The sequence below is a fragment of the Symphalangus syndactylus genome, chromosome 2 (genome assembly GCF_028878055.3).
Source record: "Symphalangus syndactylus isolate Jambi chromosome 2, NHGRI_mSymSyn1-v2.1_pri, whole genome shotgun sequence".
In the NCBI taxonomy this organism is placed as follows: Eukaryota; Metazoa; Chordata; class Mammalia; order Primates; family Hylobatidae; genus Symphalangus; species Symphalangus syndactylus.
This window is the reverse complement of record NC_072424.2, coordinates 18,080,941-18,189,161: the sequence shown is the minus strand read 5'-3', so window position 1 is coordinate 18,189,161 and position 108,221 is coordinate 18,080,941. Positions and strand designations below refer to the sequence as shown.

General features: G+C 40.5%; 1 long non-coding RNA gene across 1 annotated transcript; it reads left to right on the top strand.

The window, feature by feature from the left end:
- Positions 1-23,679: 23,679 nt before the first annotated feature.
- On the top strand, positions 23,680-103,838 carry LOC129465280 (uncharacterized). Its single transcript, XR_008651924.2, has 3 exons — positions 23,680-23,812; positions 52,839-52,914; positions 102,735-103,838. It is a non-coding gene; the product is annotated as an uncharacterized lncRNA (long non-coding RNA).
- Positions 103,839-108,221: the final 4,383 nt, after the last annotated feature.

Here is a 108,221-nt window from a genome sequence, read left to right as displayed (position 1 = left end):
GAGCTTTCTGTTCCTTCTGTTAATAATTTCTGCGCCTTACTATGTGCCAGAGGCTTGACATGCCATTATCTTGTTCCTAGTCTTCACATAACTCTGTGTTCCCAGTCTTCACAATAACTTGTTCCCGGTCCTCACAATAATGCTATGACTTGAGTACTGTTTAAAATCTTCATTTTGCTGATGAGAAGCTGAGGTTGCTAAAGGTGGAGCTGCATTGAAACTTGGCTCTTAAGTCTTATGTATGCGGCATTGCCTCTCATTCCTTTTACATACTTAAAAAATCCCATGAGTCCAATTCCTCCAAAGAGTCCACGACATATGTGCCAGTAGGTTTCCCTTTTCATATTGCCATTCCAATGGTCTTATATGTGTCCATGTGGAGATTAAGTAAACCTACTCGGGGTAGGTTTATTTTAATTTAGTGATTTATTCAACATATACCAATGAATTAAAATAATTAAAACTGTGATGTGAGCCCATCTGGACTTTTCTTTCCAGCCATCAGCCTATTTTTATTTACAACCAGCATCCAGTTTTTTCCACATATACTTTAGAATACTGGGCATTTAATTATCATGCCAATTTCATTGCTTAGTAGCAGATGGATGACAGACCTTCACCTGGTCTCTGAACCTTTGGGAAATTTTGCAATAGGGTATTTTGAGCTGGGAAGTGAAAAGATAATTATCAATCTTATTGAGTTTATGAGAATAAGTGCAAATATTGCAATAGTGCCTGTTTCATAACCAGGCCATTGAGGAAGTTTCAGGAGTCATGCAAAAGTCATAGTTTTCTTGATGCAATTACAGTGGAATTATGCTTCTAAGCTTGTTTTCTATTAAAAGTTTACAAGATTTAACAGATTGCAGTATTCTGCAATACCTCATACTGCACAATCATGCCTAGATGTTACTTGCAAGTGAAGCATGTGATCAGTGTTTGAAAAGGTAGCTGATTCATAGGATAATCTTATGATAGTGTAGCCTGGTTCAGGGACTGTCTAGGTATATAGTACAGTTCACTATGGAAATGTCTCCTGGGGAATGCCTTGCTTGGCAGATTCAATCCAATTTCTCGGTCAACAAACAGTTGAGGGCCTGCTGTATGCAAGGCTCTGTCCTGGGAACCCTGTTTAGAAGATGAAGAAGAGACAACAATTTCCCTTCAGGAGCTTACATTCTATCTGGGGAGACAGGTGTGCAAACAACTAAAGGGAATGTGGGGTAAAAATAGAGTGCTGTCATAGTGGAGTCTTCAAGATGTCATTCTGCCCTGCAAGCACTCCAGCACTCCTTTCTTTTTTTCTTTTCTTTTCTTTTCATTTGCTCGCTCGTGCTCGCTCTCTCTTTTCTTTTCTTTTCTTTTCTTTTCTTTTCTTTTCTATTTTTTGAAATGGACTCTCGTTCTGTTGCCAAGGCTGGAGTGCAATGGTGTGATCTCGGCTCACTGCAACCTCTGCCTCCTGGGTTCAAGCAATTCTCCCACCTTAGCCTCCCGAGTAGGTGGGATTACAGGTGCATTCCAATAGACCCTGCTAATTTTTGTATTTTTAGTAGAGACAGGGTTTTGTCATGTTGGCCAGGTTTGTCTCAAACTCCTGGCCTCAAATGATTTGCCTGCCTTGGCATCCCAAATTTGCAAGCACTCCTTTCTGAGGGAATATGCCCTACTGCTTCGTTTAGGGTTTCCCCAGAAGCATATCTTGAGACAAGAATGGGAGTGCAGGTAGCGTATCTTGTAATGTGATCCTGGGAACCCTATAAGGAGAGAGAGAACAAAAAGCGGTCAATAGAGTGTGTGTTGTTGTTGCGGTTTGAATGTCCTCTCCAGAATTCAGGTGTTGCCAATGTGGAAGTATTAAGACATAGAACCTTTAGGAGGTGCCATGAGGGTTAGGTGCCCTTATAAAGAGGCTTGGCTGAGAGAGTTGGTTTTCTTTCTTGCCCTTCTGCCTTCTACTATGTGAGGATGCAGCTAGAAGGCCCTCACCAGATGCTGGTGCTTTGATCTTGGACTTTGGTGCTTTGATTTTGGACTTCCCAGCCTTTAGAACTGTGAAAAATAAATTTCTGGTCCTTATAAATTACCCAGCATCACATGTTTGGTTACAGCAGCACAAATGGACTAAGACAGGGATCAAACAGGTTAATGTTCTGGGCAGCTGAGACTTAATTCTGCTGGGCAATTCTGGGGCAGAGTGAAGAACACTACATTGCTATCTCAACAGAGATCTAGACAGCGTTATATATCAACTGCCGTCAGTCATTGGTCAAGGGCATTGATTGGGAAAATGTTTAATACCCTAGCACATCTGACATGCTCTGTGAACCAGCCAGAGACAGCCTCAGGAGAGAGTTTCAGCACTCCTGAGCTGTGCAGAAGGACACCATTGCATTTGTGCATACAGGTAGCATAATTGGGAGGGCATATAGACAGGGCACCCTCAGCCCCTATTGAAAGCTAGACATAGGCAGCCGGGCTTGTCTTAGGACCCTATGCAGTGACTGTTGACTGGACCAAGGGCGCACCTGACCAAGGAAGAAGCAATGTGCATGGCTTGAGAAAATGAGATTCTCTGGAAATGTGAATGAATAACTGGAGTCGTAGTGGGGGTGGTCCTGGACATTGGCCTGCTAAAGTGGGAGCTAGAATGGGTACTGCAGGAAAAGTAAAGCCTGTGGGTGGGTGGAATATGGCAGACAGGAAGAGCCTTGCTGGCAAGACAATCTGTGGGGAGAAGCAGATGAATGGAAGAGAGGGGGCAAAAGGGAGAGGGAGAGACAGAGAGGTGAGAATTCAGGCAACCGTGTGGGAGCCAGAAGCCTTGTATCTCTACTGCTGGTTTGAGTTCCTGTGTAAAGGCTCAGCTGTCCTTTACTTCCCATCCTTGGATGCTGATGAGTCTGCCTAATGTGCCCTCCATGCATATCCCCTTTATCTATGCTCCCATGAGATAGTTTCTGCTCCTTACAACCAGTCAGTCCCTAAATAGAACCAAAGTACCAAGGGTCGTGGCAGAAGAAGTAGACTCAAAGTTAAGTTTGACCTGGGTCTCAGTGCATCAAGGGGTGGGGAGGGTGAGGTCACAACCAACACATCTCTATTACAGGAATCAAAAGACATTTCTTAGGAAGCATCAGTGTGGCATGGGGACAGATTGGATGAGAGGGAGGTGAGGGAGAGGTGGAAGGCAAAATTGAAGTTTCAAGTATGGGCATCTGGTGGATGGATGTGCCATTGACAACAGAACTGAGGATAGGTTTTGCAAAGAGCAGGTAGAGAGGAAGCTACTCTGTTTAATTTTAAATGTATTGATTTATCATCATCAACTGATTACTTTTACTGGTTGCAGATAATATCAAAGAGGCTGATTTTAATCAAGGGAATAGGCAAAGGAACCAATGAAGAAGCATCTTATATCCGTCTTGAAGGAGAAATCATAAACACGTGAAGAAATCAGGTGTTCAAATCTTTCTATATTTACAATTTTAGAATAAGTGTTCATTGGCATGTGAGCACAATCTTCTGGTTTTGATCTCTCTTGGGGACTTTCTTGCTTGCTATCTTCAGGATTTCATACAAGATTTTTGAAAGATATCAGTAGCGGTAAGATAGAGCCTCTGGTTATGGTGGGGTGGGACTGGGTGAGGATGGGGAGGGTATGTCTATCTCCACAGTGAGGTGTTCCCTATGTGTAAATGGAACTTTGGGATAGGCTTTTGAAAACTGTGTTCTTAATGTAGTCTCATAAATAATTATCTGACACCTGAATAGTCTGGGAAAAAAAGAGTCTCTGCTCGAATCACTTGAACCCGGGAGGTGGAGGTTGCAGTGAGCCGAGATTGCACCATTGCACTCCAGCCTGGCGACACGGTGAGACTGTCTCACATAATAATAATAATAAAAAAAGTGTCTCTGCTCTCTGATTACCAGGGAATAATTTGTTTTCAATAGGTGGAAGTCCAAGGGCATCAGACTTGCATTGTTTGGGGCAAAGAGCCTTGAACTAGGAATCCTTGGGTTTGACATTTTTGCCCTGGTTTTACCACCGACCAGTTGTATTGATTTGGGCAAGGCACAGAAGCTCTCTGTGCCCCATTTTTTCACATGCAAACAGAAGTGGACTACATTTCTAGTGTGCCTTCTAGCTCTCAGCTATGATGATTTTGTAATTCTTATGCTTTACTTAGCCATGAACACCTCACCTAGAGGAAGCTGAGTGCTGAGTAAATGCAAAATATGGGCTGTTTTATACACATACCATAGAAAGAGAACAAAAAGTCAATATGGAAATACATAACCCTTATGCTCCTTGGTGAGTTAATGGTGCAGCAAAATTTCAATGTTTGTATCTATCTATCTGGAAATAAATATACTTACTGGCCAAGGAGATAATGGATCTAAAGCAATTTTTCACAATTGTGCACATGAGAAGCACATTATTTATTTCTGAAGACATGGAAAGGTGCTCGTTACTGAACAGTGATAGAGGAATTATTACTAGTATGAAATTCATCAGGAGACCACATTCTCAGACAATATGCTTACAAGGCTCTCACTACATTTCTCAGATGTCAGATGTTGCATAGAAAACAGTCTCTTGGGATGTTGTCTGGTTTTTTTTTTGTTTTTTTTTTTTTTGGTCATAATATGGTCCCTGAATGTTAACCTTCCTGAGGAAAGTCTAAGATATGGTCATCACATTTATTTGGATCTTATGAAGGTGGCAGGAAATAGTTAAGGGTAAAAGCATAGGTCATGGGTATGATTGATCAAATAACACTAAAGGCATTGTTAAGTCTATGAATTTTGTCTTGCTGGGAAATGTATAATTTGGAAGTTCACTTCTTGCCAAAGACCAAGGGTCTAGAAAGTAGAACTCTTCTCAGTTAGACAAAAGCCAATTATGATGAGAAGCATGCATTTTGCAAAGCTCCCATGATCAGTATCAGTAGTTGTAGAGATCCTTGTGGTTGCTAATTGAAATGAGGATGCAAAACTAGAGAAAATTCAGTTCATGATGACTTTATATAAAATCTAAACTATGAGCAACTGAAGTCAGGGAGTTAGAGTATTCCAAACAGCTGTCATGAAAAACCAGCTATGAAAAAGGGAACATTGGAGGATAGACTAGAATGATGAAGTGGATCACTTTCATTCACTCATTAATTCATTCAACCAACTTGATGGATTCAATTTCAGATATATTGGGTTTGAAGTTCCTTCTGCATTTCCAAAGAAAGATGACCAGTAGCTATAAAATAGCTACTACCCTTTGATAAGGGCATGACCAATGGAGCAGTGGAGGTCAGAGCTTCTTGAGAGTTTACTCTGGGCCAGACCATATAATCACTATTTCTCAGAAGAGGAGACTGAGCCTTATAGAGGTTAAATAGCTTACCCTAAATCATACAACTAGGGATATGGCAAACCCAGGAAAAAAGCTTTCTATAACACTTTTTATAGAAAAGTTCAAACATACACAAAAGTAGAGAAAATAATGTAATGAACCCAATATGTGGTTTCAATAATTATTAGGTTATCTTGTATTATCTATACCTGCCACTGGAATAGTTTGGAAGCAAATACCATTTTATCTGTATATCTGTAACTATTTCAGTGCCATCTCTGAAAGATAAGGGCTTTAAAGAGCAAAACTCAATGCCAATATCATATCTCCCCAAATTAACAGTAATTCCTTATCAGCGAATGTCCAGTGTGAGGATGCCCCATTATCTCATACTTCTTAAAAAACTTTGCTTAAATCAGGGTCTAATAAGGCCCACATGTTGCAGTAAGTTGATATTTTGCTTATCAATTTTGATCCCTAATTTCTCCCTTTTGCAAATTATTTGTTGAAGAAATACATTAAATTTCCTCTTCCACATCTCACTTCTCTTTCTCTCCCCATGGGGAACCATTTTCAAGTGTTTACTATTTAGGCTCTGAGACCTTCTCATATCTCAGAGACGTATGCACGCATATAAAATATATCTATTTATGTTGATATATATGATATATTTTACATGTGCATATGTATGCATGCCTTGGCTATTGCTATATGCTGGTTGATCCACCTAATCCTTCTAGTGGCTATACAGTAATTCCATGAGAGGTATTCCTGTACCCCAGTGTGTCACACTGACATAAATCTAGATTCTATTTTTTCTCCCAACTCTGACTATGAAACACAGTTTAGAAATCAAGGCTCAAATTCTTTCTGTTTTGTTGTCATGGACATAATAGAAATAGCCACTAGCACTTGTAGAGTGCTTTATTCTTTACAAAACATTTTCATGTCTCTTTTCGTACTTAATCATTGTGTAGAACGTTGTGGCTTAGGAGTTAAAAATATTTCTCTTGCTGGTTGACAAGGAGGCTTGGTATAGGGATAAAAATTCGATTTCAGAATTATTATTATTCCTATCTATTTTTAAACATTTAGCTACCCAACTTGTAGCGGCAATGTTACCAACATCGATGGGAACCTCCTGTGAGAAAGATGTACAGCCACCCAAGGGCTTGGGAGGCCATGGATCAGGCAGTGAGAGGTATGGGTCAACATCAAGGAGACAAATACTGGACCTGTTTGCCAAGAGCCAAGGAAAGAGGCATTTGCCCTTGGGAGTACAAAGACACATGAGATCTACTCAGCCCAGAGGCCAAAACTGGGTAACTGAGGCTGACCCTGCCTCTCTTATATTCTTACTCTAGAATGGCACTCCCGACCCCTGTGCTCAGGGTCTCAAATGCTGTTGCCAGGATCCAGCTAGTTCCACCTGGATCGCCGGAAGAGTGAAAGAGAAGTCAGTCTGGATTACTGAACATTCTGAATGGTGCCATACTAATATAATAATGTGTTAGATAAAATAATATGAAATTGCCAATATTTGTTATTTTTGACCTACAAAAATGCCACATTTAATATTTAGTACATTTCTAAGAACATTCATACCTAGAAATAATAGTATTTCTAAGTACAAGATGCCCTAGGATAGCCATTTTTCTTCCTAGGAATAGATTAGCATTTTACCTAGTGTAATGGAAAAAACCAAACTACTTTCTCCTCTGTATTTACACTCATCACTTAATACTCTGGCCACCAAAATGTGTGGGAGTGTCCTCACACTGACAATTTATTCAACACCAGCAAACTTTTCTATAATTTAATTGAATTCTACCACTATCTACCTACAGATAGCATCAGATAACCCCTTAAGGGCTCAATCCCAAAGGGCTGCCCTCCACTTCAGATGCCAGTTGCAAGTACCAGGTTCCAGGTTGTTACCCGTGCTTCTGACTGACAGAGGGAATCAGACCTGCCTTCTCATGATCTCCTCATTGGGTTTAATTATTTGTTAGAATGGAATTCAGGGAGACCCTTTATTTATATTTATTAATTGTTCACTTATTACAAAGTGATGTAATTCAGAACAGCCATATGGAAGAGATGCACAAGGCGAGGTATGGTGAGGCTGTAAAGCTTCCATGCCCTCTCTGGGGGTGCCAGCCTCTCAGCACCTCCATGTGTTCAGCTACCCAGAAACTCTCTGAACCTTTCAGTTCAGGGATTTTATGGAGGCTTTGTTGTGTAGGCATGATCGATTATTTTTTTTTTTTTTTTTTTTTTTTTTTTTTTTGAGACGGAGTCTCGCTCTGTCACCCAGGCTGGAGTGCAGTGGCGCAATCTCGGCTCACTGCAAGCTCCGCCTCCCGGGTTCACGCCATTCTCCTGCCTCAGCCTCTCCGAGTAGCTGGGACTACAGGCGCCCGCCACCACGCCCGGCTAATTTTTTGTATTTTTAGTAGAGACGGGGTTTCACCGTGGTCTCGATCTCCTGACCTCGTGATCCGCCCGCCTCGGCCTCCCAAAGTGCTGGGATTACAAGCGTGAGCCACCGCGCCTGGCCATGATCGATTATTAACTCAGTCTCCAGCCCCTATCCCCTTCCTGGAGATGGGCGATAGGGATGAAAGTTCTAAGTTTCTAATCACGGCCTGGTTTTTCTGGGGATCAGCTCCTATCTGGAGTCACCTCATTAAAACAAAAGATGTTCCTATTACTCAGGAAATTCCAAAGGATTTATGAGCTCTGTGTGAGGGAGAAGTATCAAAGATCAAATATTATTAGAACAAAAGATTCTCCTAGCACTCTGTTGCTCAGAAAATTACAAGAGTTTTAGGGATCTCTGTGCCAGGAACTGCAGATAAAGAAAAAAATATATTTCTTATTACAAATCACAATATTTCGTCTAGTACATAGGAGACTAAATTTAACAACTAGAAAGCACTAAGTTGCCACATTTATTTTCTGGAGTTAAATAATAATTTTGAAATACTAGCAATGCATACAAATAATTGGTATTTGAGTAGTTTATTCTTTCTGTAATGATAACCTCTCTAGAGGGGAACCAGCTCAGTCATCATATGTAAAATGGAAAAGATGGCACCTACTTTATAGTATAGAATATATATTTGGATTCTGACAACAGAGGGGAGTTGATACGGTTTGAATGTTTGTTCCCCGCAAATCTTATGTTGAAATGTAATTAATCCCTTATATTGAAGGTGGGGCCTCCTGCGAGGTGTTTGGGTCATAGGGGTGGATCCCTCATGAATTAGCTTGGTGCCCTCCTCATGGTAATGAGTGAGTTCTTACCTGAGTTCACATGAGATCTGGTTGTTTAAGAGACTGATACCTCCCTCCTCTCTCTTGCTTGTTCTTTCCATGTGACATGCTGGCTCCCCTTCATCTTCCACCATGATTGGAAGCTTCCTGAGTCCTCACCAGGAGCTGAGCAGATGCCTGTGCCACGTTTTTGGTATAGCCTGCAGAACCATGAGCCAATTAAACCTCTTTTCTTTACAAATTACCCAGCCTCTGATATTCTTTTATAGCAATGCAAAAAACAAACAAACAAAACAGAACAACACAGAAAATTGGTACCAAGGAGTGGGGCATTGCTACAAGGTACCTGAGGATGTGGAAATGGCTTTGGAACTGGGTAATGGGCAGAGGTTGGAAGAGTTTGGAGTGCTCAGAAGAAGACAGGAAGGGAAAGTTTGGAACTTCTTAGAGACTGGTTAAATGGTTGTAACCATTTAATGCTGATAGAAATATGGACAATGAAGGCCAGGCTGAGGAGTGTTCATATGGAAGTGAGGAATTTATTGGGAAGTAGAGTAAGCGTCACCCTTCTTATGCCCTAGCAAACAGCTTCGATGTGTCCATGTCCTAGGACTCTGTAGAATGTTGAACTTGGGAGTGATGACCTGGGGCATCTGGTGGAAGAAATTTCTAAGCAGCAAAGCAGTCAAGATGTGGCATGGCTGCTTCTAACAACCTATGATCAGATATGGGAGCAAAGGAATGACTTAAAGTTGGAACTTATATTTAAAAGGGAACCATAGAGTAAAAGTTTGGAAAATTTGAAGCCTGGCCATGTGGTAAAGGAAAGAGCATTTTCAGCTGAGGAGCACAAGTGGGCTGTGTTCTACTTGCTAGAGAGATTTGCATGACTAAAAGGGAGCTAAGTGCTAACATACATGACATGCAAAAAAGTCTTTGAAGGTGTTTCCGAAGTCTCTGAGGCAGCCCCTCCCACCACAGGCCAAGGTCTAGGCAGAAAGAATGGTTTTGGGGGGCCAGGCCCAGGGCTCCACTGACCTGTGCATCTTTGGGACCCTGCTTCCCACATTCCAGCAGCTCTGGCTCTAGCCTCAGGTCAAAGGGACCCAGATACAGCTTGGGCTGCTCTGGATGGTGCAAGCCATAAACCCTGGTGGCTTCCATGTGGTGTGAAGCCTGCAAGTGCACAGAGTGCAAAAGTGAAGGAGATTTGGCAGCATCTACCTAGATTTCAAAGGATAGAAGAAGTCTGGGAGCCTGGGTGCCCAGAAAAAAGCTTGCTGCAGGGGCAAAACTCCCACAGAGGAACTCTATGATGGCAATGTCAAGGGGAACCCCCTCACAGATTCCTCACCTCTTTTTTTGTTTAAAAGAAATTACCCAGCCTCAGGTATTCCTTTATAACTATGCAAAAACAGACTAACGCAGGAGTTAATGCCAAATAGTTATTCCTGTTTTAAGAAAATTTATACTAGTGATAAATACCCAGATAGAATACTTGAGGCCCCCAATAATACTAAAATATTTGATATGGGTTTTTGAAAAATAAACTTGACGAACTAAGCAAGCAACTTTGTGGAAAAGGCCTTGTGCCTCCAAAAGGTGTCATGGAACAGAATGGAGACACCATGAGATGGTGAAGAGTACAGTTTCTGGGTTACCATGGTTTTCCAGCTGGGTGCTCTTGGACAGAAAACAGACTTGTTCTTATCTCAGAGGGTCATTGTCAGCAGTAAAGTAAATGAAAGCAGCAGAAGCAAAGTGATTGAGACAGAGTAGCTTCTCAGCCTTTGCTAGCCTTGTTTTCCCACCTCCAAAAGCCAAGCAGAAGTTTAATCATTTTCCCCTGGCTCTGAGGCTTCACATATTCTCCATTCCAGCACATTATTAATATATTACTAATGGAAAAATACAGTTTAACTGTGAATTGCCAATTAATGAAACTCTGCTGTAGAGGAACTAATTTAAATCAAACCCCTCAACAGAAGATGGTAATACAAGAGCATTAAAAAAACCCTTTGAATAGAAGAGATTTTTGAAAGATGATGGAAGCATGCTGAGCATATTATTCATAGACTTTTCTTGAGACATGATTAAAAATGTTTCAAATGGTATTAATGTTGAGGCTTGAAGTTGCACAAGAAGAAATGGTTGGTGTAGAAACAGAACATGTTTGTATGTCAGAATACATTTGTGTGTTTATTAAGACTTTGGTAAGTCCTGCAGATAGGATGAGAAAATCTGTCAGCCTATTTTTCTTTTTTCTTTTCAGGCTCTGGATTTTCAAGATCTGATTTTCTTCTTCTGTAGACCAATTCAGTTTCTGGCTTATACCTGTGGAGTAGAATAATTTCTCTACCTCCATGTCTTCCCTGTCAAACTTATTGTCAATACTAAAGTTAAGATGACTTTATATAATACAATTCTGATCACATCACTCCCTGAAAACGTGAGTCACCAACTCCCACAAAGTAAGCCACATAACTTTAATATCTGAGTCAAGGACTGTCATCCTCTCATGGTATAGAGATGTGGCTAAAGAGCCTGGTCAATGGAGCCAGACTGCCTGAGTTCACACAAGCGAAGAGCTTAGAACAGTGCCTGGCATGCAGGAAAGGAACAAGAAAATTCAGCTGTGGTGGTGGGCTCTGGGCTATCTTTGTCTCATTTCCATCCTGATCCCTCCCGCAGAATCCATCATCATCTTTATTAATACTCCTTAGAAGCTCTGTATTTATTATTTCATGTAATCCTTATGACAACCCATGGAACTGGGTTCTTTAATTAACCCCCTTTACAATAATCCCTTGGGATTATGCCACATTGGAATCACTTGGGATGCTTTTAAAACACTGATGCCTGGAGCCAGACCTAGAGATTCTGAAATAATTGGAGTGGGACTCAAACATTGACTTTTATTTCTTAATTTCCTGCGCTGAGGCTAACACGCAGGTAGAATTGTGGACCACTGAGTCTGGTGATTTGCCCAATGTCCTCCCAGGTCATAAGCCAGAATTGGTGGTAGGATGGACTTCAGAGCCCGCATTCCTCTTCCTGCAGGGCTACTGGTCATCCCATCCAGGCACTACCTATTTCGGGCCCTGGTGTCCTTGTAGGCACTGCTCCTTTCACCCCATGGACACTCCATTCCTTTACTTCTTCACCTAATGAACTTTTTTCCTTTTCCAAATTCCAGTTCATAAACCACCTTCTTCTCAGGTGGCAATAGTCATTCCTAATTCTGAGCTGCTGCTGTCAGCTCTTGGGCACAGGTGACATTATATTGTAATCTGTTTACTAGTCTGGCTCCCTATCCCAGACTATGGTTCTTTGAAGGCAGGTCTGTCTCATGCCTTTGGGGCCCAGTATATTGACACCCCTAGTGTAGATGTCAAGAAGCATTTAGTGAATGAATGGATGAATGACTGCATGCATGGTTTTAAATCAGATTCTTCCCATGGGGGAAGAGTATACTTGTTTAGAGTCCCTAATTTTTTCCTCCAGTGATTAAATTTCTCCCCTACGTAAACCCTCCCTTTCCCTGTAAGTAACTGATCCGGTTTGCTCTTGCCTTCCTCACCCCCACCATTGGACTATTAGGAAGAGGTGTTCTAAATGCCTGATTTGGATAACATCAGTTGCATTCCCTTCCACTTGAGTGTTTCCAAGGTCAAATCCTTAAATGTGCTTTTAGGAAGTGAGTCTAAAGCTCCATTTTTTCCTTTGAGTCTTTGGAGAGAGGGTAGGCAATAGAAATGCAGCTTTTTATAATGCCATTTAAGAAAAAGTTTAAATGTCCTATTTTCCTGAGAATTCCAGAACCCAAGAGAGAAGGATAATTGAACCTACAGAGAAGAGCAGGGATTTGGAGGGGGGAAGACTGGATTTCTAAGCATGAGACTGAAGACGGTTGGCGCTGTAGCATGTGCTTTCTGGAGTTACTTAGGTTTCTGACATCTGTCTGTAGGGGAGCCAGCAGTGCCCTGTGGCGCTCCAGCTCTGAAGAGTTGTTGACCTCAGAGCCTTTGATTAGAGAGGTCCTTGCAAAGGGAAGATGCCCACTCTGCTTGGAGTACCTAGCTAAAATACTTCATATATCAAAAATCAAATCCCCCAAATCAGTGAAATATTTATTTATTGAGACAGGGTCTCGTTCTGTCATCTAGGCTGGAGTGACGGCTCACTGCAGCCTCGACCTGATGGACTTAAGCGAGCCTCCCACTTCAGCCTCCAGAGTTGCTGAGACTATAGGAGCGCACCACCATGTCTGGCTAATTACATTTTTTGTTGTTGTTGCTGTAGAGACAGGGTTTTGCTCTGTTGTTCAGGCTGGTCTTGAACTCCTGAGCACAAGCAATCCTCCCACTTCAGCTGCCCAAAGTGGTAGGATATTACAGGTGTGAGCCACCATGCCTAGCCAAAATTTTTTAACTGAAAGATGTATTATTATTATTTTGGTTTTCCTAAAGGGGGAGAAGTTAAACAGTGACATGGAATAATAACTGTTATTTACTGTATCTGAAAGAGAAACTATATTGTGTTTAAATTTTCATCAGGAGAAGTTGACTCTCTGTGACACCACTGGGGATTATAGTTTTGACATGGTAAGGAATATTTTCTTATTGTATTGAATATTTACTTTAAGAAATTACCATAAAATATGAATAAACATGAACAGGGACTTTAGAATGGTTATCCTCTCAAATCGTCAGGGTATGTTTGTGGAAAGCTGATTTTCCTGTCTTAATAAATTCTAACTCTTCTAATAAAATAAGAGTGTTGAGAAAGAGTGGCTTGAAACAAGTTTTACATGAGTGAATTCTTTTTTTGTGAAGGTTTCAAAGAATAATTTTGTGGCATTTAAATTTTAAAAATCTGTTATGGCTCTTCAGTTCTACTCTGGGCATTGATTTATTTTTCTGTAAAAAGACACTTTGGTGGTTTTCATAAGACATATTGGAGACATTTGTAAAGCAGGGAGACACACAACTTGTATCAATAGGTCTCTACAGGTAAAGTCATCAAAAATCTCTACTAGATGTAGAAAAGGCTGAATTTTGGGTGCCTGGCCATCCCCAAACTTTTCATGGACCCATTTCCAGTCATGTGATTTAGGCCTAGGTGGACACATTTGGTCTAAAAGATTCTCCATGGCTTATTTTGTATTGATTTTCCTTTTATCTCTTTTGGGAGAGTTGACAATCATCTCTAGGTGGGTAGCAATAGCTACCAAACATTATACCTCCTGAGCTCCAGTGAATTAGTGTCTTACCACCTGCAGCCTGAGGTAATTTGATTTCACTTATGGCTAAGCAGAATGGTTTCTTAAATTCCTGAAAGACGTAAGAAAGAGAAAAGGAAGAACAATTTCTGCTGGAAAATGTGCTCTCCACACACCATAAATAGTGACCCCAAAAGTATATTTCAACCCAGAACAACTTTTCCATTTATCCAGTGATAAATGTGCTTGCCAGGAAGATAGTCTCAGAATGAATATCTGAAATATGTATCAATCACACAGTTTATTTATAGTTCTCTTGGTAAGCTTTCTCACCCTAATCTTTTTTCTCCTCTTTTTTTCTTCTAGGCCGAACTCCTAGTCTAGGCCCTTATTTGCATGTAAGTTATCTTTTCTGTTTGTTTTTTTGAGACGGAGTCTTGCTCTGTAACCCAGGCTGGAGTGCAGTGACGTGATCTTGGCTCACTGCAGCCTCTGCCTCCCTGGTTCAAGCGATTTTCCTGCCTCAGCCTCCTGAGTAGCTGGGACTACAGGTGCACCCCACCATGCCTGGCTAATTTTTTTGTGTTTTTGGTAGAAATGGGGTTTCACCACGTTGGCCAGGCTGGTCTTGAACTCCTGACCTTAAGTGATTCGCCTGCCTTGGCCTCCCAAAGTGCTGGGATCACAGGCATAAGCCACTGCACCTGGCCAAGTTATCTTTAAGATGATAGTTGGAATAGCATCTAAAATTTCCTTCTAGAATTTTCGAATATGTAATCAATATTGTAATAATATTTAATGACTTTTTAATAGTAAAAATTCTGATTCCTGACTGTAGCTTTTTGAGAGCAGATATAATGCCCTCTTTTTCTTTGCACTTTCTGAAATGGTTCTGGCACACAACATGTATTTGTTGAATAAATAACAATAATTTTATTACAGCACATTGTTGATGTTACAGGAAAAGAGTAACTGTTTCTGAAAGATTACAGTAGAAATAGAGTGGAAATATTATGAATATAGGGATTTTATTTTATCTGCAGCACGATAGAATCCGTGGAAGAAAATGTGAGAGGCACATGATACGAGGCTCCTCGTCTCTTTTCTAACCGTTCTTCAAAGACACATCCCTTAAGTCTTTGGTAAAGAAGAGAGCCATAATAGGACATTAGTCAGAGGGTGACTGTTCATCCCCACACTTGGGTAGTAACATTCTGGAGTCATGCAAGTTTGTCCCGGAATTGGTGGGTTCTTGGTCTCACTGACTTCAAGAATGAAGCCGCAGACCCTCGCGGTGAGTGTTACTGTTCTTAAACATGGTGTGTCCGGAGTTTGTTCCTTCTGATGTTCAGATGTGTTCGGAGTTTCTTCCTTCTGGTAGGTTCGTGGTCTCACTGGCTTCAGGAGTGAAGCTGCAGACTTTCGCCGTGTTACAGCTCTTAAAGGCAGTGCGGACCCAAAGAGCAAGCAGAAGCAAGATTCATTGCAAAGAGTGAAAGAACAAAGCTTCCACAGCATGAAAGGGGACCCAAGCAAGTTGCTACTGCTAGCTCATGCAGCCTACTTTTACTGCCTTATCTGACCCCACACACATCCTGTTGATTGGTCCATTTTACAGAGAGCTGATTGGTCCGTTTTGACAGGGTGCTGATTGGTGCATTTACAATCCCTGAGCTAGACACAGAGCTGATTGGTGTATTTACAATCCTCTAGCTAGACGTAAAAGTTCTCCAAGTCCCCACTAGATTAACTAGACACAGAGTACAAGGTGCATTTACAAACCTTGAGCTAGACACAGGGTACTGGTTGGTGCGTTTACGAACCTTGAGCTAGACACAGAGTGCTGATTGGTGTGTTTACAAACCTTGAGCTAGACACAGAGTGCTGATTGGTGTATATACAATCCTCCAGCTAGACATAAAAGTTCTCCAAGTTCTCACCCAATTCAGGAGCCCAGCTGGCTTCGCCTAGTAAATCCTGCGCCGGGACTGCGGGCAGAGCTGCCCACCAGTCCCGGGGTGCACCCGCACTCCTCAGCCCTTGGGTGGTCAGTGGGACCGGGCACCGTGGAACAGGGGACGGCGCCCGTCAGGGAGGCTCGGGCTGTGCAGGAGTGGGGGGAGTGGGGGGGGTTGGCTGGGGCATGGCGGGCTGCACAAGGATATAACTAACTGTCACTGGTTCAGATTCTCTATGCAGAAAGAGCCTACGAATGTGGCAACTGCCACAAGGCTGTTGAGTCTGTGCCAGCTACTTGCCATGGTAATTGGGAATTGTGGGAACGACAGGGAGGAGGTAGGTTCAGCTTTCCAATAGCAGATTTTTAGATATCTCTCTCTCTCTTTTTTTAAGGAATGTGAAAAATTTCTTATCAAGACTATCTTAGCTGTGTTATCTAACTCTGGGACTTTGTCATTTAACCTGTCTGGACTGAAATTTCTTCTTCAATTTCTATGAGAGACATAAATTTAAAAATTTAATTTATCTTTTATACGTGATATTCACACATATTTATGGAGTACATGTGAAATTTTGTTATATGTATAGAAGGTGTAATGAACAAGTTAGTGTATTTAGGGTATCCATTACCTGAAGGTTTATCCTTTCTAAGTATTAGGTACATTTCAAGTCCTCTCTTCTAGCTGTTTTGAAATATATAATACATTGTTGTTAACTGTAGTCACCTACTTTGCTGTCAAACATTGGAATTTATTCCTTCTATCCAACTGTATGGTTGTACCCATTGGCCCACCTTTCTTCATTTCCTCCACACTCTTCCCTGGAGGGACATAAGTTTGTATGGCTACATTAGATATGATGAAATTGAATCCCTTTTACTTTAGTAGTTTAAACATTTTTGTTTTTGTAAAAATTATATGAACTCATTGTATTTTGAAAATCAGACAAAACAGAAAAACACAAAGATGAGCAGTAAGAAATAACTAAAAAATCTTACCACTCAAAATAAACAACTTTGATTAATATTTGATGAATGTTATTCAAGTTATTTTCTTATGTACAGAAAGAATAATAGACAAAAATAGTTTGGAAAAAATGGGATTACAGTATATTTTTATTAGCAAAACCATGAAGTTTCATTTTTCTTGAATTTAACTGAAAAAAAGTGAAATGAAATGAAAAGAATTGTTGGATTTCAGAAAATGTTTCTGTGCTGTTGACTGGTTTCTGAAAACTCTAATGCCCTGCAATACCTTGTTGAAAGCACAGAACTGACAAATATTTGTTGAATGAGTATATGAATATGTTTCAGTGTTTGTTTTTAAGAGCTGATTTTTCTTAAGATTATAATTCAGTCTTGTATGGCCTCAAACTCAAGGTTGATTTTGTGTTTGTTCATGGGTTATACATTCTTTTGCAAATATTTACTGAGACCTATTTCCCAGGCACCATGATAAGGGCTGGATACATGTCAACACACCACGGGGGGAGGGGTGTATTAAAACCTCCTCCTAGACCTACCTTTGCCTAAAATCTCCTGCTAGACCTACCTTTGCTGTTCTTTAGCCTTATCTGTGGTCACTCTACTCCTTGCCCTAGGACCCTAGCAACACTGACCCCTGTTCTTCCCCTTAAATGCTCCTTCCTATCTTGAGAACTTTGGGCTGGTTACTCCTTCCATTGAATGCTCTTGTTTATCCTTTTGCCTAAATTTCTCTTAACTCTTCCTTCAGCTCATATATTTCTTCCTGAGGGAAGCCCTCTAGAACCTTCCAGAATAAACCAGATCCCTTTGTTGTACATCCTGCTCTATTTGTTTGTAGGCTTTTCACAGTATGTATTTATATATTTACTTATTTGGTCATTCATTAGTCTTTTTCTGCCACTAGACTCTCAGTGCCATTGGGCAAGAGGCCTGGGTCCTCACCATCATACCCTCAGTGCCCAGCATGTCTTGGCCATGTTGTCTCAGACTACATTTAACTTTTCATATAACATATGGAAGTTAAATAAAACATGGTCCTTATCCTCAAGGAGTTTATGCTCTACTGTAAGTGAATCAATTATTGTAGTAGAGTATGAACATTGCTTTGAGAGATGTATATTTGTACATCTTTGTAGGGAGTTTTGAAGGATGGGTAGGGAGGTGCTGGTTTATGACGTGTCCGTGTGTATGTGGAGGTAGTCGTGGTGATAGGGATGGGATGCGACAGTGTGGGAAAGAAAGCACTCTAGCCAGAGTCACTGAGTAGAAAGGCTCAAAAGCCTTAAATAGACATGTTCAGGGAAATACAGGTTGTTTTGATACAGCTGAGGCCAAAGTCGGGTAGTGGAGAGGGAGAAAATTGAGAAAGATTATGTGCAGAATATGATTGGCTTTAAATGCTGCTCAAAACATTATGTTGCATAATATAATAACACTTTTCTTTCAAAATGAAATTGAACCATTAGGTTAGAAGTGCTCATAGCATGAGAAAATGTATTTACTAGTTAGAAAAGGTTGCTTGGTTTGTCTTACTACACATCAAATAAATCTATTTTTTTTAGTCTCAAGTTTTATTCTGATATTTACATGAAGCCACAGAGGTAAAACTTATTGTATAAAATAAAACGATAGTTAAAGCTGTGGATAAAGTCTGAATATCTAAATAAAAGTAGAGGTTAAAGCTATTTAATTTTGCCATGAAGGATTTTAAAAAAACCTCTTTTGTATGTCACATGGCCTTTTTTGGTGATAATTTTGAGGATTTTAGAATTATTCTGTGAAAAGTGGGCAAAATGGGTCAGTTAAATTACAGATTTGTAAGTTAAGTGGAAATGCCTTTGTATGAAAGAACATTATTTAGGAAAGGAGCAGCATGTAGTCTGTGCTTATTACTTCTGACGGGAGGACATTGAACCATATTTTGCTCTTCTTCTGTGGAGTGAGAGAATACGTTTCATGAACGTGCTAAGTTGCTCCCCAGTGTCTTCTACCACTAACATTCTTTCAGGAAATACAGATTCTCATCCTGGCTCTGCCAATACTAGGGTGGCTGGATCCGGAGAGCCTGATAAGTGTGCACTCCTGGACCCCATGCTCAGATTTCTGCTTCAGAAGGTCTAGAGTGGGGCCCAGGAACCAATTTTTAAAAAGTTCCTGACCAGATTCTAATGCATACTGAAGGACAGGAGGCAAAGTCTTCGGTCCATGAAAAATAGCAGTTTTTATAATGCAGGGAGCCATGAAAAGGATGTGAGAAATTCTATTCACCTGTCTAGGGAGCAGTAAGAAAGCTGAGCCTCTATTCAGGATGGTAGATGGGAAAAAAGAAGAGTCTGAGAAATTTGACACTTCCCAGACATTAATTAGTACTCCCATGAAAAATAGAATCACTAAACTACCCATTTAAAAAATAAAAAGCTCACATGAGAATAGAAAAACACCATGAGGAGGATTATCACACTGGTGGATTTACATCACAAGAATTAGAGATAATAGGCTAGGCATGGTGGCTCATGCCTGTAATCTTCGTACTTTGGGAGGTTGAGGTGGGCAGATAACCTGAGGTCAGGAGTTCGAGATCAGCCTGGCCAACATGGTGAAACCCTGTCTCTACTAAGAATACAAAAATTAGCTGAGCATGCTGGTGCATGCCTGTAGTCTCAGCTACTCAGGAGGCTGAGACAGGAGAATCCCTTGAACCTGGGAGGCAGAGGTTGCAGTGAGCCAAGATCGTGCCACTGCACTCCAGCCTGGGTGACTGAGCAAGATTCTGTCTCAAAAAATAAAAAAAGAATTAGAAATAATAGCAATAAAATTTCCTAAAAGAGAAAAGTTGGGCTAGAAACCACAAGACAAAAACAGGATAATATGATACATAAATAGGAAGATTCGAAAAGAAACTACATAGAAATCATAGAAAATAAAATATGGCCATTATGAGAGAATATCCCTCAAATAATGAGTCTAAATGTAAATTAGACACAGCTGAAAAGAGAATTATTTAAGTAGGGGAAAGATCTCAGGAAATTATTCAGGATGTAGCATAGAGAGATAAGGAGAAAGAAAATATGAAAAAAAGCCAAGAGACGTGAAGCAGAGATTGAAAGGCATACTGAGGCTCCAGTAGAAAAAATGAAAAATGTGTATACCCAGACAGCAACATAGTGAAATGGCAGCACATGAATGTCAAAGCAGAAATCAAAAAAGCTGCCAAGGATAAAATATTGATTATTTGTGGGGAATGACAATCAACTAATAAGGCTCTTATCAGAAATAATAGATGCCAGAAGATAATGGAATAATGAATGTATAATGCTGAGGGAAAATAAGAGTTCACCTAGAATTTTACACCCAAATTACCAACCAGGAGAGAGGATGATGAAATAAAGATATCTAACAATATATGAAGACTGGGAGGGTTTGCTACTCACAGACCCTGCTAAAAGGAATGTCTGAAAGATATTTACCTGATGGAGGCTGGGCGCAGTGGCTCACACCTGTAATCCCAGCACTTTGGGAGGCAGAGGCGGATAGATCACGAGGTCAAGAGTTCAAGACCAGCCTGGCCAAGATGGTGAAACCCCTTCTCTACTAAAAATACAAAAATTAGCTGGGCGTGGTGGTGGGTGCCTGTAAGCCCAGCTACTTGGGAGGCTGAGGCAGAGAATTGCTTGAACCCTGGAGGCAGAGGTTGCAGTGAGCTGAGATCATGCCACTGTATTCCAGCCTGGGCTACAGAACGACACTTGGTCTAAAAAAAAAAAAAAAAAAAAGATATTTACCTCATGGTAAAGCACAATACAGAAGGAAATAGTAGTATGCAAGAAGCATTTGGTGGGGAAAATTGATGTTTGTGTATTAGGTTTCTGTAGAGAAACCGATTGGCTCTGTATATGAGAGGAGATTTTAAAATTTTTTGAAATTTTACTGTAAGTTCTGGGATACACATGCTAAACGTGCAGGTTTGTCACATAGGTATACATGTGCCACGGTGGTTTGCTGCCCCTATGCACTCATCATCTAGGTTTTAAGCCCTGCATGCATTAGGTATTTGTCCTAATGCTCTCCCTCCCCTGTTCCCCTACCCCCAACAGGCCCTGGTGGGTGATGTTCCCTTCCCTGTGTCCACGTGTTCTCATTGTTCCATAAAAAAAGAACTCATTATTTTTTATGGCTGCATAGTATTCCATGGTGTATATGTGTCACATTTTCTTTATCCAGTCTATCATTTATGGGCATTTGGGTTGGTTCCAAGTCTTTGCTATTGTAAATAGTGCTGCAATAAACATACGTGTGCATGCGTCTTTATAGTAGAATGATTGTTAATCCTTTGGGTATATACCCAGTAATGGGATTGCTGGGTCAAATGCTATTTCTGGTTCTAGATCCTTGAGGAATTGCCACAGTCTTCCACAATGGTTGAACTAATTTATACTCCCATCAACAATGTAATTTACTTTCCTACCAACAGTCTGGAGCCTTGCCAGCATCTGTTTTTTTCTTTTTAATAAATAGCCATTCTGACTGGTGGGAGATGGTATCTCATTGTGGTTTTGATTTACATTTCTCTGATCATTAGAGATGCTGGCATTTATTTATATGTTTGTTGGCTGTTTGTATGTCTTCTTTTGAGAAGTGTCTGTTCATGTATTTTGCCAATTTTTAATGGGTTGTTTTTTGCTTGTTGAATTAAGTTCCTTATAGATTCTGGATATTAGGCCTTTGTTGGATATATAGTTTATAAATATTTTCTCCCAATCTGTAGGTTGCCTATTTATTCTGTTGATAGTTTATTTTGCTATGCAGAAGTTCCTTAGTTTAATTAGGTCTCACTTGTCACTTTTTTTTCAATTGCTTTTGAGGACTTATTCATAAATTCTTTTCCAAAGCCAGTGTCCAGAATGGTGTTTCCTAGGTTTTCTTCTAGGATTCTTATGGTTTGGGGTCTTACATTTAAATCTCTAACCCATCTTGAGTTGATTTTTATATATAGTGAAAGATAGGGTTCCAGTTTCAATCTTCTGTATATGGCTAGCCAGTTGTCACAGCAACATTTATTGAATAGGGAGTTCTTTCCCCATTGCTTATTTTTGTCAACTTTGTCAAAGATCACATGGCTGTAGATGTGCAGCTTTATTTCTGGGCTCTCCATTCTATTTCATTGGTTTGTGTTCTGTTTTTGTGCCAGTACCATGCTCTTTAGGTTACTGTTACCTTATAGTACAGTTTGAAGTCAGATAATGTGATGCCGCTGGCTTTGTTGTTTTTGCTTGGAATTGCCTAGGTTATTTGGGCTCTTTTGTGAGCCCATATGAATTTTAGAATAGTGTTTTCTAGTTCTGTGGAAAATGATATTCAGAGCTTGACAGGCATTGTGTCGAGTCTGCAGATAGCTTTAGGCAGTATGGCCATTTTAACAATATTGATACTTCTAACCCATGAGCTATTTTTACCACATTTGCAATTACTTCATTAAAGTCTTGAACTCCTCCAAATTATCCAGGAGGGTTGAAATCACCTTCTTCCAAATTCATGTTAATGTTGACATTTTGGCTTCCTCTCATCAATCATGAATGTTCTTAATGACATCTAGAATGGTGAATCATTTCCAGAAAGTTATGAATGTATTTTGCTCAGAACCATAAGAGGAATCATCATCTATGTCAGTTATAGCCTTATGAAATGTATTTTTTTAAATAATAAGACTTGAAAATTGAAATTTCTCCTTGATCCATGGGATGCAGGATAGATATTGTGTTAGCAGGCATCAAAACAACATTCATCTCCTTGTCCATGTCCATCAGAGTTCTTGGGTCTCCCGGTACATTGTCAATGAGCAGCAATATTTTGAAAGTAATCTTGTTTTCTGACCAGTAGGTCTCAAAGGTTGGTCTAACATCTTCAATTAACCTTGTTGTAACCAGATGTGCTATCACCCAGGCTTTACTATCCTATTTATAGAGCACAGGCAGAATAGATTTAGCATCGTTAGGAACCCTATGATTTTTGAAATGGCAAATGAACAGTGGCCTCAAATTAATGTCACTAGCTGCATTATCCCCTAACAGGAGAGTCAGCCTATTATTCAAAGCTTTGAATTCAGACACTAACATCTTCTCTGTACCTATGAAAGTCCTAGGTGGCAGCTTCTTCCAATAGAAGGCTATTACTCCGTTGAAAATCTGTTGTTTGGTATAGCCACTTTCATCAAGTTTGTTAGCTAGATCTTCTGGATAATTTTTGCTGCTTTGACATCAGCACTTGCTGGTTTACTTTACACTTTTATATTATGGGAGACAACTTCTTTCCTTAAACCTCTTAAATCAACCTCTGCTAGCATCCAACTTTTTTTCTGCAGATTTTTTTTTTTCACCTCTCTCAGGCTTCATAGAAGTTAACAAGAATTAGGGCCTCCCGCTGGGTTAGGCTTTGGCTTAAGAGAATGTTGTGGCTGGTTTGATTTTCTATCCAAACAAATCACTAAAACTTTCTTCACATAAGCAATAAGGTTGTTTTGCTTTCTTATCATTCATGTGTTTACTGGAGCAGCACTTTTAATTTCCTCAAGGACTTTTTCTTCACCTCTACAACTTGGCTGGTGCAAGAGGACTGGTTTTTGGCCTGTCTTAGCTTTCAGTATGTCTTCCTCACTAAACTTAATCATTTCTAGTCTTTGATTTAAAGTGAGAGAGTTGTGACTATTCTTTTCACTCGAACACTTAAAAGGCCATTGTAGGGTTATTAATTGGCCTCATTTCAATATTCTTGTGTCTCAGGGAACAGGGAGGCTCAAGGAGAGGCAGAGAGACAGGGGAAGGGCTGGTCAGTGGAACAGTAAGAACACAGACATTTGTTGATTATGTTTGTTATCCTTTATAGGTGTGGTTCGTGGGGCCCCAAAACCTTTACAATAGTAACATCAGAGGTCACTGATTACAGATCATCATCACAGATATAAAAGTAATGAAAAAGTTTGAGATAGTGCAAGAATGATCAAAATGTGACACAGAGACACACAGTGAGTAAATGCTGTTGGAAAAATGATGTAAATAGGTTTTCTTAATGAAGGATTGCCACAAGCCTTCAATTTATTAAAAATACAATACCTACAAAGCATAATAAAGTGAAGATCAATAAGATGAGGTATGTTTGTATTTTAAAGTAAACAAAACAATACACAATCTTGCATATATATACTAAAAAATATACAAATATAAAAATGGAATGTATCTTTAAGATAATAGTTGTCCTTGCAGAAAAATAAGGAATGAGACAGAAGAGAGATACCAAGCATACTTGAAATGTATCTGTAATTGGTTTTTATGTAGAAAAATCCAGAGAAAACAGAGAAAAATGACAAAATTCATAAATGATCTGTGCTGGGCACTTGGCTGTTTTAATGCATTACATTTCTGTGTGTTTGAAATATTTTATAGTGATATTTCAAAGCTCTAGAGTTATTCTTCTGTGCTATTAGGTTTGGGAATGGACAGAATAGATGACTCTCTGTCACCTTCCAGTTCGACTTTTGACCAAGTCGATACATTACTTGAAAAGCGCCTTGATGAAGCTTATGTAGACCCAAGCCTCTTTGTGTTTCTGGAGAAGTTAATAAGAATTGGGCCACAAAACTGCTGAAGACTTAAAGGGAGCAGTTTAATCTTGGGCTGTCACATTGAGTAAGTGGCTTCTGTTCCAGCCATCTGTTCTAGTCATAGTGCACCACATCCCATCCTGTATGCTTGGCAGGGTCTCATTCCCATCACTGTCCCTCAAAGAGCTCTAGACTGGAATTTTAAAAATTTCACATTGACATGTGGGGGAAATTGTTGACAGGAGAAAGGCTCTAGATGACATGTTTTCACCCCTGGTGTTTTTCATGGGAGAGGGAAGGGGTGTGTAAAAGTATAATTAGACGATTCTTCAGAGTTTTGTCCAATGGAGCTCTGTGGGTAGCTCCCCCTGCAGCCCCAGCAGAACCATCACCCATTTCTTGCCAATGTGTTCTTTTCAATTACTCTTAATATGCCCTCCAGAATTAGAGATGGAGGAAATAACTGGGTCAGCTCATCTTTGCTTTGCCAATGCAGGTGTTTTCTAACATGTTTTCTGTGGTGGTGCCCAGTTGTTAATAACATGGCTGTGCACAGTGCAATTATTTTGATAGTAGAGAGAAGATGATAAACAGAGCCTGTTCTGTGCTACAAGGACTGTTTCACCACAGCCCTTCTATGCAGCATCACTGGGGAAACTCGCTGATTTCCACATCTGCATTGAAAACCCTTGACTGAAACTCCCTTGCAAATCAGGAGTGAGAAGGAATGGAATGTTTTGGGTAACAAGTAAAGCTTCATGTCACCTTGTTTTTAATGTCTTAATTCTAGCCAGATATGGTCTAGCCACAGGAAGCGTATAATCATATAGTCTCAGATATTTCAGGACAGCTTTTGTTAGACAGGATCTGTCCTATGGTCCTTATAGCACTTGGCAGATGATGGTCACTGTAACTATAATTCCTTCAGCAACTGAACCAGCCTCTTTCGGCTATGAGTTATGTGTCTCTTAGCACCTGTACTTACTTTTATTGTAGCATATATTATTTTGTGTTGTAATGACTGTTTGTCTCTCCTACTACATAGAGTCCTGTGAGTATAAAGATTGTATACTTGCCCTTCTTTCCTCAGGATCCCAGCATAGTATGTGGTACATAATTTGTATTTTGTGAATATTTTTGAATGGATCAATTAATCTTGATCTTAGGTCCTCATGAAAGAGAGGTGGTTATGATGCCTGAATTGTAGGGGTTCCATGGTTAGGTGGCATAGTTAGTACCAGCAAATTACTTAAGACAATATACAAATTTCATTAATCACCTTTTCATTCAGTAAGAACTTGAGTGTTTTTGAGCCAGGAAGGCAAGATGTTAGAGGTCATGCAGAGTCCAAGAGAGAAGATATACTCCCTGCCCCACAGGAGCAGAGGAAATAAGAGAGAACTCAAATAATTAGACTAATGAGATAGGATGCTAATTAGGAATGTTGACAAAAACATTTAAATGGGCTAGAAGTTGACAGTAGTTTTGGCTAGTTTAAAGTAAATTGGTACTATCTGGTTAGGAAAAACCTTTTCTGTTGGAGTTTTAGGGAGACAATAAGTAGTATCCCTTTTCCCCTGTTCCCAGTTTGAAAAATATTTTTAATATGTGTCTCCCGAGAACAAGAACACTTTCCTATGTGGCTACAACACAATTATTGAACCCAAGAAATTTAAAATGGATTCTAGGCTCTTTCAGCAGACAGAGCTGGGAAAAAAAAGGTGTATTTCCCTCTAATTAAAAATCTCATCCAGTTCTTCCTCACTCTCTCATGTTCTATATTCGCATCTCCCTTCTCCTTTTTGATAACTTTAAATCAATACATTTATGCATTTTTTCTATCTTTAAATACATGCAAGTGGTTTCGGGATTATAACACTAATATCACTACCCATAACAAATCTACTGAACAAAGTTCAAGATTTTTTGGCAGTTCTTTTGGCTCTTAAAATATATCCCATGAAGTGTATGTAATCAGATGGTTGTGCTAAAACATTACGTGAATTACTTTTTGTTCTCTGTGTGGCACTGATATCAAGTTGATATAAAATTATATTAATTTGTTTCTTTTTACATTACATTTTAGGATTTTCTATCTCATTTAATTTTGAAAATGAAAAACAGCTACACGTTTCAAGTCAAAACTACACAAAAGATGTATTCAGAGAAGTCTCTCTGCCATCTTTTTTCTTTCTCCCTCCATTTCTACCCTTCCCGTAGATAACTTTTTATTAGATTCTAGGTAATCTTTAAGTTATGATAAATGAAGTAAATATGGGTCTATTCTTCCCTTTTATTCTCATGCAAGAAGTAGCATGCTAAATAATTCTTTGGAGCTCTGATTTTGAAAATTAACTATACATCCTGGAAGTTATTCCATATCACTCTATAGAAAGCGTTCTCATTCTTTCTGTAAATGGCTACACATTACTCTGGTGTGTGGACATACCACAAGTACATGACTCATCTACAGTTGGCCATTTGGGCTGTTTCTAACAAACAACACAGCAATAAATAACTTCTGCGTATGCTGTTTCTTATTTGTAGAGGTGGTTTCTCAAGGTAAATTCTAGAAGGGGGATTTCTGGGTAATAAATTACCCACTTGCATTCTGAGTCAGTTTGAAACAGAGAAGTTCAGGCAGATGGAGAGGAAAATGTTGGCTTTCTTACTCCTAGATCATTTGGAAAAGGTGGCTCAGTTGCTTCCTGTACTAAATCCCTGGAGCAGTCTTAACCACCCAGTGCAGGCCATTCTAGAAAACTGTGGGCAGACTCTCAATGGGCAGAGCCGCTACTGCTAAGCTTATGGCCTTGCCCATGGGAGACCAAAGCGCTTCCATTCTGCAGGAGGGCAGATGCCAAGGGATAGCAAAAAGATGGAGCCATGAGGTATAAGTATCCCAATTCCACCAGTCAGAAAAATCTCTCCTCCTCCCATGGGGAGTAGAAAGTAAGGGGCAGAGAGAGGCCAGGAGTGTTACTCTAACTTAGTCCCTCTATGTGGAAACATGATGAAGGAAAATGTTCCCCCTTTCCTCAATGCCCTGTAGCCACTAGCATCAGGCTCTTTAGTGGACTCTGGTGGGGTGGGTGAGGGCTAGAAACATCTGAAGAATGAATAAAAATGAAAGAGTAAAACCTAGAAACCCTGGAGACTGTGAATCACATATTCAGTTGAATGGCCTAAAAAACTGTACCAGCTTCCCTCTGCTTGGCATAATTTAAAATTAAAATTAAGTTTAAAAATTAATTTAAAATGTAAATTAAAAATTCTGGGACCTCTTTGCCATGATAGAACGTGTAGGGAAGGGATGGGGTGCACTGTGTGGACTCGGTTGTGCTGGAGGTTGTGTTCACTGTTTTCACACCATGTGGTTAGTGGGATGTCAGGGAGGATCACTGTGTTACACATTTGGTTCTGCTGAAAATGTCCTATTTTTATTTTTACTATAGTCACACCACTATAGGTGGGGTGACCATAAGAGATGGGGAGGCACATATCATTCTTCTCATCTATATAGTGTTGTGGAGGCATTTGGATTAGGAGGGGTGCATTTTTTATTTAAATTTTCCAGAGGCTGTTTGACCAATAGCTATGCTTTTAAATATTTTGTGTAAAAGGAGAGCAGTGTGTTGAGTTGTCAATCTGGTAAATTTAAGAACATCAGAATAAAAAAAAAAAGAAAATATTTCCATGTTTCTCTTAGAATATTAAAAATTAAACATGTTCAATCACGTTTCATTGCAAGCATAAAAAATTTATACTCAGAACCTGATGGGAAAATTTTGGATTTCTGTGAAGTTTCATTTATTTTGAAATGTATAATTTTTTTTCTACTTACATTGTGAAAGTTGAAACCCTAGAGAAATGTTTAATAGAGAAGGTGTGAATTCTTCACAGTCTTAGACCTCAGAGATAATCTTTTATATATTTTAGTATAGAGCTTTCCAGTATTTTCCCCTTTCCATCTCTGCGATAGCATGTATTGCACTTTGTGCAGGGAAAATTCAATTATATTGTTTGCAACTCATTTTTTTTTTCAGTCACCATATCCTGGATACTTTTGTAGCAGATATACAGTCTATGAGCCTAGACCACCTCCCTTCTCCCTGAAGCTCCCTTGCATGCTCCCTGTTCTAACTTACATCGGTGCTAGGCGACTCCTTATGTTTTTATATAACCTCCCCCGCAGAAAGAGTTGACTGGTTCAAGCTGTGTGAGTCAACATCTTTCCCTGGCGTATTAGAAACTGAAATGAGGAATACGTTTCCCTTTGAAGATGATATGAGGATATTTGACTTAGGTACTCTCAATAGGGGGGAAGCCAACATAAAGCCAATGGCAGAAACACAAAGTGGGTGCTGGAAAGGTGAGTCCCAGTAGTGTCTTAGCCCCTGGATTGAGCTGTTCTTTTCTCACAGTTTGGTTGATCAGTCACATTCTACTTCCTTGATTTGGAGGAGCCAGTAGCTTTCTTTTTTTCCTCCTAACCTAGTTTGAATTGTATTTCTTGCCAGTTATATTCAAAAATGTCTTTATTAATACATCTTGCTATGCTAATGTATCAATATTGTCCATTTTTTATTGGGTGACTTATAGTTTATTAATATGTGAACTCATATTTTAAAACTCTTCTATTTATAATCATTTGCATTATTTTGAAGCTTTGACTTTAGACAATGCGGCAATGAGCATTCTTTTATACTTGCACAGCTGTTGAATATCTCTAGGGAAAAATCATAGTAGAAAAACAGAAAAGGCTTAGATGTTTTAAACTTTAGTAGGTTATATCCAACTACTATCTCCCAAATTGTACCAATACTCCCCAAGGTAGTGGCAGATAGTGTGGATATCCTTACAGCTAGATGTTGCCAATAGTTTAAATCTTCGGAAATGCAATAGAACAATAATTTCTAGTTTTAACTTGCATTTTAAAATTATTCCTGTGCAGGAGAACCTTTAATATATTTATTACATACAGTAGGACAAAGATGAGTATTACAGTGGAGTTCTTGTTGGAAATAATACAAATCAGATGAGAGTGGAACACTATGTGAAAAACGCTAAAAGAAAAACTATCAACTGAGAATTCTACACCTACTGAAACCATTCTTCAAAAATGGAGGTGAAATAAAGGCTTTTGTTGACATAAGAAAGTTGAAAGAATTCATCATCCTCAGAGCTCTACTATCAGAAATGCTGCAGAAAGTTCTATGGGAAGAAGGAAAATGACAGCAGAGGGAAATCTGGATCTACACAAAGGAATGAAAAGCTCCCCTCCCCAAAAGTAACTGCATAGATAGGTATAAAATACTTTGAAAAAATAATTATTCAAATCTCTTTAGAAGATACTTGTGGGCTTTCCTGATATCTATTATTGTTTCTAAGCAATAAATTGTTTAAAACAAAAAATAATAATTACATTGTGGAATTCTAACATGTAGAATTAAAATATATGACAATAATCACACAAATGTCATAAATATGATAATAGTGCAAATGTCATAAAAGAGGAAATAGAAATATACTATTACAAGATTCTTATGTTATATGCAAAGCAGTATAATATCATTTGAACACAGACTGTGATGAGTAAAACATGCATACTATATGCCCTGGAGCAATCTCTAAAATGATGTCAAAAGGATTAGAGCTAAAAAGCCAACAAAGCAGAAAAATTGGAGCCATAAAAATACTCCATTAGTCCAAAAGAAGGCAGGAAAAAAGGAGCAAAGAACAGATGTGACAGAAAATAAATGACAAGATAATAGATTTAAACTAAGCGATATCAATAGTCGCATTACATGTTATTAGTCTAAACACTAATCAAAAGGCAGAGAATGTCATATTGGATAAAAATGGAAGATCAAGCTATATAGAAACTCACTTTAAATACAAATATATGTTAGTAAAAGAATGAGAATATATATAATGTCAATATTAATCAAAAGAAAGTTAAAGTGGTAATATTATATCACATAAATTAGATTTTATAGCAAAGAATATTACCAGGGATAAAAAGGACCATTTCATAATGATAAAATTGAGAGAACATAACAATCCTAAATAATTATGCAATTAATAACAGTTTCAAAATATCTGAAGCAACAACTGAAATAATTACAAGGAGAAATAGATATTTACACAATTGCAATCACAGATTTAAAAATCAGTCTATTAATAACCAGTAGAATAAGTAGACAGAAAATCAACTGGAATATGAATTACTTGAACAACACTATCAGCCAACTGGACTTAATTGACATCTATAGAGTACTTCATCAGACAAAAGTAGAATACACATTCTTGTCAAGGGTATACAGAACATTTACTAAAATAGACTAAATTCCAGGCCATAAGTCTGAATAAATTTTAAATGACTCATAAAATATGGTTTCTGACTGTAATGGAATTATGTTAGGAACAATAATAGAAAGATATCAGGAAAGTCCACAAGTATCTGGAAACTAAATAAACCCCATCTAAAAAACTCATGTATCAAAAAAGAAATTTATACTTTAAATTGAATAAAAATATAAATGCAACATATCAGTATCAATAGGATGCAGCTAAAACAGTATTTGGAGGAACATCTATAACACTAAATAGCCTATAGTAAAAAGAAGAAAGATTTCAACTAAATGCTATAAATTTCCAACTTAAGAAACTAGAAAAATAGCAGCAAATTAAACCCAGAGTAAGTTTATGATGTGAAATAATAAGGATCAGAACAGAACTCAATTAAATATGAAAAATTAAGAAAAACAATATAACAAAAATTTCATTCTTTAAGAAGATTAATAAAATTGATAAACCTCTAGTCAGACTGGTCAGGAATAAAACATAGGAGGTAAAAATGATCAATATTCAGAAAATTAGAGAGGTGACATTACTTCTAATTCTACAGATACTAAAAGGATAACATGGAAATAGTTGAACAACTTTAAGCCAATAAATTTGATGATTTAAGTGAAATGGGAAAATTTCTTGAATGACCAAAACTCTCAAATCTCACTCAGAAAGAAACTGAATTTGAATAGCTCTATATCTATCTAATGATTTGAATTTATAGTTAAAAGCCTTCCCACAAAGCAAACCCAGGCCAAATGGCTTCGCTGGTGAATTCTCCTAAACATTTAAGGAAGAAATAGTGTCACAGCTATGCAAACACTTCCAGAAAATTAAACAGGACAAAATACTTTCCAACTCTGTAATTTCCAAAATACTTACAGACTAATGTGTCTTATGAAAATAGATGCAAAAATTCTCAACAAAATGTTAGCAATTTGAATTCGACAATATATAATTAGTATAGTACAGCATGACCAAGTAAGGTTTGGTTTGGAGATGCAAGGTTGATTTTACATTTGGGAACAAATTGATGTAATTTACCATATTAACAGACTAAAAAAGAAGAAGCCCTAAGAGCTCAATAGATGCAGACAAAGCATTTGAAAAAAATTCAACATTCATTACTGTTAGAAACTTTCAGCAAATTAGGAACAGAAGAGACCTTCTTCAAGTTGATAAAAGTCATTTACCAAAAACCCATAGCCAACATCATATTTAATCATGAAATATCAAATGCAGTATTCCTCAGATAAGAAACAAAACAAGAATGCCTGTTTTTTACCACTTCTATTCAACTGGCCAGTTGATTAGGCACACTTTCTCTCTATTACCTCTGCCAAAAAAAAGGGCATCCAGACTGGAATGAAAGAGGTAAAATTATCTTTATTCGCTCACAACATATTTGTGTAGAAAAATTGATGGAATCTGCAAACATATTTTTAGAACTAATAAGTGAGGCTGGCAAGGTTGCAGGATACAAGATCAACACACAGAAATAAATTATAGTACTATAAACTAGCAACAAACAAATTTAAAGGAAAACAATGCCATTTTCAATAGTATACAAACATGAAATACCTCGGGATAAATCTGACAAAAATGTGTAAGATCTGTACAATAAAAACCATGCTGAGAGAAATTATAAAAGATATAAATAAATGGAAATTTTATTGTGTTCACATAATAATTTTGAGAAGAATCAATATTATTCAGATGTCAGTTATTCCCCAAGTGACCTAGAGTTAGTGCAATCACAATTAAAACTCCATTAGGCATTTTTTTTTGGTAGACCTTGATAACTTGATTCAACACAATCCCAATTAAAATGTCAGTAGGCTTTTTTTTTTTCCTAGAACTAATGTGTGGGCCTGAAATTCATTCAGAGAAGCAAGATATCTACTATAATTAAAACAGCTTTATGATATTAAAGAAAATAGTTGGAGGACTTATACTACCTGAGTTCAAGACTTACATTAAAGCTATAGTAGTTAAGACAGTATGATATTGGCATCCAAATGGACAAGTAGTCAATGCAACAGAGTCCAGTAATGACCCAGGTACATGTAGTTAATTTATTTTTGACAAAGGTATAAAGACAATTAAGTGTAGGAAAGACATTCTTTTTCAACAAATGCTATTGAAATAATTGTAACTCCTATTTTAAAAATTAATTTTTATTCCTATCTTATACCTGTATAAAATTAACTCAATATGTATCATAGGTCTAAATGTAAAAGTTTAAATTTTAAATTATAAAACTTCTAGAAGAATATATAGGAGAAAATATTTGTGACCTTGGATAGGGGATGAATTTCTTAGAAATGATACCAAAAGCACAGTTCATTAAAAAAGATAAATTAGACTTTGTTAAAATTAAGACCATCTGCTTTTTGGTAGATACTCAAGAGAGTGAAAATACAAGCTACTGGCTGAGATAATATAAATACACGTTATTGTATTGCTAATACAAATTTATTTGCATTTGCAAATAAATACATCTGATAAAAGATATATGTCCAGGATATGTTATTAAAACTAATAAAACTCAATAACAACAAAAATGTCTGATAAAAAATGGGCAAAAGATTTGAATAGATATTTCACCAAAGAAAATATATGAATGGCAAATAGGCATATGAATAGACTCTTAACATTATTATCACTCAGTTAAATGCAAATTAAAACTACAATGAGATGCTAATATCCAAAGTTTTTTTAAAAAAACCGATCTTATCAAATGTTGGCAAGGACGTAGAGCAACTGGAACTCTGATACACTGTTGTCAAGAATGTGAAATGGTACAACTACTTTGGAAAATAGTTTAGTGATTCCTTTAAAGTGAATCATATACTTGTGATCCAGGAATTTCCCAAGGGAAATGAAAACATCTGTTCATACAAAGGCTTGTACACAAATATTTATAGCAATTTTATTTGTAACAGCCAAATGCCAGAAACGATCAATGACAATCAACAGGTAAGTGAATAATTATGATATAGTCGTATAATGGAATAAGAGTCACCAACACAAGTAATGAACTATTGATATATGAAACAACATGAATGAATCTCAAAATAATTAGGCTGAGTGATAGAAGCTCGACAAAAAAATCAGCATGATACTGTGTCTTTGTTTCTGCTGCCTTAACAAAATACCATAAACTGAGTACTTTATAAATAGCAGAAATTTCTTACACTTCTGAAGGCTAGAAGTCCCAGATCAGGGTGCCAGCATTGTAGGGCTCTTGTGAGGGCCCCATTCCAGATTGCAGACTGCTGGCTTCTCACTGTAACCTCACAGAATGGAAGGGATGAGTTAGCTCTCTGGGGTCTCTTGTATAGTGGGTGCTAATCCCATTAATTAGGTCTCTGCTTCATGACCTTGTTGGCTCTCAAAGGCTCTACCTCCTAATACCATCAACTTGGAGGTTAGGATTTCAACATATGAATTTGGGAGTGGGGGCGCACAAACATTCGGTCCATAGCAGTATGAGTCTCTTCATATAAATTTCTAGAAAATGAAAACTAATCTATAGTAACAGAAAGCAGATCAGTGGTTTGAGGGAGTGTGGGCGAGTAGGGGATGGCAGATGGAGCAGAATAGAGGGAGGGATTATAAAGGGGTACAAGGAACCTTTTGCCATGTGGGATAGATAAATTATCTTGATTGCGTTGGTTTCATGGGGTGTACAAAGCTTATGAAAATGAATTTTTTAAGTATGTGTGGCTTATTGTATGTCTTATACTTCAGCAAAAAGGTTCACGGAAATGATGCCAAAGAAACCATCATTCACCACTGGTGCAGTGCTCTAGAACATGGGCATTGGAGGTGGACATGCCTGGGTTCAAGCCCAATCCTGCACCTCGGACACTACTTTTTTCTGTAAGTCTATTTCTTCATTATAGAGGCTCAGATTGATGAATTAATATTATATTCTGCATACAAAATGGGGATAATAATGCCTCTCCAAAAGGGTTGTGGTGAGGATCAGATGCACTAACATGTATAAATTGTGTGCATCATAGTAACTACTCAGTCATCCGTCCTTTTTATTATTATTAGCACATATTTGGAAAATGAAGGGATAGTTCTTATGAAATGTGCTTTGGGCTCAATGGGAGACTAGTTCAGTGTGTCAGATGCAAATGAAAAGACCCATGAGGTTGGTTTCTCACTTTAAGTGATCTTGCCACATTCTGAAATTGAGCCTCCTCACTTCTGCTCAGCAACAAGAATGCAAATGTGCCCTGAAGCCTTGTTTGCAGAAAATATGACATTATTCTTCCACCAGGCAGGAACCATTCCCTCTGGAATGTCTGCATTGCTGCATCTGTCTCTAAGATTTCAGGAACGTAAGTTATAAACAAGCATCTCTCTGCGGTTAATTCCAGTCAGTTGAAAATAAGGCCAGCTTCTAGAGACTAGGCTGGGGACCACGATTCCCCCATTGCACTAACCCTGCCTTGTTCCAAAAGCAACATCCTGTAAGAATGGGTTTGTGGATTTGTGAAAGCATTTAATACAGAGAGATGCCTATTAGTTTAAGCCTGACTTACTGAGTCCTCGTGAAGGCTGCCTGTACTTTTACAAAAGTTTTAGAAATTGCAATGCTCGGGATGGTGCTTTGACATTGTGCTGGATTTGTAGGAATGATGGTAACATCATTGAATAATATTTATCTTGGGTGTGTTGTAATCAGATTTTGATCCTAATACCAAACTGCTACGGGGAGGGGGTAAACCTTTATTGTTTTTATGACTGATGGGGCTGTCTTTGCATTGTTGTTTACAAATTATTCTATAATATAATGCCTTCAGAATATTTTAAAGATCAATCAGCAGAATTTTGTAATAACCCCATCAATTGGCACTCTTGTGTTATTTTTCACAGATAATTGAGCCAGTGCCACATACGAGAGACTTCTTAGTCCACATCAAGATGGCAATTATTTGACTGTGTCAGTTACAAGGAGACTTTGTGCTCTTTGGGATGACTAGGCTGAGGGCCCTGTGAGAATAAGAACCAAGCTTGACTGTTTATGATCATATCCATAGCAACAAGCCCAGAGCTTGCCTCTTTCTCAGTACTAAATCATTATCTGTTCAGTGGCTGATCGATTACTGAAGAGTGCTACTCTCTCAACTATTAGAAAAAACCCCTATCTCTGTATCATCTGTCTATCCACCCATCTATTATACTCCTTCCTCTGTTAAAAATACTTTTCCTGTATTCATAAATTTAATTCTAACAACTCTATGAGAGAGACTATTATTATCCACTTTTTACAGACAAGGAAACTGAGACACAGAGAGGTTAAGCAATTGCCTGAGGTCCCACAGCTGACGAGTTACGGAGCTTGTGTAACCTTATTTTCTATGCCTTAATCTCATTGATTTTTACAAGGACAGCCTGTTCTGTAAGTCCAGGTCTTTGCAATGTGGGAAAAATTGGAATAGGATAGATTTTATCTTTTGTACTTTTCCTAACCTCATGATTCTAATCCAAGTTGAAGACAGAAAAAGTGAAGGCCCAAATAAATTCAACTGTGTGTGTATGCATGTGTGTATATATGCATGTATGCTTGTATGTGTATGCATGTGAATATATATGCATGTGTGCTTGTGTGTGTATGCATGTGTATATATATGCTTGTGTGCGTGTGTGTATACATGTGTGTATATATGCATGTGTGCTTGTGTGTGTATGCATATGTGTATATATGCATGTGTGCGTGTGTGTATGCATGTATATATATATGCATGTGTGCTTGTGTGTGTATACATGTGTGTTTATATGCATGTGTGATTGTGTGTATACATGTGTGTATATATGCATGTGTGATTGTGTGTATGCATGTGTGTATATATGCATGTGTGCTTGTGTGTATACATGTGTGTATATATGCATGTGTGATTGTGTATGCATGTGTGTATATATGCATGTGTGCTTGTGTGTGTATACGTGTGTGTATATATGCATGTGTGATTGTGTGTGTATGCATGTGTGTATATATGCATGTGTGCTTGTGTGTATACGTGTATATATATGCATGTGTGCTTGTGTGTGTATACATGTGTGTATATATGCATGTGTGCTTGTCTGTATGCATGTGTGTATATATGCATGTGTGCTTGTCTGTATGCATGTGTGTATATATGCATATGTGCTTGTGTGTGTATGCATGTGTATATATATGCATGTGTGCTTGTGTGTATACATGTGTGTATATATGCATGTGTGCTTGTGTGTATGCATGTGTGTATATATGCATGTGTACTTGTGTGTGTATACATGTGTGTATATATGCATGTGTGCTTGTGTGTGTATACATGTGAATATATATGCATGTGTGTATGCACAAGGACACATGTGTTTGCCCTGCCTGGGCATAATGGAGAGAGGGCAGAGAGAACCAGCAAGAGCAACCTCAGAATCCTAGTGAGAATTCGTAATGACTCTGGAAACACAAGAATAAGAACTTTCTGACATTTAAAAAATTCTGTGCACGTATTTTAGGTGATGGCATTCCCCTGAAGAAGATTAAAATGTGACATAGCTGAAAATTCTCTTGAAGCTGAGAAAAAGTAGTTAATATTTAATAACAAATTTTGACCCTTGAGCATTAGAAGTATCTATCAGTGACTATACATACTCAATCCGATTTTGCTTTTCTGTAGCATTAATCATGGTGATATTTGGATTTTAAGGAAAAATAATTAGGAGAAAAGCAGAATTGGGGGCCCTCATCCATGTTCTACTTTCTAAAACTTCTGTGGGTAAATTTTCCTTAACAAAGATTGTTTGGTCTTGCTGATGGCATAATTTCAATAATGAATAATTCAGAGAAGCAGGCAGTGAGTGTTAGCTGAAGACAGGAAATGTATCTTTGAATTCCTGTTCGTTTTATTGGCCTTTGGAAGCAGCCACCTATCTATATAAAGCTCTCTAAGGGAAAAATGGGCACCATTCTTAGGCTAATGGGAAATAATGGTGTGATCAGTGAAGCTCTTTTCTTGGAAGCCTGCAATAGAGCTTAGCCACCTGAACCTCTCCACTTCACTGCTCTGGTATCTGGACTATTATCAAAGAAGGGGTATCGAAATGGCAGACTTTTACAGGGGAAATCAGCGACCCACCTGAAGCAGTGCTAGTCTCTGGTGTGTGGATCTAGAAGTAACACAAAACTGAAAACTGATAAGGTGTCATTTCATCCAGCAGACCATGTAAGTGAAAATTCTGGCTTGCTCTGCTGTTTTCCAGTTTCTCCATGTCCAGGATGAAAATACTTTTGCCTTCTGGATTCTGAAACTGTTATGCATCTGTGCTCAGAGAGCTGATGGGGGATTGTGTGTCATCAATCAAGAGGCTTAACCATCCTCTCTATTAATTAGGGGACAGAACACTGCTTCTATTTAACTGCCCCCTACCCCAGTTGGTGCAACACCCTTTTCAAGTGTTTTCCTTGCACTGTGTTGAACACACACATAGGAGCGGATCTACCTATGCACAGGTGGATGTGTAGAAGTGAGTCAGATGAATAAGCATCTTTCTTTCCACATGCCCACTGCCTCCACCTTTGCTAGCAAGTCCCTGATGACTTGGCAGGGGCTTTCGACTATGTCGTGGGTAATAGTGGGGGGACATTCTAGCTCAAACACAAACTCTCCAGCTTCCCAGGACTAGAGTTGGGCAGTACCAATCATCCTGAAATACCCCTATTGCTCCATCCTTCTGACAAACCAGTGTGAGGTCTTCGGTATTTTTCAAGTCTCAACGATATATCTTTGACTTGAGACACCATGGTAATGGAAAGCAATTTCCATTCTTCCCAGGAACAACCCCCATGCCATCTCTTCATCTACTAGTCTGGCCCAGCAGGCCAGTTTCCTTATTGACTTTATTTCTATCCCTGCTAAGCCACGTCTCCTCATATACTGAATTTCATATATCTACCTAAATTGTTGGTGATTTTAATTTTCTTCTTTATGCTTTGTGTAATGTAAAAGTGTTTTCCAATAAGACATTTATAATGAGAACTTCCTCCAAATACTAACCACCAAGTACATCCCACCTGTCTTCTATGATTTAACCCAACTTCTGTTTCCACTATGAATCATTCCCTTTCTTGGTGTCCAACTGGGTTTTGTATTCCATACCTACTGTAACACCCATTTATTCATTCATTCCTTCATTTGCCGCAATTATTTACCGAGTGCCTGCTATGAGCTGGGCCCTGTTCCAGAGCACTGCGTGGCATACATTGTTTATATTTCTGCCTCTCCCCCTGTAGGCCTTGAGTTCCATGGATTGCAGACTGTGATGGTTAATTTTGTGTTAACTTGACTGGTTTAAGAATGTCTAGATAGCTGGCAAACTATTTTTTCTGGGTGTGTCTGTGAGGGCGTTTCTGGAAGAGATCAGCACTGGAATCAGTAGACTGGGTGAAGGAGATCTGCCTTCCGCAACATGAGTAGGCATCATCCAGTTGGTTGGGGGCCCAGATAGAACAAAAAGGCAGAGAAAGGGTGAACTCTCTCTCTTCTTGAGCTGCAATACCTATCTTCTGTCCTCAGATGTTGGCACTCCTAGTTCTCGGCCTTCAGACTTTACCCCAGATTCCTCCACAACCCCCGTGTGTTTTTCAGGCCTTTGTTCTCAGTCTGGGAGTTACACCATCAGATCCCTTGGTTCTCAGGCCTTCAGGCTTAGACGGAATTATGCCACCCGCTTTCTTAGTTCCAGCTTACAGATGGTAGGACTTCTCAGCATTTATAACCATGAGAGCCAATTCCCGTAATTAATAAATGTCCTCTTCTATATTGATGTATATCCTATTGGTTCTGTTTACCTAGTGAATCTTGACATACAGAGACTGAATCTGTCTCTCTCTTTTTTTTTTTTTGAGTTGGAGTTTCGCACTTGTTGCCCAGGCTGGAGTGCAGTGGCACGACCTTGGCTCACTGCAATCTCCACCTCCTGGGTTCAAGTGATTCTCCCACCTCAGCCTCCCAAAGAGCTGGGATCACAGGTGCCTGCCACCACACACAGCTAATTTTTGTATTTTAGTAGAGATGGGGTTTCACCATGTTGGCCAGCCTGGTCTTGAACTCCTGACCTCAGGTGATCTGCCCGCCTTGGCCTCCCAAAGTGCTGGGATTACAGGCGTGAGCCATCACGCCTGGCACACAGACTGAATCTTTTACAGCTACGCTGATGCATAGATATGAGTTGACTACTCAGCAGGAGAAAACATTTTCTAGGAGAAGAAAATATTTATAGCTGCTCATGAAGGTGGCATGCTGATCTGCTGTACAACAACATGACAATCTAATTGCTTTGTGGTTGATATAAAGTATTAGGCTTGAGACATCCATCTGAATTTTAGTTTCTCTGCCTAGATGTTTTCATATCACTTCGAGGTCAGAATAGCCAGAATAACCATCGAGTCTCTGGTCAAAGGGCCAGCTGATGAGACCTTGATGTGGCTCTGGGTGAAAGTCAAGCTTTTAAGTACAGTTAAGGATCTCACCCAGACCCAGATCCAGCTCTGACTTCTGGTAGATGAGGACAGGGACTGGATGTTGTTTTTGGGAAGAATGAGAAATTCAGTTGGCCATACCACGGTGCCTCAAGTCAAAAGAGAGCCAGTGCTCTGCTGGATGGATGGTGCAAAGGATGTAGGAGCCCTCCTGACCAGCCTGCACCATTTGGGACTTAGGAAGGCTGAGCACTGTCATTAGAGCCCAGCTGAAGGGGACTGGCCAAGGTCTCAAGACCCTCCTTTTGACTGATAGCTCTTGCTTTACCTCTTTCTCATCCTACATGCTTCATCCTCCCCAGACCTACTGATTTGGTTCTTGAGCTCTGTGGTCTCATCAGCTAACATGCTACTTGTCCTCTATTTTCTTCCCTCTGCCCCCCTCCATCCTCATCTTCGTCTCCCTTCAGATATTTACTGGGAAGCTGCTCAGGCTATGAGAAGCCCACTCTGGATTGCCTTATCTATTTACTATACAGGCATTGAGGACTAACATCTATTCACCATGGGTGAGACATTGGGACTAACACATCCAGAGGATGTGAGATGGGACAGAACAGCAAATTCGAGGGCCTGAAAGGGGTCCAGCCTGGCTAAGCACAGAGTAGGAAGAGAGCAGTGGCAAGAAATGATGCATGAGGTATGGGCTGCAGCCAGGCCATTAAGAGTCTTGTGAGACATTTTGCACTTTGGTTTAAGAGCCAGGAAAGCCATTGCAGCCTTTAAGCTGAGGAGTGACACGGTCAGATTTGCATTTTATAAAGCTTGCTCTGCCTACAGCATGGACCATGGATTAGAGAGTGGCAAGAGTAGAGGCAGGGATCATTGAAGTGGCTGTTGCAGTGAGCAGCTGAGCCCAAAGGGAAGAAATGCAACAATTGAGAATATTTAGAGGAAGATAGTGTGGCAAGTCCCCAGAGACCTAGAACCAGAAATACCATTTGACTCAACAATCCCATTACTGGGTATATACCCAAAGGAATATAAATCATTCTGTTATAAAGATACATGCACATATATGTTCACTGCAGCACTATTCACAATAGCAAAAATATGGAATCAACCCAAATGCCCACCAATGACAGACTGGATAAGGAAAATGTGGTACATATACACCATGCAGCCATAAAAAGAAACGAGATCATGTCCTTTGAAGGACATGGATGGAGCTGGAAGCCACTATCCTCAGCAAATTAACAGGAACAGAAAACCAAACACCACATGTTCTCACTTATAAGTGGGAGCTGAACAATGGAAACACGTGGACACAGGGAGGGGAACAGCACACACTGGGGCCTGTCAGGGGGGTGGGGGAGGAAGAGCATCAGGATAAATAGCTAATGCATGCAGGGCTTAATACCTAGGTGATAGATTTATAGGTGTAGCAAACCACCATGGCACACGTTTACCTATGTAGCAAACCTGCACGTCCTGCACACGTACCCCAGAACTTAAAATAAAATAAAGAATATTTAGAAGAGAAGCCCACTGCTTTTAGAGAATAATTATATGGCTGGCCCACATATGTGGGTAAAGCTTTTAAATACCATCAGGCATCTCACCCAGACCCAGTTCCAAGGAGCAGGGGACAGAGGGAAAGGCCCCTACCTCCAAGGAGCTCATAGTCTAATATAAGTGATTCTTAGTTTCTGGGGTAGAATAAGAAACAGATGCCAAGACAGCCAATATGAATCTCTGGGGCAGAGGTACGTGGTTAAAAACACGTTTTAAAAAATGCCAATTTTTAACACAATCTGCAGAATGTGAAGTTCTGCAAAGTCTCAGTTAGTGATATTCATAGAAAAGCATGCAGGAACAATGGGTTATAAGATGTGTCAGCCGGGCGCGGTGGCTCACGCCTGTAATCCCAGCACTTTGGGAGGCCAAGGTGGGTGGATCACCTGAGGTCAGCAGTTTGAGACCAGCCTGGCCAACATGGTGAAACACCGCTTCTACTAAAATACAAAAATTAGCCTGGCGTAGTGGCGGGAGCCTGTAATCCCAGCTACTTGAGAGGCTGAGGTACGAGAATCGCTTGAACCTGGGAGATGGAGGTTGCAGTGAGCCGAGATTGCACCACTGCAGTCTAGCCTGGGCAACAAAGAGAGACTTTGTCTCAAAAAAAAAAAAAAAAAAGTGTCAATCCTGGCATGGAAGGGAAACAGAACATAATAACTGATTAGATGATGGGATCCATTTGCAGTTGGGACAAGGGGAAAAATGCTATTTTGGAAACCTTAGCAGTTTATGACAAAAACAAAGCAATCTTTGAGAGAGATGTTCCCCTTGCTTTGGGGGTCCCTTTAGTGAGCCCCTTTGGTCATGCAAATGGAAGTTAAGGACCTACCTCTTGCTACTGGGAGCATCCTTCTTATATATATATGAACTTGGGATTTTTGTAATCTCTAAAGAAAAGATAGTCAAGGCTTTCACATTCCTTGTGTGGCCGGAGATGGAAGCTTGAGTTGTCTTTAGGGCTCAAAGCTCCTCACCTTGGGGGAAATTATTATTTGATGCATTTGGCTGTGCAAAAAGATAAAACTACAGTCTGAGTTTGGAATGGGTAATGAGGCATCCCCTGCCTAAGGATGGTGACTCCATTGAGAGTACAGTGACTCTGCAGAGATTTTATCTCAAACAGATTTGGCCTCAGGGAGTAAGGAAATGATCATGGAGGGTTTTTTTTTACGGGGACTATGAACTGACTCCAGAGACCTGACTGCTGCATTGGGGATAAGGGAAAGAGGGTCATTGAGGATCCCTGGTGAAATTATTTGGTCCACAGGGTTGTGATACCTGATTTTTTTTCCAACTTGTGTCTTGACTTCTATTATGTGCTTCTTAAACTTTGGCAACAGGTCTGCATTTGCAGTTTGAGTAAAGATTTTGCACCTAGAGGCTGGGTAGATTGTAAAGAGCTGGAGTAAAGTGGCAGAGCAGGTAAGAGGTGACCAGGTATGACAGGTAGGAAGCTGGGGGAGCAGGGCAAGGTGGAGCCGTGGGATATGGCTGCATTTCCCAAGTATCTTTGAGAACACTTGTTGTAGCTTTTTGGGAGGGGGCTCAGGTCAGGATTACTTTGTTATTATAGAAAATTGAATGGTAAAAAGGAAGAGAGAGATAGGGAGAGATTTGTTAAGGATACAAAATTACAGCTAGATAAGAGGGATAAGTTTTAGTGTTCTATACCTCTGTAGGATGAATATATGTAGGTAACATATTATATAGTTTCAAACAGCTAGAACAAGAATATCAAATGTTTGCAACACAAAGAAAGAAATGATGATTGAGATGATGCATATGTTTTACTTACGCTGATTGGTGATCAGATTAGTATATGTATCAAAACACCACTGTGTACCCCGTAAATATGCCATTATTACATCAGTTAAAAAATTAAGAAGTTAGATGCAAAAAAAAAAAGAGGAAATACTGGTCTCTAGAGGGCTGCAAAACTTAGTTTGCAGCTGTCACCACAGGGCAGCAAGGTGCCAAGAGGAAGAAGTACTGGCACTATATTAGTCTCCTCAGACTGCCACAACAAAATAACATAGGCTGGGCAGCTAAACAGGAATTTCAGGCAAGAGAAAGAAATAAAAGGCATCCAAATTGGAAGAGAGGAAGTCAAACTATCTCTGTGTGCAGATGATATGATTCCATACCTAGAAAACCCCATAATCTCTGCTCAAAAGTCCGAGATCTGATACACAACTTCAAAGTTTCAGGATACAAAAATTGGTAGCATTTCTATACACCACCAATGTCCAAGCTGAGAGCTAAGTCAAGAGCACACTCCTATTCATAATAGCCACAAAAAAATAAAATACCCAGGAATACAGCTAACTGGGGAGGTGAAAGATCTTTACATGGAGAGCGACAAAACACTGCTGAAAGAGTTTAGAGGCAACACAAACAAATGGAAAAACATTCCACATTCAGGGATAGGAAGAATTAATGTTATTAAAATGGCCGTATCGCCCAAAGCAATGTAAAGATTCAATGCTAGTCTTATCAAACTACCAATGACAGTCTTCATAGAATTAGAAAAAGCTAATTCTAAAATTCATATGAAACCAAAGAAGAGCCAGAATAGCCAAAGCCATCCTAAGCAAAAAGAACCAAATCTGGCAGTATCACATTACCTGACTTCAAACTATACTTCAAGGCCACAGTAACCAAAATAGCATGGTACTGGTACAAACACAGATGAATGGAACAGAACAGAGTCCAGAAAAAAATGCCTCACATCTACAACCATCTGATCTTCAACACAGTTGACAAAAAAACAAGCAATGAGGAAAAGACTCCACCACTTTTATTTATGGTGCTGGGAAAACTGGCTATCCATATGCAGAAAATTAAAACTGGACCCATTCCTTACATCATCTGCAAAAATCAGCTTAAGATGGATTAAAGACTTGCATGTAAAACCTAAACTATAAACACCCTGGAAGATAATCTAGGAAATACCGTTCTGGACATAGGTCTTGGCAAAAATTTCACGACGAAGATGCCAAAGGGAATTGCAGCTAAACCGAAGATTGACAAATGGGATCTAATTAAACTAAGGAGCTTCTGCACAGCAAAAGAAACTATCAGATTAAACAGGCAAACTTACCTACAGAATGGGAGAAAATATTTGCAAACTATGCAACCAATGAAGGACTAATATCCAGAATCTATACGGAGCTCAAATTACATGCAAAAAACAACCTCATTAAAAAGTGGGCAAAGGACATAAACACTTTTCAAAAGAAGACATACATATGGTCAATAAGCCTGTGAAACTATGCTCAACAACACTAATCATTAGAGGAAGAGAAATCAAAACCACAATGAGATACCATCTCACAACAGTCAAAATGGCTGTTATTAAAAAGTCGGGCTGGGTGTGTTCGTCCACACCTGTAATCCCAAGCACTTTGAGAGGTCAAGGTGGGCAGATCACCTGAGGTCAGGGGTTTGAGGCCAGCCTGGCCAACATAGTAAAACCCTGTCTCTACTAAAAATACAAAACTTAGCCAGGCATGGTGGCATGCACCTGTAATCCCAGCTACTAGGGAGACTGAGGCAGGAGAATTCCTTGAACCCAGGAGGTGAAGGTTGCAGTGAGCTGAGATCATGCCACTGCACTCCAGCCTGGGTGACAGAGCAAGACTCCATCTCAAAAAAAAAAAAAAAAAAAAAAAGATGCTGACAAGGTTGTGGAGAAAAGGGAACACTTACACACTGTTGATGGGAGTGTAAATTAATTCAACCATTGTGGAAAGCAGTGTGGTGATTTTTTCAAAGAACTTAAAACAGAATTACCATTCAACCCAGCAATCTTATTACTGCGTATATACCCAAAGGAATAGAAATCATTCTATCATAAAGTCACATGTATGGCTGTGTTCATTGCAGCACTATTCACGAAAACAAAGATAAGGAATCAAGCTAAATGTGCATCAGTGGTAGACTGGATAAAGGAAATGCACATATATACCATGGAATACTATGCAGCCATAAAAAAGAATGATATCACATCCTTTGCAGCAACATGGATAGAATTGGAGGCCATTATTCTAAGCAAACTAATGCGGGAACAGAAAACCAAATATTGCATGTTCTTATTTATAAGTAGAGAACACATGGAGAACACATGGACACAAAAGAAACAACAGACAACAGGACCTACTTGAGAGTGGAGGATGTGGGGAGGGAGAGAATTGAAAAACGGCCTGTTGGGTACTATGCTTATTACCTGGGTGTCAAGCTAATCTGTAAACCAAACCCATGAAACACAATTTACCTATATAACAAACCTGCATGTGTACCCCTGAACCTAGAAGTTAAAAAGTAAAAGTATTTAATTACAAAAAAAAAAAAGAAAACAAAACAGAAATTTGTATTATCGCCGTCCTGGAAGCTGGAAGTGCAAGATGAAAGTGCCAGCATGGCCGCATTCTGGTGTGGGCCTTCTTCCTGGCTTATGTCATCCCACTGTGTCCTCATATGGCCTTTGTTGGGTGCCCCTGCATGAGAGGTGGGCTCACAAGCTCTGTTATCTCTACATATAAGGTCAGTAATCCCATTATGAGGGTTCTGACGTCCTCTGAGCCTACTACCTCTTAAAGGCCCACCTCCAAATGCCATCCCATCAGGGGTTAGGGTTTTAACATCTAAGCTTGGGGGCACACAAACATTTAGTCCATATCACAGTCCAAAGGAGGCACTGTGGAATAGCTGACATCTCAGCTCCCAGAATTAGAGAGTTTTTTTGGCTGGGCCCAGCCATTTGTCTTTCAGAGGAATATGAACACTCGGAACTGACCAGGTCAATTTCAGTGGGCCTTTGAAGACTTGCAGAGCAGGAGTCAGATCTGGCCCAGCAGCAATGAAAATGATGAATATCAGGACCTTGTATGTATTGAGTGCTTCATGTGCTGTACACTGTACATGAGTTATCATTAAATCTTCACGACTGTCCCATGAGAGGGCATTGGCATCTTCATACAACAGATGGAAGACGGGTGCTCAGGGAGACACTGCAGGCTGCCTGGCTGCTGAGCAGTGGCTGTCTCGCTTGGAGGCTGAGATCGGTTTCAGGTGAGTTTACCGAGATGCTCGGCATCTGGAAAAGTGAACCAAGAGTAGGAGGGCCCCACCCCCATACCTGGAGCCAATTCATCCGTCCCTGAGGGACTGAACTCTAGGTTCAGGACCCCCTACTGGGACCGACGCCATCCCCACCTCCTGTCCCCACTACCAACCAGCTGTCATGGTGTCTGTCCAGGTGAACTCTTGGCTGAGGTAAAGGTGTTCACTTGGGTGGGCTTAGCCCATGCTGCCCACAAAGTGAAGCTCATCTAGGCACGTTCTGTTTCCCAGACTCCACAGCTGTAGGGGTCCCATGCTCAGCATAGCCCAGGTCAGTGTTGCTCCTGCATAGAGAGTGATCCACAAAGCACCTTAAAGCTCCTGAATGAGAACAACAACAAATCACAGTCCTTGCTTAAGGATGTTGTTATAAATGGGGTCCCTGTGGTGCCTCTGTGGAAAAGGCCAGTTGGCAACTCATGTGTTACAAGAGCACATCTGCACAATACATATAAGGTCCTGATATGCAGGATGCTTCCTGCAAAATTAATGGACCTGGTTAACAGAGATCTCCATAAAATATAGATGGCCACAGTCCCCAGGGTGGAAATGGAAAGAGATCGCCCCTGCTACGGTATGTGATTTATTGAGGGCTATAAGTTCACAAGATGCTTTGCAGAATGTATAAAAAGAGGAGGTTCCTGGCTCCAGGGATTGCAAGCCGAAGACGGAAATCATTGGGTACTGAAGTTCAAACTCACTGCAACCTGCGATCGTTATCAAGAATAGACTTTAGGCAGACAGGCTAAAGACAGCTGTTTATTCTGAGGAAGTGTTTAAAGGAGATTAAGAATGATGATCTCTGAAGAAAGGCAGAATGTTAACTTAGAGCGAAAACAAAAACGTATGTACATCTCGAAGGCCTCAGAGACAAGGAGCTATATTAAATGTCAAATTAAAAGACAAGTCTTCAATGACAATAAATGCCTGCGTCTGTTAACATGCAGCAGGAGCCTGCCATGGGCTTGGTGAGATGTGGATTATTTCTGTTCTGATTAAATTACCTTGGTTATATCTTCTCTGGGAGCAAAAGCCTCCACATTTGAAAGAATTGTGGTTAAGCCTTCAGGTGAACTCTGTAGCCTGATATAAGCATTTTAGGCATAGGAAGGAGCAGCGTTTAAACACACATACCTGAGCTTTTGTACTTAGTCTGATGAATTATAAAATGTCCCTACTGTCCCCTCCTCAATTCCACACCATCTCCCTTCTAGAAGCTTTGAAAAATTAAACTTGCTCTTAAACATGCATCATCTGATGGATGTGACACACGTGTAAGTTATATTGTACAACCTCAAAGTAGGTTAGTTATACTATTATCTGTTTAAATCTATTATCTGTTTAAATCCAGGTTTCCTTTTTGAAAGCTGTAGTTTTTCCAGCTGATTCATATTCAAAATCACAGGTTGGGCTGACAAGCTATTACCTCACCCCAGACAAAATATCTAGTTGTATGTACAAAAAAGGAAAAAGAAAAGCTTCTTGTTTCTCAGTGCTCAGAAGAACACATTTTCTTTAAAGAAAATGCATGGGTTCTATGCGTTGCCCATCCTGCTGTGCTGAACTTTGTGTCTGCGAGAGTCAGTGGAATCAGGATCATTAATGTGTTTCAAATGCTCCACGGAAATGGCTCTAAAGGAAAAGGTGCTAGCAAGCAGTACCCACGCATGCCTCCCTACACGTGCACATCTTGGCGGGGCCTCCTTTGAACAGTTCTGCAGGTGGTTTGGACACTGCTCAAGAGTCCCCTTGGCTGGCAGGCAACAGACCACTAGTCAGAAATAATTGCTTCTCCTCCTTTTCTTCTCTTTTCTCCCCACCTCTTTCCCTCTTCTTTAGATATTACATTTGAGGGGTGAGTTGGCTGTGGCCTCAGGACCCAGTGGAGTGCAGCCATAGCTCCCTGAAGACCCTCTTCACTTGCTCTTCAGAGGGTGCTGGAGCACAGTTGCTGAGCACTTCCTGCTACTGGGCCTTTGGATCTGAGACCTGGGGCAGGCTTCCCTGGTAAAATGGGTTTGAGGACATAGAGGACCTTTGTTTCCTAAATATAAGTGGCTCAACACTCCCAGCAGTCCACGGGGACTTGTCACCAGAGAGCATGAAATAGCAAGAGAAAGCCCTGTTTGGTCCCCACACCCAGGGCCAACATGGCCCGGCCGCTGTGTGGACAGAGTAAACCAAAGCCGTTCATCTTAGAGAGGGGAGAGAAGAGACCTCTCACCCGCAGCTCTCACCAGTGAGCGTGGCACTGGCCTTGCCCTGGAGGCCAAATACTCCACCTAACAAAGGGTCCTCTCCACCGGGCAGGCTGCGTGGAGGGGGACAGAGAAGCCTTGAGATTCTTCCAGTAGAGTCCACTAAAAATCATCCTTGTATGTTATATCTTCTAGTACAACATCTGCTCTTTCTTGAGTGTCTCTTACTTCCACCACGCAGGAAGGCACCCAAGTGTGAATTCACACAATTCTAAAAATCAAAACAAAAAACCCCAAGACCACGCAAAATTAGGATACTGTATGTTTTAGATACTGTTAAGGCATATAATTATTGAAGTCAAGATGTTCCTAATATGGTAGCAGAGTTTATAGAATACTAGACGCTAGGTTCTATTTTCCCTTTATGGATGTGCTAAAAACAATCTCACTAGCTCTGTAGTGTGTTTTTGTGACATTCTTTGGGGTTGTTTTGTCAAGATTGTTTTCAGTGGTAAACAGCTTCATTTTCTAAAAGCTTCAACTCAAATTGGTTTTAAGATCAAAGTGAAGACCTTTTTTTTTTTTTTGAGTTTCCATCAGTTAAGTGTTTGTGAAATTTCAGGGATGAATTAATGGTTCACAATGGAGCATCTTTTTTTCTTCTTTCTTTCTTTCCACTTTTCCTATCCAGCTAGGCGGTGGCTGTGCCTGTCCCATGCTGGGACACCAGCCAGAGCCGGTCTTGCCAAGCCCACCAAAGGCTCCCCTGACTGCATGAGTTTCCTATCACTGCTGTAACAAGTGGCAACAGACGGAGTGGCTAAAAACGAAACACATTTAGTATCTTATGGCTCTTTAGACCGGAAGTCCCATACAGGTTGTGCTAGGCTAAAATAATTTGTTAGCAGGGCTGGTTTCTTTCCGGAAGCTCTAGGGGAGAACCTATTTCCTTGCCTTTTCCAGCTTCTAGAAGCCACCTCTCTCTCTCGAGGCCTACCTTCTTCCTGCTTCAAAGCCAGCAAGAGTGGGTAGGGTGCCTTTCACATTGATCTGTTTTCTGCCTCTTCTTCCATTTTTAAGGACTTGTGATTAGATTGAGCCCATCTGGGTAATTCTGGATGCTCATGCCTTCTCAAGGTCAGCTGATCCACAACCTTAGTTGCACCTGCAACCTTCATTCTCTTTTTGCCAGGTAAAATGACATATTGCAGGTTCTGAGATTAGGATGGGAACATCTTTTTTTTTTTTTTTTTTTTTTGTGGCGGGGAGGTTGTTATTTGCCTACCACAGTGACCTAGGCCTCTCTTTTGGCTCTGTGTCCTGCGTTCTCTCTGCTCAGTCTAACTGTACTGGGTGTCCACATTTTTCACTTTTTGAATGTATGTCAGCTTCTTTACCTGGCAGAATTCTCTTGGAGTTGCAGCAGGAGTGGCTGAAGCCTGGGGAAGCAGGGAAGCATGGTTAACCTGAAGAGGGCCCTGAGGTTGGAGGGGTGAGGTAGGACTGCAGAGAAACTGGGAATGGGAGTTCTGGGCCTTTATGGGAAAGATGGGAGAGCAGGACCTGCTAAAGGTGTGGGCCTCATTAGGTATCTCTTATAGGTGCGGCCCTCTCTCACTAGCTACCTGCTGCAGGTGTGGCCCTCTCTCATGAAATACCTGCTGCAGGTGTGACCTTTTCTCCCTGGGTAGCTGCTGCAGGTGTGACCCTCTCTCATGAAATACCTGCTGCAGGTGTGACCTTCTCTCACTGGGTACCTGCTGCAGGTGTGACCCTCTCTTGTGGGATACCTGCTGTAGGGGTGACCCTCTCTCACTGGGTACGTGCTGCACGTGTGGCCCTCTCTCACTGGGTACCTGCTGAAGGTGTGAGCCTCTCTTGTCTAGAAGGTAGCTCCAGGTGGTGGTAATAGGGTGTGGCAGTGTGGGATGCAGACCTGGGTCTGTGCGAACCACTTGGGTAATCTGCAATGCCAAGAGCTCGCTGCTGAACAGCGAGGACTTCCCTGTGCTGGCCCTGAGTCAGCAGTGCAGCCTAGCTGTCTGTTCCCAGAGATCCACACCATCATTCATGCAGATTGTGGAAAAGGCACAGCAAATATTCAGTTTATGAAGTGAAGGCTGACAGCAATTTAGCCCAAGAGAATAATTGACTCAACTCTGCATGACCGGGGCCTGGGTGTCCCCTTTCCCACATACAGGAAAATCTATTCTTGGCCGAAATTGCTGTTTGATTTTTCCTTCCATACTTTTATATTCCTGAAGGTGACAAATAGTTTTCTGACAAATACAAAATTTCTCTGAAATCCTGCTGCCTGCAGCCTGATTTTCTTCTTGTACATTGACGTGACTGCCCACAGCCTGGATTGATTGAGCTTGTTTACAGTGGGGTGAAGCCATTGATTTTAACTAAGTCCCCTTTCTAGAAATCAGCAGAATGCATCCATTTTGGCCTCCCATCCCATTCTCAGAACACTAATCAACTCGCTAAGTAATTTCTTCCAATTTATGAGCCCCAATTAGCCTCTCTCCAGAGACCCAGAGAATTGAGATGTACTGTTCATTTCCAAAAACTTTGAGTCATTAATTTTGAATCCTCATGTCCGAAGTTCAGGGAACTTATTCAATAAGACTTTAGATCATTTTCTAGTTGTTTCCTTTTGCATCACGTACTTCAGTACTTAACAGTTAGTGGGCAAAGTGCTTTGGGCTAGAATCTCTCTGTTGAAAGGGGTCCTGGAGATCACCTGGCATCTCTTGTCTCCACCATTGCTGGAATTCCCTTTCTGATGTTTTTTCTAAGTCAGCGGCCCTCAAACTTCAATGTGTACAAGAACCACATGGAGAGCTTGTTTAAACAGTGTTGTGGGCCCCTGATTCTGACTCAGTGGGTCAAGGCGGGGCTTGAGAATTTGCATTTCCCACGAGCTCCCAGCTGATGTTGCTGCTGGTCCAGGGAGCCCATGTCAGGTGATGCTGCTCTAGGCAGAATTTTTGGGGGCAGCTGTGCAAGGAGAAGTTTCAGTGGGCTATCGGGAAGGAGGGCCAGGTGAGGTAGTCTCACCAGGCATTTTAGTACCACAAATGTTTTGCCAAGATGACTACTTATGGGAGATTCTAGGTAGAGACACAAGGCATTGGTCCCCCAAGAGGGTGGGAAAGGAGAAACAGAGGCAAGCTAAAAACAAAAAACAACAAAAGAAATAGATAAGCTGCATGTGATTCTTAACTGTGCTAGTCCAGTTTTCTCTGTGATATGCAGAAAGAATTTCTGGGCAATATATCTGGTTACTTCTTAGTGTTTCTTATTTGAGGCCGGGTGCAGTGGCTCATGGTTGTAATCCCAGCACTTTGGGAGGCCGAGGTGGGTGGATCACCTGAGGTCAGAAGTTTGAGACCAGCCTGGACAACATGGTGAAACCTCGTCTCTGCTGAAAATACAAAAGTTAGCCAAGCGTGGTGGTTGGTGCCTGTAGTCCTAGCTACTCGGAGGCTGAGGCAGGAGAATTGCTTGAACCCGGGGGGCAGGGGTTGCAGTGATCCAAGATCACGCCACTGCATTCCAGCCTGGGCAACAGAACGAGTCTCTGTCTCAAAAAAAAAAAAAAAAAAGCTTCTTATTTGAGTAATAATGACCGCATAGACTATTTTTTTCCACCACTGCCAAAGCTTTCCTGTTAATCCAACTCATTTAAGTTCATGTGTGTTCCTTTTTTCTCTAGACGTTTTTAGCAAGCATACTTTAGGAAACTGAACTGAACTTGAAACGGAAACTACCCTTCCAAAATCATCTCCAAGGTAGGTAAAATTTTAATTGGCTTAATTTTCAGAAGTGCCTTAAAAATTATTGTTATGAATTGACGTCAGTGAGCAAGGAAAGCCCTCCAAGTTCGTGATCTCCCGCCTGCACTTTCCATTTCTTATCACATTTTGAAAGCTGACATTGTTTTGCCATGTCTCTAAGGGAACAGTGACTTTGATGCAATGAAAGTCTTTCTAAGGCTTAATATTAATGATAATCATCAACAAATATGTATGATATGCCCGTGCAAAGTGTCAAATGCTTTAAGTATTTAGAGGGGGTGCTTTCCTGATTTTTTAATACACTTAAAGTATGATTTATAAGTGGATTTGTGAGGATGCAAATTTTTTTTTTTTTTGAGGCAGAGTCTCGCTCTGTCACCCAGGCTGGAGTGCAGTGGCGCTATCTCGGCTCACTGCAAGCTCCACCTCCCGGGTTCAGGCCATTCTCCTGCCTCAGCCTCCCGAGTAGCTGGGACTACAGGCACCCACCACCGTGCCTGGCTAATTTTTTTTTGTGTTTTTAGTAGAGACGGGGTTTCACCGTATTAGCCAGGATGGTCTCCATCTGCTGACCTCCGTCCGCCCGCCTCAGCCTCCCAAAGTGCTGGGATTACAGACGTGAGCCACCGCGCCCAGCCAGATGCAAATATTTATAGAACATTTTATTTGCTTTATAAGGTAGTTCACTAAAGGTTTTCCGTAAGTAGAAAATCCACTCCTATGACTTAAGATCTGATTTATTTTTTAAAAATTGGACACTATTTTTGGGAACAAAATGATTATGAAAAATGAGGAATGGGCACAACGATGATCTGAGAGGTGAAGTAAACAGAAAATCATAATTATGAGTTTGCTGAGTGTCAAGTTTTCAAGCTTTTTAGTTGTGTTGGCCATGACTAAACACTATTCTTTCTTGCATAAGAGTTTGAAGGAAGAGGTAAAACCCGAAAAGTCCCAAAGATTCAATGGATAGACTAGGAAGGTGCTTGGAAAATTTGCAAATGATTTGGGGATGTGGTTAGGAATGAGTATAGAAAACCAGGAGAAAGGAGAAGAGGGTGGAGAATTACATAGAAGACTACAACTTGATAAACTGCCACAAAAAGGTAATGGTCTACACTATAAATGATGCATTTGAAGCCAATTTTAGTTTTATTTCCATAGCTTCTCTTAAAAGTTGTAGTTTGTTACCTTTGAGCGTAATTCCAGATTTTTAAAACTATCTCTATAAGGCTTTATTTAAATTCCACGAGAGCCAGGCCAGGAAGAAGAATCAAGCAGGATTCTTTAGTTCTAGTAATGACTTCCTCAATTCCCCACTGATTCACTTAGAGCTTTCTTTATTATTCCATTTTATTTTATTTTATTCTTTTGAGCAGCCATATCTGGAACAGAAAGCTTTTTCTAGGCCCCAAATATTTAGTGGCTGTGATATAATTCCTATTAAATGTGAAATGCTCACTGAACCCTGTCTTCTCAGCTTTCAGAGTAAATTATGACTGCCCACATGTTCTGGGACCAAGTGTTTTTTGACTCGCAGCAGGATGATAGAGAAGTTGTTATCCATGTTTGATTTATTTCACAGCCCAGCAAGGCCACAGGTGCCTCACCTTAGTATTGCTAATTCCAATCACGCTGCAAAGCTGTGGACTGGATGTCAGTCTTGCTTATTAAAGAGAGCCAGAGCATTCCTAATGCAAGCTGAGGGGAGCAGCTTTAGAGAATCTTAGGACACAGGGAAAGTCGGCTCTGATGCTCTCATATTTACCTTTATTTCCTGAGGTTTTGTCTTAAATACATTTCCCCTCTCACCTTACTTCTCCCTCCACTAGGGAGTGCCTACTGTGCTTTGAGGTTTTCATTTCAAAGAGTGCTTTCTCTGAGATGTCAGCAATCCACCCCAGCGTAATTACGCTGTCCCCTGGGTCATCCTACAATTTTCACACATCTTTCTGGTGTGTGGTAGCAGTGGCCTCATTGTTTTTTGTTGTTTGCATTTCTGTATTTCCAATTCCTAGCACAGTGCCTGTCAGGTGGTGTCTATTCAATGAAATGTTGAGTGTGCCTCTTCATCCATGTTTCACATACACAACAGAGATCTCCACATGCCCTTTGACCTGACCTAGGTCAATGTGTACATTGGCATAAGCACACAAGTTTCAACTTTTCATCCAGATGCATTGGTGCTCTATAGGCAGAGCCCAAATCACTTATACAAGGACAGAATGGTCTGGAGTTAGACCTGGATTCAAGTCCCACCTCTTTCTTTTGCCATTTAACCTTGGACAGGCACTCTTCTATCTAAGGCTGTTTCCTCTTCTGGGACAGAAACAGCACCTGTCATGAGCTTGATATGAGGATTAGCACCTGTCATGAGCTTGATGAAATAATGCATGTAATATGCATGATCTCATGACCAGGATTTTATAGTCTTGATCTTAACATGGGAGTCATGCAACCTGGACCTGAATGCTTTCCCCTCTTAAAATGTGCCTCCAGAACACACACAAATGACTATTTTTGTAATGTGTATTTCAAGCTGTTTGCTCTTCTACCCAGATTATCTTCAACTAATCTGCTTTTAGCTTAGTCCTAAAAATGGTTGTCAAATATCATGTTTCCTCTCATTTTTATTCAGTCCATGAAGTTTGCACTAGTCTTAAGAACACTTGACCAGCAATGCCTCTCTCTGCACAATGAATCTGTCTCCCTAATGTATGAAGGGTCCTATCATTCATGGCTTGGGGGCTCCTGGCTTCCATTGAATATAATGCTCATTTCCCAGGGCAGGGTCAGGGGCTTACTCTAAGTGTGGCCCATCTTCTTTTGGTCTGTTGTGATTTGAGCCATCTGGTGACCTTAAAGAAAAATGGCAGAGTAACAATGGATCTAGGTGACCCATCACTGACACTGAACAAAAACACCACAGAATAAAAGCCAGAACACAGCAGTGGCAGCATTGTCAGCATCAAGAGTGTGTCTTCCTGAGCGAGGGATTAGGAAGGTTCCTCTTTACAGGGAAAAGTCTAGAGTCATAACATGCCAGATTGTTGAAACCAGAAAAGAAATCTGTTGATCTCAGAAGTCCTTCCCCCAACTTTTCAGATAATAAAATTGAGAACGAGAGAGGAATGGAAGTAGCTTTCCGAAGACCACCCAGTGAATTAGCGGGAGAAACAGGAAAATGGAATCTAGAGCTCGTGACTCCCCTTGTCGTTGTTTTTCCCCAGAATTTATGGTTCTTTGGCTTAAATCAAAATTATTTTGAGATCCCCTGTTGTATTAGTCTTTTCTTGTACTGCTATAAAGAAATACTTGCGACTGGGCAATTTATAAAGAAAAGAGGTTTGCTCACAGTTTTGCAGGCTGTACAGGAGGCATGATTCTGCTATCTGCTAAGCTTCTAAGGAGGCCTCAGGAAACTTACAATCATGGTAGAAAGCAAAGGGGGTATAAACACCTCACGTGGCTGGAGCAGGAGGAAGAGGGGGGAGATGCTACATGCTTTTAAACAACCAAATCTCACGATAACACACTCACTATCATGAGAACAGCACCGAGAGGATGGTGCTAAACCATTGGTGAGAACTCTGCCCCCATGATCCAATCACCTCCCTCCGGGCCCCACCTCCAACACTGGGAATTACAATTAAACATGAAATTTCGTGGGGACACAGATCAAACCATATAACCTATAGACCTGGATGTCTATGAACACCACAAGTGAAGGGAAATCAAATTTAGACGTTTCTCTTCCTTCTCTAAACTCTGGTTCACTACTTGATCTTTCTTTCTCTTAGACACTTGGTCTGCCTGTGCTCTGGTTTCTAGTGAAGGGAAATGCCATGACTCCTTTCAATATGCCTTGTCTCCCCTAAGAACCTCAATGTCCTTGGTAGAGCTTTAGTCTCTTTTATGCCCCACAGACACTTACCATCAATGTTCCTAAATATTAGCTCAAGGAGCAAGTAAAAAAATGTGTGAATGAACATTGCTCTGACCTTGTTTTGAAAACAGCCCATCTGATTTATGTTAGTATTGCTCTCATATCCTATATGACCTGAATAGAAATTATTTTATGCCTAATGCCTTTTTAAAACTGGTATTAAAATCTCATACTTTTCTGGGAATTTGAAACAAGTAATGGTGGCCTAAATTAAATATAAGTGCTATGTAAATTTAGATTTTTTTATGATTACAAATAATTCTTTTTTTATTTTTTTTTTTGAGACGGAGTCTCCCTCTGTCACCCAGGCTGGAGTGCAGTGGCGCGATCTCGGATCTCGGTTCACTGCAAGCTCCGCCTCCCGGGTTCACGCCATTCTCCTGCCTCAGCCTCTCTGAGTAGCTGGGGCTACAGGCGCCCACCACGACGCCCAGCTAATTTTTTGTATTTTTGGTAGAGACGGGGTTTCACCGTGGTCTCGATCTCCTGACCTCATGATCCGCCCGCCTCGGCCTCCCAAAGTGCTGGGATTACAAGCTTGAGCCACCGTGCCCGGCCGATTACAAATAATTCTTAACACATTCCTTTTTCTTTGAAACCAAATTTATAAAGAGATTCTATGCCTTTTATTTTTGAATGATTAAAACCTTTATCAACATTTGGATCTTGTTTGAAGTTAGGAATATTACAGCTTAGCAGTTAGAGAAAGGACTCTGAAATCAGACTTACTGTCTTCAGATGCCTTTGCAGGCTCTTACTCTCTGTGCAATCTTGGGAAGCTATTTAATCCCTTCCCAAGCTTTAATATCTTCATCTGTAAAATGAAATAATAGGAGGTATTTCATAGGGTGATTGTGATAATTGAATTATGGATGCAAAGTAGCTGGCTAATATCTGTCACATAGTAAATATGCAATAAATATTAGCTATGATGATTATCATAATGATAAAACATATTAATATGTGTGTAGGAAAATAAAGTGCCATTGAATAGGAAACTTATTCCTGAGAAGTTGTTCCCAGAGATTTCTGGCAATCTAATAAATGATTTCCATCCTCGTGTTGGCTTTATATCCCATCAGCTGAGGTGGAAATGTTTCTTAGAATTCCTTGCCATGTCTGGTTCTGGGTTAGAGTGGGTCACGAGAGGAGTTTGCATATAATTTAGAAGCTGAGATAAAGCGGTGGCCATTGTGCACTGCAGGTCAGTGTAGAGGGCATCCGATGGCCTCTCACCTTGTTACTGGCTCACTTTATTGGCACAGGGCAGCAGATGAGCCCACACCTCCTGTAGCTCCCACCAGACCTCCTCCACCAACTTCTCCAGTTCCTGGGGCGGGCACGTGTGCAACTCCATGGCAAGGGATGCCGTCTCCTTCTGCTAGTGACTGTGTCATCAGGTTACTGTGGTGAGTGGCAGACATAAATTCCAGTTCGTGTTGTGGGTTCCAGTTTGTCCCTGTGTGATCTAGAGAGTGTGTGCAGTTTGTCTTGTCGTTGATCTCTTCCTGTCTTCATGTCCAGCTTTTCTTCCTGACTTCATTCCTGCCACCCCACAGTGATGTCAAACTTATCACGAGATGCAAAGTCAACAGCCTTTGTAGACTTTTTCACCTGCTCCCAGTTTTGTAGGTGACCAAGTAGTTTCTGCTATAGAATAGTTTAGTGAAAATCAGGAACATAATGGTTTGGTTGGTTAGTTGTAAGTGAATTGGGGTGAATTGGGTGAAACGGAGTGTCTGCAGGTTCTTCCAGACAACATAAAATGCTTAATGACAGGTCACCAAAGGACCATGTGACCTGAGCAACCTATTACAAATTGGGTATTGTCTGACCCACTAAGCCATAAGTGGTAAAGGAAGATAGTTGTACCAGCTTGACTATGTGGCCAGCTGCAGAGACTACAATAGTTATGAGTGTTTCTTCCTTATTTTGATAGGCCTATATTTGTGCATGTATTAACTGTTTTCTTCCCTCCTTCCTCATTCCCTTACCATCTTACCTAAGATGTATTAATAGTGGTTAACTTTTTTTTTTTTTTGAGACAGGCTTTCACCCTGTCACCCAAGCTGGCAGGCTGGAGTTCAATGGCACAATCATGACTCACTGCAGCCTTGACCTCCAAGCTCAAGCTCAGGTGATCCTCCTACTTCTGCCTCCTGGGTAGCTGGGGCTACAGATATGTGCCATCAAGACCAGCTAATTTTTGGGTGTTTTTTTTTTTGTAGAGATGGGGTTTTGCCATGTTGCCCAGGCTGGTGTTGAACTCCTAGGCTCAAGCAATCCACCCACCTCAGCCTCCCAAAGTGCTGGGATTATAGACATGAACTACTGCACCTGGGCTAATAGCAGTTAATCTTATATCTCAGTCTTTAAGTTTTAGATATTCACAAGGGGAGTTTGACTCAGCTAGACGAGGAATGAATATGACCTAAAGATGGATAAAGGGTCTCTGTATCTTTCCGAAAGTGTGTTTTCAGGTATACATGTGAGGTGGAAGGATGATTTTGCTGTCTTTTTCATTTGGAAGTTAAGTACAGCTAACAGAGGTGTGTTTAGATGCCAAGTTGACAAGGGGTGGACTGTGGTAGCTTTATTATCTGTCAGTTTTTCGAAACTAAAACTTTCAAGAAACAAGATAAAATTATTCAGCATTAAGCTGCTGCAGGTGACTTTGCAATTTAAATGAACAAATAAAAGGAAACTTTGAGAAGAACATCACTAGTATTTTGCTGAGTCTACCATCTATTCCATCTATTAGAAAAAGGAAAACTCTTAATTCTGATTAAATGAAACCTGGTCAGTTAAGTTTTGGCAAAGGAAATTGGTTTTAGTAGGTTGTGGATTGAATGGAGAATTGTTTCAGAAATCTTGGAAAACCAGTGAAGCCAACCTGATTCCTTCTGGTTAGAAGGGTGAACTGAAAACAGTTTAATATCCAGCTATTGGAAGCAAAGTCAGGGCTGTGGCTGAAACTCAAGTCTAGCAATGACCATGGAACAGAATGGAAAAGGTGCAAAGGAAACTCCTTTCCTCCTTGGCTGGTTGGGCTTTCCTGGGTCCTGTAGGGAGGGGGTTCCAGGAGCCCTCCTGATCCTTCACTTTGAGGATGGAAAGTCAAAAGAAGGTGAAAGTATTCACTAGACATTTTTCCTCTCTACAGCATCTTCTATAGAGACAGCTTTGTGAAGTTTCCTTCTGGTAAGCCTCAGGGAAACTTGATCATAAATGCAACAATTCATGTGCAAAACAACTTGCTCTGGGGCATTTCTCCTGCTTTCTCCAGCTGTTGCTCATCTTGAAGGGCCTGTTTAGCAGGTACCATCTGCTGGCTCCCAATGCCTTTTTGTCATCTGTGCCCTAAGACTTTCACAATCTCAAAGCCAACCAGAAGTAGGTGTCAATTCTTTGTACTGAGGCCAGGAGACAGCTGGACTCCAGTAGTTCCCAATGATCAAAGCATTTCAATGTATTTTGATTCATAAAAGATCTCATGTTGTTACTTTTCATCAAGCTGAATAGACCCAGATGATGAACATAGCATAGGTGTAATTGTTTTCTATAATCTAAATTTGAAATGATCAAATGGTGAGCCCAGAGATACAATGGGGTAAGCTTAGTCTAACTGACATTCTTACCAACAAGTAATGTCTGGAAACCAACCAACTGAATATACAAACTGACCAGAAACTCCCCCACTGCCTTCTGTTTCATTCATTTAACAAACTTAAATAGTACTTCTCATGTATAGCTACCGTTCTGCTTAACAAATACTCTTCCTTTTAATCCTCACAACAGCTCTATGGATTAAATAGTAACATGATTGCATTTTACAGATGAGAAAACTGAAATCCAGAGAGGTTAATAAACTTGCCCACAGTCATACAGCTAGTAAATGGTAAATCTGAATTTAAACCTAGGCTGTCTGATTCCAGAATTCATGTTTTATGGATGAGGGAAATCTTAACAGAAGATCATATCAAGAAAACAGAAAAATACTTCAAAAATAAGCTACTGCTTTGGGAGGAGTTCACTTCCATCCATTTCCTTTACCAGTTATGGTATCATCATCTATGGTATTGATTATTAAATACTATTATTATGTTAGCCAGTATTGATTGGACCTCTACTATATTTCAAGAATTAGGCTGTTTTTCCATGCACTTGCTCACGTGACCACACTACAACAGCCAAGGTGCTTATCATCTTTATCCCTCTTTCACAGATTGTAAAACTAAGCCTCAGAGAAAGATGATAATTTGCCCAAAGCTACACAGACTTCCCAAGAAGTATGAAGGGTCATGGTTGTAGCCCTTGCCATACACATAAACTCTGCATGAAATTGAAGAAAAATTGCAGTCCTAAACTTTCATGCATATCTGAGACAAATGTTAGAAAGAGAAGGGCTATTGGTCCCTGCAAGAAGCACCAATTAGAATGGTGGCCTCATGAGGGGAGCAAGCTCCATTCCACTGAGCAGCAGGCACTGGACATTTACAGGGTCCGGGGTCTCCAATAGAGCATGGGTCTAAGGCGTGGGGAGCCACCACCTCTGCACATCACCACCTACATTCTTGGCCGAAGTGGTTGGCAGTGGCATCATCATTTATTTATTCATTAGTCCATTCATTGATTCATTTGAGATTTATGGAGCACCTGTCATAGAGCACCAGGCAAGGTATCAGGCATTGTCGGTACCTGCCTGTACATCTCTTTTGAGGATTGAATTAGATAATGCAGGTGTATTAGTCCATTACTGCATTGCTATAAAGAAATACCTGAGGCCGGGCGCGGTGGCTCACGCTTGTAATCCCAGCACTTTGGGAGGCCGAGGCAGGTGGATCACGAGGTCAGGAGATCGAGACCACGGTGAAACCCCGTCTCTACTAAAAATACAAAAAATTAGCCGGGCGTGGTGGCGGGCGCCTGTAGTCCCAGCTACTCGGAGAGGCTGAGGCAGGAGAATGGCGTGAATCCGGGAGGTGGAGCTTGCAGTGAGCCGAGATCACGCCACTGCACTCCAGCCTGGGCCACAGAGTGAGACTCCGTCTCAAAAAAAAAAAAAAAAAAAAAAAAGAAATACCTGAGATTGGGTAATTTGTAAAGAAAAGAGGTTTAATTGATTCACAGTTCTGCAGATTGTACAGAACGCATAGCAGCATCTGCTCAGCTTCTGGGAAGCCTCAGGAAACTTACAATCATGGGGAAGGTGAAGCGAGAGCAGGCATGTCTCATGACAAAAGCAGAAGCAAGAGAGAGTAAGGGGGAAGGTACTACACACTTTTAAATGACCGGATCTCTCAACAACTCACTCACTATCGCGAGGACACTACCAAAGGGGAAGGTGCTAGACCGTTCATGAGAACTCTGTCCCCGTGGTCCAGTCACCTCCCAACATGCCCCACCTCCCACACTGGGAATTACATTTCAATATGAGAGTTGGGCAGGGGCACACATCCAAGCTATATCAGCAGTTAAAAGGCTTTATGTAGCACTTGGCCCATAAGTGCTCAGAATATTTACCCATTAGAAGTGCCTGGAGGGAGTTTCCAAATTACACATGTTCTAGGTCCAAACAGTATTAAACACCAACTGGAACTTCAAGACCCAGTCACAGCAATTCCTCCAGAGGCAGGTACTATGATCATCTCCCTTTCACAGGTAATTAAACAGAGGCAGAAAGAGGACAAGTAACTTTCCCAGTGTTACACAGCTTAAGGAAGGACACACTCCCATAGCTGATTGATGCAGGCAGAGATACCCTTCTCAGCCTGGCCAATCCTGCAACTCCTGGGAAATGTGAAATTACATGGAGATTCACAAATAGATGAGGGTGATGAAGCTGAGTTACCCTGAAACTCTTAGAGAGAACTTAGTAGAAGGTTCCTGAACCTTGGCTGTTGCCTTTCCTGAAGTTGCCTCAGGTTCTGTCCTTCCCAAGCCCTGGCTGCTCAGTCCCATCTTTGCATCCGTAATCTCCCTACTGTCCTTCTAGAAGCTCTGCCCCTTTTATTTCTCAAGTTAGCCATAATCAGATCCTTTATTTGCAACCACAATAATCTTGATAAGTATACCTCTATTGAATTAGAAATTTGGAGGGAAGTTTTATGTTTGGAAAAGGTGGCCGGAATGGCTCTGCACCATAGTTAAAAAACACTGCCCAAAATGATTGAGAAACTCTACCTCATGAATGTTTAAAGACTCTTAACTGAAATACAACATCTCTGTATAAATGGAGTCCAACTAATTATTTGTAATGAAAATATGTTAGCCTCACTTACAAATGTTCTGCATCTGTACTTTGGTTGCAAGCAATGGACATAATTTCATTTATGTGACTCTGTCCTTCTTAGAAGGAATGCTCTTTGAGTCAACAGAATTTAGCCTGGCGTTGGCCTGACCATCACAGATCATAGTCCAATCACCACAAAGCAAAGCAGGCCTTAATGACACTTATTTAGAAATAAGATTTATTGGCTTCAGTAGGAGCTGCTACAGCAAAATAATGCTTTGAGGTTAAAAATAAAACCTGGGGTTCCAGGAGATAACTTAGTAATGCACTACATAGAATATATGCAGATAATTAAATGTGTAGCTTAGTAATACATTGTGTAGGTAGATTTCTGTACCTTAATAAAATACAGCAGTGCTGGATTATATGGATGGTGTGTCAGAATCATTTATTCTTCAACATCCATTGCATTGCCCTTACTCCATCACATGCTTCCCAGCCTCCTGGCAGTTAGGTCATAAGTGGAAGTGATAGGTGTTTCTTCAGGGCTGGAGTGCTTAAAAGCTGGTAGGCAGTCCTCCATCTCTCCTATAACCTGCCTTAGCCACCTGGAAGCCATGTGCTGAGATGGCAATGTCATGTGATAGAATAGTCTGGATTGCTGAGCCACTACATAAATAAGAATCAGCAGTCCATGAAAGACTTTACAGAAGCAAATTGCAAATCTTTAGGTGTCAAGCCATTGAGAATTTGGAGAACATTGAACAGTTTATCATTTGGACCACTGCCTGTTATCCTGAATAATATGGTAGACAATCCCATTTTCTAGGTGTCAAAACCTTGGTACTATTGATATTTTAGGACAAATAATTCTTTGTTGAGGGGAGATATCTGTCCTGTGCTTTGTAGGATATAGCAACATCTCTGGCTTCTAACCACTAGATGCCAATAACGTACCCCCTCCCCAACCAGTTGTCATAACCAAAAATGTTTCCAGACACTGGCACATGTCTCTTGAGGAAAAATTACCCCTAATTAAGAATCACTGCTCTGGATAATGAGTGAGTTTTGTATTTATTGTATTGTTTCTACTATCTCCTTCACTGTACTGGATAAGATATTAATATTACTGAGGCAGGAGGATAGGGTCTGGAGGCAGGGAACATAAGGCTGATTCATGCTGACTTCCTAGAACTAAATCAAATGGAACCACTTCAGCTATGACAGGAAATATCCTCTCCATTTACATAAGGCATACACCAAGTAAATAACTTCGTAACTTCACTTCACCCCCTTCATTTACATAAGGCATACACCAAGTAACCAATGGAAACCTCTAGAGGGTATGTGAACCCCAGAAAATTCTGTAACAGGGCTCTTGAGCCTCCATGCTCGGGCCCACTCCCACCCTGTGGAGTGTACTTCATTTTCAATAAATCTCTGCTTTTGCAGCTTCACTCTTTTCTTGCTTTGTTTGTGCATTTTTTCCAATTCTTTGTTCAAGATGCCAAGAACCTGGACACCCTTCACCAGTAACATTATATCCTACTCCATGGGCATACCACAGAGAATACTAGATTCAGTCAAGAGACCTGGATGTAAAATTAAGAGCTTGGGCAAATCACAAGCCTGTTGCTGGGTCCTTTGGTTACATGTGTAAACCAACAACCAAAATTCTAAGTCCTACAACTGACTGAATGGACCCTCTTCTCAGTTAAGGGGATCCAACTAAACCTGAAAAACTAGTTCAAACCATGACAGGGATGGAGGGGGTCAGATATGCCTCATTATTCCTTCCCCTTGGAGTTCTGGCGAAAGATAGCAGGGCTCTGAGAGAAACCAAAGTATTTTACCCCAAAATATATTCCTTTGATATACTTTGAAACGGCCCTGCAAGGCTGTCTGTTGTGGGGGAAATTCTCTTTCTATAGAGAATCTTATGCCCTTTCCAGGTCTTTTTCTGATCCTGAAGAGTTTGGCTGAGAATCTAGCACCTTTTAAGAGTCTGAATAGGAAACATTTGTCATCTACTGCCTCTCAGTGTGGCCACCTAGGAGACTTCATCTACATAATAAGAACCTTGGTTTTCATAACCTCTTAGCTTAACCCAGACACTCCTTGCTATTGATTCTAAGTATTTACATAATAACTTTTTCAACCAATTGCCAATCAGAAAATCTTTGAATCTACCTATGACCTGTAGGCCCCCTGCTTCGAGTTGTCTGGCCTTTCCAGGCCAAACCAATGTATGCCTCACATGTATTGACTGATGTCTTACATCTCCCTAAAACGTATAAAACCAAGCTGTAACCCAACCACCTTGGGCACATATTCTCAGGATATCCTGAGGCTGTGTCATAGGTCATGGTCCATAACTTTGGCAAAATAAACTTCAAAATGGATTAAAACCTATCTCAGATACTTTTTGGTTTACACAAGCAACAGAAACTAATGGATTAACTAAAGCAGAAAATGATTTTTTAGGAGAGTAGGAATATTATAGAAAAATGGGGGATTTGAGCAACCAGGCAGGCTACTCCAGGGCTCTCAGCAGTACATACCGTGGGCTGTTTCTTTGTTCCAACTGCTTTCTGCCTCAGCATTCTCTGCTTGGTTCAAATTTCTGGGAGACAGAGTCTGATTGGTTTTTCTTCATCATGATCCTCTCTTTTAGCTTAGGGAGGCGGTGGTGGCAGGGGTGATGGTACAGGAGGCAGCAGCAGCAGCAGCAGCAGCTGAGTCTTATGATTAACAGCCTTATTAAAATCAAATGAATGTGGGGGGAGAACTTTCCTAAGGGAAAAGGAGATATCAGTATTAGGAGAGGGGAAGGGAGGCTGGGCAAGCGGAAAGACCAGATGTCTATTACGGGGCCTTAGTTCCCATAACTTTAAGGTGGGGATCATGATATCTGCCCTGCTTTATTCACTGTATTTTGAGAATCAAAAGAGTTGAATGTAAAAGCCATAAATATAAAAAAGAAACCTTGAGATGTCAAATGAGTTTGATTCCGGGACTTGTGGTATGCAAGGCTGCTGCCATGCAATGATAAGGCAGGCTTCTGGGACATGTGAGAACTTTCATTCCAGTAGGTGGTTAGCCAGGAGCTGACGATTTTGGATGGAGTTTTATGGGACTTTTGGCTCTTTGAGACATCTCTAGAAGTAGTAAAGAGCATGATAAACTTGTATCTGTCCTTTCCCTTCTCAGGGCCCCAACATCAGATGAGAGGTTGTAGGTTGTAGGGAGGTCAGGCCATGCAAAGCAATTCTGTTGCCTCTTCTGTTTAGAAAATCACTATTTTACCCTATTCTGCCTCCTTCCCTCCTACGGAGTAGAGTATATAAATGTTGTTATAGCAAAATAAGAGATTCTTAAGAAACATGTAATCCAGTCCTTTTTCCTTTTTTAAACAGGAAAAAAAAGTGCCAATAGAGGGAAGCTAATTTAAACCCAACCCCAAATCCTGAAAGCTATTGGAACTAGATGAATTCACAAGAACCTGAATTCAGGGATCAGGTTGTGGGATTGGAAGGTCCTAGCCTCTGCAGAGTCTGATTTTCAGATCAACGCAGAGCAGAGATTGTTTACGTGAAATCTATTTAACTCAAGACTTATAGTGAGTTCTATTATTTCTTGACAATGACATAATTAAATAAATCAAAGTTTCCGTCATTGTCTTCAAGGTAAGAGATGGATAAATCAAGCTAGCATCAGCTTTTCCCAAATCCTAAATGTATTTACCTTCGTTTGGAATGACCACTTTGATTCAATTGTGCTCTGTCACTCATCAGTAATTCCATCAGTGCAATTTCATGTACATAAATCTTGAGCTCTGGGGAGGATGTGCTTTGTAAATCCACTTAGCTGTAAAGACAGAACATCACAGTGAAAGTGCATTGAAGGAACAGTGGCAAACAACACACTATGGGTTTTTGATTAATTTAATGTGGAGGCAAGGAACAAATGTTAAAAGAAATTGTGTTCTAAATGCATTAGGGTCTGGGCCTCTCAGAGAACCAGGACTGGAAGATACACCCTCAAGCCTTCAATTCCTCAGACCCAGGCAGGAAGCTTGTTGAGAGAGAGAGAAAAAAATGTGTCTAGGGAAAGATGAGAGAGCTAATAGTGTTATTTCATAGTTCATATCATTTATTTTACACCTGGGTGACTGGACTCATCCAGTTGATCATTGAGTGAATGCCTATGGAGGGCCAACTGTGAGCTAGGTGCTGGGAAGCAAAAATAGGATATCTTCACTGAGGACTTTACAGCTTAGTCGTACAGATCAATACTCACCAAAAAACCACACAGTGAATGCAATACTGTCATTGCAACAAGAGTTGTGAAAAGATAAACACACAATGCTGTTGGAAATTATAATGGGGGAATTGACTCATTGAGGAGGTCAAGGGTGATTTCCGTAAGGAAGGCAGGATTGAACTGAAATTCAAAGGAAGAGTAGGAAGTAACTAGGAGAAGGGATTTGGAGGTGGGGGTGGAGAGGGAGGCTGTGTTTCTGGGTTTCAGAGGGCTGATGAGTGTGCTATGAGATGGAGCCCAGAGGCTGACAGGGTCAGGCCATGCAGAGCCCTGTAGGCCAAGCCTTTAATACCCTCCTATTAGAGGGTATTAAGCAGGAAGTGATGTGATGAGATTTTCACTTTTGAAAAGGTCACTTTGACCTAAGAGCCACAGCAATCACTTTGACATGGTAAGAGCCACACAAGAGGGGGTAGGAAGGGTCAGACTGAGTAGAGCATCAAGTGTCCTGGTAGACAAGAGGGAATCCAGGAACAAGGCCATCCCAACCTGGGTTGAGCAGCCAAACACTAGAAAGAGCAAGACAGGAAGTGAACCTACTTCTGAGGCAGTGGCTAGTCCAGCCGTGGACTTCCTATGTACAGCTGCACAGGAAGTAACCACAGATTAGACTAGGGGAATAGCTTCACCTGGTGGGTGGGAAAGAGGATTAAGAAAGCAGTGCTGGTTTTTAATTCTCCCTATTTCAATTCTTGTCTCAGAGAAGCCATAGCCTGCCCCTCCTATAGTTCTCTTCTGATGAACTCTGTTTCTATTGTAGATCTAACTGTCTTATTTTATCATAGAAAATGCCAAAAAATGTTAGCCATTATTACAGAGTGTTTCAGGAGTTCAGAAGAGGAATTGTCTCATCCCTATGGGGAGCAGATAACTCTTGTTGAGTGAAATTAAGGTGCGTTTTGAGCTGAGCATTGAGAGATGCTCCAATGGAGAAGTCAAGAAGAGCCCAGGAGACTACCAGGAGAAGGCAGGACATCCACAATTTAAAGAGGAAGCAGTCTGAGCAAACATTTAAAGGGAAATGATATTGTCTTTGAAATGGATGGTGGTCAGACATGGGATTGAGAGGCAGGAAGGTTTTACATAAGAACATAGACTGTGCGCCCAGACTGCCTCAGTGAAAATCTCAGCCCTGGCACTCCCTAGCTTTGTGACCTCAGGCAAATTCCTTTAGTGTTCTGTGGCTCAATTTCTTTACCTTCAAAATAGAAGTAAGATCAGATTATCTACTTTATAAGGTCGTGATGAACACTAAATTTAGCACATGGTAAGTACCATGAAAATTTGCAGTATTATTATAGCAGTTGGAGGCCATGTTATAAACACAAGTGGAGGCTGTATCCTGAGGAGGTCAAAAGCCAGGCTGCAGAGTTGGCAAATATTGGGGATTTTCCAGATAGCATTCTGTTTTTGATAACTAATTTCATTCAAGTCCGGTTAGAGATAATGCTCTTAATGACTTGAATCCTTTTAAATTTACTGAGACTTATTTTGTGACTGAGGATATTAGAAAATGCTCCATGTGTATTTGAAAAGAATGTGTATTCTATCATTGTTGGGTTGAGTGTTCTATAAATGTCAATAAGGTTAAGTTGGCTAATAATGTTGTTCAGATCTTCTATACCCTTATTGATTTTTTGTCTACTTGTTTAATCAGTTGTTGAGAGGGGTGTATTAAAATCTCCAACTATAATTGTGGACATGTGTAATTTCACCTTGCAGTTCTATTGGTTTTTGTTTCCTGTATTTTGGATCTCTGTTATTAGGGCATACATATTTAAGGTTGTTATATCTTCTTGTTGAATTGATACCTTTATCATTACAAAATGACTTTCTTTACCTCTGGTAATATTTTTCTGCTTTAACATCTATTTTGTTTTTGTTCTACCTGTTGCTTAGTAGTAATGCCACTCCAGCTTTTGTCTAGTGTCAGCATGATATATCTTTTTCCATCTTTTTACTTTTAACCTTTTGGTATCTGAATATTTAAAGCATGTTTCTTATACACAGCATATAGTTGGGTCTTACTTTTTAAAAGTCCAGTGTAATAACCTGTACCTTTTGATTTGAGCATTTAGGTTATTTACATTTAATGTGATTATTCATATGATTGCATTTAAATTTGTCATTTTGCAGTCCTTTTTCTATTTGCTCCAATTCTTCACTGTTCCTTTTATTCTTCTTTTCTTGCCTTCTTTTGGATTAATTGAATACCTTTTACTATTTTATTTTCTTTGTTCCTTATGATCTGTAATTCTTTATTTTGTTTTCTTGGTGTTTGCTTTAAGGTTTATGGTATACATTTTAACTTATCATAATGTATATTCAAGTAATATTATGTCACTTTACATATAGTGTAAAAGCTTGGCAGTAGTTCATTTCCACTTCTCCTTTTCTAATCTTCGTGTTACTGTCATATATTTTAGTTTCACATATGTTATAAACCCCATGGTACATTATTATTTTTGTTTTAACCATCACTAATCTTTTAAGAAATTTAAACAATAAGAAAAAAATCTCTCTATACCCAGGATGTTACTTTTTTGTTGCTCTTCATCCTTTTATATAGATTTATCTTTCCAACTGGTATAATTTTCTTTCTTCCTGAAGGACTTCCTATAACATTTCTTGTAGTGTGGCTTTGCTGATTATGAATTTTTTTCTACTTTTGTATGTCTTTAAAAAAGTATTTCACCTTTGCTTTTGAAAGATATTTTTTTGACACTTGACATTTTTTTTTAGTACCTTAAAGATGTTCCTCTACTGTCTATTTGGGTGAATGTTTCTTAACAAGAAATCTGTAATTTTTAGTTTTGATCCTCTCTATTTAAAACACCTTTCTTTTCCTTTGGCTGCTTTTAAAATTTTATCTTTCTCACTGGTTTTGAGCAATTGGATTATGATACACATTGGCGTAGTTTTCTTCATTTTCTTTGTGCTTGAAATTTGTTTAGATTTTTGGACCTGTGGGTTACAGTTTCCATTAAATTTGAAAAACGTTAGCCATTACTTCTTCAAATACTTTTTATGTTTCCCCTTCTCTCTCCTCTCTTTTGTGATCTCTAATAACACATTTGTTAGGCCATCTAAACTCTTCCCACGGTTCACTGATGCTCTGTTAATTTTCAAGATTCTGTTCTCTTTGTGTTTCATTTTGGATGTTTTCTACTATGATATTTTTGAGTTCATTAATATTTTTTGTTATACTTAATATGCTATTAATCCCTTCCATAAACTTTTTAATCTCTGACAATGTGATTTTCTTTAGAGATGGAGTCTTGCTGTGTTGCCTCAAACTTACGGGCTCAAGCAATCTTCCCACCTTGGCCTCCCGAGTACCTGAGATTATAGGCACGTGCCACCATACCTGGCTTCTATAAATTTTATTGAGCTTTGTACCGTGACAGAGTTATGTAACTTTGAAACAGTTTGATTCTTTTGGGTCTTACTCTTGAAATATTTTTAGGTGAGAGCAGAACCATGCTCAGTCTAGGGCTAATTATTTCGTACTACCTTAGTAAGTCTTTTTGTGTGCTTTACCAGTGTTCCATGATTCTTGGGGTTTTGTGGTCTGACTGGGAGGGACAGATATATGCTCAGTTCCATATAAACATTACTCACTGTTACTTCTAATCTTCTCAGGTGGTACTTCCCCTAGCCTCAGGAAGTTTTTGCAAACACATTTGCTGACCAGTATTCAGCTGCGTACATGAAGGGACCACTCTGAAAATATCTAGAGTTCTCTCTCTGTGGAGCTCTTTCCTCTCGGTACTCTTTCCAGTGAACTCTCTCTGCCTTGGTTTCTCTGGACTCCCAGCTCTGCCTCCTCAATTCAGGGAGTCTGCCGGGCTCTGTCTAGTATCTCCAACTGGTATTGTAGCCTGGAAACTCACTTAAGGCAGTAAACTGGACCAATTGCAGGACTCATCCTGTTTGTTTCTTGTCTCTCAGAGATCATTGTTCTTCACTGCCTGTGCTTTGAAAACCATTGTTTCCTACATTATATTCATATTTGGTTGACTTAGGTGGGAGGATAAACCCTCTTATTCCATATTGGCCAGAAGCATAAGTTTCAGACTGCAAAAGTTTAAATCCCATTGTTTAGGCAATGCAGAAACATTAAACCAGGGGAACAGTGATCAGTTCTGGCTGTCCAGAAGGCAACTCTGGTAGTGTTCAGCGGAGGAGAAAAGAGATTGGAGAGAGGAAGGCTCGTGCAAAGCCATAACATGAGGCAATGAGGGCCTGGAAAAGGCATGAATTTGAGTGTTGCAGGAAGTCAGGGACCCCAAACGGAGGGACTGGCTGAAGCCATGGCAGAAGAACGTGGATTGTGAAGATTTCATGGACGTTTGTTAGTTCCTCAAATTAATACTTTTATAATTTCTTATGCCTGCATAATTTCTTATGCAGTCTCTAAACATAAATTGTAAAGATTTCATGGACACTTATCACTTCCCCAGTCAATACCCTTGTGATTTCCTATGCCTGTCTTTACTTTAATCTCTTAATCCTGTCAGCTGAGGAGGATGTATATTGCCTCAGGACCCTGTAATAATTGCATTAACTGCACAAATTGTACAGCATGTGTGTTTGAGCAGTATGAAATGTGGGCACCTTGAAAAAAGAACAGGATAACAGCAATTGTTCAGGGAATAAGAGAGATAACCTTAAACTCTGACTGCCGGTGAGCCGGGCGGAACAGAGCCATATTTCTCTTCTTTCAAAAGCAAATGGGAGAAATATCGCTGAATTCTTTTTCTCAGCATGGAACATCCCTGGGAAAGAGAATATGTGCCTGGAGGTATAGGCTTATAAACAGCCCCCCCAGGTGCGCCTGTCTCTTATGGTCGAGGCTGCAGGGGTGAAATAGACCCCAGTCTCCCATAGTGCTCCCAGGCTTATTAGGAAGAGGAAATTCCCACCTAATAAATTTTGGTCAGACCGATTGATCTCAAAAACCCTGTCTCCTGATGTTATCAATGACAATGGTGCCCAAAACTTCATTAGCAATTTTAATTTCGCCTCTGTCCTGTGGTCCTGTGATCTCTCCCTGCCTCCATTTGCCTTGTGATATTCTATTACCTTGTAAAGTACTTGATGTCTGTGACCCACACCTATTCGCACACTCCCTCCTCTTTTGAAACTCCCTAATAAAAACTTGCTGGTTTTTGTGGCTTGTGGGGCATCATGGAACCTACCGACACGTGATGTCTCCCCCGGATGCCTGGCTTTAAAATTTCTCTCTTTTGTACTCTGGCCTTTTATTTCTCAAGCTGGCCGACGCTTAAGGAAAATAGAAAAGAACCTATGTGAATATCGGGGCAGGTTCCCTGATATTTGAGAAACTCTAAAATCTGGGTATAGAAAGTGTCCCGAAATAAAATGCAAAGGTCCAAGTTTGTGCAATAGAAACATGATGTAAAGTGCCAGTGGCCTTCCATATCCATGTGTTCTGAATCCATGGATTCAGTCAACCACAGATTGAGAATATGAAGATGGAAAAAGATGCTTGCATCAACACAGAACATATACAGACTTTTTTCTTGTCATTATTCCCTAAACAATAAAGTATAACAACTATATACATAGCATTTAGAATGTATTAGGTATTAAAAGTAACAGAGATGATGTGAAGTATACAAAAGGATGTGTGTACATTATATGCAAATATTGCATCATTTTTTATATAAGGGACTTGAGCATCTGAGGACTTTGTTATTTGCGGTGGGTGGGGGTGGGGGGTTCGGGCTGGAACCAATCCCTGTGAATACCAAAGGATGACTATAATGTGTTATAAATCTGTAGCATTTTGTGTGTCCCTGCCAACACAAATTGAGGCTGGGTTAAGGCAAAAATTGTTGTTTCCCTTAATGCCTTCCAAACACTAGGTGCCAAACACCCTGAGAACTGGGGAGTGTGGGACTCATCAGAGACACCCTGAAAAGTCCTGCAGAGTCTGAGCCTTGAAATCTGTGGACTTAGATAACCTTAAGGACTTCCAAATGACTGTTCTTGTTTGTACAACATTTGAGCATAGTTCCCATGTGAAATCACGATGTTTTATTCATGTGCACTTGGAAACTTTGTGAATAGCAGAGAATATTTTAGAATTCTAGAAAGCAAATCTCCACATGTGTTTATCACAGAGCTTTTGAGTTTTCAAGTCATTTTGGAATGAAAAATTTTTTCTTCTAAACCACAAAATCTAAATGCAACTGGGATCTTTACGTTTGAACGTTGTATTTCCTCCAAGTTACTGGTATGCCTAATGCTAAAATAATATATTTAGGATAATAAAGTAAAGTAGAGAATAAAAAAGCACAAGGCATAGTCAAATAAAATCAGTCTTGAGAAAATGTACCATTACCAGTTTGAAGGAGTTAAGCTTAAATGGAATCTCTTTAAACTTAGTATGGGAATGCTTGTTCAAGGAACAAAGATCAGAGAATATTAACAAGTTTGTGTCATAGAAAGCCTATTAGAAACCTCTGAGCCCTGGGAGAGCAGTTCTAGTTCTAAAAATACTCTTTCTGTGATGAGAAATGACAGTGGGAATGGTGGGAGTTAGCACCTATGGCTTGTGTGCTGGCTTCCTCTCAGGGTGGAAGGCTGGGGCCAAAATTATGCCTGCACCTCTAATTCCTTTAGGCTTCAGAATGACTGGCAGACCGTCTCCCAAGATTCTTACTGATAATCCCATAAGGAGATCTCAAGGGAACTGTAAACCCATTTACGTGCAAACCCTTTCCAAAGTGAATGTTGACCAACAACAAAAAAGTGACCTTTCTCACTGCTTAAATTCAGGAAAAATGACCTGTTATTTCTCAAGCACTTGAGTACAATACAGCTACTGGGTAACTAATTTTATTATGGAGAAGTGGATGAACAAGGTGGCAGGAAGAAGGAGGAAGAATAGAGAACCTGAGTAAAACAGTGAGATGAAACTCTTGTCACCTATGTAGTATCTTTTGATGCTAGTATGGCAAATTGGCTCCCTCATTTTCTATATTGGAATATTAACTCCCCTTCCCATCTCTGTTGATGCTTTTGGAAACACATGTTTGAAGGCTGCATGACAGCTCATGATGGTTACAGCTCTGTCTGTTTGAAAGGTCTTTCTCGTTTTTTGGGGACCCTGTCCTATCCCTTATAGCCCTGTTAGGGTAAGCCAGAATCCCTTATCCCCACCCCTGCCAGAGGGAAGGGTATGTGACCCAGGCTGGCAATTAGGAATTGCTTTCCTCATGCAAAGAATGAGAGGTGAAGCATGGGCACAGGGCCCAGATAGGACCATTGGGCTTTTCCCTGGGATGGATGTATAGACTCTGGGTAGAGAGTTCCACTTTGCACTAATGGTAACTAAGTCAAGTTGCTGGCTACACAGAGTTGAGGGGAAGGAGGATGCCACAAGGGAAATGTGGGCAGCAGAATCAGAGCCTGTCTTTGTAATTTTGTTAAATACCCAAATGAGGCCTATTTCATGACAGATGGAAGATTTTAGAGATCGATGAATTTTTTCAACAGCTTCATAATTGCAGTCACTTATGTTTGATATGAGTATGCTTTCTATCACATGGATCTTAGGGATCATTCAATTCCTTTCCAGGCCTCCTGTCAAAATAATAAATGACCTGTATCAGAAAACTGCCAGCTGGCAGAGACTATCAACCCAGAATTTCACGGCCACCAGAAAGGGTAGTTGCAGGGGGGACCTGCTGCTGTTTCTTTCTTCCTCAGGATTTGGGTTTTCCTGCAGGAAAGTATCCCCTGACATCCTATGTACATGGATAGTTCTAATAAGAAGCAATCTTCTTAAGCAATTGGCAAAGTTGAATGAGAATTAGCTACCCATCCTGTGGTAGACTGTTCTTTATAAATTGTGTTAGCTGGGAAGAAAATAGAAATCTCCAATTCCTCAGTGCCTGGAGTTGAAATCATCCTACAAATGCAAGATTGGCCAAATCTATTACAGAGCAGAGCAATGAGTGAGGTTGTTTACAGTTTGGTGTCAGTTTTGAGTTTGTGTAGGGATGTGGTGACCATGGGCCAAAGTTTTTGATACTTCAGTAAAAGAACCTGTTAGGGATCACCAGAAAGACTGTGTGTTAATGGAGGAAAGACATGGATTCATTCTCTCCCCATGCTCATCAGAGACTAGAAACTTTGCTTTTTTCTCCAGGAATCTCCCTTCTCTTGGTTGATTAAGCACTCCTGTGGGAAGCGTCTGAGGCTACGACCCAAGTCCATTGTCTACAAATAGTTATTATGGATGAGAAAGATGGATTCTTCTCTTATATGTGTGCAGACATACTTATACACACATTGGAGTAATTTTCTCAGTGCATAGCAGCATAGGGTTGAATCAGAGAACTTGGACGATGTCATAGAAAGCGCTTAATACAGAGCTTAGCCAATGTTTTGTGGCAACAGCCAGATAGTAATTACTTTAGGGCTTTCAGGCCGTACTGACTATTGCAACTATTCAACTTTATGTTGTAGTGTAAAAGCAGCTATACACAATACATAAATAAGTGGATGTGGCTGTGTTCCAGTAAAACTTTATTCACAAAAACAGGTGGCAACTGGGTTTAGCCCTTGGGCCCCAGTTTTCCGACCGCTGGTCTAGTCCTATGCCCTTGGTGAGGAAATTGAAAGTCAAAATGATCTGCCAGGCCATGTAGGTAATAACTAGCAGAGCTAAATCCAGATCTCAGACCCCTGAGTCCCCATCAATTTCATTTCCACTGCCTCATGCTCCATTGTTTTTTGCTCTTGAAGCCAAGTAGGAGAGTTATCTAGTCCTCCTCTCTCTGAAGGGCTACACATAGGCACTAGTGGTAAATTCTGTATAACAAGGCTCCTCTACTTAGGTTTGGTACAACCATCCTGGGTGCACAAGGCTGTATTTCCATGTGTGTGCCACGTGTTGGAAGCAGGGCTGTGTCAGGTGCCAGCATAGGCTTTAAGGGAGACACAAGTCCCAGAAGGTCAGCTCTAACATTAGCATTTGTCAGCAACTGAGAACAAGTGATCTAAAACACATCTTGTATCTGCTTATCTGAGTCAACCTCAGAAACCCCACAGTCAATTTTGAAGATACTTCTGCAAATTCTTAGAGAAAGATAATTCTACCTTCTAATGGAATGAGGTATGTTTAGGGCATTTTTTCTGTGCCTTACTGCCCTCTTCCTATCTAATATACCTGATTGCCACCCCTAAAACCTCATTATTCAGTTATTTACCCTTTTTAGATAGTCAGACTCACTTATCTCTACACTTTTAATCTTTATTTACTTTCTTGTAGCATTAATTATTTTAATCTAATCTCATGAATCACAACTCCCCTGATTTTGAATTACTAGCTTAACTTTGCACTGAATATTCTGATTCACCTTTATTCCAGAGGTGAAATTTAAGCTATAAATAGCTACAGGAAAATGTGTAAGAGCTAAAATCCTTTTTTGTTCATATGTTGAAACTTTGCCTTATGAAATACTAAAAATATTTTATTAATTTAAGTATTGAAGACAAAATTGTATCCCAAAACTCATTTGGCCCATTTGATGTCTCTCTCTCAGCATAAGCTAAACAGGATTGAAATGTCATTAAACCCAATTCAGCTGCTAATTTTTTAGTGATTGTTTGGTCATAAAGAACAGAAATACAGCCAAACTAACTTAAGCAAAACACAAAATGAAATTTATTGGAAGAAAACTGGACACAGGCCACAGAAGGCTATGTGGGTATCTATAGGAACTCAAACTAGGAACTGGCATGTCAGGACCAAATTACCTTCCATGTTTCTCTGAGGCTCGGCCTCTTACATCCTCTCATCTTTGCAGTTTCCAAAGAAACTGAACACAGCCTCATCTAGTGTTCAGGACTCACAACTCCAAGCCTCTTCCTCTGAACCTTTTACCAGTACTTGTTAAACTAGACCTGTGAGACCTCTGGGCTCTGCAGGGGTGCCACAGGGCATCCCCAAATACTCAAGAATTTATTTAAACCAGCAAAGATGTAGACCATCTGGAGAATCCCTTCCTCTCTTATCTTGGCTTTCTCAGTTAGGTTTCTATGTAAGAGAGGCATTTGAAAAAGAGGTTCTCCTGTCTATTTTGTGCTTCCATGGAATTGGTATTGAGAAGGATTGATTAAAACAACAAAACAATAAAAACTCTAAGTTGTGGGATGATATTTTGGGTAATTGTACTTTATTTGGTGGCAAATGAGCTAGTTGTTTCTTTACCTTTAGGATGGGTTTCCTTTTAGTTCTTGGGACAAAAGAGTCCATTGATTTCCTGGCTCTCGAAATCTGGGACAAGATGTGACTAAAGCAGGAGTTGGCAAACTATGGTCCTCAGCCTAAATCCTGTTTTAATTACCTGTTTTGTCAATAAAGTTTTATTGGAAAACAGCCACGCCCATTGATTTACATATTGTCTATGGCTACTTTTACATGACAATAGGAAAGTTGAGTAGTTGTCACAAGGACCATATATGGCTCACAAGCTTAACATTCTTACTATCTGGCCCTTTTCAGAAACTTTGTTGATCCCAGGACTAAAGAGATAACACAAGAACAAATTTTACCTCAGTGGGTCACAGAGTGATGACTCAGATGGCTCTGGAGTCAAAAGACAAGTGGTAGAAGAGTCTACAATGAGGAAATCATTTAGAGACCCAACATCTCAGTCTCATAGTGGAATCTGGCCATGGACTTCTTTCAAAGAATATTAGTAAACTAGGCTCCACCCAAGTGATTTGCTGTATCAAATGTTTTCAGTCTGCGCTGCAGTTCAAATAGTTTGACAAGAAATGAATAAGCTACTGGGGAGTGTGAATTATGACCAGGATCTGGGTGTAGCTTATTGTGACATTGTAAACTGTGGACTAAACAATTTCTTCTATTAAACGTTGCTCAAACTGTTGAGCAGTTCTAAGTTAAAATCTGACAAAAACTAAAAAGAAAATATGTGCTTGACAAATAATGAAAATACAACCTATAGGCAGAAAACTGCATGATTCAGAAAAGGATTTTGATATTTTTATGTTCATTCCAGGATAAAGGAACAAGCTGCACTTGAGGCCGGTAGGAAGAGCCTAACTTGGTTTCCATGACAAAGTATAGCCACTGCTGTTTTACATTGCCCCTTTGCTGCCAAAGAAAGTGGAGTATCCAAGGGAAGATGTTATATTGGTCACCTCTTCCTTCTGGCACCTGGTTAGCACTTCCATTCCCTTTTTTCTCCTGAAGGGGAGTCCCGCTTATCCAATTTTCATCTCTTTGCCTTCATTTTAATTTGATGGGCCTCACATCTTATTAATCGTTTTTCCAAATGTCCATGTAGTGGTTTACCTTTTAAATTGTCCTCTTTAAAGAAAAACAAGCAACTTTAACACTCAAAGTAAAATATTAGCTTTTATGACTGATATGGTTTGGCTGTGTCCTCACCCAAATCTCAAACTGTGGCTCCCATAATTCCCACATGTCATGGGAGGGACCCGGTGGGAGGTAATTGAATCATGAGGGCAGGTCTTTCCCATGCCATTCTCATAACAGTGAATAAGTCTCACAAGATCTGATGGTTTTATAAAGGGGAGTGCTGCTGCATACACTCTCTCTTGCCTGCTGCCACGCAAGATGTGACTTAGCTCCTCCTTTGCCTTCCACCATGATTGTGAGGCCTCCCCAGCCATGTGGAACTGTGAGTCGACTAAACCTCTTTCCTTTATAAATTACCTAGTCTCAGGTATGTCTTTATTAGCAGCATGAGAACAGACTAATACAATGCCTGTAGTAATGTCAATGATAATGATATTAGTTATAACCTGGTAGCCATCATCTACTGAACATCTCTGATGAGTAAAGCATTTGAAATACTTTATCTCACTTGATCATCAAATCAGCCCTGGGAAATAAATACAATTATAATTACTATTTTACTAATGAGGAAATTCAGGCTTAGGGAGATTATATAACTTACAATAATTTACGTATTCTACAAATATATGTTGGCTGACTGCATGTTCCTAGTATAATGCTGGGTCTACCACCGTGAGCACATAGCCTTGAAGTATGGCATCTATACCCCAGTAATGTAGACAGATAATACACAAACAACAATAAAAACACATGATTCCAAAGGGGGATAAGTGTTCAGGAGGAAAAGGACAGGGTGCTGTGAAGAACAGTAAGAGGCTACAAGTAATACATGGCTGTCTGGCCCCAAGTTTGTCTAAACTCAAGTTTGTCTCTGAGGACTATGTTCTTAATTGACCTTTCTATCCTTCCTCTATGGTACAGCACAGCCTAGAGCTGGATGGATGGGACTTTGAGATCCCTGGGCCTGTCCAGTGTATCTGGCCAGCTGAATTTCTCAATTGTCTACTTTCATCTTGGTCTTCTTTGGGTATGGAGACCCTGTAGTCTTTCCCAGAAGCCTTTTCTACTATTTTTTGATTTCTCCTTTTTTTTTTTTTTTTTTAACATATGGGCAAGTCCCTTCCTGCCTGTATTCTTCCTTCCTTCCCTCCCTCCTTTCTTCCCTCCTTTCCTTCCATCATCTGTTTATATTACTTTATTTCTACCAAAAATATAATGTATTCAACAAATATTTATCTTTAATAAATTTATTAAATATTGAATAAATTTAATATTTACTTAAATATTATTTATTATTAAATGAATAAACCAAAAAACAAACCAGGACAACCACCATGAATCACCTTCCAGTGGCTTCTGGGTGATCTCAGAGTAACACCAAGTCCTTAATGTGGCCTCTCCTGGTGTCCATTGCAGCCTATTATTAAATGTTAAATAAAATTAATATTGAATATTAAAATTAATATTTATTAAATATTAAATAAACTTATTAAATATTAAATATAAAGAAATTTATCTTAAATATTTGTTGAATGCATTATATTTTTGGTAGAAATATGCCAAATTTTTATTGGTAACAGGGCTTAGCAGAGTCTTCTCTATAAGTACTTATTGACTAAATGAATGTACTGGACTTAAAAGAAAACAAATTTAAAACAAACAGGATCCCTGTTCTCAAGGAGTTTACATTGGCTGAGCAGAAAGACACCTAGAAAGCAGGTACTAATGAGTAGGGTACATTTTGGATGGCTCTCCAAAAATTCTACCCTGCAAAATTCTAACGGATTGGATTTGTCTCACAATTCTTTGAAGAGCTCACTTCAGTGGTTCCCAAAGCTCTGATTTGTAGTTCATTAACTGTGTCTATGGATCTCTTGATGCAAAAGAAGGAAATTTTTTCAAAGCCCAAATAAGGCTCTGCAGGTCATTGTCCAGGATGGATTTACTAGCACTATTCCCAGTGGCATAAATTTATTAGGATGGTAGTGAGCAGAGTGAAGATGAAGGGGGAAATGTGGTGGCTGTGTCATCTGAGACTTCCTCCGCCATGTGCAATGAACTTGGCTACAAAGTCAGTGCCCCCAAAGTTAATAATTTCCATTTGCATCATCAGCACTCCAAAGAATTTGATGGATATCCACAGATGAACATGTGATTTACAGCCTCCTCCATAGAAAACTCATTCCATCAATAAAATATGTGTCCCTTTAACTCTAGGTCTACACAGCTCCCTACCATTCTTTTTGCATGCTGTCCTCTCTTACAGCCTTGGATTCTTTCCTAGGGCTGCTGGAACAAATTACCACAAACTGGGTGGCTTAAAACAATAGAAATGAATTCTCACAAAGTTCTGGAAACTAGAGGCCTAAAGTCAAGGTGTCAGCAGGGCCATGCTCCTCTGAGGGCTGTAGGGGAGGACTCCTCCTTTCCTCCTCCAGCTCCTGGGGGCTGCCTGCAATCCATGGCATTCCTTGTCTTGCAGATGCATCTCTCCAGTCTTTTTCTCTGTGTGTCTCCATGTCTTCACATCTCTCTCTGCTTGCAAGGACACCAGTCATTGGCTTTAGGTATCACCCCAATGCTGTACGAACTCATCTTTACTTGATTACACCTGCAAGGACCCCATTTCTAAGTAAGATAATATCCACAGGTACTATGGGTTAGCGCTTGGATGTGTATTTCTAGGGTATATGACACAACCCACCACAAACCTCATGCCTCCAGAAGGTATCTGGAATCCTCACACTTCTCACTAGCTCCAGTGTGATCACCCTATCCTGACCACCATCTTCTCCCTCTTGGTGACTCCAGGCCTCCAGATGGGCTTCACTGCATCCTCTCCTGCCCCCTATGGTCCCCGCAGCCTGTGTCATCTATTGGAAATGCAAATCATAGTGTTTCTTTCTGGGGAAAACCAAACTGGAACCACCACCACGAATCCCCTTCCAGTGGCCTCTGGGTGATCTCAGAGTAACACCAGGTCCTTATGTGGCCTCTCCTGGTGTCCATTGCAGCCAGCCACAGTGGTCTCCTTCCCCTCCCTCAAATGCCTGGAGCTTCTTCCTGTCTCCAGTTATGGGACTTGCCATGGCCTCTGCCTATGAAGCTCTGCATGACCTTGCAGGGCAGGCTTCTTCTTTTGTCCAGGTCCCATCCCAAATGTCACCTTCCTGAGAGACACCATCCCTGGTCTCCTGATCTAGAACATTTGTCCTGTCCCCCAGTTCCCCATGCTGTTCCTCTTGTCCCACACACAGATGCCTTTCTGCACGACATTATAGTTGCCTGAATTGTCTTGTTCATTTATTGTGATGAGGTGTATCTCTGCAGCCCACTAAAATGTCAGTCCCATTACAGCAGGATTGGTCTCTCCTGGTCTCATGGTGTCCTTGGTGCCTGCACAGTGTCTAGCACTTACTGGGTGCTCAAAGGTCTCTGTTGAGTGACTGGATGGAGGGATGAAGTGACTATCCGTAAGTTGATGATATTTGGCTATCTGATCTAGACTGTGGGATATTGAAATAAGGTAATTAGAAGAAGAAGGGGTGCTGTTGGCAGTGAGCAGATTGGCCAGTGAGGGAGGAATCCAAGAATGGTGACACATGGCACCATCAGAGCTCAAATGTGTACAGTGACCTGAGGACATTTAGTGTAGGGGCAAAGAAAGTGAGCCCCTCAATAGCTCATGCAAACCTGGCTCTATCCCAGGTCTCCTCCACCTGTGAGTGCAAATGAAGCTACATGAAGAGCAGGAACTCTGATCCCTTGCTCTTATCCTCATCTGGCTCATGGTCTCCGTCCATCCCCACCTGGCCCTAAGCCTTTTTGGTTTCCATGGGAGCCTCTCCCATGAAGTGTGTGGTGCTCTCAGTGAGATCTCAGGCCCTGTGCCAGGGTGCTCCCTCTTGAAGCTGCCCAAATCACCTGTCCTTGAGGGTTTGCACCCTGCTGGGTCCCCAAAGGCCTTTCCTCTAGCTCCAGTAACCACAGCAAACATTTCGTGGCCCTTGCTTTTGTGCCAGGCACCATTCTAAGTCCTTTATGTACATAAATGCATCTCATTTCATCAATCCAGACACTCTCCCCTACTTCCTACATTTTAACATCTTTGAAATGCATTGCATCCTACAATGATATCATAGACCCAGTTGAATAGGGATGTCAACCCTGCCAACAGCATTCTGAGGAGGGTGCTATTATCCTGCCCTCAAGAGGAGGCACAGGGAATTTAGGGAATCTCTGGTATGTACGCTGCTGAGCTGGAATTCAGCCACAGCTCAGAGCCCAAGCTCTTCGAGGATACACTTTATGCTACCCTGGACACCAAACCACATCATTATCTGTCTCTCCCTTCTGTCCATTGCCTTTGTGACCAGGGAATTTAGAGCTTGCACACTCAAGTAAGCTCTTTTCTCCTTTGTAGCCCATTTAAAGGCCTTCTTGAATATCAACTCATGTAGTTACACCCTCAGAAGAATCACCAGGCCAACTATTCCACAAACAGTCTCTGAACCCAATTTGGGTTTTCCCAGAGACTTTGTTTATAAGCTAAGTACTTCTGGCTGCAAGGAAAGAATCTCTTGACTACAATGACTTCACAGGAAGACACTCATTTTCTCACGTACCCAGAAATTCAGGAAAGGCCAGGTGGGAAAGGGGGTTCAATCTGGGAATAACTCAGTGGTTTAGAGATGTTTTCAAGGACTCAGGTGTCTGCTTTCCTTGGGGTGTTATCATGGCTCCTGATCAGGTAGACATAGCTATGTCCAGAGGAAAAGTTATCTCTTTCTCATCTCTTTTTATTTAGACTCAAAACAAAGCAAACTCCCTTCACCCTCAACTTTTCCACAAGTTCCTCAGAATGTTCCATTGGTCAAGTTTGAGTCATGCATTCAGGCTCTAGCTGCAAGGCAGGCTGGGGAAGCTTGTGCCTGGCCTTATCAGTCTGGACAATGGCAGATGGGCTTCACCAGCAAAGGAGTGGATGAGTTGGTGGGAAGGGTTACAACAGTGCCTGTGAGTCCTGCTATTAACTGGCAAATTTTGTGCAATCAGAGATGTTCAATGATGCTGAACCTGAATATCCAAAAAAGGTTAATTGAGCTCATTATTATCAGTATAAGCATCCAGGGAAGCGGGTACTGTATTTTAGAATGTTTTCTATCCTCTATGTTTAAAAACAAAAGCTTTTGTGTATCAATTTTCTAGAAAATTCACTTTCATAGAACCTTCATCCTCTGATAATTCCACATCGATTAAGCATGTTTGTAAGTGAATAACTTGTTCTTCTAATTGGCCAATCATACCAAAGAAATCTTGGTAAGTGATTATTTGAGCTCTGACCAATTTATAGTCAGGCTGATTCTCAAACAGGCTTCCTGGATTGCTTTTAGGGCCTTTCCCTATGTCTTCCTTTTTCTCTTGCTTTTTCTAGCAGAGTAGAAAAAAAGGGAAAAAACCTGAAATTTAATTAATATCCAGACATTTATACTGTGGGCGAGTATTGGTAGGATGAAACACTTGGAACTCATGATTTCAGAGAGCTTTGGGGGCTTATTCTTGAGTACTTGAGTAAAATATCCCTGTTTTTCCTGTGATTCTTAGATCCTTGCTATTAAATTCACAGAACCACTGTGTTTTGGAATCAAAAGGCACATTAGAATTTCAGAAATATTTCATTTTTAAATGAGTGATTAATGGTACCTTAATAATGCTTATTATTGATGGAAGACTTAACTTATTTTTCTTAGTATGGGGGAAACTGAGAATCACATGATTTGTTCAAAGTCACAAACAGTTACTAGCAGAAGACTCTAAACTTAACTGCAGCACACTCCCATGCCCTACTGGAACAATTGGAACAAACATAGTTGTGATGACTACTTTGCTCTTTCTCTCATTTTCTTGTTGTGGTCTATGAGGAAATTCATCTGAGTATCAGAAACACTACGACTCAAACAATATTGAATTATAAATGAGAAGAGTCAGAGTGGCCCTCTGCCAATAAAACTCCTTTGCTTTTAACCTTTGCAAATGCAACGACCAGAATAAATGATGCTCTGGATGGGCTCACACAATCACATTTAGTTGCCTTTCTGACCTTATCTTGGAAAACATTATAAAGGCATGTTTTCTAAGTATTGTGTACAGGGCATGTGTAGGATATAAGATTTCTGTCAAAAACCACTCAAATCGTCTTTAAACAATTGATGTTCAAATATGAACTGTCTGCTTGGAATCATAAATATTTACAAGGCTGACATTTGATTATTTTTTATGAAGGTAGAGAAAACACTTCAGCTGCCATTTAGGTGTTTGGAGAGGTGTTTGCTTTTGTTTTTCAGAGATGTTTGGGCACTCCTTGTTATTGACTGTCTCGCTGGTCAGTTTTGGGAAGCTTCCATCTTGTGGCAGACACAAATGCCTTAACATCTTGGGAAATTGCCATTGCAGATTGTGGTCAGAGGCACAGGGTAGTTAAATAACTGGGCCAAAAGTCATAGAGCCAGTAAGTGGAGTAGCTGGATTGAAACCAGGTGGTCTGGCCTCTGAGTCCGTTGTTGTTATCCACGGTGCTTCACTGCCTCCCATTGTATCTGCTGTAGTCACTATCCACCCATTGACTAGCTGCTTTTGTCAATATTCAGCCAAGCATTTGCAAATCCTACTGTGTTCTCTTGTCACCTTTGTGTGGTGATCAGATGCTCAGGTGCTGAGGAGGACAGGAGAAGATTGGACAGGAGAGGTCCATGAGCAATGGGCCCCATAAAGTCCACCAGGGAAGCCTGGCTCTAGAGACCTGGTCCTCCATGGACTGGGACATGACAATTGTAAAGGGTCATCATCATGAAGAATGAAAAGGCAGGGTGTGCTGTAGCTGGCTTCCCAAGTCTGGATTTAGTGACTTTGCATTAGTAGTTTGAAATTGGCCACAGTAGGAGTGTTCACACCATAGAAAGTGGTAAATTCTTAATCCAGTCTATCATTGTTGGACATTTGGCTTGGTTCCAAGACTTTTCTATTGTGAATAGTGCCACAATAAACATATGTGTGCATGTGTCTTTATAGCAGGATGATTTATAATCCTTTGGGTATATACCCAGTAATGGGATTGCTGGGTCAAATGGTATTTCTAATTCAAGATCCCTGAGGAATCGCCACACTGACTTCCACAATGGATTAAGAAAATGTGGCACATATATACCATGGAATACTATGCAGCCATAAAAAATGATGAGTTCATGTCCTTTGTAGGGACATGGATGAAGCTGGAAACCATCATTCTCAGCAAACTATCGCAAGGACAAAAAACCAAACACCGCATGTTCTCACTCATAGGTGGGAACTGAACAATGAGAACACATGGACACAGGAAGGGGAACATCACACACTGGGGCCTGTTGTGGGGTGGGGGGAGGGGGAGGGATAGCACTGGGAGATATACCTAATGTTGGATGACGAGTTAATGGGTGCAGTACACCAACATGGCACATGGATACATATGTAACTAACCTGCACGTTGTGCACATGTACCCTAAAACTTAAATTATAATAAAAAAATAAAAGAAAAGAAAAAAAAAAGAAAGTAGTAAATTCTACAGATGAAGGTTCCTCCAACCCTGGTCCCTCCGCCTAGCCAGTAGCTAAAATTTACTAACACACTCGTGGAAAGGAATGAAAGTCACAAAAATCAGTTTAGATTTAATTCCTTCCCAATTAGCAGGATGTCCTTGCTCTCGAGCCAGGCTTCCAAATCCTGCTGAAGTCACCACCTGGGACCACTTAGGCTTATTTTCCTCTTCTCCTTAACCAACTCTGCTCTCCTCTGTCTTCTGAAATTCCATTCTGAATGTGCCTCAATCCTTTCACATCTCCATCCAGATGCTTTGGCCTAATTCTGGGCTACTCTCTTGACGATGGTAGCAGCTTCCTAACTTGTGCCATTGGACAGAGTCTTGCCCTGCTTAGCAGCTGTCAACCCCTCTTTAATCTCTGAGATGATCTTTCTAAAACACAAGGTGGATCTATTGCCAGGCACTTGTTTTAAAAGAAACACCTTAGCTTGTTATGGAAGACTTGGCCACAATCTCTTTCCCGCTCTTTCTGTCCAGCTTCATCTCAGGCTCCTTCCTTTGCCTCACCTTGCATTTTAGCCTCACTGAGCTCTGCTGCTGGAAGGAAACCCTGAGTCCTCACAGTATTTTGTGCAAGCCATGATTACCACGCATACCCCATTATGTTGAAATCCATGTATTCCTCTATCTTACTCTGATCTGTGGTCCTCAATCACCAGGAAGATGTCTGCTCCATGTAGTCACTATCATAGATCTCTACTGGTTTGTTTACTCATTACCACTCTTTCATCTTTTTCTTCGGGAAACTATTTGTCTCACCCCTACCCTGTTTCCATGGCTCCAGGTGGCCCCCTTTTGAACCTCCATCCAAGACGATGTAGGACCTTGGCTCGAGATGGGCCAAGTAATGTCTTCTTTGGTATATTGGAACTGGAAGAGAGTGGAGAGAAAGCAAGCTTCTTTTCTTGGTGCCTGGAATGTAAGATGTAAAATTCAAAGAACATCTGGCAGCCATATTCTTCCGATATGTGGACTGAGAGTGAAAGAAACCAGTCTTCAGTAGAAGACATCGCCTGCTGATGTATAGCCAAGTAGAGATGAGAGACTCATTTGTGAAATTGAATAGCAAGTATGTTAACAAGAAAGTAAAAACAATTTCTTGTATTTTCTGGCAAGTTTTAGTTAAGGAAAACTCTAAAATATTAATTAAAACTCGCCACCTCCCACCAATTTTAGTTAAAATTATGAGACAGCACAGCATGTATGACTCAAATCTCCTGCTTACTGCTTTTTGAGAACTTAAGTGTTTGATTTTTATTCTTCTTCTCAGACTTTTCATCTTTTAATACCAGAGGTATTGGTTTCAGTCATATGATGGGAAAGAGGGATTTCTGGATTGACTCTGTTCCCGAGGCTGGGCTGCCTTTAAGGTGTTGTGTTATTATGACATCTTTCCAATAAAAAGCCTTGTTTGCTTAAGCTAGTTTGGATTGGGATTTTCTAGTAACTTCTGTAAAATATTAAAAATAATGCCTCCGCCTAAGAGATCCACGTCCTTATCCCTGAAACCTATAAACATATCACATTACATAACAAATGGAAATTAAAGTAGCAGATGGAATCAAGTTTGCTAATTAGCTGATTTTAAAATAGGGAGATCATCCTGGATTATCTGGGATATACCCAATATAATCACAGGCATCTTTAAAAGTGGCAGAGGGAGACAGCAAAGAAGTTCAGAGTGACGGGATGTGAGGAGGATTTGACCCACTGTTGCTGACTATGAGGATGGAAGAAGGGGCCATGAGGAAGGCGGGGGCGCTCTAGGAGCTGGAAAAGGCAAAGAAACAGATTCTCCCCAAGAGGCTCCAGAAGGAACACAGCCTTGCATTCCTTGATTTTAGCCCTGTAGGACCAGTGTTGGGTTTCTGATATGCAGACCTGTAAGATGATAAATTTGTGTTGCTGAAGCTACTACATTTCTTACAGCAGCAAAAGACAATTCATATACTCTAGCAAACTTACAGTCATTAAGACCATCTCTGATTTTAATATCTCAAACGTTGCAATTCTCGTCTATGAACACATTTCTCCATTTCTGCTCTCTAGTCTTAGTAAGATTCTTAATTCCTTATGTTCTTCAGTCTCTGCTTCCACACACACATATTTCATTTTCCTCCTAATGATGCAAATCTTCTAGCAGAGTTCCTGGCACATGAAAGGCATCCATTAGAGTAGCGATAGTAGTAGTGGTTTTGATTATTGTTATCATACTAAAGGGATTTCTTACTTCTACAGATCCTAGAACAATGCTTCCCTTAGAAGTAGTTCTGATGAAACATTTGTGAAATTGAATAGCAAGCATGTTAACAAGAATGTGAAAACAATTCCTTGTATTTTCTGGCAAGTTTTAATTAAGGAAAACTCTAAAATATTAATTAAAACTAGCCAGCTCCCACCGATTTTAGTTAAAATTATAAGACAGCACAGCATGTATGACTCACATCTCCTGCTTACTTCTTTTTGAGAACTTAAGTGTTTGATTTTTATCCTTATTCTCAGGCTTTTCATCTTTTAATGCCAAAGGTATTGGTTTCAGTCATATGATGACAAACTGAAAGCCATTTATGTTTTTCAAAAGATGAGATGAACCCATCAGCACATACACATTGTTCGATTAAGAACTTGTAATTTATGTTCAGCTGACCAAGTTGTATGTCTTCAGACCTTCCTATTGATTTTATTTTATTCGATATTTTGAATGAACAAGATGTCCCATAACTTGCGATTTAGTAGCTTTGTCTTCTCTAGAATTTTTAACCACCTCCTGAAGTCTATCTATAAGACCTTTGTCATTAATGTGGGACCTGTCATATGAAGAGTTTGTGAGAACTCAGAATGTAGTTATTGTAAATAGCAACCAAAGTTTTAAAGTAAAATCAGCATTTTGCTGAAATGTAATTCAGAAGCCTGCATGAGCATAGTATAAATGTGATTAGGGTAATTTTCCTGGGTGTTAATGAACAGACTGCAGAAATGAGGGGACACTTGGTGCAGTTTGTAGCCAGCCTTGGGAGCCGGAGCTCAAATCTCAGTTTGATATTAACTTGTGGCCTTAAGTCAATCACTTGACTCTTCATTTTTATGTTTTTTAAAAAAACTGTGGAATGCTTCAAATATGCAAAATAACAAACTTACCTTCTAGCTTTAATAAATGTTAACATTTTTTCATATTTGCTATGGCTCTTTTTTGGGAGGTAAGAAAGAAAACATTGCAGATCTGTGTAAACCCCCCTCTTGAGTGCCTCCCCCTTCCCCAGCCCATTCCTTTCCTTGTCTCTGTGGAGTAGCTTCCGCCATAAAGTTGATGTGTTGTACTCTTATGTCTTAAAGAATGAGTTCTACGTGTTTTTAAACTTTGCATAAATGGTATCCTACTGTGCATATTTTGCAGCTTCCTTCTTTTACATACCATTTTCGAGGATTAACCATGTCAGCATTGCTCTTAGTCATTTGAAATGCTTTGCCATTTTCTATTAGACAAATATGTGACAGCTTATTTTTCTATAATTCTATCCATAGATTTTAAAATTACGCTCAGTGAGAAACAATGATGTAGCAAGCATTTTCGTGCATAGGCTTGAGGGAGAGTTTTTCTAGATTAGAAAAGTAGAAAAGGAAGTGTTGGGATTTAGTGCATGTGCATCTTGAACTTCCCCGAATCTCGTCACATTGCCCTCCAAAATGATTGGCATACCAGCTGTGTGTGACAGTCTTGTTTCTCTGCATTCTTACTGTTTTGGTCGTCCCCAAGATTACTCCTCAGTTCAGCAATTTCCTAGAAGGACTCACAAGACTCTGTAAGAGTTATTACCCAAGGCTAGGATTTATTCCAACAAAAGGATACAAAACAAAATCGATAAAGGAAAAAGGCACTACGGGCCAAGACTTGGGAGACCAGCTTCCAGAATCCCTTCACAATGGAGTGGTACAGAACATGCTTATTCCTCCAGCAACTCACTGCAACGAGTGCTATGAGTTTTCTTTTCTTTTCTTTTCTCGTTTCTTTTCTTTTCTTTTTGAGACAGAGTTTTGCTCTTGTAGCTCATGGAGTGCAATGGCGTGATCTCGGCTCACCATAACCTCCACCTCCTGGGTTCAAGCGATTCTCCTGCCTCAGCCTCTCAAGTAGCTGAGATTACAGGCACCCACCACCGTGCCTGGCTAATTTTTGTATTTTTAGTAGAGATGAGGTTTCACCACGTTGGACAGGATGGTGTCGATCTCTTGATCTTGTGATTTGCCTGCCTCAGCCTCCCAGAGTGCTGGGATTACAGGCATGAGCCACCGTGCCCGGCCGTGCTATGAGTTTTCTACCCAGAGAAGCTTGTTTAAGCCTAAAGGTCTAGAGTTTTAAATGGAGTCTGGTCATACAGACTTTATGACTAGCTGTAGTTATTGAAACTCCAGACCTGCAGAAGGAAAGCAAATGTCCACCACAAACCACAGAATTTGCACAAATTGTCTAGACAAGCTGGTACTACATGGTTAAAGGCTCCAAGTGTTTAAAATGCCCTGTCTGTTAGTATCACAGGAAATAGCTCAGTTACCAGGAGCCAGCCAAGGGCTGTCACACAGCAGGCCCCACTGAGGATGCATAAGATTTGAGCAATCAGGCCTGCTGAGTTCATTTTTCTACACATTCGACAACCTGATGTTTTCATCATAAACTTTTAGTCAACTTGATGAGTGTGAAATAGAACCTCATTTGTATTTTAATTTGCATTTCCTTGATTACAAGTGTGACCAAGTGGGTTTCCTCTTCTCTGACTTGCCTGTTCATTTATAATGCACATTTTTCCATGAAAGTTTTCCTACTTTTTTTTCTTGATTTGCAATTCTTTCCACGTTTTAAATATTCAATCCCTTGTTGGATGTATGTATTGCAGATATCTTCCCCTCGTCTCTAAATTGCATTTCTTTTCCATTCCTGGCTTACTGAGTTATTTTCTATGAATGAAGCCTGAATTTTCTTGAATGGTTTTTCTTTATTCATTGGTGGATTAGTCTCTTGCGGCCGCTGGAACAAATTGCCACAAACTGGATAACTTAAAATAACAGAAAGTTATTCTCTCACATTCCTGGAGACCAAGGTCTAAAATCCAGGTGTCAGCAGGACTGGTTCCTTGTGGAGGCTCTGAGCAAGAATCCATTCCATGCTGCTCTTCTAGGTTCTGGGGGCTGCAGGCAATGCTTGGTGCTCCCTAGCCTGTAGCCGCGTCCCTCCAGTCACGGAATCTGTCTTCACAACACCTTCTCCTCTGTCTTCCATGTGTGCCTCTTATAAGGACACTTGTCACTGAAATTCAGGCCTATCTACATAATCCAGGATGATTCCCTCATCTCAAGATCCTTAATTATATACACAATGATACTTTCTCCAAATACGTTAACATTCACAGTTTCAGGGATTAAGATGAGGGTGTATATTTTTTGGGGGTGCCAACATGCAGCCCACTGTAACTGAGATAAGACTATCATTTTCTCCTTTCATCTGTTATTGTAGTAGGTTATATTTAAAGATATTCTAATGTTGACCCATTTTTGCACTCCTAGGATAAATTCTAGTTGGCCCTAATTTTTTTTTTAACCCATCTCAATGCAACCTGAAGGCCCTAATATTTTAATTAAGTGTGTGTGTGTGTGTGTGTGTGTGTGTGTGTGTGTGTATGCGATAGAGCCAAATTCAGTTTCTTTCTTTCTTCCTTTCCTTCCTTTCTTTCTCTCTCTCTCTCTTCCTTCCTTCTTTTATTTTATTTCTTTTCTTTCTCTTTCTTTCTTTCCCTCAATTTTTTTTTTTTTTTTTTGACAGAGTCTAGCTTTGTTGCCCAGGCTGGAGTGCAGTGGTGTGATCTCTGCTTACTGCAACCTCCGCCTCCCGGGTTCAAGCGACTCTCCTGCCTCAGCCTCCCAAGTAGCTGGGATTACAGGTGCACATTACTGTGCCCAGCTACTTTTTTTTTGTATTTTTAGTAGAGATGGGGTTTCACCATGTTGGCCAGACTGGTCTTGAACTCCTGACCTCAAGTGATCCACCCTCCTCAGCTTCCCAAAGTGCTGAGATTACAGATGTGAGCCAAATTCAATTTCTTTATATTAATATTTAACATTTTTACATTTGTGTTCATAAATGAGATTAAATTACAGTTTATTTTCTTGCCTGGTTTGGATTCAAAAGTCTCAGAAAATGAGGCCTTCCCTCTTTTCTACTCTCTGGAATAGTTTGTAGAAGATTAAAAAAAAACTTACCTCTCTAAATGTGCTTTACGTTCCTCGGGCTCAGTTTCATCACAGGTCGAGTGAGGATATTGCTGCCATCAACTTTTTGAATTGTTGAAATTTTGTGAGATGAGCCATGGTAAAGGACTTGGCACACAGTGAGTGCTCAGTAAGGTTGGCCGTTGTTACTAACTTTGACACCTGTTTTGAAGAGCCCTTAACTTTACAGTTGCTGGCACTTCCTGAAACTGTCCTCTTTTGAGATTTCTCTGAACTACTTCAAAGCCTCACAGTGAGAAGCATCTGGTGTAGAGGAGTGAACATTCTGAACGAGAATCTCAGACAATCTGGCATGGTCATTTATTGCCTGGGTAATATTGATCAAAATACTTATCCGCTCCTTTTTTGTTTTAGAAAAGAAAGAAATTCTCTTCTGTTTCTTGTGCAGGGACAGCATGAGTTTTTGTTTGTTTGTTTGTTTTTTGTCTGTTTCTTAAGTTCCAGAGAGATTCTCTTCTGCAAAAAGAAAAAATAAAACCCTCAAAATCCCCAAAACATACTATGAGGAGTTGCTGCTCTCTGTGTCTCAGCTAATCCTCTCCCTACCTGAAGAAAGAGATGAGTCAGTTTGTCCCCATCTACTCAGTTCCATCCACTCAAGCAAAGAACTTACCTTATCTCAAGGGGACAAAAATAATTTGTTCATTAATGTGCCAAGCAGATTTCATTTGTCTTTTAAGTGTGTCCAAGTTGATTAGGAACAATATTCAACATAATAAGGGGCACCATTTATTGAGATCTTATTTTATTCAAGACACCTTGCTGAAGTCACTACATGCATCCCACCAGCGTGTTGTGAGTCTGCCAGTATTTAGTTATATTCATTTTATAGATGAGGACACCAACACTCGGAGAGGTGAAATAATATGCCCAAGGTCACAGATGTATGGATATTTATTTAATCCTTAAACTTATTCCCTTAATCTGACCAAGCCACAGATTTGCCAGAGATTAGCTGATGGAAATCCCAGAAGGTCTCATTCAGATAAGAAGAGACTGGGATCCCGAGTATCTCTGAGCAGCCAATGTGAGCTGGAGTTGGCCCAGGTGGTGGCTGGAACATCATGGGACCTGCTGCATGAAGGGACCACTGTTTGGTCACTGTTTGATCACAATTTGCTATGCACCATTTGCCATGCAGAGCATTCTCATGTATGTTAACTCACTTGATCTTCACATCCATGCTAACGAAGTATAAACACCTGAGCTTATCTAGAAGGATCCAAAGCACAGTTCAGGCTATTTGTCCCAAGTAGTCATTGCCTGACTTAAAAAATGGGGAGGGGCAATAAAACCATTAGCATCTGTTAGTAAACATGACTGCACTTAACTAACTGCACTTAACTTTGTCAGAGGTTTGACACATAAAATATGACCATGACTGTGCTGTCTGCTCCAAAGGTCAACAGACCCTCCCCTGGGATTCTCCAAAGCTACAAGGAATGATTAATGAGCCTCATTAGCCAGGGTAATTGGGTGTTAGGAGAGCTACAGCTTTTGCCCTGATGGGAGTAACAGATGCCAACCCAGACATGCTGCTCAGCCCTGTTATTAATGAGGCTCACATAAGTTTTAAGGTACTTTCAAAAACTCCAACCTTGCTCTGCTTTGGGTTGGTTAAAGAAGAAATGAAAACAAATCGGATTGTCAGTTTGGGTAGCTTTTAACAGCTGGTGTAAAGGACTCAGAAGTCATTATCTCAGTCATAGAAGCCTTTTCCATTCCATTTCTTAACAATAGTAATGAGGAAAATAAATGTGAAAAGAATGTCTCAGTAATGATGTATGCCATCTCAAAGCCATTTTATCACAGAATGCCAGGATGTTCGAGAAGATGACAGCATTGCTTGTGGGAGGCCATTCTTCAAGGAACTGGTGACATTAATTGCCATTAATTGGTGACATTAATTGCTATTTGTTTAAAACAGCACCTTGCATTTAATCTAATTTCTGGAGCCATTTCTTTGGCCTTTTGGAGTGGCCCACACATAATTTCTTTGTGATCAGTGCTATAATCACACCATTGTTTCATCAAAGATGGCTTCATAAGTGTTTGTTGAGTGAATCTAAGCTTCTGGCGGTAGTAGACCACATTGACTTGGTTCTGTGTTAAATTTCTGAAATAGAAAATGAGCCTAGATTGCTGTTTGTGTCCAAGATGGGAGCCGGTACTACCTTTGATACAAAGATGCAGAAGATGTGTTTCCTGCCCTTCAAAAAGCTGACCATCCAGCATATATCAGGATGAAAGGCAGGCTTCTTATCATATGCCACTGGTGTTTGGTTGACTGGTTGGTCATGGCTGCCTGGAGTGCTGTGTGGAGAAAATTCTGAGACTTCATTTAGGTTAGTGGGAAAAAAACACTGTGGTCAAAGAAAACATCTATCATGGATGAGTTGGGTAGGAAGAGGGCGCAATGCTACATGTTTTCCATCCCTATTTCAAAGAGCATAAATAAACATTGTATCACAAGTGCCAAGGAGCACAGGAAAGATAGAAATAATACTTGGTGGTTGTTCACATGAGGGTGAAAATACCTTCCCCTCCAGGGCCAGTGGTTGTTCTGTCCACTGTGGACAGACCCTGTGGGTGCCTTATGGGGGAGGAGGCTTGTGTCACACACAGCTTGGCACCTGTGATGGCAGCTGGTCTATGGAGATGCTGCTGACAGTCTGGCAAAACTGCTTTTGTAACTGACCACAAATCCAGTTTGGGGTTGATAAACCCCAAAGACTCCCTGGTCTTTGGAAACATTATAGAGTTTATTACATAGAAGAGCTTGACTTTTAGATCAGATGAAGGGGTTTTGTTTCTTATGCCCATAATGCAGCTTTAAGAAGCCTCCAGGTTTGTGGATGGGGCTGGGTTAGAGACCTCTCACAGCAACAAGCTTACCACACCACCCAGCACGTGGAATTCAGCATGAGACTGACTTAAACCATACAGCGATTCATTTTTGCAATGACACAAAATTTACATATGTGCTGAAATTAAGTGGCCTCTTGCTGGGTTTTTGAGTTTCTTCTCTCTCTCCCTTCTTTGTTGGAGCCCTGGGTATGTGTTTACTTTGCTATTGAGTAACCCAGTTCTGTGCTTTATGGTCATCTAGAGCCTGTGCCCATATTCACTCCAGGCTTTACTGGCTCCAGGTCTGGTCTCTGAAAAATAGGCTTTAAAGAAACTCGTACTGATGCCATTCCCAGTGGCTTATTTGCTTTGCCCTCATAGGCAGTAAAGAGATCATTAGCAGAACTGACAGAGCAGGCAGGATCAGAGGAAATGCTCAGTATCTGGAAGGAGCTATAATTCTTCTGACACCTCTGCTTTCAGGAGCATGGAGCCTGCTAGAGAGGGGCATCTCCTAACAGTCCAGTGGGCTTCTTGGTGCTGCCCCCACCCAGGATTAAAGCCATCTCAAGTTCTCATAAGGCCCTAAGCAGCCAGCCTGCTAGATTGAAACTAGGCATTGGGAAATACCCTGGCTCTAAAGAATCCTGGTTATAACACTCTGAAAAAGACAAATCTGTCCCCCTGTATATCAACAAATCTAAGGATCCCCATCTGCCCCCACATCCTTCAATAAAGAGGTTATTAGCAGCCAGTACTTCTGACATCCATTGCATGGAGGAACACAGTGTTTGCCATGTCGAGTGAACACCCATCTGGGTGAGGAGAGGCTAGCAGGGTTGGATGGAGATTTCCTCCCTACCTCTGACTTGCTTTCCCAGTCAGTGTCTAAAGGCATGTCTCAGCTTTGCTATTCATTGGTTAGTCTTATGGTAGAGATGCTCATTTGGACCATCAGACCCAACACATTTCTTGCCTGTGTGTTCTGCCCTGGACTAGACATTAAACATTTGAACACAGCATCTGCCTTCACTGGGACTCAGTCCATTAAGGGAGAAAGACACACAGACATTTATGACCCAGTGCCATAAGGGCTGCCTTAGTGGAGTCACCCTTTACTCCTCTCTTTCTCTCATATTTCATCATTGTCCTGTTGGCTTCTAACCAAGGTGGTGAATCTGACCACCTCTGCTCAAAATCCACTGTTGTCTCTCAATTCACTTTAGAATGTCCAACCAGGCTCCACATGCCTGCTCCCTGAAGTCTCTTCCAAATGCCATGTCCTGCTCACGCACTCTGCTCCAGCCAAACTTGTCTCCTGTCTTAAGCCTATCTGAAACGCTTGGGACCGGAGGTGTTTGGGATTTGGGATTTTTTGGGGGGAATATTTGCATTATACTTACCAGCTAAGCATCCCAAACCCAAAATCCAAAATAGTCTAATGAGAATTTCCTTTGAGCATCATGTTGTTACTCAAAAAGCTTTGGATTTGGGGGGACCTCAGATTTGGGGTTTTCAGATTTGGGAGGCTCAACCTGTATCTGTTCCTCAGCCAGGAATATTTGTCCTCTACAAATGGGTAACTCCCTGTTTCAACTTTGTGTACAGATGTCCCCTACTCTGTGAGGTCTACCTGACCCCCTATTTTACTTTTTAAACTTATTTTTATTGAAGTATATATATATATATATGTAATTTACCATCTTTACCATTTTTAAGTGTACAGTTCAGTGGCAGTAAATACATTTATATTCTCCCTTTTCCCCCTCATTCTCCCTTTCCTCCTTCCTTCCCAGCCTTCGGTAACTGACCCCCTATTTTAAATGGGAAGCTGCCTTCCCACCCTTGTACTCTGTGTACATCTTTTTTCTGCTTTATTTTTTGCCCCTGGAGTTTCTCATTGTCCAGTAGACTGACATACATTATTTTATTGTACTTTGCTTTTTGAGCTTCACAGATATTGGAATTTGTACAAATGGAATGTTTGTGGCAACCCTGCTTTAAACAAGTCTATCGGTGGCATTTTTTCCAATAACGTGTTTGCTTTGTGTCTCTGTGTCACATTTTGGTAATTCTCACCGTATTTCAAACTTCATTATTATTATTTCTTTCAATTATTATATTTGTTACAGTGATCTGCCATTGGTGATGTTTGCTACTATTGCAGTTGAAAACAAACGGTGTTCATAGATGGCAAACTTAATTGATACATGTTGTGTGAGTTCTAACTGTTCCATAGACCAGCTGTTCCTCCACTTCTCTTCTTCTCCCTATTCCCTGAAACACAACAGTATTGAAATGAGGCCAATTAATTACCCTACAATATCCTCTGAGTGTTCAAGTGACAGGAAGAGTCCCGCCTCTCTCACTTTAAATCAAAAGCTAGAAATTATTAAGCGTAGTGAGGAAGGTGTGTTGAAAGCTGATATAGGTCAAAAACTAGGCCTCTTGTACCAGTTAGTCAAGTCGTAAATGCAAAGGAAAAATTCTTGAAGGAAATTTAAAAAGTGCTCCTCCAGCGAACACATAAATGATGAGAAAGCAAAACAGCCTTATTGCTGATATGGACAAAGTTTGAGTGGTTTGGAGAGAAGATCAAATCAGCCACAATATTCTTTTAAGCCAAAGTCTAATCTAGAGCAAGGCCCTAACTCTCTTCAATTCTATGAAAGCTAAGAGAGGTAAAGAAGCTGCAGAAGAAAACTTGGAAGCTAGCAGAGGCTGGTTCATGAAGTTTTAGGAAAGAAGCTTTCTCTATAACATAATAGAGCAAGGTGAAGCAGGAAGTGCTGATGTAGAAGCTGCAGCAAGTTATCCAGATGATTTAGCTAAGATTACTGATGGAGGTGGCTACATCCAACAGATTTTTGAGGTAGACAAAATACCCTTCTGTTGAAAGGAGATGCCATCTAGAACTGTCATAGCTAGAGAGCAAAAGTGAATGCTTGACTTCAAAGCGAAAAAGGACAGGCTAGCTCTCTTATTAGAGGCTAACACATCTGGTGAGTTTAAGTTGAGGCCAATGCTCATTTTCCATTTTGAAAATCCTAGGGCCTTTATGAATGATGCTAAATCTACTCTGTCCATGTTCTGTAAATGGAAAAACAAAGCCTGGATGACAGCATACCTGTTTACAGCAGGATTTACTGAAAATCTTAAGCCTACTGTTGAGACCTTTTGCTCAGAAAGAAGATTCCTTTAAAAATATTACTGCTCATTGACAATGTACCCAGTCATGCAAGAGCTCTGATGGATGTAGACAAGGAGATAAATGTTGTTTTCATGCCTGTGATTACAACATCCATTATGCAGCCCATGGATCGAAGATTCATTTTGACTTTCAAGTCTTATTATTTGCAAAATACATTTTTAAGGCTATAGACGCCATAGGTAGTGATTCCCCTGATGGATCTGGAAGGTCAGTTGAAAACCTTTTGGAAGGGATCACTATTCTAGATGCCATGAACAACATTTGTGATTCGTGGGAGGAGGTCAAAATATCAACATTACCAAGAGTTTGGAAAAAGTTGATTCCAACCCTCATGGATGACTTGGAGGGGTCCAAGGCCTCAGTGGAGGAAGTCATTGTAGATGTAGTGGAAATAGCAAGAGAACTAGAATTAGATGTGGAACCTAAATATGCGACTGAATTGCTGCAATCTCGTAATAAAACTTGAATGAATGAGGAGTTGCTTTTTATGGTTGAGCAAGGAAAAGTAGTTTCTTGAGATGGAATCTACTCCTGGTGAAGACAGTGTGAACATTTTTGAAATTACAACAAACGGATTTAGAATAATCCAACTTAGTTGCTAAAGCAGCAGGGTTTGAAAGGATTGACTTCTAATTTTGAAAAAAGTTATACTGTGGGTCAAATGTGATCAAACAGTATCACATGTTACAGAGATATCTTTCATAAAAGGAAGATTTAACCAATGTGGTAGACTTCATTGTTGTCTTATTTTAAGAAATTGCCACAGCCACCCCAAACTTAAGCAACCACTATCCTGATCAGTCAGTAGCCATCAACATTTAGGCAAGACCTTCCACCAGAAAAAAGATTATAACTTGCTGAAGGATCAGATCATTGTTAGCACCTTTTAGTAATAAAGTATTTTAATGTGTGTGCATTTTTTTAGACATAATACTATTGCATACTTAATAGACTACAGTATGGTATAAACATAATTTCTTTCTTTCTTTTTTTTTTTTTTTTTTTTTGAGGTGGAGTCTTGCTCTGTCACCCAGGCTGGAGTGCAGTGGCGTGATCTCGGCTCACTGCAAGCTCCACTTCCCGGGTTCATGCCATTCACCTGCCTCAGCCTCCTGAGTAGCTGGGACTACAGGTGCCCACCACCACGCCCAGCCAATTTTTTGTATTTTTAGTAGAGACGGGGTTTCACTGTGTTAGCCAGGATGGTCTCCATCTCCTGACCTCGTGATCCGCCCGCCTTGGCCTCCCAAAGTGCTGGGATTACAGGCGTGAGCCACCGCACCCGGCCGGTATAAACATAATTTCTATATGCACTGGGAAACCAAAAAAATTATGACTTATTTTATTGCAACATTTGCTTTATTGCAGTAGTCTGAACTGAACCCAAAATATCTCTGAGGTATACCTGTAGTATATTTCACTTATGTGTTGTTCGTTGGCTGTTCTCTCCAGTTGAAATGTAACCTCCACATGGCAGGAATTTTTACCTGCCAATTTATGAATATATCTAGGACCTACAGTGTTACCTGGTTTATGGAAGGCCCTCAGTGAATATTTGCTTGGTGAATGAATGTCTGCGTGAATAAATGCCCGAATGAATGAATGTATCAGTGCACAGAGCAGAAAGCAGAAAGTGACTATCCTAAGGGGGTAGTGTAAATGTCTGAAAGGTTTCAACCATGAGGAGGCTACTTCTGGGCTGGGAGTTTTCCAGATGGAGGGTGAGGAAGGAGAAGAATTGGGTGGCTTTTCAGGTAGAGGGAACGGCAGTTATAAAGTCACTGGGGCCTGGAAGAGTTAATTTAACACTTATTATAACACACTTATTATAACAATTTCATGCCATCGAGGTATGCCTGTTCCCAGACTGTTTATCCTTGTAGATAATACGTCATGTTCTTATAAAATGGTCTGAAGTTTTGTAGGTGTGGCAAAATCTGAGTCACAATTATTTTGGTTTGCAATAGTGCCCTGAAAACCAAATTCCTCTCAGAAGATTGAAACTTGAAATCTGAAACTGTGGGAATATTCTCACCCATTCCTAACAGATTCCTAAGATGTTCAAAAGTGTAAATCTATAAAGCTGTGTAGCTAGAAATTCAGAGACTCACATTTATTGATATTGATTCTATCTCACAAGGAAAGGTAATGAAAATGTCATTGGAGGTAGCTGGTTGGTGATCTCTCCACCCTTAACCATGATGTCTTTCAGAGAATAAAAGCTGGCCAAGTTTGACAGCTTCCATTCTGCATCTCAGAGAACTGTAATAAGATGACCCATGAAATGCTGGCTTGATCTTTCACTCGTGGGAATTCAAATATTTGAAGTAATACTCTCCTAATTTCAATGAGCTTATAAAGAAGGCTGAATAAAGAATCAAAAATTCTGTATCTGAAATGTAAAAAACAACAATAGCAAAATGCTACAGCAAAGACATGGTGTAGCATAGTAGAAAAAGCACTAGATGGCCGGGCATGGTGGCTCATGCCTGTAGTCCCAGCACTTTGGGAGGCCAAGGTGGGTGAATCATGAGGTCAGGAGTTCTAGACCAGCCTGGCCAACACAGTGAAATCCTGTCTCTACTAAAAATACAAAAAAATAGCTGGATGTGGTGGTGTGCACCTGTAATCCTAGCTACTCGGGAGGCTGAGGCAGGAGAATTGCTTGAACCCATGAGGCGGAGGTTGCAGTGAGCAGAGATCGCACTACTGCACTAAAGCCTAGTAACAGAGCGAGACTCTGTCTTGGAAGAAAAGAAAAAAAAAAGGCACTAAATTTTAAGTTTGAAGGCTCCATCCATGTGACCTTGACCAAATTGCTGTATGTTTCTGAGCCCAGATTGCCTCAGTTATAAATGATAGGTTTGTTATATGAATAAGGCCCAACACAGGCCTCAACAATTGTTAGTAATGTAGGAATCTGGAAGTTATAATTCAGGCAGACATGCATGAACATTGTATAAGTAAAAAGGAAGTTAAATCTAGAAAATGTGAGTCAAAAGGATGGAAATGTAAAGATTACGGGAAGAGATGACAGTGACTAGAGAATACATTTTATATTTTCTAATGTTATTGATGAAGTTGGTATTCATTACAACACCACCGGTTCACTTGGGATTGAAAAGGGATGCCATCTGTCTTGCCGGGGAATCAAGTCATAACTCATTACTGTTAGAATGAGATCATTAAGATGACACATTGCCAACATAAGGAACACTGTCACAAATCTCTGGAAAAATAAGCAGTTTAGGAAGGGAGCCTCCGTTGATAGGAATGGTTGAGTGGTTATAATATTGTGGCACAACCTTTATCCCAAACCCCGCACCAGACATTGGCTGAAGAAAATAAGAAGGGGAAAAGTTGTATCTAAGGGAAAAGACAGAAACACTTTACCTTAACTGACCTGTTATTTACAACCTATGTGCTAGACAACTTGTCATCATCTTTGGCTAAACTTTTTTCTGTGTTTGAGGAATTCCTTACTTTCTGAGGTTTGGGAGGAGGCAGAATCTCCTGGGAGGGGATGACAGAGCCAGGTCCTCCATCTTGAGGACCCTAACAGCAGAGAATAATCTCTGGCCTCATCCAGTTCTTTGTTGCCTAGGCAGAACTTGAACTCCTTAGCTCAAGCAATCCTCCTGCCTCAGCCTCTGCAGTAGCTGGCACTACAAGTGCATACTACCACCCCTGGCTATTTTGTTTCATTTTTTTTTGTTGTTAACATTTCAAATTGACGCATAAGTGCGCATATTTGTGGGGTACATAGTGATGTTTTCATATACACAATGTATAGTGATCAAGGGTAATGAGCATTGGGTTTTGATTGAATGTAACTTCCAAGAGAGTGAGTGGCAGGATTTGAGCACAAAATGAAGTAGAGCATGCAAATGAAAGTGCTTTGCAAATTGTAGAGTGCTAGAAAAAATGTTGATTCTTTTTAATTTTCTCCCTTCCAGAGTTATTTACAGACTAAATGAGACAGTGTATATCTAACATTGCTTTGTGGATGCTATCAAGTGCTGGCAAATGTGTGGGAGAATGAATGGAAAACTTCATCAATTTCTAGGATAGTAAATTGGTGCTGCTATTTTGGAGAGCAATTTGTCACCCTTCAGGGGAAACTGAATATGCACATCCTCTAAGACCCAGCAGTTTCACTTCAAAGAAAATTTCTTATATGCACAGAGACTTGTACAAGGATATTTATCACAACGTTGTTTGTAATAACAAAGGGCTGGAAATAAACCAAATGGCCAATGATAAGAATTGATAAATGTGGTAAATGCCTAAAATAGAATGTCACACAGCAGTTAAAAAATCATTTATCCACTAATTAAGCAAAGGACAAAAAGCCTCAACAGAAAAAAAAAAGATAAAAGACTTGAATAGTCACTTTGCCAAACATTCAACACACGTACAAAAACATGGGCAAGTTCATTGGTTGTCAAGGAAGTTCGAATTAAAGCCACATTTTGCAGGTACAACACTGGCACAAGTTTAAGTCTGATGATACCAAGTCTTGGAGAAGGTTGAAGCTACTGGAAAACCTGCCCTCTGCTGGTGGGAGTTCAAATTGCTGCAAGCTCTTTGGACAATAATTTGGCATCATCTAGTGAAGCTGAAGATATGTGTGCTTGAGACTCAGAAATTCCCCTTTGTGACATCAGGATGCTCCTGCACATATGCTTAAGAACATTCATGCCAGCTTTGTTTATATAACAAAAACCTGGAAACAACCCAAATGTCTGAGGATGGGAAATGGATAAATAATGGTGCATAGTTATGAAAATGAATACACAACAGCTACAAGCATCTACTGGAATGAATCTCACGTGCATTATGTTGTAGAAGAATATGTATAATTCCGTTTATGTAAAGTTTAAAAACATGTACAACTAAATGATATGTTATTGATGAGTATATGACATATATGATAAAGGCAAAGAATAAATAAAGTAAGGAAAAGTAAGACAATAAGAGTTTGGGATACTGGTTACCTATTGTGGGGAAGGATGGTGGGGACAGGTGGGACACCTTGGGGATTATCTGATACTGGCAGTCTAACAGGTGATAGGTCACCAGATGTTCTTATTAACTTCAATACTCTATATATCCTAACGCTGATAAATCTCAAGTATGTAATATTGAATGAAAAAAATCAAAAGTCAAATAGTACAGTCCTATTTGTGAAGAAAAAGTAACCCACGTGAATAAAGTATTGTTAGGGATGCCTCTTTATGTAAATAAAGTCGTGCAGGGCAGCTACATGTTAACTTCATTGGCGTGTGCACATACAGTGGAATGATAATGGGATTAGGGACTGAGTGAAGGGGAGGGCAGTACATAACGTTTCAAAATAGTAAAGATGAAAATGGAGCTGTTTGTAAACTCTTGATGCTTGTGTGCCATGAACTGACTTGAGGTGGTTAAATTAATCAACTTGCTCTTTCCATGCATCTGATATCCCAAAGGGAAAGAAAGGTTGCTTTGCAAATTAGAATAATCAGAATCAAGTATGAACCATTAAACATGTTTTGCTTGCTGGTAGATTAAGGATCACACTGGATATACAGTAGAAAATAAAGCTATTTGCTAATGTCTCTTGAATCTTTAGTCAAAAATCTGTCATGAACTGAGACACATGCTAAATTTCCTTCTTTTCTCCTCTTTTAAAATAAATAAGTTATAAGGGATCTTTGGGTTGATTTAAAATGACCACCAGCCATTATTACAGCACATCTAAGCTACTGACATGGCCTCTTTGCTGTTTACACCGACTTACAGCTGTTCTAGACCCAACTCTATCCTTTTTCGGCTGGTCAAAAATTCAACACCAATGTCTTCATTCTAAAGAACTTTATCTACATAATGGCAAAAATTATAAGGCAGAAAACTGAAAACAAAACAAAATCCTATAATAATTGAAAAGAAAAAAATAAAAGTGTCCTTATTTTCAGAAGATATGTATCTAGAAAATCCCAGTGAATTAATTGGAATGGAACTAATAAGACAATTCATTCAATGAGATGGCCAGGTAGAAAATGAAGAGAGAAATATCAAAGGCTTCCCTCTGTGTATGTGCATGCCTTAGTTAGAAAGCATGATGGGGGAAAATCACCATTCATAAAAGTCACCCTTTCTGGGATGCTGGGTTCAAGGCCTGTCATGGAAACAATCCCATTTACTCTTGGCCCTCGGCCCGTCACCCTGGGCTGCACCCTGTCCAAAGGGCTCTGTGGGGACAAATGCCACGGCGCCTCGTCTGCTGCCCTTGACACGTTTCTTTTTACAACACTTAAGATCTGCAGCCCTGCCTGTGACACAGAAAGCTTTAACATTCTTCCACTCAAGGCAGTGCCAGCTCCTCAGAATCATCTCCAATCACATCACCAATTCAGAAGGCTCTGTGTTTGTATCACTAAAGAGCCCATTTGGCTGGTTTTCCCAGAAAAAATGGAACAGTCTCCTCAAATGGACTACTGAAATTGTTTCCTCCTGTCAAACTGAAATGGCTTACTTAGAATTCTCAAATAACTGACTTCTTTTTACATTGTTAGCTTTGATGTCTCAAAAAGCAACAGTTCTGAGCAAACTTCTCTATAATGATAAAGACTCTGAAGTCATGGCTTCTGGGGCTGGGAGTTGAAAAAGCCAAGAGATAATTTTCTGGGGTGATGGAAATGTTTTATATCTTGTCTTGGGTGGTGGTTCCATAGGTCGGTTTTTGATTTATCGTCAAAATCATTTTTGATGATTATATCGTCAAAAATTATTGAATAGAAGACTAATGATCTGTACACTTTATTGAATGTAAATCAGACTTCAATTAAAAAGTAGCTGTAATTCTCTAAAGTTAGGATACATCAGAATTGCCCAGAGTCTTCATAACTATGCAGAGGTTTAACCTTGAAGATTGTCAGTAGAGCATTGATGGGTGGAGGAAGCTGTATTTTTATCAAGCATCTCCAGGTGGTTCTCTCATTATCCTATGGGAGACACTGACTTAGGTTCCCAGTTTCAGCCTGGGCACTCCAGACATGGTTCTCGGGGTTTACAGGCTCCTGTGCAGTGTATAAGCATTAGATGGGCTGGCTTCCTCTCCCCATTGTACTCCTGACCTTGCTGAGCACACATCCACCTGGAAGTTTCTAGGGGCACTTTCTAGTGACATAGGCCCAGAGTCTTTGGCCATCTCTACCCCAGGCAGGACACAGAAGCACAGCTTAGTCAGAGAAATGGAGTTGCCTGCAGGAAAGATGATGTATTTGCTTTAAATTTCCAGAAAATGCTGATGTTTCCACAGGTATCCCCACCTTTCTTCTGAGATGGGATTTGAAATTTACTAACAATCTCGCTATAGAATCACAAGTCTTCCTAACTTTTACCTCACCCTTGATTCATGGCAGAAAGTTCTACTACTGGAGTCACTGCTGTAGGATGAGGTGGAATTTCTTCCCGTAAATCCCTGTTAGAATGCAGAATAACAAAGTAGCAAAGAGCTTCAGAAATTAGATACAGGAACAAATGCCAGTGTGACTAAAAGAAAAATAATCAGCCTGGTCAACATGGTGAGACCTTGTGTCTACTAAAAATATACAAATTAGCTGAGTGTGGTGGCAAACACCTGCAGTCCCAGCTACACGGGAGGCTGAAGCATGAGAATCGCTTGAATCCGGAAGATGGAGGTTGCAGGGAGCCGAGATAGTGCCACTGCACTCCAGCCTGGGCAACAGAGCGAGACTCTGTCTCAAAAACAAACAACAAAAAAAGAAAAATAATCAGGGTAAGAAAGGAAGTGGTTTGCTACCCAATGGACCAGTAACAGGGCCTAAGAGTAAAAAGAAAGTGTGAATTAAGTTACCCTGAATATACCCCTATTGAGGAATCATTTCTGTTTTGGGAAGAAGAGAAGATTGTAAAGTAAAACTGAAATCTGTGTATCCCTGGGAGCCAAGCAGATAATTCTACTAGGGATGTCCATTAGATATCTATTACTGCATTACAAACAATCCCAAAACTTGTTGCCTTAAAATATCGAACATTAGTTCCTAGTTTCTGTAGGTCAGGAATTCTTGAGCAGCTTAGGTGGGTGGTTCTGGCTCAGGGTCTCTCAGGAGTCCTAGGCTGCAGCCAGCTGAAGGCTTGACTGGGGCTGGACAATCTGCTTCCAAGGTGGTGCACTCACATGGCTGTGGGCAGGAGGCCTCAGTTCCTCAGCAAACAGACCTCGCCCTAGGGTTGCTTGAGTAATCACAGCATGGCAGGGGGCTTCCTCCAGAACAGGTGATCCTAGAGAGAGAAGCAAGGAGGAAGTCACTATATCTTTTATGATGGAGTCTCAAAAGCCATACCCCATTATTTCTTCCTCCTCCTATTTGTTAGAAGTGAGTCCTTAAGTACAGCTTACATTAAAGGAGAGGAGAATCAGGCTGTGCATTTTGAAAAGAAGAGGATCAAAGAATATGTGGACATATTTGAAAACCAATATAGGGTCTCACCCCTTCACTACCTATGAAGACACTACACACACACATACACAAATATGCAAGAAGAGGAAATTTACCTATGCTTAGGGTGAGAGGTAAACATCTGCAGGAACCCTTAAACATCTTACTCTCATACATGTTATTATTTGAGTCAATAGATCCCTTTTATTATTAAAGACATTTTGAATTAGATTTCTGTCCCCACAGATGACAAAATTTTAACTGCTGCAGAAGGCAATGTGTTAGGGCTATCATGCAAGTAGGCAAGTAGAATGGAGCATAGAGAGACAAGAGCCTTGTGCCCAGAGATAGGGATGCCATCCCAACCCGATAGAAAAAATCACGATTAGTCTAAAGCCAGTTGTGGCAATTCCATTACCCTTGTCATGTAGTTGGCTTAGGTCAGTGGTTCTCAAACTTGAGCATCAGAATCAGCCCCACTTTCTGACTCAGTGGGTCCAGGGTGAGCCAAGAATTTCCATTTTTTTTTTTTTTTTTTTTTTTGAGATGGAGTCTCACCCTGTCCCCCAGGCTGGAGTGCAGTGGTGCAATCTCGGTTCACTACAACCTTCGCCTCCTGGGTTCAAGCGATTCTCCTGCTTCAGCCTCCTGGGTAGCTGGGATTACAGGCATCCCCCACCATGCCCGGCTAATTTTTGTATTTTTAGTAGAGACAGGGTTTTGCCATTTTGGCCACACTGGAAGAATTTGTATTTCTAGCAAGTTCCCAGGTGATGTTGCTGCTGCTGGTCCAAGCACCGCATACTGAGAACCGCTGGTTCAGGCCAATGAAATGGTAGAGGGAGCAGATTTCCTAGGTGTTAAAGAGATCCAAGGAAGAGGCAGGGTTGTGTTTGCTTGTTTTCTGCTTTCCGATGTTTGTGTGTGAAAATGTGCTTCCAGAGCAGTGGTCTTGTTGTAACCAGCGAGTTACTTATGACGCCACACTTTGAGACT